At 45.5% G+C, this 144179-nt stretch overlaps 1 protein-coding gene across 1 annotated transcript; it reads left to right on the top strand.

Annotated features, from left to right (window-relative positions):
- The first annotated feature begins 51726 nt into the window (after positions 1–51726).
- LOC147700868 (C-type lectin domain family 2 member L-like) lies at positions 51727–133611 on the top strand. Its single transcript, XM_086929763.1, has 5 exons — positions 51727–51873; positions 103695–103805; positions 109426–109589; positions 112131–112234; positions 129115–133611. Exons 1-5 carry the CDS (start codon positions 51822–51824, stop codon positions 129224–129226), a joined length of 543 nt encoding a protein of 180 aa, XP_086785889.1. The 5' UTR covers positions 51727–51821; the 3' UTR covers positions 129227–133611.
- The last annotated feature ends 10568 nt before the right edge of the window (positions 133612–144179 follow it).

The following is a 144179-nucleotide window of genomic DNA, read 5'->3' as shown; positions in this document are numbered from 1 at the left end:
GTGTTGGAGGAAATAGACGAACCACACCACAGTGGCAACAGTGACGAAGAGTCCATCGCTGATCGGAGTTCTGACGAAGACCCTCCTTGAGAGAGCCCCGAAGTGAGCCTTTTGTGCAAAGAAACAAAGAGGGGTAGCAAAAGCCACCTGTAAGCTAAATATGTCTGATCCGAATGTCTCTGGGAGATTCCGGTGTGGGTGTCTTAAAACCTGTTGTAAAATATGCTTGTGTAGTGTAGCAATGTTAGTAGTAATGTGGATAGGACTAACAGTTTTTCTACCTTTTATGATAAGTAAAAATCCCAACTTGTCCCCTACTGAACCCGAAGCAGTAGACGTAGGGGTTGTACAGACTGCAGAAACACCACGAAGCCTAGAAAGACGCGACAAACGAGTAGGACTGACACACACACAACCTAATTTAGAAGCATCAGATGAGGATGGACTACACTTTCACAGAATGAGAAACAAGACGCATCTAAATGTTTTTGCTAACTTGTTAGTGCATTATGTAGAAGCTATGGAAATAGAGGATTGTTATGTCTGCATGAAGCTACCAACTTCAGTGGCTGAAGGCGTGACATATCACCATCTACCTTTAACTTATGGAATTTCCTGTAGCATATTAGCTAGCTTGTTTTATAGGAGCACTTTGCAGTATTATTATTCAAATGCTGACGTAGTATTTTCTGAACTTCCTATTAGAGGACACTTGAACCTTGTACATACTAAAAGTGACGTGACCCGTTATATGGGAGAATATTTTCTGACTATAGGTAACATAGATTTAGATGAAGCAAGACAAGCTAATCTGACCTGTTCTCTGCAAGAGCAGGAAAAGATGTTCATAAAGATGGCAGACAGAAGGAGAGAAAAGTTTCAGAAGAAGGCAAATGACGAGAAGGATAGAGTCCCTAGGTGGGCTGAGCACATGGATAACACCTCGCCAGGCGAAGCTAGTCCTGCCTTGTTGCTGGATTTTGAACGAAAGGGGAAGCTTTGTATTCATAGGGAAAAGACAGAGTACTATAACAATGTATTCATCGGTTCCAGCGAATGTGAACATAATTACAAGGTAATTGGAGGTTGGGGTTTCAAAAATGGGTCAGAACCTGTGTTCCCCGGAATATATTATATATGTGGGAACAAGGCTTATTTCAAATTGCCGGATCACTGGTATGGAAGCTGCTACTTTGGCATTGTTTTCCCGAAAATATACCATGTGAATAATGCAGCTGGAAGCGATGAAGAGACTAATGGCTTAGTGCGTAGTAAACGTGAAAGTGTAGGTGAAATTATAGGTGATATTTTTAGTGCACTGATACCTGGAATGGGGGTAGTTCTGAACACCCATAGAATCTGCAAATTGTCTACAGTAGTGGACCGGTTATCAACGGACACTGCTGCTGGATTCCTGATGGTCAATACCGAAATGGTTGCGATCAGATCAATGGTTTTACAAAACCGTCTTGCCCTTGACACCCTATTAGCAAAAGAGGGCGGAGTCTGTAGAATGCTGAAAGCGCAACATTGTTGCACTTACATTCCCGATAAAAGTATCGAACTAAAACAATATGTGAAAAATATAACCAATTTGGAAAAAGAACTCAAACCATTGGAGGTTGACAGTGCCTGGACGAGACTGACTGGAGGTCTCTCCTCTATAGGTAGTTGGTTTACTAACCTAGGTAGATACTAGGTAATACTGATGCCAATAGTTATAATAGGTGTAGTTGTATTGATCATTTTTATCTGCTGCAAATGCCAGAAGTGCAAAAAGAAATATACTGTAAATAAGAGGGGGGTGAAAAGAAATATTGATGATTTAGAATTAGAAGAGTTAAAGAGTGAAATTTACAAAAAGGTGAAAAATCACCACTCTCATAGAGAAGCTGCAAGAAAACTCAACGATAAATTTGTTGAAATTCAGATGAGTGATATGGATGAATGAGAAAAGTTGGCATCTGTTTCCTTCTATGTGGTGATGATAGTAAATATCATCAAAGAGGGGATTGATGGAGCAGGGATTCGCGTGTAAGCCCCCTGCTCTCATACAAAACCCTTGCCTAAATCGTATAATCATATTAACACTATTGTTCGTCATTTATTAAGTGTTTTCCCAAACACGCGGGTGTCCCCAGGATGCTTGCTTGTATGTCTTTTCTCATACTAACGAAGCTTGCACTAAAATCGGCTGCTTCGCTGAAATTCAGTCTGCGCATGCGTCGGTCATACCCATGTGATGTGACGCACTCGCATTCTGGAGGGAAGTCGTGCTCATGCGCACTGTTGCAAACATGGCCGCTTGTCTCTCACCATGCTCTCCGCTTGCTACCGCTGCTTCAGCCTATCTGTCTTTTCGCACTAAAACAATAATGCTATAGTCATTATAAAGTAAGGGTTGGTCAGTATTTTATCATGGAATACAGTGTAATAATTTTATATGTGATATTAATTTGTTCTCGCTTACCTTTCATGTACCGCCTCTTTGTGGGCTGGGGCATACATGAGCGACGCCATGCTGAGGCTCCTCTGAACCCTGTCAGGTGACCGGGGAAAGTCCTAACTGCGCAGAAGCTAAAACTAGCCAGCTGGCTCCTGAAGCCCGATGCGCCTGGGAACCCATCCCGAAGATGCAGTATTGCACCTTGAACTGTCATACACTGTTGCTATATGCTGTACTCTTGTATTGTATTCTGTATTCCTATGCCTGGGAACGTGAACCCGAGGGGCGGGTGTGCAAAATTGAATATTAATAATGAGAAAGCTGAACTCTAGGAGGTGGTAAAGACCGCACCACCTCTCCTGACCAATCATAATATGGGAAACTGTCACTTGCAACATTAGTGGGTGGTCTAAGGGCCCCCAAAACAGTATAACTGCCCTAGTTTAGCTTAGGAAAATTGTCCGACTTGTCCGAGTAGCAGACCTGTCACTGACCCTACGAACTCTATAGGTGCTCAATCTGAAGTGCTGCGGAGCACTCTGTCCATACTTTCCACAAACTCCTAAGGGGTGGAAATAATCCTAAGTGCTGGCGAAGCACTTTGCTGGGGAATTCGAAAACCCAATTGGGTTTACTGGCGGATTACTTGCAGAGAGGGGTAACGCTGGCGTTGCTTCTGAAGCTGTGGGTGTTGGTCGTACCTTGGTGAGCCCAGTCCTGATCCCAAATCCTGAGGGGTATCCTGTCCTTACTGTCCGTGAGCTGTACCTGCTCGCATTCTGGCATTCCTTCCTGAGGGTCCTTGTCCCCGTCCTTCCAACTGACCCGTGGCCAGGGTTAGTCTTCTCTCAGACCTAGGTAAATATTAACCTGTGGGTTTGCGTCTCTCTCTCTCTCTCTCTCTCTCTCTCTCTCTCTCGTCTTCTCTCTCTATTTTCTTAATAAAGCACTCTTGCCTGTGATATTGCTCTATCACCTTGAGAACGAGTTATATGCAATTGTTTTAGAATTGTTCCACTTCTCTCCCCTCCCTTAGAAAATTACCAACTGTTATATTGTATTAGTATGTTCCAATTTTCCCCTTACCTTTAGCATGATTGCGGTGAACTTAGTAAGAATAGTTTAAACACTTAGGTTAAGTACATGTTCTAGGTCCCATCCACATCCTATGTTCTAGTATAAAGTTGCAGTGACTAGTTTTGTTCTAAAAATTCTTACCTTTTAGTCCTCCCATATACTCAAATGGTCTTAGCATTAATCTATAGCTATTTTATGGTGTTGATTTTGATGTTAGACGCATTATTCTGCCTATCACTTATTGCCTTGTCATATTCTCTCTGAACTTATATAAAGTTTTAAACATCCTCAGGTGTCTGTGGTCATTTTACAGTAATTGTGGAAAGTATTTTACTGATCATAAAGAGTATCTGATTTTAGGCCTGTCTGCTATTTCCCTTATAGCTCCAGATCCGTCATAAGAATTGTGCCTGTGGTAAGTCAGGTATATGGTATGCAGAGGTGAAACCAAACCTTAATTACTCATAGCAGCGTGCAGGAGGAGAAATCAAGTAGTCTTCTCCCGGTTCACCCAAATTATTAGTGTGGTGGTTGGAAAATTCGCACGCCAGGGCCCAGTGCGTGTAAAGAATTAGTAACCTCGGTGACCCGGGAGAACTGCGCGCTCTATCAGTAAGTCTCTTAAAACCAGTGCATATACAAATTAGCCATACTGGGGGCACAAGTACTGCCAATGGATGTGCCTGTCACCTGCCAGTCTAGTTGATCTTCAAAGGATAACAAATTCTCCTTCATGGCCATGGACGCACATTCCATGACAAAAGATGTTGGTGTCTGATCACCCCGCGGACATTGTGGCAACAGCTGTTTGAAAGTCCGTAAAGTATCCTCTTGTGGAATAATTGAAAAAAGGGCCTTCACATGAAATGAGACTAGCAGATGTTTCTCAGGATCAAATTGGATAGTAGTCATAAAGGACAAGATGTGTTTGGCGTCCTGAAGATATGAGGGCATATCTGCAACAAGCTGTCTAAGGAACCAATCCTCAAATTGTGATAAAGGTTCTAAAATAGAACCAATGCCGGGCACAATAAGCCTGCTGGGTGGTGGTCTCTGGGTTTTGTGTATCTTGGGTAAGATATAGAATGCCTGAATCTTTGCTAAATTCTAAAATACCATGTCTTTGTTACATCTCTGCTCGAATATATTTGAGTTGTTTTACAACAACCATGAGGACTAAGGACGTTTTCTTTGCTTCAGAATACATTTTTCATTTCACAATGCTGTTACTGTGCACATCCTTAAATGTGCCCTCTGCATTGTTTCTGTCAGCCACTCTAACACATTTTATAGCTTGTTTCTGTGAATAAGCAATCCCACATCTACTTAGTTACGAACCAACTGCAGCAGTGACTGCATTGTGTTTTCATTTCCCTCATGCAGCTTAGGCTGCCAGGGAAGTGCCAGCATTTGTTGTAACAGTAAGCTACTGAATGTGCACCTTTATTGGTTGCCAGAGAATTCACACAGCAGAACGGATATAACACACTAACATATCTGATTTAAAGCAGACCTTGGCTTTATTAAGACATGATACCTGACTGTGACAGTCATGAATTGCTCCAGCTGTGCGATGAGGTTCTAAGAACTTGGAGGTCTCATGCTGATTGTACCAGGGTCATGGAGATTAAGAAAAAGAGATGTGGTTGAATATTGGGATGGCAAGAAAATTTGTATTTTGTGTTTTTACAAGAGTTCAACACAAGGGCGTTGAATGCCATTTGATTGCAGACTGCTGCAAAGCAGGCAGAGATATCCATGAATAAAGTAGACAAAATTGGAAATCTTCCCCCTGGCACTGTTCTCTACTGAAAATGATGTGGATAAGGCCTTCACTTGGGTACAGGGCCAACCGTACAATGACATTACCTTGCAGTTACTTAGGGCTGTGCTTCACAAAGTGATGCCACAAATACCCCTAGAAAAAGTGCTAGAATGATATATGGTGTTACAATCATGTATTATTACTATCTTTGAAACTCGTGAGGTAGAGAAGAATTTTGGTAGAATGGTCCGGATGGCATGGCAGTGACTGGCTAAAATATCTGGTTTAGACTGCTCATTTCAAACATAATTATTGGTTAAATATGTAGCTGGGCTAGAAATAGTTTCAAAGATATCCTATCATCAAACAGTGGTCAAACAATTTGCAAACATTTGGAGACCGGTTCCCCTGGCAGAATTAGATCTGACTGAATGTCTTTGAAGAAACTATGTCATACAATTCATTGGACATATTGACTTATCTTAGGGTTTCCTACAATGAACACCTAATGTGTCATATATCCAACACAACCAGGAAGTTGCTAGGCTAGTAGCTACTGTTTCAATTTTAATATATACTAACAATCAGGGGTCAGTGGCTCCTCAGCCCTTTGGGCCCCAGTGCACCTGCACCTGTAGGAAGCTGGCCTTCTATATACTATACCGAAAAAGTGTTATAGTGTGCAAAGAGTCCAGTGGATCCCCAGAGGGTTTGCAGAGGCTAACGTAGATACTACTAAAGTTCTCATTTGTGGTAGTGTGAGTGAGCAGTTAGACTTATCAGCGGAAGTGTAAAGCATTTGTTGAACACACAGTGACAATGAATGAGACACACGCCCAATGAATAAATCTGAGACCAATTTCTAAAAATAATACTTGGTTACATTTATTTTGTAGAACCACAGAATAAGGGGTCAATTATGATGGCGGGCATCGCCCCGGGAAATGGGATCGCCCGCTAAGGGTGCGGCAGTCCTGCATGGGCATTTAGGATGCGCTCGCCACACAGGCTGGCACATCCCGTATTTTTTGCATTGCGGCGGGCGGTGCTGACAGTAATGTGCTAACAGTGCTGTGCAATACAAAAAAGGCATGTGTGCATTTGCATGCACAATGTGGCAGGCACCGTGTGGTGCCTACCACGTCGTCCATGCAAATGCAGGGGGGTACCATAGGTACCCCGGTCCATAGGCCCCCCTCCAACTCCCCCACATCCTGGGGGCCTGCAACGGGCCCCTGAGGAAACCGCATGCCTTTCCGTGGCAGCGTTGGCTGCTTCCTGCTGTCATCATAATATGGATGGTGGTGTCAAGCAGATACCACCACCATATTCAACCCTTTTCTGCCCGATCGACTCGTTGGGCTTGGTACCCCACTATCTATACTTCCCCAAAACTGTGCAGGAACAGCCGGAGATCAAGTAAGGCGTCTACACCATAGCTGGCTTTGCGCACGTCTCAGAGGGCAATTAACTGCACACATGTCCAACTTTTGCCCTCTGGCAACACTGCACACAATAAGCGCAAGAGAAAGCGCACATATTACATCTATGTACAGGGAATAGTGGACCACTGGTCAATTTCAACCAACGTCAACTCCAACCACCCAGGCACTGTGCATGATCCCCTACACCTTCCGACAGTCCATCATCAACCTGTGCTACCTGGATGGCACCCACGGAAATGCACCGTTCGGTGGCAAATACCAAATGAACACAACACACACCTCAACTCCACAATCTTGCAACTCACAACACTGGAAATGCACACGTCAAAAGCTCACATACAACATGTCGCACAACATGCACACCCACCAGGCACGATAGCACAACTCACTGTGGGAACCTGGACCAGCCATGTACATCAACATCAATGGCATGGCACCTCAGCCACACAATAGCAGAATGTGGGAAGAGGTGGGGACCAGGCATGTGTGAAAGAGGCAAGTGACCCATGAATAAGAATGTACACAATGCCAAGTGTGGCATGGATGTGAGGGCCAGACTGCAGTATGCAGACCACAAACAGGTCAATGTCGACATACACTGCTGTTGTTTGGAGTGTACTGGACAGTGGATGCAACCATGTCACCCCAGCCAGTGGGGAAGAACGTGGAAATGTAGCTTGTTACGTCCCCCTGTAAGCGGAGTGGGCTGGCCCGGCTTATGCCAGGCCAGCGAAGGGGTATGAATAAAAGGCACGTAACTCTGGGCGTTGTCCTCTTCCGGAATGGCCAACATCTCTGCCAGGGTGGCACCTCTCTGCAGATGCCATCACCATGAGCGGTGTTGCCTGCAAGACTGTGCGCCTGCTGCAGCCCGGGCCGCTGGTCCCCGATGCAGTCTTGTCCGCCCCTGCACACCCAGGCCTCAATGTTCACCTGCCAAAACCGGCGTGTGTCGAAGAGGGACAACCACATGCCGGTGCAAGCTCCAAGGCTGAGGCCCTCTACCTTGGCAGCCTCCTCAGACCATCACGATCCCCGCAACACAGGCACCCAGTACTCCTTTCTCGTTGACGTACTTCACTGGCAGACACAGCGGACAAGTAGGTCACACATTTGGAATTGAGTCGGGTTTACACCATGGCAGAGAACATTAATTGTGGTAGAGTCTATGTCACTATACTCCCTCCGATTAGTGGAGCCACATGGTCTTAGTAGTGCATCACAACCGCAAGATTATGTGGGCCCACACACACTATTGCTCTTGGCCTACGCTGCGCTCGAGTAGGTCACAGAATTGGAACTGAACATTGATTATTCAAAGGCAGAGTACATATCATTGCATGCAAGGAGAGGCGTAAGAGGATGATGTGTTGCATTTGGGAGAAAAAAGGATCATTGTTATGGAGGTGATCAAACACTACCGACAACTTCCCTGGTGTCACTATCTCTGTGCACCGCTAGCCTACGACATGTGGCTGTGGGCCAATGCTGACCGCTGCCATCGGCCTACACTGTGGACCAGTAGGTCACAGAGTCTTGATTTAGCAATGGCAGAGTTCCTATCAGTTTACTGGCATCATCGCAAACTGCATCCCCTCTAAGCCCCGGTGCCACTAAGCCTGTTCCCCGACATTCAGGGACACTCTTTGGTCGTACATTGGTGGCGAGTGAGTCTATGGACTAGGGTGTAGTTTTCATCCTCTTGCAGCTGATACCGAATTGGTGGTGGCAACTAGGCTGTCGCTTTCTACTCCTCCATTTGCTGCTTCTGGATAGCTTCTGCCCTCTGCATCATGCCCTGGAGGACACCTTCCACTGTCCCCCGCAACCCTCCGCCACCTTCACATTCAACAGCGACGAGAACCGGCTCAGTCTGCGTGGCCCTACCTCAGTGGACCGCAAGTCACTGTCCCGTGGCAGTGTGCCTTTGCCGGCCACTGTGCATTCGAGGCCACTTACTCTGTGCAGCTCAAGTCAGGGCCCCTGTCTGATAGAATATTGGATGGCCCCTGAGGGTATACACCCGTTACAACGCAACTTTTACAACTACCTACTATTACAACGCAACTTTTACAACGCATACCATTACAACGCATTGCGCTGGGGGGCGCTCTAGGATAGGGAATAAGTATAATTTACTATCCAACACCTTCCCTAGTGTCCACGGGGACTGGAGTTAGAATAGTAAATTATACTTACCACTATCCAGCACCTCAAAGCGCTATGCGTTGTAATGGTATGCGTTGTAATGGTCACGTTGTAAAAGTAGGTAGTTGTAATGGTATGCGTTGTAACATGGTACATCCCTCCTGAGACGATCGTCTTGGGATTGTCAACGCCATGCGTATGTGGCCCTGCATTGTCGCTGCCTCCAGCCTCAACTGCGGTCCACCAGGGCTCACACATCAAATCGTGTCCTAACCGTCCCGGATATCACATCACCGCAGGAGGAACACGCCACCACTGCCAGGACCACTTTCAACCGCCATCTGCCAGAGTCAAAACAGTGGTCCTGACAGACTAATGGAATTGCTCACACCTGTCATGGATGCCATCTTCGGCCTGATACCCTACTCAACACTCCAGGTGCCACTAACTCAGTGCACCGTAAGCCATCTTCTGTTACTGATTGAGTTTTGTGCTGTGGAGTGGTTACGCAGCAATGTCATCTCAGTCAGTGTGGGAGACCTGGGACATGATGAGGAAGATGATGCAGGTGTAACCCACCCCACTGCAGCTGCATCAGGACTATCCCAAAAAGACACAATCCTAGACAATCCATTCACATGTGCATGCTCAGCTTTAGTGCCCCAAACTCAGTGCACTGCAATTCACAGACACTTCTGTTTCCATTTTGGGTGTCCTCTGTACTTGCTCCGGCTACCACCATGATGCTTCGCAGTTGTTTATGTCATGCTGGTGTTTTCTGTTTCCGTTTTAATGGTGATCACTGTCAAGTTTTTGCCAGCATTCAGCCATTATGTGCGTGCTGGCTTGCACTCACCTCACACCCATCCAGCACAGGAGTCACTGTACATGTGACCCTGCCAATAAAGGGGCTGGGCACACATGCCCATAGCCAGTTCCACATAATATCTGCCTGTGTCCATGTGCTCATGATGTATGCATGTGGGTCCCAGGCCCTTCAACATTACTATGTGCTGTGTCCAGCGGATGCAACCATGTCACCGCAGGCAGCGGGTTAGGCTGGGACATGTAGCTTTGTCATCACCCACGCAATACGTAAGAGTAGTGGGCTGGGCTGCTGTACGCAGGTCCAATGTGGGTGTGTGACTGATAATAGCGGGGCTCTGGGCATGGTTCAGTACAGGAAATATGCACATGCATGTGTCTCTGTCGCAGTGTGGGTCTCCTTTGTGGTGTGTAGGTGGTCCCTGAAAAGAATTAGACAACCACGTATATGATCTAGATTGTCTTCCATGTGTTCGGACCCCACCCGGACTTGTTCAGCCACCTCATTTTGGCATTCTGACACCTGGCATTGGGATGCCATGTGTGGCTCGGTGAAGTGTTGGGAGCCAGCAGTACTGGTGGGTGCTTCCTGCTGTGTGGTCTGCGCAGGGGGTGTGCTCTCCTCTATGTAGCTTGGCTGCCCTGTTCCTGCGAGTGGGTTGCCTAGGATGTCCATGAGCTGTTGCAGGGCGTCGGTTTCGAAGGTGTGGTATTCCTCTCCAGCATCACTGATGAGTTGTATGGTCTGCTCTGTTGGTGTTGTTGTTGTCTCTCTGCAATGTGAAGGGGAGATGCATGTTGACATTGTGTAGACATGTATTTCAGCGCATTATTCTTGGTTACATGGTGGTGCTGGATTTTGATGGTGGACAGTGTACATTTGAACTACAGGACGGATGTGGAATTGTACTCGTACATTTCCATCTCAATGTTTCCTACTCTGTCAGATGTAGTTGGTCTGTTTCAGCGCATGTACGAACCCAGGTGTATTCTCTGTTCTGCGGTGTCGGGGTTGCACATTGTACCACATTGTCGTCAATGTGGATGTGTTGTTGTTGCTATGTGTGTGTGCTGCAGAGTCCCACGGGTATCAGGGGCATGATCCAGGGTCATTGTGGGTGTGCCGTGTGCTAGACATCGTTGTGCATGTGTGCCCATCTTCCCCTGCGCCCCCAGTCCCTGGTTGTTTCTTGCCCTGTTGATGTTGTGTCAGGTCCTATCGAGCTGTGTCTGGACTCCCAGCTCCTTGCACCGTCTCCACAATGATGACTGTGGCCTCTGTTTCCTCCAGCTCCTCCTGGGGCGCAGGACTCCTACCTCCTGTCACCGTTGCTGCCTTCCTGTTGGCAGCGGCTTTATGCCTGGTTTGGATTTTACATCATGCCAGCACCTCTTGGCCTCCTCCATTGGCCCCCTTGACACTCCGATTGCATTCAGGGTTGTGTAATGGTGGGTCATTTGCTGGAGTGTTCTGTCACTTCTGTGACGCTGGTTTGGTTTTCCTGCGGACTGCACCCCGTCTTCCTCTTCTCCTTGACCTTCCCCAACCCCGTTGTTCCCTGCTGGTGGTCTGTGGGGCTTGTGTGGTTCGTGTTGGCCTCCGCACTCGGTCAGGGTGCATCCATGTTGCTTCGCACTTTGGATTCTTTTGGTGTGTTGTTTTTGTAGCTTTTATAGAGTATTTTCCCTCCAGACGAATGGGGTTTGCAAGCCTGGCACTGGATTTTGCTGCTTTTTGATCGCAATTGGCCTCATCGCAAGTTTTCTTGCATTCGTGTTTCGCATTTTTGCGGCGTGGCATTGACTTTAATGTGGTCATTTGACGCGTTATCTAGAGACTATCACATGGTACCGCCGTGTTGTGAATACTTAGTTAACACTGCGTATTTTTCCTGCGATAGACTGCGATTTTGAAGGTTGCATTAAGTAACTTTTGTGATGGTTATCACACGTTCTTGAGAATATGCCCCAACATTGCCAAAGTGAGAATGGTGCATTTCCTTATTTCATACTTCCCATGTGTTTATTGATAATATGTATGCAAGACGTGTTTGGCACTGTAATGTTAGCATACACCATTCAAAATGCACTGTACATACAAAGGTGTGGTAGTTTAGCAATAATTGGATTAGGCATTAGCAGAAGACATGTCACATTTAGAGACTATCTTGTCCGTTTATGGAATCCATTTTGTATTTCTGTCAGCCATTTTGTATGACATGTGCTATGTCCTACCTTCCTGTTAACTGCTCTTGAAATCTGCCTAGAGATAAGATATGTTTAGTCTCCTCTTCTTTGCACATGCTCAGAAGAGCATGCAGCTGTCTCTGAATTGTAACTGTCAAGATATGTCCACTAGAATACCTGACCATTAGTCTCTCCCACTTGCTGAAAGCACACTTTCTGTATGACCTTGTATGTATTGAAACCTACACTCTGTGCTCTGTCCCGCCTTCATTTCAGCCCCTGTGTGGGTATAAAAGGACTAAGCTCCTTCTAGTCAGTGTGCTACCTCATACTATACCGAAGGGTGTTGTGTGAATGTAGTTCCACCTCATGAGGTTTAATAAACTCTGTCTTTTCTATTCCAGTTTCTTTGCCAACTTCTTATTATTGGTCTAAGGACTCTAAGCAGAGAAGGGTGAATCCTTTGCACTAGTAGGCCTGGCTGGGGCTTGCTACCACAAATTGGCGCCCAACGTGCGGCTCATCTGCGACTCGTATGCCCAAAGGATTGGTTGAGACAAATTGTATTGTATTGTATTGTATGTCGATTTATATAGCGCGATTGCTGCCCCACGGGCGTCCAAGCGCTGAGTATATAGACAGGCTGAGCAGTGCGACAGAAGTTAGAGCTCGTTGGACCTGGCGAACAGAAGGGTCTTCAATTGTTTACGAAAAGAGAGCAGGTTAGGATTGGACCGGAGCTGTAGAGGAAGTGAGTTCCACAGTTTTGAGGCGTTCAGGGAGACATCCTGCCTCCAGTTCTAGCTCTCTTGACCTTAGGCACCACGGCCAGGAAAGCCTCCGTGGAGCGAAGATTTCTGGTTGGGTGATAGTGGGTGACTAGGTTGTCATTTATTGCTGGCCCTGTTTTCCAGAAGGCACGATGTGAAATACACAGCGCCTTGAATGCCACTCTCTGCTTCACCGGCAGCCAATGCAAACTTTTTAGTCCAGGTCTGGCTGACTGAGTGCATGGAATCTGAAGTAGGGAATCTTGCTTTGGACGTGATTACTGCCAGAGGAGACCCGAGTCTTGGCATCCACGGCGTTTTCCCTTTCTTTCAGATCTGACCATCCAGGTGGTGCCGGTCCTCGACTGAGATCTCTTCTGTTGATTCGCTGAGTAGTGACCGTTTGGTCGATTTGAGAACTTGGCAGGAGGAACCTGGACACTATTTCACTGGTAAAGAGCCGTTTTACGGCACTTGCTGTATGTATGACGCCTTGTAATTAGTAAGGTAGTTTAGATACGCTTACTACGCATTTTTGTATGTATTGGCCAAAAGTTTGAAATGACTCCATGAAAAGTTGATATATGTCTTGCAACACATATTGGCAGGTAATGAGATTTTTCTCTGCTCCTATGAAATTCGAACGGCGCAATGTACAAAGAGTACTTTAAGCGCTACTTTTTTATAATACTGCATATTTTGCACTATTTTCCGCATGCCTGTTTTTAGCACACTTCATACTTTATGTTGCTTTTGTAGTGGTACCAATTTGAAACTTGATGAAGCACAACCGCCCCCCCGGAGGGGACGCCTAATAGGGATATGTATATTGAATATGGTATTTCGTCCATAATGTACAGCAAATTGTGGAATAAATACACTCGCAAGGATCCTGAGTTACGTTGGCCTATGCATGGGTCATTTGATTTACGAAAGATTCAGTATATGGAACAACGGATGTTCAAGCGAAAGGCTAGGCAAGACATGTTTGACTGTGTGCGAAAATGGGAGAAAGAAGTGCGTGAGCAAATGAAGCAAGAACAGGCCTTGATTGAAAAAAAAAACAGCGTAAAAGTGTGCATGCGAAAGCTCTGGAAATAAAAAATAAAGAAAATAAAGAAATTAAAGAAAGAGAAGATATGGAGCGTCAGTTACAGGTAAATGGCCAATACGCTATTCGTAAGGCTCGTTATCCTATCCTTAATAAACCTCAAGATGATTTTTTGTTATTAGAGCGTTCTCCACCTCCGTATATTTTCCCTTCTGCTCCTGCTGAGTCAGATGAGGACTCTCCTACAAATCAGGATAAGGCCCGAGACACTCGCACAATGTTAACTATCGAACGTTCCTCTGAGATTAGATCTTCGCCGCGAAAAGCTGTTTGTGCTACTCTCACTGCTTCTGAACTTCTAGATACTATCAAGAACTGGTGGGAAAAGGAACAGAAATATTTTACTGATATATTGGCTACCGAGGTTGTTGAGGGATTTAGGAAACATTCGGTGGAAATAGAGCCAGCTGATATAGCAGCTGATTGTAAGCAATTACGTGAAGGTTCTTTTGTCTTTTCCCAGTTGGCTGACACGATCAGACGCCTGGTTAAACTACGTGATGAAGCAGCCCGTTTGCGGGAGGAGAAAAAGGCAGCAGACGCAGCTGCACAAGCATCTCGAATCAGCATGGCACGAGCTCCGACGCTCAAAACAGATAAGAATGTTGTAAATGTGAAACCTATGCGGGAAGCTGCGCCTTTATATGCTCCTCCTAAAGGAACAGGCACAAGCGATGATAAGACTTCTACTGACCCAAAAGGGTATTTTATTTATAATTGGGTTTACACTCCTGGGAATACAGCAGACGTTATAGCTCTTAAAAATGCATTGCCTGATCCGCGAAAGAATCCGACAGCTATGTATGAAGAAATCGATGGTGCCATTAGCTCTTGTACTATGACTTTGTCTAACATAGATTTTTTGGGGGGGATTAATATTACTGCCTGATATGAGGAGAACTGTGCGCAAAATTGATGATCGTGCAACATTTGGGGCGTTATGGTCAGATATAGAACAATTAGATAAAGATAGAGAGCCTGCACAAAAACCATGTCGAATAAGAACAATAGTTACTTACCTGTAATCTGTGGTTCTCCAGTATTGGTATCTTTCATAGATTCACATGCCTGAATCATTCCCCGTCGTCGGAGTGGGAGCCCACGGTACATAAAAAAGTAGTAAAATATACCCTTTGTACATAATAAATAACAATATACCCAACCAGGAAGTAAAGTAGCCCCAGCTACAGTAAATAAAAAACTTCCACATTAGAACCTATCCAGGTCATTATGTATGGACCAAACTGCAGCCAATCAGGCCACAGCTCCCACCAGAATGCTCTCCCCAGAGACCCAGGCTCTCAGATTTTGTAGCACCGGAGTGTACCGGAGTAAAGTATAGAGAAAACAGCCTGAGTGAGCCTCTGAGGGGAGGTGGGTGGGTGCATGTGAATCTATGAAAGACACCAATACTGGAGAACCACAGATTACAGGTAAGTAACTATTGTTCTTCTCCAGTATTAGTGGTGTCTTTCATAGATTCACATGCCTGAATAAGAGTAGTGAGCAGTAATAGCAATAACATATACATAGCTCTTGGACGCCAAGGCACATAGCAGTAATGCAAGAAAACACAATGCAAAGCAATAACACAATAGGCGTCAAAAGAGCAAGAGGAGGTGGGAGAGAAATAGCAGAGGCTCACCTTATTGGAAAAGATTACGCAGGACTGCTCTTCCCACCGAGGCATCGGTATCGCTCGAAGAATCCAGACAGTAATGCCTCGTGAATGTGTGCCTGCTGGACCAAGTTGCAGCTCTGCAGATATGCAGGAGAGGCACACCAGCAAACAAAGCAGTCGAGGAAGCGACTGCTCTCGTAGAATGTGCTCTGGGCAAGGTCTGTAAGGGTTTACCTGCCTGTTGATGGCAGAGCCCTATCGCTGAAGAGACCCACCTAGCGATAGTTTGTTTCGTCACTGCACAGCCTTGTTTTGGTTTGCCATGTGCAACAAATAGCTGATCCGTCTTTCTGATGGCAGCTGTCCTGGAAAGATAGAATTTAAGACACCGTTTGATATCCAGCGAGTGTAGAGTTCGTTCCGCTGGTGTCTGCGGATTTGGAAAAAACGTTTTAAGTATGACTGGCTCATTCAGGTGGAAATCCGATGGTACTTTGGGCATGTACTTCGGGTTGGTGCGCAGTATCACCGAATCATTAGTGAATTGCAAGAAAGGTGGTTTAGATGTAAACACCTGTATGTCACCGACCCTTCTGGCAGATGTTAATGCCAGTAGTAAAGCAACTTTCCAGGTGATGAATTTCAGATCAACTTTATGAATTGGCTCAAAAGGATGGCGCATGAGTTGAGCTAATACAATATTCAAGTGCCAGGATGGAGGTGGCCTACGTACTGGTGGAAACATGCGAAATAAACCTTTAAAGAAATTGCTGGATAATTCTTGAGGAATATAGTGAATTCTTACCGTCCTGTCGGTATCTGGATATGGCCGCTAAAAACACTTTAAGTGTAGAGTGTGCCAAGCCTGATTTAGCCAGATGTAAAAAGAAGGGCAAAATTTTGTCTGGTTCAGCATGTATAGGATGTAAATCCATAGTTTTGCACCAAGCACAAAAACGCTTCCATTTAAGCCTGTAAGTTCTGTTCGTAGAAGGTGCCCTAGCATTGTTCAGGACTTCTTGACAGTCCTGTGGAATGTTCAAATGTGCGAACTCATGGTGTTGAGGAGCCAAGCCGATAATTTTAGAGAATGAGGGTCTGGATGATATATTTTGCCGTCCTGAATTGTCAGAAGATCCGGAATTTGAGGCAGCTGAACTGGTTCGCACTCTGAGAGGAGAAGAAGCTGTGTGAACCAGTATTGTCTGGGCCACCGTGGAGCAATTAGAATCATACGACACGGTTGTCTCCTCATTTTCTTGATGACCTTGGGAATTAGAGGAATCGGAGGGAAGGCGTAGGCAAAGATTTGTTCCCAGCTCATTGAGAGAGCGTCCCCGCAAGATTCCTTGTGGGGAATCCAACTCGCGAAATGGATGCATTTCTTGTTGTGGTAGGTCGCGAATAGATCTAGATCGGGGCGACCCCATCTCTGGAAAATTTGATCCAGTGCTGGCTGATGCAGCTCCCACTCGTGAGTGCTGCATTTGGATCTGCTTAGGGAATCTGCTAGTACATTGGCTACTCCCGGGACATGCACTGCTGCCAAGTTGATGTTGTGAGCCAGGGCCCAATTCCAGATTTCCTGAGCTTGCTGAGACAAACGGGCTGATCTTGTGCCCCCTTGTTTGTTCAGGTAATGCATGCTCGTCGTGTTGTCTGTTCGGATCAACACGGACGAGTTTGACAGAGTCGCTTGAAAAGATTTGAGTGCGAGGAAAATGGCCCTCAACTCCAATAAATTGATGTGCCATGTTTTTTGCTGTGTGTTCCATTTGCCACTGATTGTCATCCCTTGAAGGTGAGCGCCCCAACCTTCCAGCGAGGCATCCGTGGTTACGATGAAACTGGGGACTTCTGCTAGAAAGGCGCAGCCTACTTGCAGGTTGCGTTCTTGAGTCCACCAAAGGATTGCTTGTTTCATCCGAGGCGTTAAGACGATGACATCTTCGAAGGAACCGGATATTTGCACCCATTGGTGGCTGAGTTCTTCTTGTAGTGGTCTCATCCTCAGACGACAGTTCGGGGATAGGAGGATGCACGATGACAACATCTCTAGGAAAGACTTGAATCTTCGAACTGAAACGCACTTTTTTCTGAGGAGTGCCATCGCCAGTTTCTGGATCTTTGCTTGTCTTTCGTTTGAAATGAAGACTTGAGCTTTTTTGGAATCCAGAGTCGCTCCCAGGAAAGACGTCCTCTGAGACGGTGTTAGGTCCGATTTTTTGAAGTTTATTGAGAAACCTAACTGTTGAAACAGGCAAAGGCATGTCTGGATATGACTGTTTGCGGTGGCATAGGAATTGGCCTTGATAAGGCAGTCGTCCAGATATGGGTAAATCTGGACACCCTGCAACCGTAAGTGGGCCGCCACCGGTGCCAACACCTTTGTGAATACCCTCGGGGCTGAACGTAGCCCGAAGGGAAGGACCTTGAACTGAAAGTCCCTGCCCGCCACTCTGAACCTTAGGAACTTCCTGTGCCTGGGGAAGATGGGTACGTGGAAGTAAGCATCCTGAAGGTCCAGGGTTGCCATGTGGTCGCCTTCCGTCAGAAACTGGAGGATCTCTTGGAGTGACAACATTCTGAAAGTCAACTTCTTGATAAATTTGTTGAGGGCACGCAAATCGAGGATGGGGCGCCATTCCCCCGATTTCTTGCGTATCAAGAAAAAACGAGAGTAAAATCCTTTTCCTCTCTGATGTTGAGGTACTTTCTCGATTGCCCCTTTCCGAATCATTGCATTGATTTGGACGAACAGCTCCCTGAGATGTGCTGGGGGTGGTCCTTTTGGGGGCGAATTTGGAGGGGTCTTTACAAATTCCAATATGTGACCTTTTGAGATTACATCCAAGACCCATCTGTCTGTAGTAATATTGGACCATTGAGAGTAATGCAGGGATATTCTTCCTCCAATTTGTGGCTGGCGTAGGCAAAGTGGCGGCAGGACGCTTTTCTCACTTCTTGTTGGCGTTGTCTCTACCCTGATAGGTAGTTCTACGTCGGGACTGTGTATAATTACTCCGTCTTTGGCCATAAGGTTGTTGCTTGTAAGGCTGGTACCTTTGGTTGCTTTGGTTGTTAGAATATGGGCGTTGCTGGTAATATCCTCCTCTACTGGAGAAGTTACCCCTTCCTTTTGCACCACGAAAGGAAGATTTACGGTACTGCAGAGTACCTAATGAACGTGCGGTTTCCGTATCCTTCTTAATGGATTGTAAGGCTTCGTCCACATGTGTGCCAAAAAGGAACTCGCCGTCATAAGCCATATTTAAAACCTTGGCTTGTACTTCTTGTCTAAAGGACGTAGATTTTAACCATCCCTCTCTTCTGAGCACTGCAGCTCCTGCCAATTGTCTGAATCCTGTGGCCGCCACGTCCACTGCTGCGTCGATAATTTCAGACGAAGCACATTCGCCTTCTTTTAAAATCTTGGTGGCCTCAGAGCGGTCTGGCTCAGGCAGTTTCTGGATGTATGGCGATATGTCAGACCACATTTGTCTGTCATATCTACCGAGAATTGCTAACGAATTAGCAGCTCTAACAGTGGTGGCCGCAATAGTAGATACCTTCTTACCAATGGTATCGAGGCGTCTTCCGTCCCTGTCCGTAGGAATGGAGATCTGAGTTGAGGGGTTCCTAGCCCTCTTTTGAGCTGCCTGCGCGATGACTGAGTCCGTTTTTGCCTGGCCGATGAGACAAGCAGGTGAAGAGGCGGGCGCCCTATATTTTTTGTCTACCCGCGGCAATACCGCAGGAGAAGAGTTTGGCGTGGCCATGATCTTAAGTCCCTCCTTCCAGATAAAGTCTATAATGGGAATAGACCAACTTTGCTTCTGAGACAAAGTCTTAAAATCGTACAGAAAGCATTCATCTTGCTTTGCTTCCATTGAAATAAGAAATCTTTTAGTAGCCTTGTCCATGATCCTATGGAAGTTCGCTATATCCACCGGTGGTGACTCAGCCTTTGGTTGTTCATCTGGGGATGGCGTATCTGCCTGATAGTCCTCATACTCCGACGAGTCCGATTTATTCAATTCCCCTTCCTCATGGGTGTCCTCATCAGAATTGTCATCCTCCTGCTGGTGGTGGGATAATGGTGTGGTAGGTCGGGTATTTTGTGTCTCTTCTGACCTACCAGCCCTTGCACTTTGACTCACTTGAGGCTGTGGGGAGGTAATATGAGATTCACCCGACTCCGAAGGTGGGAAGCGGCGATAATAATCGCTCAGCATATATTGCAGATTCTCATAAAGTTCCATTGGCATCTGCATCCCTGGCGCCGGTGTGTTCACCAATGCAGGTGCCTGAATTTGCTGTTCCTCTTCCTCTTGATCTTTAACCTGTATCAGTAAGTCAGAAGGACTTTCAGCCGCTTGGAACATGTCATCACCAGATTCTTCCTCAGAATCTAATAGCCTGTCTAGCATTTGGAGTGGCGACAATGGCGTGGATTGAGATGACCTTTTTTGCCACAAAGCTGCAGTTGTGGCTGGAGATGGTAGAGGTATAGCAGTGCTTCTTGCTGACCATACTTGCAGGTCTGTACAAGACGACCATTTTGGTGTGGGTGGATTGTCTTGTAATTGTGGTAAATCCGAGCCTTGTGTCGTCGCCTTGGACGTTGAAGACAATGGCTCTTTCGACTTCAGAGGCGGTGTTACTTTCGTCGACGTGGTGGATTTCGTCGTCGACGGGGGAACCGTCGACGGAGCAGTCTTCATCGTTGACGGGGCCGTCGACGGGGTCGTCGACGAGACAATCTTCACCTTCGTCGATGACGCTCTCGTCGACGCGTCCGTCGACAGGGTCTTTTTCGTCGTCGATGGGTTCGTCGACGGTATCTTCGTCGACGATGGCGTCGACGACGGCAAGGTTTTCTTCGTCGACGGAACAGCCGTCGACGACGACGAGGGTTTCTTCGTCGACTGTTTCATTTTCGTCGATGTCTGATCGTCGACGAGAGGTGTGACAATCTTCGTCGACGAGATGGGACGAATCTGAACATGAACAAAAGTTGGAGAGGAGGCTGAGGACATCACCATAGTCGATTTTGGTGAGGAGAAAGTCAAAGTAGAAGTCATGGCAGAGGCAGCCTGACTGGAATTCGGCAGCGCTGTTGATGCCTTAGTCACAGGTCTCACAGGAGACACCAAAGACTCTGTTCTTTTTAAGCCTGGAAGTTTCACAGACTTCTCTGAGGATTTTTGACCTTTAGAAGTAGAAGGCTCACCAGCCTCTGAAGCGACCTGGTGCTTCGTCACCTTAGCCTTAGGAGTAGGCACAGCGCTCTCAGCCCTCCTCTTCTTTGACCCCTTAGAAGACTCTGAGGCAAAACTTCCTACCTCAGAAAGTGGCGCATCTTTATCCTTTATCCGCTGAAGCCACAGCAGCAGGCGACCCTCTCTATCCCTGAAGGTCTTAGGAGGAAATTTGCGACAGATCTTACACTCCTTGGCCTGATGGTCAGGGTACAAACAGTAGATGCAGCGAGTGTGAGGATCTTCCTTAAACAATCTCGCTTTTCCACATGACTCACAGTTCCTGAAGAGGGACTTCGAAGTAGACATTGTAGAAGAAGGAAAACTGACAAGTGAAGAAAGAATGAGCAGAGCTCAGAGGGACTCCCTATCACACGACGTGCGGTAAAAAATCTGAGAGCCTGGGTCTCTGGGGAGAGCATTCTGGTGGGAGCTGTGGCCTGATTGGCTGCAGTTTGGTCCATACATAATGACCTGGATAGGTTTTAATGTGGAAGTTTTTTATTTACTGTAGCTGGGGCTACTTTACTTCCTGGTTGGGTATATTGTTATTTATTATGTACAAAGGGTATATTTTACTACTTTTTTATGTACCGTGGGCTCCCACTCCGACGACGGGGAATGATTCAGGCATGTGAATCTATGAAAGACACCACTAATACTGGAGAATTTTAGATCTTCCAGCAGCTATCTTGGTTAAATTAAAGACGATTATTCCCTCTAGAAAGATAGATTGGACTATGTTAGCGTCCTGTAAGCAAAAGGCAGATGAGTCAGTTTCAGACTTCTTTAAACGCTTTGAAGAAGCATTCCACGATTTTAGTGGCCAGTCATTGACAGATGACACAGGTAGGCATCTGTTTGTCAATAAATATGTCACAAACCTGTTGCCAGAAATAGCTATTCGCCTAAAGGAGAGTGAGAGTTCATGGACTACCTCCTCTCCGGTTTCTCTTCTAACTATGGCTCAGTATTATGAACGACGAGAATTAGAAGCGAAAAGTAAGGAGGATAAAAAATCTAAAGAGTTAAAAACGAAGGTTATGATGGTTCAAGCTTATGGCTCGCCTTATAGAGGTGATAATAGCGGTGGACGTGGATCTTATGGTTCGTCTTCTCCTCCCTCTACTCGTGGAGATTTGTCTATTAATCAGTGTGCTTATTGCAGACAATTTGGCCATTGGATTTCTAATTGTACGGTGCTACGTGTCCAGCAGGGTTCACGTGGTCGGGGACAAATGAGAAATCGTTCAGGATCTTCAGGGCCTAGAGGAAATACAAATGATCGTGCTCGGTTTGACACTAATATACGTGGACAAGAGGGGGCTAATACTTTTGACAGACGGAATCAACATCAAATGTCTGACTATAAGCCGTCTGATTTGCAAGATTCTGCTTATGCATAGGATTGCCTAGGATGGGGTAAGGAATCAGTTGAAGTTCCAGTAGATCAGAAGGGTCCCTATGTTACAGCACACGTTTTGGGTTCTACTGATCAGTTTCTGGTTGATGCAGGAGCTACTCGTAGCGCTTTGTTTAAACACTTGATTCCAAGGGCTCCCCTGTCTGGCTTAACTATTACATTGATAGGTTTCAATGGAACACCTTCCCTTAGCCCATTGTCATTACCACTTGCACTCGATGTTGATAAGTTTACTGCTCCATGTCCATTTTTGCTTTCTCCAAATACACCAGGCAACATTGTGGGTCTTGACATGCTCAAATATTTTAGGGGCACGATACGATGTTCTCCGGAAGGAGTACGGGTTATTTTAAATGACAACTACCCCATGATTGAGAGATCTTGTATTGTTAAAGAGGATGTTGCACTAGATTCACTCCCTAGTACTTTGTGGGCTACTTCAGACACCAATGTAGGACAAATGATTATTCCACCGGTACATATTAGTGTCAAGGAGGGTGCTATACTGCCAGAATTGCCTCAGTATAACATTTCTAGAGAAGGAGAGGAAGAACTTACACACATTGTTCATGACTTAACAAGTTTCCCGCTGATTTTCGTGAGCAGCTGTGGCCCCCTGACTCACCGCTCCCCCCTGTGTCGGGACAGCCCGCAAAAAACCTGGGAGTCTGGTGTGACGAGAGTCTCTCCTTTTCAACCCATATTAAGAAACTGGCAGGTTGCTGCTTTGGCCTCCTTAAGACTCTGCTGACCTTGTTCCCGCTTCTCTCTCAAGCGGCTAGAGAAACTGTTACACGTGCCCTGATTCTATCTCGCTTGGACTATGCCAATGCTCTTTTTGTTGGGTCCCCTGGATATCTGCTTAAAAAGCTTCAGGTAGTCCAGAACGCGGCCACCAGTAAGCTATTGGGCATCTCGGCAAGGAATAGCGTGACCTTTCAATTACGCTCCCTCCATTGGCTTCCTATTGCAGATAGGGTCAGGTTTAAATCTCTAGTTTTGGCCCATCATGCTCTCCATGGCATTGGCCCCGTTTATCTTCAGAAGCGGATTTCCTTCTACTTCCCGACGTATGCTCTTCGATCTATGACCCAGTGTTTTGTGTTATGACCCAGGGTTCCTCGCTTTAAGCTTCAGAGGATGGGTAGCAGTTCCTTTGCGGTGAAGGCCAGCGCAGCCTGGAATGCCCTCCCCCTCTCACTGCGGTCTATTGAGAATCCTGTCACATTCAAAGGAAACTCAAGACCCACCTCTTTGTTTGTTACCTCCCTCTTGTACCCCTCAGTCATCGTGCCGGGACACTCATGAGTATCCATGCGCGCTACAAGTAGACATAACATAACATAACATAATCAAGGTGGGGGTTGTGGAGGAAGTTCCTTACAATGTTTGCAATAGTCCGATTCTTCCTATTTTGAAAAAAGATACTGACACTAAGATTTATAGATTTATCATTGATCTGAGAGCAGTCAACAAGATTGTAGTGCCACAGTACCCTGTAGTGTCTGACATAACGACATTGCTTACCTTGGTCCCTCCAACAGCAACTACATTTTCAGTAGTGGATTTGAAGAATGCTTTCTTCTCGATTCCTATTCATCCTGATAGCCGATATTTGTTCGGTTTCACTTTAAATAACAGATCATATAGATTTTGTAGAGTTCCTCAAGGGTACACTGAGAGTCCGAGTATCTATAGTCTAGCCTTGAAAAGTCAACTCAATTTTTTTTATTTTGCCGAGTGGCTCTCATACAATATGTTGATGACATCTTGTTGGGAGCTGATACACCTGAACAGTGTGAAACATGTACTTTGTCCTTGCTTTCTTTTCTTGCGACACATCACCATAAAGTATCACGGAAGAAATTGCAATATTGTAGATCGAAGGTGACCTACCTAGGACACCTTCTGTCTAAGGAGTCCGTGCACTGACATCAGATCGCATTCAAGCAATTCTAGACACTTCAGTACCTTCCACGCAGAAAGATGTCAGTGCATTCATTTGTTTAACTTCATTTTGTAGGCAATGGATATTGGGTTTTTCACACATTGTTAAACCACTGCTAGCACTTTTGACTAAGAACACTCCGATTCCTCTTCCTTTTACAGATGAATTTCAAAATGCTTTTCGACAGTTGAAACAAGCTCTTTGCTCTGCACCAGTGTTAGGTACACCAGATTATACGAAAATGTTTACACTCTATGTACACAAGAAGGATGGGTGTGCATTGTCAGTTTTAGTACAGACACACGGTGACAAGCAGCGTCCCTGTGCGTATTTTTCTGCAGTTCTTGATCCTGTTGCTCGTGCGTTGCCTGGATGTTTTCGTTCAGTAGCAGCCACAGCTGTATCCATACGTCAGAGTGAAGTGATAGTTTTGTCACACAAACTGTTGGTGCTAGTACCCCATGCAGTAGATGCCCTTTTGAATCAGACTAAAACTCAGCATTTAACAAGTACTCGCCTGACAGGATAAGAATTGACACTGTTAGCACCTCATTTTACATTGAAGAGGTGTGCTACATTAACCCAGCTACTTTGTTGCCATATCCTGTGACTCAGTCTCAATCAAAGGAGCCTCATGATTGTATATTCCTTACTGAGGAACAGACAAAGGGTCGCATTGATTTGCAAGATACGCCCCTTTCATATGTTGATGGAGAGCTGTGGGTTGATGGGTCCTGTTTGAAGTTACCAGATGGTACAACCTCAGCTGCATATGCAATCACCACACTTGAAACAGTAGTGGAAACAGCTTGCATACCACAAAAGTCGGCTCAAGCAGCTGAACTAATAGCTTTGACACGAGCGTGTGAGCTTAGTACTGACTTATGTGTGAACAATTAAACGGATAGCCGCTATGCTTTTGGAGTGGTTCATGATTTTGACTTACTCTGGAAGGAAGGAGGCTTTCTTACATCCCACGGGATGCAGATAATGCACGGAGAAGTAGTACATAATCTTTTGACTGCACTCACATATCCGAAGAAAGTTGCCATTATGAAGTGTAGCGCACACAAGAAGATCACTGATGAAATAGGAAAAGGAAATGCCTTTGCAGATCATGGAAATAGCCTGCAGCCTATTTACAACCTATGGTTCAAATGGCACCTGGGCTGGCACATGTTGGAGCTCTAGCGATAACCAAATTGCTTACACAAGTCTGGGAGCATCCTGAAATTGCCAGTCGAGCCAAAAGAGTGGTACAGTCCTGTTTGATCTGTTGGCAGTACAATCCTGGAAAAGGGACACAAACTCCTACAGGAGGGTTTGGTACATCAACCGCACCTTTTGAAGTTTTATAGATGGATTACATCCAGCTTGAATGCTGTAACAATCTAAAATATGTCCTAGTGATGGTATGTGCCTTCAGTAAATGGATAGAGGCGTACCCTACAAAGGATAATACTGCTCTTACTACAGCAAAGGTACTTCTGAAGGAATTTTTTCCCAGGTACGGTGTTTGCAAAATTTTATGGAGTGACAACGGACCTCATTTTATAGGGCAAGTTGTCGATTATCTCATGAAAGGATTAGGGATCAAACAGAAATTCCATGCAGTCTTCCACCCACAATCAGTAGGATTAGTGAAAAGGTATAATGCTACCTTAAAGTTGAAGCTGGCGAAAATACTGGCTTTGACGTCCCTAAAGTGGCCGGATGCATTGCCTCTGGCACTGCTATCTATAGGATCAGTACCACATTCACCATCAGGTCTTACACCATATGAGGTAGTATTTGGAAGACCGATGAACATTTGGGGAGTTCCTAAGCCACGCCCCATACATGATGTACCTTGTTTTCTGTTGAGCGATTATTTTGCACAATTAACTGACAGTTTGATCTCTATCCATCAACAGGTTCGAGAAGCTCTTCCTGACAGATCTACAGGTGAGACCCATGACCTCCGTCCCGGCGACTACGTGATGGTGAAAACATTTGACAGATCGAACAGCTTGGAACCGAGGTAGCGAGGTCCGGAGCAGGTGCTGTTAGCCACGAGGACAGCAGTTCAAGTGACGAACAGAAAGATTTGGCTCCATACTACGCATTGCGAATGCGTATCGCCCGCATTGGTGGAATCTGCTGTGCTGATCAACCATCGGGAGATTCTAGAGACGGAGAAGGGTCAAGCTATCTCATCTAACGAGTCTGCGGAAGTATTCCCGGACCAAAAGATTTCTGGAATATCGCAATACAATTTGAGACAGAGGAAAGAATCTGAAGTTTTGAACGAGACTGGTTGAGCTACTGCACTGGGTTTGTGTAACGGAGAGCCAATGAGGCAAGGGGGGGGATCAGCCCTGCATTAGTGTAGTGACACCCGTCTTGGCCCGTGGTGAAGAAATCAACAGCTACCCAAGGAAGAAGAGCTCCAACGATTGTTTTCAGCAAGTTCTTAGAGAGATTGATCATCGCTGTTATTGAAATGAATAATAAAAGAATAATTTGTGCTGTAGGGATTATTGTTGCCTTGGTGGTTTTGGCAATAACCACTTGATTCATTGAAAGAGCAGTTCCTGCTCGACAGCTTTTTGTTAAAACTACTACAGCTCCACTGGAACACTACTACTATACTCTTCCTTATCATGAGCAGAAACAGCGACAATCCTATCTAAATAACACATTCATTCAGATGTTGCATCATACCAATAATGCTACAAATACTACCAATTGTTGGGTATGTGGGATGATACCTGCACACCAGAAGAAAGGGGGAACACCTTTTATTCCTCTACCGTTTTCCCATAATGGTTCATGTCAAGCTTGGTATGCCCTTTGTTTGCTTATGGAAAGTCTTCAATAGGTGGAATCCTTTTTCGATTGAATAAAGAATGTTACCAAGATGAGAACGGTTATCCTCAAGTCAAAGGGACTAAATGGGAATGGGATGAATACCAACCAGATAATATTTCAACACCATATGTCTTCACAAATGTGAGGAATAAGAAGAACATTGGACCCTTTGTGATATCTGTAACCAGAGCAAAAGCAGATTTATGTATTGGTAGTATTGGGAGAATTCCCGTAAGACAAAAGTGAATGTATTACTGTATTGAATATTGAAGGCATGAATAATAGTAGCTTTACATCATCTCACAATACCTATTTCGTATGCGGTAATAAAGGATATTACCAATTACCTATTGGATGGTCAGGGATATGCTACATATCAATTCTGTTACCCCCTGTGTTTTTACCACCTGCATCATATCATCTTGATCAGAAACTGTGTAATGATATTTCTAAAAATAGATATAAACGGACAATAAGCATAGATGAGGTCGACCAGACAGATACCACTTTGCAACAGTATGTCGATTTCAATTTGGTTTTGTTTTTCTTCGTGGGTGCTGCATTAAATAGTAGAAAGATTAGACGATTAACTCGTGTAGTGGAAGCTGTGACCAATCAGACAGCCATGGCACTTGGGAACATTACAGAAGAACTGCAAATTGCGAGAATTGTAGCACTCCAAAATAGAATGGTGCTTGATGTGATTTTGGCTGACGTGGTGGTGCATGCCTCATCATCGGAAGCAGTTGCTGTGTTTTCATACCTGATCACTCACCTTTAGTTTAAGATGCAATTTCTAAGCTGCAGAAAATTGCTGCAGACATACACTCAGAGACTGGAACATGGACATTTTCAAACTGGATATGGACACTTTTTGTTACTTGGGGCTGCAAGCTGCTGACTATTCTATGTATACTACTAGTAATACTCTTTACATGCTGTATTTGTATACAATGTGGACTCATGATTTGCTCTTTGTGCATTACTGCTTGTACACCTGCCAAAAGAAGTGTTACAAAAGAACAAAAAAAGTTAAATTATGAAGTTACTGAGATGATGAACATCAATGAACAGGATGCAGATCCAGATTACCCTAGACAGACGAATGTCTTCAGCAAATGCTGAAAGGGTCGTCTGAGGTAGTTTAGCAATAATTGGATTAAGCATTAGAAGAAGACATGTCATATTTAGAGACTATCTTGTCCATTTACGGAATCCATTTTGTATTTCTGTCGGCCATTTTGTATGCTATGTGCTCTGTCCTACCTTCCTGTTAACTGCTCTTGAAATCTGCCTAGAGACAAGATATGTTTAGTCTCCTCTTCTTTGCACATGCTCAGAAGAGCATGCAGCTGTCTCTGAATTGTAACTGTCAAGATGTGTCCACTAGAATAGCTGACCATTAGCCCTTCCCACTTGTTGAAAGCACACTTTCTGTATGACCTTGTATGTATTGAAACCTACCTTCTGTGCTCTGTACCGCCTTCATTTCAGCCCCTGTGTGGGTATAAAAAGACCAAGCTCCTTCTAGTCAGTGTGCTACCTCATACTATACCGAAGGGTGTTGTGTGAATGTAGTACCACCTCATGAGGTTTAATAAACTCTGTCTTTTCTATTCCAGTTTGTGTGCCAACTTCTTATTGTTGGTCTAAGACTCTAAGCAGAGAAGGGTGAATCCTTTGCACTAGTAGGCCTGGCTGGGGCTTGCTCCCAGAAAGGCTCGGACTCTAAAGTTATGACCTTGTTCTACCTTTTAATACAACACAGGAGAACAGATTTCATGTACTGTAATGATAAGTCAGATACATGTTTTTGTTTTAAATAAACAAAGGAGGAGCAGTGTTTCAATGGTTTGTAGGGCTCAGAAGGACAATTAAAAGACTGAACAAGCTGTTCATAGTTAGAAAAAGTGTGAGGCAGCTGAAATGTTGATCTTAAATGTTTTGAAAGAATAGGAGCAGTTGGGAAACTTTGATGAGAGGTGAGCAGTGGGTATTTTCAGAGGCTGTATAGGTGTAAAATAAAAAAAAAGTTGAATGTGCCTGGGTTGAGAGAGTGTTAGACACAACAGGATATAGCAAATGACGGAGCTGTACAGAGTGCTGTGATGTTGATTATAAAGAAAGTGATATTTGATGATAAGAGGCAAAATCCAGAACTGAAGGTAGAATGGTTGGGATACATGTGGTGGAGTAAATAGGGTATTGAGAGTGTACACACGTTGTAGAGGATGGGAGCACCATTAAGAGATTGGGTGTTAGAAGTAAGATGATTTGCAAGTACTTCTGGCTGAAATTAGGGTTTGTTGGCCATTTTGTATGCATTTGGTTGCTCTGCGGTTCAGGCTTTGCCCCACTTATGAAAGAGTACATACATATTAGTTATATTCGTTTTTAATGAGTGGACAATGGGAATGACAGTGATAGAAGCAATGTGGAGGAAGGGCCAAAGAAATAAGAGGGGGGTTGAAGTTTGCATTGTCATTAAGTTTGTCAATGGAGGCTGAAACTAACACAGAAATAATATTGTTCTGGGTTTGGTAAAAAAAATTTAGGAATAGATCCATGGAGTGCTTTAATGATTAGTACCTTAGTTCTAAGAGCAGATGAAGTGATAGTAACCACACTTCTACGCCAATGACACGCAACTCATTGGCTCCCTCTTGGAAAAGACCCTCAATACAAGAAATAACGTCACCGCCTGCATGACCGAAGTAGCTAACTAAATGAAAGCCAGCTGTCTCAAGCTCAATACTGGCAAGAAAGAAGCAGTGATCTTGGGCAAGAACACCTCACCATGAGACTCCAAAAGGTGACCAGCCAAACTATGACCCACACACCTAACACCCATACCAGGAACCTTGGAATAACCATTGACAGAAAACTGGACATGATCACACAAGTCAACGCCAGCACTGCATCCTGCGTCTATAGCCTGAATATCCTGAGTAAGATCTGCAAATGGCTCCCAAGCAACACGAAAAAACCCTGTCACTCATGCCCTCGTCACCAGGAAGTTGGACTACAGGAAAACCCTCTACGACCCAGAACTAAGCAGCCACTCATTCTCAACCTCCCACACAAAATTCACACCATACCACACCTCAGGGAGCTACACTGGCTCCTGATGGACCAAAGCACTAATTTCAAACTCCTCACATACACATTGAAGGCACTACATAACTTAGGCTCCATCCACCAGAAATCACATGTTCTACCACCCAGACACATCCACTCCGCAGGACTCCTACTCACACACACATCCCACTTATACAAAGAACCAGATCAGAAGGGGAGTTCTCTTACATCGCTCTGAAAGAGTCAAAAAGCCTCCCACTCCACATCAGGGTGTCTATTCTTAAATTCCGCAAGAAGCTGAAAGCCTGGATCTTAAATTAACCAGCCTACAATAAACAGGGCTAGGCGCCCACAGCTGCTAAGCACCAGGAAACCCTTGTGGGTGATAGTGCGCTTTACAAATACACATATCATGGTCGGTAGGGAATAAGTAAGCATGTTGGAGATGAATATCAGATCCAAGAGGTTTCCACATGTGGATGTGCTATTAAAGGTTGAGTGGGTGCTAAGCAAAGAGTTGTTGACTGTTATTCTTTTTGTGGTTCAGGCGTGTTGCTCAAGAATAAGTAGCGAAGCAACGGCAAACAAGTACATGATAGCATCAAGGTCATTATAAAGGAACCGAATGCTAAGGTAGACGGTAAAAGGATAAAATGTGAGTGTTGAGGGTCATACAAAACATTGGTAGTGTAGAATCCTAAGACTAAGGGAAAAATTCCAGTGGATGGGTAGATATGGTTATCGAATTTATGAGCAAAAGATACACTCCTCCACTGTTACAATTACTCCATGGCGAGGAAGAAAATATGGCATGACGTGTGTGAAGTGCTGCAGGCTTAGCAGTGTCTGTAGGGTTATCTATGTCTCATTTATAACCACGAAGTGGAGCAGGAAGACCACAGCTGTTGTCTAACTGCCAACTATGAGACAATGGGAGTAAATGTTGATCTCTTTAATGCACTGCAGTCAACTGGTAGCTAAAGAAGCATCAGAAATCACCAGGCCCGGACTGGCCATAGCGGGCACCGGGCAATCCCCCGGTGCGCCGCAAGGGTGGGGGCCGGTTTTGAGCCCCTGGGGGCCAATTTTGTTACAGGGCCGTTATTGCAGCATAGCTGCAAAATCGGCCCTGCAACAAAATCGGTCGAAAACCGGCCCTAGCAAAGCGCTCGGCGGCACCCCCAACCCCCCGCTTCCCCCCCACCGCCCCTCCCCCTCCCGAGTGGGGAGGGGGGCCGGCCGAGCACTTTGCCAGGGCCGGTTTTTGTTCCCAGTCCGGCCCTGGAAATCACTGACTAGCTGCAGACTTTGGAACTGGGGAGCACAGTTCAAATTCAGGTTTCGGCTCAACATCTTGTTATTGTGGGCAAATCCATTATGGCCCGATTTAGCGTATGGCAAATGGTTACTCCACAACAAATATGATAGATAACGCATCTGCAGTACTGAAGGTGCATCAGGATATTGTTACTGTCCAACAAACTTTAAATCAGCCTTTTAATCGTCCTGTGCGTAAAAAAAAAAATACAAGCGTTTGCAAAAGTTTAAGGGTTCCCAAGAACGTGCGCGGGTGAGCACGCGCGCTGAAGTCACCCCGAGCGCACAGTGTCCCAATTGTAGAGCGCACACACATAACACCCCTTTAAAACGGAAGATGAGCGGCGCGAAAAATGGTAATTGCTGGATTGTAGGAGGCAGAGCTGGAGACAAGAGTGAAGAAGACACAGCCAAGCCAGGAAAGTGTCTCCCTTATGCCCTGTATGGGTAGGGAAAGCTCGGGTTTACGAGCAAGTGGCGCTTGCTGCCTTTTTTTTCTTAATAGTGCTCTGCGGGGCAGATTGTGGGCCTTTGTGAAAGTATTCATGTTAATCACAGCGCCATTAATGGGCTGTGATTAACATGAATACTTTTAAAGGCCCACAATCTGCCCCACAGTGCACTATTAAGAAAAGGAATGTGGCAATCTAAAGGGCAACGTGTTCTTTCAGATGATTCTGAAAAAACACGTTGTGTTTGACTACTTTCCTGTGCTAATAGTGGGCATCTACGGGGCTGAATGTGCGCCTTTGAAATAGTTCTCATGCTTATTGCAGTGCATACGGGCGCTGAAATTAACAAGAATACTATGTCAAAGGCGCACATTCAGCCCCGCACTATCAGCAAAAGGAATGCAGGGCCATACACAATGTGTGGTTTCAGAATGATCTGAAAGCACACGTCGTGTTTGACCCTGCAGTTCTTTAGCTAATAGGGGGCAGCTGTGGGGCTGAATGTGGGCCTGTCAGATAGTATTCTTGTTAATTCCAGCGCCGGTGTGCACTGCAGTTAACAAGAATACTAGCGTAGCTAGGGGGGTGGGGCAGGTGCGGTGGGAGCGGTCCGCCCCAGGCATCACAATTTTGGTTGCGACCGGCAGCAGCTGCCTGGCACTGATGGCCAGCTCAGGATTTATTTGGGCACAGTCACTGAATGTGATGTACACCCACCACCCCCACACGTACGGCTGTCGTTCTTTATGGGCTACTTCTGTATAAGACTCGGCAGTCAAAAGCTCATCCTTAATGCAGGATACAGCCTGAATAAAATAGCAAGCAGGGGCGACGAAAACCGACAGCTGGGTAAGTAGAACATGGAAAGAAAGAAAGAAGGAATGTTGCAAGAAAAAGGTGAAAAAAAGGAAGTAGGGATGAAGGAGTAGGAGGATGAATGGATATGTGGATGAATGAGTGGGTGAAAGAAGTGAATGATGATTGATGGACACATGAAAGTATACTAAAGTAAAGGGATGGGTGGATGGGCGTGAGAGTGAATGGATAGGTAGATGGACAAGTGAAAGGATGGCAGAGCAAGGGAATGCATCGTTGAGTGAATGAATAGGTGGAGGGACAGCTGAAAGAAGGATAGAGTAAAGTGATGGATGAATAGGCAAAAAGATCTGTGAATGGAAGTCATAGTGGATGGATGATGAAAGGATGGCAGGGTGAATAGATGGATGGCAAAGTGAATAAATGTATGGGTGGATGGCAAAGTAAATGGATGGATGCGTGGCAGTGTGAATGGATTAAAGGCAAAGCTACTCAATGCATGATTGGATAGCAGAGTGGATGGATTGATGAATGAGTGGATGGAGTGATGAATGAATGGCAGGATGGATGACAGAGTGGATGCATTTATGGATGAATGAGCAGATGGATGACAGAATGGATGGATGGCAGAGGGGATTGATGCATGGCAGAGTGGATGAATAGCAGAGTAGATGAATTGATGGATGAATGAATGCCAGAGTGGATGGGTGGTTGAATGGATAGATAGATGAGTTGATCAATGGATGGGTTGCGGAGTGGAAGGATGGTGAATGGGTGGCGGAGTGGATGGCAGAAAGGGTGAATGACAGAATGGATTGATGGCTGGATGGAAGAGATGATAAAAGGATGGATGGATGGCAGAGTAAAGCTGATGGATGGCCGAGTGGATGAATGGAACAGTTAATGAATTGATGAAAGGATAGCAGTTGAATGATGAATGGCAGAGGTGATGGTAAAATAACAGAGTGGAGGATGGATGGTGGAGGATGGATGGCAGAGTGAATGAATCGATGGGTGGCAGAGTGAATGGTTGGTCTTTAGACTAGCCGGATGAGCAGATGCATGGCATAATAGATGGATGGCAAATTGGATGGCTAAATGGATAGAATGTGGAAAGTTTGAATGATGGATGAAAGAATGAATGGATGACAGAATCTAAAGGTGAAATAGTGGATGCAAGTAGGTGGATGGAAGGGTGAAAGAATGAATAGATAGGTGCATGGATGGAAGAGACAAGGAAGCTGTTCTATTGAGGGTTCGGCTCACTTGCTTTGCTTGCTTGGAGGCATCAGCACTTTAATACAAAGTAGAGGCACTTTAATTATTCTGCAGAAGCAATTGTTAGGACCAATTAATGTCAATGCTTGCCACCTATAGGTCGCCACATTTTGTCCCTGGCCACTGCTCATATTTTCTCTACATTTTTTTATCAGTGTTCATGGCACTATTGTTTTTTGCAGAAACACTGCAGTGCGCATGTCAGGCCACCAGTGTCTACTTCAGATCACTAGCTTCCCCTGAAGCTGACAGGAGGATGACTGAGGGGGCTGAGGCAGACCCTGAAAGTACTGGAATATTTCATCATCGCCTCTATAGAACCTATGTTTTTTTTTGCTTTAAAATGCACTGTTTAACCCCTTTTTAAAACCATTTTCAGGGTAAAAAAAACCCTACCACAAAGTCCCCACAAGAAGTCAGACTTGATCGCTGGAGTTCAGTGTAAGTATTTTACTCCATCACTTTCAAAGACAACCAGCTACCACTGCATTCAGGAAACCAGTGATATCTTTATTAGAGCAGCAGTGAGTAAACTGATTAGGATATGCTTTATTTCTTATTGAAAGTTAAAGTTCTTCCTTTGCTGTTCGGATACACTCATCCCTAAACATACCCTATAGAACCCTTGCAATGTTTGATCCTTTTTAAGAAGCCTTCCTCATCTGTTGAGGTTATTGGAGGTCGAAGAGCCCTGTAATAGCAGAAGAGACACATGAGATTTTCAATAGATGCTCCTATGTTTTTAGTCTATTTGTGAATGAAAAGAGTTATGCAATTCACTAAACGACCGTCGACATACGGCAGAGTGTCCAAATGGGTAGAGCATTTTCTTCCAGCGCAGTTACCTCTCTTAAAGCATTTTGTCAGGTAATTTTATTCTTCAACCTGTTTTTATCAAGTTTGCCATTTGGCTTACCAGTGTGCATGGTACATTTCGACCGAAAGGATGGTCCACTCTGAGCGCTATAACTTCTATCTGAACGGTCAATGGGCTTGTTCTTTTTTTCAGGAAATTTTCTTTTCTATTGGACTCCTCAGCCTTGGTCTCTTTTCTAGAATTTGCATATTCCTACTATTGCTTCCAGTGACGGCTGGCTTGTACCGAGGGTGGTGGGGTTCACAAAAACAAACAAATAAATAAAAGAAATACACTTACCTCCGCAGTGCAACGTCCTCCTCCCCTGGGTGTCTTCCAGGAAGCTCCGGATGGAGGAAATTGCACTACCCAATCCTGGCGCTGCTTTCACAGCATGAAAGCAGCACCAGGATTGGATAGAGCAGGCTCTCTCAGCATTCCTAAGAGCACTGAAGGCCTGCACTTTCTCTAACCCAGCTGTCTAAAACAGCTAGGTTAGAGATCTTTAAAATGTGCATTTCTGGCTGGCCGTACAAAGACAGCCATGCTCATTTTAAAGCGCACAGCTCCCTGCTGCTGACACTCAGCTCCCTGCTGCTGACACTCAGCAACACTAGCCTCACCTGATCCTGACATTTAGTTAGGGACGGGTTGCTGAAAAAGAAAACAATAATAAATAAGCTTTATTACATTATATTTTTCAGCTCTGGAACTTATGGGGCAACGCTCCTCCATTCAAATTGAGAAGCTGCACCTGACTGCCTAATATGATCTTGCCTCATGTGGGGCCAAATTGCACGTCTGTAGATGCCATCTTCCTACACAAGAGTTTATTTCCTACAGCTCTCCACTGTCAAGCACACCAGACAATCAGGGTTCTGCATTGGCATTTACCATCTGCTCAGTATGTACATAAGTAGCTTGCATTATAGATATTGAAGGATGTTGACTCTGCTCATATACTCCAATTGCTCTCAGGAGTCAGATTTCCAACACCTACACTTAGGACCAGACAGCCATGTATACAATTTACTGTATTAGTGCTTGAAAGGGTGTTCTAACTTTAACCAAACACTGTGTAAGGCAACTCATTGACAAGATGGGTGATGCTGGGTCAGTGTCCTTGTAATTACTACGCACTCCTTTGGCATTGCAAGTCAATGCGCGGGCAGTATTGAGACATGTTTTTATGTAACTCCGTGTTTAAGCTCAGTAGTTTCAGGAGCCGGAAAATAAGAAAAGGCTCTGGGGTCGTTGTGACGCTAACCCAGTGCTTGCCATTTGTGTATTTAAAGGCGTCTCCAAGCCGCCCACAACCAGATTATTCTTGTGCCATATCCATGTGTATTGTATATATGTGATCTTGTATAGGCTCCTAACATTTTCCCACCCTATGAACAGAGCTCGAGTTGAGGATCTTTAGTAAAATCTTAAGGTACCATCGTTGGAGTCCTATGCTTTTCTAAGCCCAAAGTGTACTTGCCTGTGTAACTAATTCGTGTCATGGTGTGTGTATCTAAATTGAACACCTGCCTTTATACCCTTCATGTGATGCTGCAGGTGTGGAAATGCACCGTCATTTCACTTGTTAATGCAAATATTTGGAGTGATATTTGGCGCTGCACCCACACGCGCGGTCTGGTTCCCGGCGCACATAGCCTGGGCTGCAGTGCACAAAGACCTTACACTGCCGCACACAGAGGAAAACAATTAGAGGGAACATTGATTGGCATTATAAATGACACTGCATTTAATGTATTTGTTTTTCTTTAAAACAGATAAATAAAAAGCATTGTCAGAACTAGCATTGTATTCCCCTGAGTCGGAAGCCGGGGGTTAGGCTGTAGCATACTTTTTAATCTTTTAAAAAATACTGTGTTGTGAGTGTGATTGTGATTGCTACAATCTTACCTCAGAAACCTTGCTTCCTCGCCGTGGCTAGAACCCCGCTCCCCGATCAGGCGTTTAGGCTCTGACGCGGGCGCAGACAGGGTTGGACGCCATCTTAGGTGTGAAGGAGGCTAGCGCACCAGCTGTTGGCTGCCTCCCGCCCTCTCAATAGTATTTAAGGTGCTCTGACAAGCAAGCGCTTAGAACTAGCATTGTATTCCCCTGAGGCGGAAGCCGGGGATAGTTAGGCTGTAGCATACTTTTTAATCTTTTAAAAAATACTGTGTTGTGAGTGTGATTGTGATTGCTACAATCTTACCTCAGAAGCCTCGCTCCCTCGCCGTGGCTAGAACCCCGCTCCCCGATCAGGCGAGTAGGCTCTGACGCAGACGCAGACAGGGTTGGACGCCATCTTAGGTGTGAAGGAGGCTAGCGCACCAGCTGTTGGCTGCCTCCCGCCCTCCCAATAGTATTTAAGGTGCGCTGACACGCAAGTGCTTAGAACTAGCATTGTATTCCCCTGAGGCGGCAGCCGGGGGTTAGTTTATAGCATACTTTTTAATTATTTAAAAAATACTGTGTTGTGAGTGTGATTGTGATTGCTACAATCTTACCTCAGAAACCTCGCTCCCTCGCCGTGGCTAGAACCCCGCTCCCCGATCAGGCGAGTAGGCTCTGACGCGGGCGCAGACAGGGTTGGACGCCATCTTAGGTGTGAAGGAGGCTAGCGCACCAGCTGTTGGCTGCCTCCCACCCTCCTCAGCCCTGTAAGATGAATGCCTATTCCCAACGGCGCAGCGGGTGGGCGCCGAAGGCGCTCAAAGGCAAGCCTGTCTGCGCCAGACCGGGGCAAGGGGCCACCCCCCCTGCTCCTTCACCGGGACTGAGGAAGCACTATAGCATAGAGCTTCTTCACCAACTACGGACCCCCACACTAGTAAACTGCCGCCACCAGTTCCACCCTCTTGAGATTCCCAACCACTGTCCTCACTGTAATATAGAGCTCATTAGCCCACCAAGTAAGAATGATTCGCAGGACTACCACATGCTTCTCCTAAACTGTAGATCCCTGCCAAAACATAGCCTGGAAATGTCCCTGTTGTTGTACGAACATATGCCTGATGCAGTCTTTTTGACTGAAACATGGTTGACCCAAGACTAAGAGCCTGACCTGGTGCAAGCACTTGCACCAGGCTACCAGATAGCTCGCACAGATCGTACTCAGGCAAAAGGCGGGGGATGCTATCATTTATAATGTCATATATGTATGTCACTGTTCGTCGGAGTCCATCGCTGACTGTGAAAGCATGCCCTTTGTCATTGAATTTTCCCCTAATAATAGTTTTACTGGCATTCTTATCTACCGTCCTCCAGGGTCAATTAAACAGTTTCAAACAGCTCTACCCTCTGCCGTGGCCAAACTGGTTACCTTCCTGTCAAATTTCACGCTACTTGGCGACTTCAATATTCATTTTGATAATACTTTGGATAACATCGCCATAGAGATGATAGCGAGTCTGGCTGCAGTCCAACTAGAGCAACTTTTACCATCTCTCACACATGTTAAAGGCCACCTCTTAGACCCTGTATTCAGCAACTGCGAACACCTCAAAGTGGGCACTATTAGCCGTCTTCCCTGGACAGATCATTTTTTGATCCCCCTCACCTGGACAACACACAAATCACCACTCCCTATTCCTACCCCGCGCAAAATGCGAAACTGGCCCAAATTTTGCATAGACCATTGGACCAACATTCTTACCACCACCAGACCCTCACTCCTCTGCGACCCTCTTTTCAATAATAATGAATATGACAACTGGATTACGAAATCATTGGACTCCATACTCTCTCTCCGTAATTCCTGCTCAAAAAGGCAGCACAAAAGAGCGCCTTGGTACTCAGGAGAGCTCAGAGGTAAAAAAGCTCTATGTAAGAGGCTGGAAAGAAAGTGGCGCTTGAGCTATTCCACTAAAGACAAAGCCATTTATAGGGAGGCCATCAGAACCTACAAATCCGAAATAAAATCAACACAATCGGCCTATTACAACGAGAAAATAATGTCGGCCAGATCTAAGCCTAAAGAGATATATCAGACACTAAAAACTCTGACTAGGCTTCCACCTCCCCCGGCCGTCAAATATAATCAACTTTCCCGTTGTAATAACTTGGCTGAGTTCTTCTTTCACAAAGTAAACAATCTACCCTTCTTTCCCGGATTCAGATGTAGAGCCCTCCATCCAAGGACCTCATCTAGCCGTGGAAATGGAGGACTCCCACCAAAATATCTTAGACCACTTTCCCCTGCTAGATTTAAAAACACTCGAGCATTTGATACACCAAATAAAATCTGGTTCCCCATGCGACCCTGCTCCTCCGAGCACGTTGGTCTTAGCCGACAAGGCTATTCTTCCCACACTCATGGAGTTACTGAACTCTTCCATAACGACTGGGACGGTACCGCCTACCTGGAAACACGCCATGGTACGAGCATTACTGAAGAAACTCACCCTTGAACCTGGCAACCTCAACAACTACCGCCCGATGTCATTGCTCCCCTGGGCAAGCAAAGTCCTCGAAAAACATATTAACATCTCTCTAACCAGGTTTCTAGAGTGTAACCATCTGCTTGATGCTACCCAGATGGGCTTCCGCCCCAAACATGGGACGGAAACTGCTTTGATGGTGGTAACAGAGGAAGCTAGGCGGATCTTGGATCAGGGAGGATCAGTGGCAGTGATCCTCCTTGATCTGAGTGCCGCCTTTGACACGGTGAACCATAAAATCCTTTTGCGCCGCCTCTTTAACCTAGGAATATCAGGAGAAGCCTTGGCCTGGCTTAAATCCTTCCTAGATGACCGGACCTTCCAAGTCTTTGAAGGAGCCTCTCTCTCCGCAAGCAAGCCTCTGGGCTGTGGGGTGCCGCAGGGCTCATCTCTGAGCCCTACGCTATTCAATGCATATATGAGACTGCTGGCTGGGATTGTCCGTCCGCATGGTATTATGTGGAGAAGTGTGGCTCAGGGGTTAGAGGCGGCAGACCCGGAATCTGAGATCGGTCCTGGACCAGGGTTCAATTCCCCGCCCCGGCGGGTCTTGGGCTAAAAATTCCACGGACTCGATAATTCTCGTCCCGGTGCCTCCTCAACTCACGGGTTCACACTCTGCGACTCTGGGCAATAGCTTGCTTAATCTCCACAACGGCCCCTCGCGGCGGGATGCCTGACTTTCACTCTGTGGACACCCTGTTGGGGCTTCTCACAGGGGAATACCAGGACGGGTTCCCTAGGCAAGCGCCAGGATGCCCTTTGTGGTGACAGGTTGCGCTATATAAGTATACCTACATTTACATTTACATTATTAAGATCATTACCTATGCGGACGACACTCAGCTAGTGGTCTCTCTTGCGCAAAAGAAAAGCCACCAACCACAGACCAGCCTGACAACATGCTTGGAACAGGTCAAGAGCTGGATGACGAAGTCATTCCTGAAGCTCAACGGAGAAAAAACTGAGCTTATGCTTCTTGGCCCATTGGCCCCCTCCACCTTGGAACTGTTATGGCCCATCAGTCTGGGCGTACCCCCCACACCCAAAGACAATATAAAAAGTCTTGGGGTGTGGTTGGACAAATCATTGACCTTCAACACACAAATACCTAAACTGTCAGCGACCTGCTTTGGACTCATTAGGATGATGAAAAAAATCCTCCTGATTCTTCCGTTTGAGGCCAAGCAGATAGTCATGCAGGGCCTAATCCAATCCCGCCTTGATTTCAGTAACGGCCTGTACCTAGCCGTACAAAATGGTGCCAAAGCCAAGATTCTGACGACTTTGAGGCCCCTCAAGATGGACGTGTTGCCATTAGAATAACAACACCACTTTTTCAACAGAAACACGCCTGATCTATTTTTCCTTTGAATTTTAAACTGCTCCCTTCCTTTAGCCTGGAGCGCCACCTAGTGGCCTAATCTTGAACTTCGTCCACCTATGTTTATTTTATCCTACATGTCCTGTTAATTTTTTGATCTGCCCCTCATATGCTTTTTATGGTTTTACTTTTGATGTTTCTAACTAGCGTCAGTTATAATATGTCATATATGTTTTTTACCCCTTTAGTTATCTTTCACTGCCAATCTTGTAGTGATTTTTGTGTCTACCTCGATACAACCTCCTATTCCTTTCCCTTCCTAGCCCTCTAGGTTTTCTCATCTGATCCCCTTTCTTACACTATGACCCATGACCTTTTTTTGTGTATTTGTGTTATGATTATCTGATTCGCTGGACTGTTTTTAACAATGCACCCAACTTGAGAATATGTGCAGTTTGATGACCCGGTACTTTTGTTCCTGAGCCTAGCAATCCTCACCTTGTGCCAGCGACGAAGAGCCTTCTGAGGGTGGGACACATTTCGAATTATTTCAAGGGAGCCAGGGTACTTTACCCCCCTTTTTTCATAGAAAGGACCCAAATAAGTCGGGGGCATGGCTACAGAGGGCCAATTTGACATTGTGCAGAATATTGCAGGCACTTCACAAGACAGACAAATGGCTGCACAAGAGTCAGCAGGCGACTGGGAGGTGGAAATTAGCCAGCAAGTAGATGACAGTATGCAGCAGGAAGGAGACCAGGAGGGTTTCTTGGAATTTATGTATGACAATGGTTTAGAAAATACACGCTTCAACAGGGAGTATATATTTCAAGTAGCCCGACAGGCGCCAGTTGATTTTGGAGAAGAAGAAGAAAACCTGGGAGAACTGTTGGATGGGCAATGGGTTTGGGTGGGTCATGACAGGGTGGTGGAAAACCAGCGGAGTGCAGCTAGTAAGCCCTGCAATAAAGACAATGCGTTAGTTAAAGGGAGACGGGAAGAAGTTCTTCGGAGCAAGGTTTGTATCTCTAGTAAAGCTAAGAAAAAGTCCGGCAGGGAAGGAGAATCTCATGGAACAGAGGAGATAAGTCTGGCGGCCGCTGATAGCAGTGGTTTTAAGGTTGGCTTTTCAGCAAATTCAGCAAGGGCGGGCAGACTTTTTGAGCGAGGGTCTGCCTAGGATTGGAACACTTATGATGGGGGGGGGGGGATGGGGATTGTCCAGGAGGAAGTAAGCACGTTTTTTATCCTCAGAGGGATAGGTTGGGAGAATTACCCCGGTTAGGTGATATGGAGAAAAATGATGGGGAGCATGTTTGTAATGAGTCGGAGGACTTGTTCCACAGAAAAAGAAATAAAGGGAGGGGGAGTGGGGAACAACCTCTGCTAAATCGTTTCAGGTTTCAAGAGAAGATGCTGCACCCTTGCTACAGGAGAATCATGAGCGGATTTCTCAGACTGAATTCCAGAGGAGAGAAGAACAGTTAACAAAGGGTAAGCAGTGCTGGTGGGGGGCATGGGATATAGTCCCGCCCAAAAGGTCAAACGCCTTAGCAGGGGATAATTTACAAATGTCTTTAGTGCGAAACAAAGAGTTAGTTTCCACAACAGGTGAGCTTGGTGGTGATCTAAGTACAACACGAGAAGTAGGTAAAGAAGGGTTAAGTGTGCCAAAGAGACTGCCTTATATGGGGTTGGCGATGCCGTTGGGCTCTCATTTAAGTGTTAAAACCAAACAAAAAATCTGGCAGCATGAGTATGTAGATGTTTTTCGTTTGTTGCACCGCGACCTACAGGCCAAAAGGGTTCTAAAGAGGAGGAACTAGAACTAGCTAGGCGGCCTAGAGTCCCTCGTAATATAGACAACTGGACATCGGCCTTTCTGATATTTGCCAGTATATACTGCGAGAGGTACCCAGACAGAGTGGTATCCATATTTAAGTATATGGATGTCGTGCGAAAGGCACATATGCATTTTGGAGGTTTTTCCTGGTTAAATTATGACGAGGAGTTCAGGGCCAGGATGAGTATAGCTGTAGATAGGACATGGGGGGACATTGATACAGAATTATGGCTTCAGTGGATGTCCTCTTCACACCCTCCAGCCACCACGCACACAGCTAGTGGTCTGCCAGTGGTTTATCGGCCCTTTCTTGGGCGCGCCGCCCAGGGAGGGGCGGGGACAATGGCAAGAGGACAGACAAGTGGAAATGGGGCATGCTGGAATTATAACAGGGGATACTGTAACAGACCATACTGCCGCTTTAAGCACGAATGCTCTCAATGTGGGGGTAGGCATGCGCTCCACCAATGTTTTCCAGCTGCCCCAGGGGGAATGGGACACAGATTTCCAAAGCAAGGCCAATCAGCGAGGGGAAGAGGGGCTCCACTCCCTCCTTTACCAAAAAGCTTTTACCCCAATTAAATGGGAGTTCTTGGTTCCATGGCTGAATATTTATCCAGACAGCGATGCAGCATCAAAACTATATTGGGGGTTTAGAGAAGGCTTCAGAATTAGTTACCACGGCCCGAGAATCAAACGTTGGGCAGATAATCTGAGGTCTGCGAAAGAGTTTCCTGAAGTGGTGCGGCAAAAGTTATGGGAGGAGGTAGGGCTAGGCAGGGTGGCAGGCCCCTTTTGCCAAATTCCCTTCCCAAACTTGATTATTTCACCGTTAGGAGTCATACCCAAGAAAAAACATGGGGAATATAGGATGATACAACATCTTTCATGGCCAAAAGGCATGTCCATTAAAGATTTCATTCCTGAAGAGGATACATCTGTGTCCTATACCACAGTAGATGAAGCTTTGAAAATGGTCAAAAGGTTGGGAAGGCTAGCAGAACTTGCAGAATGCGACATCCAATCTGCATTCAGATTGATCCCAATTCACCCGGCTGATTTTGAGTTGATGGGGATACAATTTGATGGTTATTTCTTTTTTGATAAAGTGCTCCCAATGGGCTGTGCAGTTTCATGTGCCATTTTTGAATTATTCAGTTCGTTTTTGCAATGGGTTTTTCAGCAGGTTTGTACATCAGGACAAGTTTGTCATTACTTGGATGATTTTTTGTGGGCCAGGCACAGTCTGGAGACTGTAAAGCAGCATTGACGTCATTTCAGAGTATGGCAAACAACTTTGGAGTCCCTTTAGCGCATGATAAAACAGAGGGCCCAGATACTACGATCACTTTTTTAAGCATTGACATTGATACAACAGTGATGCTGGCCAAACTTCCACAGGTCAAACAAGAAGAAATCAAGAGGTGCATATTGGAGGCTCTAAACGTGGACAAATTGCAGTTGAGGCAAGTTCAGTGCTTGCTAGGGTATTTAAACTTTGCCTGCATAGTAGTTCGAGCAGGTAGAACTTTCTGTAGACAGCTAGGTATGGCAATGTCAGGAGCTACTATGCCGCACCACAGGGTTAGGTTGACAAAGAGCGTCAAGGAAGATTTAAGGATTTGCCTGTTTTTTCTTGAGGAGTTTAATGGTGTGTCTTTATATTTCAAAGAAGAAGGCATGCAGTGGCAGGTACAGCTTTACTCAGATGCTTCCGGTGCGAATGGCTTTGGAATATTTTGGGCTGGGCGCTGGTGCGCAGAAGAATGGCCAGAGTCTTGGAAGGCATAAGCACGCAGCATTGCGTTCCTTGAATTGTTCCCATTATTAGTGGCACTGATGGTGTGGGGTCCTGAGCTGAGTAATAGAACGATTTTGTTTCACGTGGATAACATGTCAGTTGTCAACCTTGTCAATAGGCAAAAAGCAAAAGATCTGAGGGTGTTGAGTTTATTGAGGGCTTTTATGTTGTTGATTCTCAAGCTGAACATTGTTTTCAAGGCAAAACATATTCCAGGAGTTAATAACATGATTGCTGATGCGCTTTCTCGTTCTCAGTGGCAAAGGTTTCGGTCACTGGCCCCTGGAGCGGCAAACTCGAAAACTCCAATTCCTCACAGTGTCTGGGCTCTAGGGGACTGAGAATCGTGCATCTGGAGGAACAGTCTATTGCGCCGGCTACTCAACAGGCTTACAGGCTGGTGTGGCAAAAATTTCTAAGTTATGGGAAAAGTGTTACTAATGTACCGAGTGAGGAGATGTCATTTCCTTTTGTGCTGGATTTTGTGCTAATGTTGATTTCAAAAGGTCTTTGCCATTCAACCATTGCGTGCAAATTCGCTGGGGTCTCTTTTTATGGGCATTTATACTGGGGTTTTGATCCCATTGACAATGTCTTAGTTAAGAAAATGTTGAAAGGTTTACAAAAAGAACAGTTTATGATAACGAAAGGGAGAGCTCCCATTTCTTTTGAGTTATTACAGCGTTTATTGTTGAAGCTGCCTGAGGTCTGTTATGATACACGTGAAGTTAAACTGTTTCGTTTATGTATGCTTTGGTTATTTTTCGGGGCGTTTCGAATCTCAGAATTGTTGGGTTTACGGGACGAAATGGTTTGGACAGCAAGGAGGTCTTTTTAGAAGGGGACACGTTACGCATTTGGTTAAAAAAGTCAAAGACTGATCAGTTGGGGCATGGAGTCTGGATTCACCTGAGTGCCATTTCCTATATAGGGATGTTGTCCAGTGGGTGAATGGAAGGTTTTCAGGTTTTCCACAGGATTTTCAGAAGGCCCAATTTTTGTCCATAGTCCAAAGGTTAAGATAACTAGTCATCAACTTTTGGTGGTAATGAGAAAAGCTTTAACATTGCTGGGAGAAGACCCTTCCACTTTTGCAGCACATTCTATCAGAATAGGAGCAGCGTCAGAAGCAGCTAGATTGGGTCTAGGTTGGGGGATGATCAGGAGAATAGGTAGATGGTGATCTGCATGTTGTGAGAAATATGTAAAAAAAAAAAAAAAGAATGTAAAAAAAAAATTACAAATAAGCATACAAATATGTCAGAAGTTTTGCATGTTTATTATTTTGCTTTTGCTGATCTACAATTTTCTTTTACCTAGGTGATATTTGTGGTTTGCGTTCTGATAAAAAGCAAATATGGATCGTAGGCCATTCATTCGTCAAGTGGGCTGCGATCTTTGCAGACAATCAGATTTATGGAAGGAACTTAGGCATACCAAACGATTGTTATGAACTTTACTGGTGCGGTAAAGGAGGTTTGAGATGGGATAATCTGTTTCCATTGCTCACTCAAATTCGTTATGACAGAGGTGGACCAGAAATGTTGATTCTGCATCTAGGAGAAAACGAATTAGTTTCCTTATCTGGTCTCAGTTTAATAAAAAAAAATGCAGTTAGATCTAGCAGTAATCAAAGGTAATTGGCTTGGTACCAGATTAGTTTGGACTGAATTTGTTTTCAGGAAGCAATGGAGGAATGCACGGAACCACAGTGCCATGGAAAAAGCGCGAAAAAAGCTTCATAAGGCAATGAAAATCTTTTGTGTAAGTAGGGGAATGTTGACAATTGCGCATGATAACATCACTGGCAAGGAGGGTCATCTGTTCAGAGAGGATGGAGTTCACCTAACTCAATTAGGAATGGCTTACTACATACTTGAGATACGGGATATCTTGTCCAGGGAATTGAATGTTGATTTGCGGGTTTCACCGGGGATTGGTCATGATTAAAAGGTATTTTGATTTATCCTACGATACGGCATTTGGGTGGGGTCAGGAAAAATCTGGCGTTTTTCCTGAGTGGCGAAAAAGGGGAAGGTCAATGTCTAGAGCGGACAATGATCGTCCTTCATGAGAGAGGGTGGGGAAGATCAGAATGGGGGAAAAAGAAAGGAAAAGAAAGAAAGAGAAATGTTTTGAAATTTTGGGTGAATTAATAAAATGAAATATATAAGGGTTTTGTATATAAACAGTTAAGGAAATATGTTCAAAATGAAATTGTTGGTTTTGGCATGAGTTTCTAAATTCTATGGTTTCGGAAAAAGTTATAAATGTGATATTTTGAGTTATGGAAAGTGAAATATAATTGCCTGATCTTATTTAATAAAGGTGGCCTTTTTTGCTACAGTGGTGTTGTTGTTTCTCTTGGCCTGGGTCATCTTGGGCGATGGGGTCCTCTCGGGGAGTAGAAGCGATAGCGTTTCTCCCCCCGGGGATTTTCGCCCGAGTGGGACAGGCCGGAGGCGCAGATTGGCGGGTTGGGTAGCGGCGCGAGGGGCTGGTGACGTCATTAGAAGAACGGAGGAGCAATTTCGTAGTGCGGCGTGAGGAGAGCGGTGAATCCTTTTTGTGAGGCCCACCCACCCACCCTAAAAAAAAAAATAATAAAAATAAAAAGATATATATATAAAAAATATATTAAAAATATAATAATAAAAAAAAAATTATTAAAAAAAAATATATATATAATGAATAAATAACATGAAAATATATACCTATATATGCATATTTATATGAGATAGACAAAGCAAACTTTCCAGTAGATTGCCACGATAGGACAGGCAGTTGCGCTACTCCATGACTTTGAGTCGAAAAAGGGGGAGGTCAATGTCTAGAGCGGACATTGATCGTCCTTCATGAGAGAGGGTGGGGCAGATCAGAATGGGGGAAAAAGACAGGAAAAGAAAGAAAGTGAAATGTTTGAAAGTTTGGGTGAATTAATAAAAGGAAATATATAAGGGTTTTGGATATAAACAGTTAAGGAAATATGTTCAAAATGAAATTGTTGGTTTTGGCATGAGTTTCTAAATTCTATGGTTTCGGAAAAAGTTATAAATGTGATATTTTGAGTTATGGAAAGTGAAATATAATTGCCTGATCTTATTTAATAAAGGTGGCCTTTTTTGCTACAGTGGTGTTGTGTCTCTTGGCCTGGGTCATCTTGGGCGAGGCGGGACCGCGGCTGCAGGGAGAGAGTATTGCAGTGCAGCCTCCTGACACTGGTGGCATGCCCCCTTGCCAATGAACTAATTCCGGGCGGTAATATTTATGGTAATATAATTTTTTACTGTCTGAAGAGATAGAAATAATATAAATGTGCGTAACTGTCACTGTATTGTCCGCCAATTATTTGCACTCAACTCCTCTCACGGTTACCACTGTTGCTGTCAATGACCTAGGCACACGGCACTGCCATGTTTCTTAGAGCACCACTCACTGCCGTGTTTCAGGTGGAACTCTTTGAGGCAAATACACAAAAAAAAGTGGTACAAAAAGGCATTGAGTGACTTATTAGCCCGAGGGGAAACTTGCCCCGTGGCTCCGGTCACGCTCCTGAGCACTGTCTTCAGCAGGCACCAATGCACTGAGGCGGACTGTTAGAGTCTCCGCTGCAGGAGGCCCAGTAGTACCTAGAAACCAAGAGTAGCACAACACCTGCAGCGTCTCAACTCAGTCCTCCTGCGGCGCGGACCACAACAGCACAGAACTCCCCTCCGTTCACGTAGGACGGTCAACCCACTGCTGAAAAAGTGTGTTGAAGTCGACCAGGCGTCGGGTGATACTCAAATTTCACAGATCTTGAAAGGAAGCTGTGATTGTAATACAAGCTTCCACAGTGTGTTGGTAGCCTTTGCTCTTGTATACACTATACGAAAAAATCTAAGCGGAGGTTGAAAGGCTAAGTGGAAGCGAGCAGCCTCTGTGAGGTGAATCCAGGAGGAGGCCGCATATAATAATAACTGTCCTTTTAACATAATGCTAATAACGGAGGCCGTCATTTAATATAACCCACGGCCAATACCTAACAATGTAGGCCTGGAAAGCAAAGCTATAGTGATAGCAGCAAAAATGTGTCCACGCTCGCTGTGTTAGCAACATTCAGTCACACCTGAACTGCTGTCTGCCCTGTCACCGCTGTCACACAATTGTGACCTTATATTACTGTGTGGAGAACCCGCCCACGCTTGCCAGAACACAGAGATAAGAAGCCCCAGGCAGATGATAAAAAATATTTCACTTCGAACAGAGGAAGACAGTCTGCAAAAGTATGTAAACAGAAATAAACATAAATGTTCCTGTACAGAAAACGTTTTTCACAAAACTCTTAAACACACTGAAGTAACAATGCAGGCGTTTGACAGGTGTAATGATAACATAAGTTCCCCTCTACTAATGCTAAATTCAACATGGTCATTTATTAAGCAATTTAATACAAAAATATCGGTATGCCCTCCCTAACAATCAAATATAAAACATATAAAATGATTAATAAACATATTCATTATAACATTCAGTTTAATATATTCAAGAAACTTTTTTTTTTAATTTGGCTTATTTCATCACTTTATTATTATCATGCCAGTGAAAAAAATCATAAAGTAATACATAGAACAAACCTATCTGAGCATATGCAGAAAAAGAATTGGGCACTGCAATTGTATATCTGGCATAAGAGGGGGCTTCTATTGTTTATTCTTAGGCTATTGGAAATGAAGCATTACCTAGAAGACAAATCTATGAGTGGCGCTCAAGTAAATAAGCCAGGTTCTGTAAACATTCACATGATGTCTGTAACAATGAAGCCTCATCACTTGAGTAAAGTCGTCCAGTCACAGATAACTAACAAGAATCTACTCAAAGGCTTTACTCGGAAATTAATACAAATACAGAATTACATTCTGAGCAGTTTAAAGTACAGCAAAGAACCATACACAGTTCTCCATAAAATCGGGCATAGGTTCACGTTAATAGAATGGGGAAAGGGCCTTCTATGTTGCACGATAAATTACTCTCTTTTATAGCAAGTTAAACAAGCACTTCATACAGTTACTATATTAGTGCCAGATTCTCATGATCTAGTCTAATAGGATGTCTTGACAGATAAACATCGAGACCTGTAGCAATGCTGTATTATGTCAGTACCTGAGACCACTCTGGTACCTCCAGCATTTAGTTAATATTGGTGCCCTTCAGCTTCTGGTGCTTTACAGCAGTTTTAAGATCTTTTTAGAGTTTCTTGTTGCGCAAATGGGTGCAACTTCTGATATTTATATGTTTCCCTCTTCATCATTGCTTGATTTTGCTAACGAGAAATTGTCACTCATAGTCGTAGAAATGTCACTCATAATTGCTCTGAAATTATGGAAATGTCACACATAGCAATCTAAAACCTTGGCAGCTATGGGCACTGCCTCATGTAACTAGGGTGACCAACCGTCCGTAAATTTCACGGACAGTCCGTAATTTCGGTCGTCTGTCCGTTGTCCGTGAAGGATTCTTTAACGGACGCCATTTGTCCGTAATTTTAACTGGTCGCACAACCGGCACAGTTGGCCCCCACCTCCCTTCTTGACTGCGATGCTGCCGAGGTCGGGTGTAACAGACTCCGAGGCAGTACAAAAGCTCAGATACCCATCAGCATTGGCGAGGCACAGCAGGATGGCAACCCTCACACCTTCAGCCATTGATGAGCTGTTAAGAGGTGCTTGAAGGTGACAGAGGGAGGGGCGGCAGCTTCAGGAGCAGGGGCATCTATTCAGATGCAAACAGCACTGAATGCGTCTTGTATCTGCAATTGGTGTGAGACATTCCCTTTCTGCCCAGGGCCCCAAACATCCTAGAACCAGCCCTGATTACACCTAGGTAGCACGTGGTTCACTTCACAGAGCTTAATTACTGTCACTAAACTGTAAACAAACCTCGATTCTTCAAATATGCAGTCTATATTGTAATAAAATAGAGAAATGGCACTATCACACTCACACTGATTAACAAAGTATGGAGGACAATCAGTTAAATCAGTTCTCTTGGAGTATCTCCTTTCAGTACTGTACATCAGTGTGGGGGGAGGGTGGCAAAACTAACATTTTGGAAACAGAGCCTGTCTTCTCATTGTTTTGTCCAGGTGGGGGGTGAGGAGCCCTCCCCCACCCTGGAAGAGACCAAGATGATACTAGTATACTGCATACCCACCCCTGTGTCCACCCTGGCGGATCCTGTTCCCCCTCCAGTGATGGCTCTTGTCCCCCCATGTGGTGGCTCCTGTCCCCCCCATCCCCGCCTTGATGGCTCCTGTCCCCTCCTGTAGTGGATCCTGTCTCTGCCCTGGGTGGCTTCTGTCCCAGTCCTGGAATGGCTCCTGCAGCGAGGGTGAAGTTCTTGATGGGCCTCTTCTCAAAAAGGCTCAGCTCAAAATTAATATGAAAAGGTGGGCGAGTGAGTAAGTGAAGGGATGGCTGGATGAATTAGTGAAAGGGTGAATGGATGAATGAAAAATTGAATAGATGGATAATGGGAGGGGATGGATGGATTGATGAGCGAGTGGAAGGATGGAAGAGAGAAAACGGATATAGATGGATGTATGGGTGGAAGGGTAGCTGTATGGGTAAAAGGGTGGATGGATGAGTGAACGGATGGATGAGTGAAAAGGTGGATGATGGGTGAGTGGGTGGATGGATGAGTGAAATGATGGATGGATTGATGAATTGATAAGTACAAGGGCGAATGGATGGATGGATGAGTGAAAGGGTGGATGTAAGGATGGATGAGTGAGTGAAAGGGAAGGTAGATGGACAAAATGATGAATAGACCAGTGAAGGAGTGAAAGTATACATGGATGAGAGAAAGGATGGATGAGTGAAAGGGTCAATGGATGGATTCATGAGCGGATGAGTAGATGGATGAATGGATGGATGGGAGGATTGATGGATGCAAGGAGGGTGGGTGGATGGATGGATGGAAGGAAGGATTGCTAAGTGAAAGAGTCGATGGAGAGAGAAAGGGAGGATGATGGATGACTGAAAGGGTGGATGGGTGGAAGGATCAGTGACTGGGTGGATGGATGAGTAAGTGAAAGGATGGCTGGATGGGTGAAAGGGTAAATCTCTGGATGGATGGGTGAATGGACGAATGGGTAGAAGAGTGGATGGATAAGTGTACAGATGGATAGGGTGAAAGGGCGGATGGATGGATAATGGATGGATGAGTGAAAGGATGGATGAAGGGGTAGATGAGTGAAATGAAAGATGGAAGGATACATGATGGATAGGTTTGCAAATGGCTGAATATGTCTAGATATGGCTGAGCTTACTTATATACAATTGCGCGACCTCTGATGTGTCTGTAAAACGTATCCAATTGTCCTGAAGTTTTGTCCTGAATTTTGACCTCCTGTCCTGAATTTGTGTCCTGAATTTTGACCCTTTGTCCTGAATTTTTACACTCACCGTCCTGAATTTGCACCAATGCCAGTTGGTCACCCTACATGTAACTTAACGTTTGCTTTTGTAATTTGTTCACTTGTAACGTTTCTCCTCAAGTATCTGTTCGTACTGTGAAGCGCTCTGACACCTCCGGGTAAGGTCCGCGCTATAGAACGCATAAAATAAATAAAAAATGTTTGGCACGGGTCCGGAGGGGCGGGTGCAGCGAAGCAGAGGATCGGGCCCAGCCTCGTCCCCCGGAGGTGGAGACTAGCGCTACAAGGGCGCTCAGAAGCGGCGCGCCCACTGCTGGAAGGCGTATATGATGTACCGGCTGGAAACGGAGGAGACACGCAGAACACACAGCTGTGGAAGTGGGTGACAGACCGCGAGGCGCTGCAGCGGCGTGACCGGAAGCGGCGTTAGCTCGTGACGTAGCTGCACCGCCAGACCTTATTCTTTCTCATTTCGGAGCATTGCATTGCAACATTAATGGCTCACACGCGCGAGTTCTGATGTGCTAGTTAGTATCTGTAGTATCACGCTCTGCGGAAATCAGGGAAAGTTCGTCATGAAGTGGCCTAACTGCCCGCCCAATAAGTATTCCAGAAGCTGCGTGGCGGCCATTCTAGATTGGGCTTCCCCTGCGTATTGTAATGGGTCAGTGGAATGGGTGTTACGTGAACGCTGCGGCCATCTTTGAGTAGAGAACTACTAAGGGCAGTGAATATGGAGATAGTACGGAATAAACTTGTCTTCTCCTGCTGGTGGCGCTTAAGTTGATTTCAAATCAAGGGCCATCATATGCATTTACTTGACTGTTGAGATTAGTTTGTTTCTTGAGTGCATGGCTACCACGTTTTCAAACTGTTTATTTGATGACCTTACCATATAGTTTCGTTGTACTTAAGAAATACCTTATACTGCATACCCTCCTGATTCAAGCTGGAGACTACTGATTTCAAGAATAGCCTCTAGGATTCCGATTCCTACATGCAGAAACCTGATTTGGAGTTTTGTAAAACTGCCAAAAATAAAATATTGATACCCGTCACACATGCTCTATACTTTTCACATCAAAGGTTATGCTTTGTTCTTAATGCTTGGAGGGGGGAATAAGGAGCATGTGATAGGCCTCGACATTTTATTTTTGTCTGTTTTACACAGCACAAACAAAAACAGTTATAACTCCGTTTTAGGTCTCGCCTGTCGATGCGCATGCGCATCGAGCAAGCGAGACTATGGGGGCTCATCGACTCTTTATCCAACTTGCAAGGAATCGTGGCGATTCCTTGCAGTGCCCGTGACTTTTAAGCTCAATGCGCATGCGCATTGAGCTTAAAAGCGCGTGCACATGGCCCCAGCCGCCTGCCTTGCCTACTCTCCCGCCCCCTCACTTCTTGATTGCACGGCCGCTAGGCCGTGCCTCCCCTACTCCTCCTCCTACTCTCCTCCCCTCCCGTCTGTTCCCGCACTCCTCCCACACCCCCGCTCCTCCCCCTCACTCTCTCTGCCCGCCCGCTCTCCACTCTATCAGGCAGCCAGCCGCACTCCTCCCACACCCCCGCTCCGCCCCCTCACTCTCTCTGCCCGCCCGCTCGCCCCTACTGTGAAACCTAACCAATCGCTAGTTGTATGGAAATAAAGAGGTGGGCTCTTTAAATAGGACTTGAAACCACTCCGTAATTTTACTTATAATTGTTTAGAATTATTTCCGTGAAAAGATAGCCTGAATGGGTGTAGGCAGTTAATACGTTTTGAATTCTGCTATAACCATTCTCGGTCTGTAGTGCGTAATGTTTGGTTGCAAAATCAATGTTAGTCCTGCTTTTATTTTTATCATGAGACCAGTGTTGGTCCTACATTTGTGTCTGCTCGGGATGAGCTAACGCGAGAGCGCCTAAATAAAGTTAGGACTGCTGGGTGAGTTGCGAGTCCTGTGAAAGGAAGGGGAAATCCTCTGTCGTCCGCACTACGAATTGGGTAAGCACCGGTTTGGTCTCCCGCTGTCTCGCTGTTTATCATATGGCGAGCAACAGAATCGGGAACGCGTAAATTTAGACAGTGTCCCGGGATACTAGGTCTAAGTCGGCATTATCAGCCGTATAAAGGGGAACGTGTATGTGTCAACGCGTCCCTGAGTTTCACTCTCGAGCTACTAATCTCTTCTAATCTGCACTGCAAGTTGTACACATGGGGACGCATAACTAATACCACGTATAGTGGCCTTATGGACATATAATGAACACCATGTCCCGAGGTTTCTTCTTTTCTTTCTCTTTTTATTTATTGGCAATGTGAGTAGAGCACTTGGGGACTTTACATTCAATACCGCGTTCTCTTTGTAGATACGTGATAGCTGTCTGAAATTGCTTGAGTCTCCCGAAATAACACGGTTGACATTTATTTAGGTAATTGATGAGGATTTTTCTTTGAAGTTTATATGCTTCACGTTCCGTGCCCGCCCGCTCTCCACTCCATCAGGCAGCCAGCTTCAGGAGAGCAATCTGCGGGGTGCCGCCATTTTAGCAGCACGGGCTTTCCCGATCACGACTGCCACATGAGCGCCAGCTTATTTGAAAAGGGTTTGAATGCACAGGCCCGGGCCCTGCAGTCCCAGTGCTGCACATGTTCGAAATGTTGAGCTGCCACTATGTGTTGGCTCACAATAGGAACACGAACACGCTGCTTCTGTCTCCCTACTTACCAGTCCATTTGAAACCAAAGAAACTGAGGCACATGGATGCTTCACGTTCTATTTCATTCTGCATTTCTTAAGGGGATTTGCTTTTTTGAGATGATGTGACTATGCAGTCACCCCCTAACCCTCACCCCCTCACTCTCACCCCACACCCTCACCCCCTCACCCTCACCCCCTCACCCTCCACCCTCACTCACCCTCAACCCCTCACCCTCACACCCTCAACCCTTCACCCTCAACCTCTCACTCACCCTCACTCACCCTCAACACCTCACCCTCACCCTCACTCACCCTCAACTCCTCACCCTCACTCACCCTCACTCACCCTCACTCACCCTCACCCTCCCTCAACCCCTCACCCTCACTCACCCTCACCCTCACTCACCCTCACTCTCACCCTCACTCACCCTCACTCACCCTCACTCTCACTAACCCTCAACCCCTCACCCTCACTCACCCTCAACCCCTCACTCACCCTCACTCACCCTCACCCACCCTCACCCTCACTCACCCTCACTCACCCTCAACCCCTCACCCTCACACAGTGCAATAGGTCTCGGAGCATTTGAGTTAGAGCTTTTAGAAATGTTTATGGCTTTTTTTTTTAATTCTTTAGCATTGGCTACAGGAAACAAAAATGCTAAAGATTTACAAAAAAACCCATAAACAATTCTAAAAGCACTAACTCTAATGCTGCGAGACCTATTGCATTTCCAATGCTTGTTTATTTGTGCCAGCCCTGCCAAGTGCCACGCATCAGGCGTTAAGACTAACGCATTTTAATGTGGTGCTCCGCATCACTGCATTAAAATGTCATGTTACTTACCGGTAATCTTCATTACTGCGATTAGGGTCCTCTTCCAGCCAATCAAAATGCTAGAAAATCAAAAGCTAAAGGTCACATAAACCCCGCCCACCCACTGCCGTGCCTGTTAGGGCTCGCCCCTCGCGATGCAGTACGCAGAAGTGCTTGTGCAGGCGAGCCCTTTTGTGGAGAGTTCCAAATCGGACATTGGAATCGCACACGCTCGTGCGTGTGAGATTCCTTTCTGTCCACGGTATTGGCGTTTGCGGTCGTCTTTTTTAGAAAGACAATACGCAATAGGCCATGGGCGGTCGCGTTGCTCTGTCCATGGCCTATTGGTGTCCGTTACCCGCACGCCGACATCTGTTTTCAATTATCGCGCACCACTCGTGGGATTGTTATTGTTTTAAAGCATGCTTGCGGGGAGGGGGGGGTTGGAAGGGAATCAAAAAAACAAATCATGAATTCTCATTTAAAATATACATTCTTGTCCAGAGGTCTCAAATTCCACTCTTGTGAAATATAGCAACAAGGCAGCGTTTAAACTTAGGGGTTCAGCTCCCCTCAGCCCATTGCTTATAGCACTGAACCCCGCAACCGCTCAGAGGGGTGTTCACACCAGCACATGAACACACCCCCTGTCTGACTGGTCTCTTTCAGGGGTGCATCCCCGCTGCGTGAGCGCTCTTTACAGGACGGAAACATATCAGCTCAGATCAGGCATGAAAAGGCAGAACACAAGAAAGCCAGCCCTTCCCTCCAACCCCTGGGATGTCCCCACCTATGCATGCCCTCCCTATACATTCATCTATGCCATGCACCCCGCACTGAACCCCGCTGAATGAACGCACGCACCACATACATACATCCACCCCTGACATGCCCGACCCCATCACACAGCCACAGCTCGACCCCACCACACACAGCCACAGCCCCCTCATCTGGAATGGCGTTAACTTATCATCTCCCCCCCCCCAACCCCTACCCTCCTTCCATCTCCTCTACCCCAGCGTCAGACTGCCCTTCGTAGTGTCTTGGGGTATACCAGCATGGGGCACTATACACTTCTTGAGAACTGTTTTCTGTTGTACAGCGCATAGACGCACGTAGTGCCCTCCCACAGGTACCAACAACCAGGAAAACAAGCATTTGCAATGCAATAGGTCTCGCATTATTAAAGTTTGAGCTATTGGCATTGCTAAATAATGTAACACCAATAGCTCAAACTTTAATAATGCGAGACCTATTGCATTGCAAATGCTTGTTTTTTCTTGCTCCGATGGCGGTTGGAACATTGGTGCTCTGTATCCTGTTGCTATTTCCGGTTTTGCTGCAGGATGTTTTGCGGTACCATGAGTTTTTAACAGTCTATTTTTTTAAAGGACTTTTCTTGTTGTTTAGATGCACATGTATTATTTTCTGACTTTGATGTCTCTGCGCTACCATACCGGTGCACCGGTCGGCCGCGCTCCTGGGTCAGGACGCTCCCCGCTCATGTGCTGGGCTGGGGTGGGGAGCTCTCCTGACGTCCTGGCCCCGGGTCGTTCGGGCGCTGGAGGTTGCAAGCAGCGTCCGGCCCCCTCGGCCATGTTGATTTCTTCTGTGGCTGGGGGGGTGATTGCAGGGCTGTCCTTTGTGTTTTCCTTGTCTCTTGTTTCATGGGACTTGGTTGTTTGGGGGCAGTATTTTATGGGAGTTGTTGGGTACTTCCTGGTGTGTGTGTTGGGCTTCCTGTTTGGTTGCTCTTCCTGCTGGTAGCGATGTGTGATGGGGCTTCCTCTCCGGTGCCTGCGTAGTCATTGTCCATGCAGCATTATGCCCAGAAGCTGCAGGAGGATGATCTTTTGCAGATTTCTAGGGCTGATTTGCAGGAATTATTTATTTCTGCTGTCCTGTCTCCGCTGCTGGAGCCTGAGGCTACGTCATCTATTGTTGGTGATGAGGGCTTTTCCCCTAAGGGGGTATACGTTCGGGGCTGGGTCCATGTACGGGTAGTGCTGGGTTTTGACTCAAATTCATTTTCTGATGCAGTGTTTTCTTCCCCATTTAGTTTTTCTGTGGTTCATGCTGTCCTGTTGGATATTCTGACTACGGAATGGCTTGGAGTTGTCATGCAGGGTATTCCTCGCTTTCTGGGGTAGCGGTTTCGCCAGGTGGACTTTGACACCCAGTCACCTCTGGTTCCTGCAGTCAATCCTCTTGGTCTTCGGGGGAGGCTATCCTGGTGGGCCGGTTGGGCAGACACTGGTTTCTGCTCTCCAGCGTTCGTATGTTGCTCCTCTTTTTTGGGGTGCGTGCTGGCTCTTATTCTGCCTTTGCTTCACAGGTCCTTCTCAAGGATTTTGTGTGGTTGTTTGACTGTTTCCAGGTTCAGGGGACCCTCCACCTGTCTTGGCCCAGATGGTGGTTTTGGGCCAGATTCTCTTGGATATGGCTTTTGGTTCTTTGTGGGCCTTATCCTTGGTTGCAGGGGCTGCGGTGGCTCATGGAGGTCTCTCTGGACCGCGCTTTGGTGCCTTGTCTGTCACTGCTCTGGCGCCTTGGTCCGTTGCCTGCCTTTTGTGGATCCCTGTTTTTTTGGCAATTGCTGGAGTTTCCGAGTACTCTGTCTTCTTTATAGCCCTTTCGTGGTCTGGGGGCTGCGTTCCATTTGGTGCCCGCCCTCTGCTGCGACTGCAGCTGCCCCTGGGTTTTGATCACATATTATTGTGCCCAGGTGGAGTCACTGTGGCCTGGTGGTTGCGGTTGCGGTCTGTTCCTCTAAGGTTTATGTGTTCCACTCCTGGTGTTAGACTGGTTGTGTGCTCCCTGTCTACATTGTTGGAGATATTACTTTTTTGGTGGCTTTGCTCGGTTTGTTCCTGGATCATTGGTCCTGTCTGATTTCCGGCTGGTGGTTCCGGTTGGTCTTTGTCTTGGTTGCCGGATTCTGCTATGGGGCTGATGACACGTACTAAAACAACCATATGTTTTTGCAGCGTGACCTGACAACATCGAAATCATGCTTGTGATTGATTTTAAAATTGTGCTTGTGATTGATTTTAAAATTGCACCTTTGGACCTCTAATCATCACTTCCCCTATTGTCACACGCGTGAACGATTGTATGTTCACAGCGCGACTGGAAAGCTGTTTTACTTTGCTGTGTGATTAATTGGTAAATTGCACTTTGTACCTTTTAAAAATAGAACCGCACTATTCCCCATTGAGGCACTTGTCGCCCCTGCAACCCCGGTCCACCCACAAGCATTCGGCTTGTTTGTGTGGAGGCTGCAGGGCGGTACCTTCTTCTGGGTTCCCTCCCGGGGCTGGCGCTGATTGGGCGAGTGTGTGGAGGCGGAGCTGATCACTAGCCCGTCCTCTTCATAAGCCCGATGCCCCCAAACACGCGCAGCGGGAACGCGCAGCGGGAACGCGCAGCGTCCGCGCCGTCCACCCGCCGAAGACCAGCCCGTCTGTGCCCGTCCGGGCCAGGACGGGGCACGGGGCAGAGGGCTATGCCTCGCCGACCACGAATAAATTGGTATTGTCTCCCAATTTTTTAAAATCACTCCCCCCCACAACACACGCTAATTGTACGACACTTAAGGTACCACTTTTTGGCAATGCGATCTGTACAAATTGCAATTTCTCTCTAACTAACTTCCAACCATATTCTGATTATAAGGATATAAATATAAAGAGGAGACATGAATCGAGTCCAAAGGCACAGGACTTCCGTTTTTTAAGCACAAACTGCCGCTCACTACCTAGGCATAAGCTGGATATTTTTAATCTGCTACTTGAAGAAAAACCCAGTGCTCTCTTCTTAACCGAAACCTGGCTTCACGCCGGTGCTGGCCCCGATGTAGCTACAGCCCTTCCCTCCAAATATGCGATTGTGAGGCAAGATAGATTGAATAAAATCGGTGGCGGTATAGCTATTATCTTCAGCAAAGAGCTAAAATGCAGTTTTGAGCCCGTAGATATTCCCGATTGTGAAGCTGGCCTGTTTAAATTAACCATAAACCCTAATTTTACATTATCAGGCATACTGATTTACTGACCTCTTGGGAACTCTACCCTATGGGCCTCCACATTGGTGAATAACATCGCCCCTTTCATCCTTGCCTCTAAAAATTTCTCAGTAATCGGAGATTTAAATTTGCACTTGGACGACGCTACTAATTACACATGTTCCAATATGCTAGATGACCTCACAGCCTTAAACATGACACTTCTAAACACTGGACCTACCCATGAGGCGGGGCATTTATTAGACCCGGTCATTACTAATCTCCCCGAACTAGTATGGCAAGACACAACTCCTGACCTGTTGGTCAGACCACTATCTAATACATTTTAGTCTTAGACTACCAGAAATAGCTCCCTTGCTGTCTGTTTCTGCTGCCACATCGAGGAAATATTGGACTATTCAATCAAGCCCTCAGCAAGAACCCACCTAAACCTGGCCCTAGCATGGAAAGCATTGCTAATACAACACAACAATGACTTAATAATGCCGCTGATTCTTGTCTTTCTTCCTTCGACACTAGAAGAAACAGCCACCGCCCCCCAGCCCTATGGTTCACTGACCAATTAAAAATGAAGAAATCTAAATGTAAAGCTTTAGAGAGACAGTGGAGGAAAGAGTACGCACCTGACAAAAAAGTGGGCTATCAGAGTGCAAGAAATAAATACCACGCAGCCTGCACCAAAGCCCGTGTCCTGTATGTAAACACCACTATCATGAATGCAACGAATAGGTCAAAAGCACTGTTCAATACTGTGAAGGAACTAGCTGGTGCTCAAACCACTGCTATTGCCTGTCCTTTAAATAAACAACAATGTCAAGATCTCGCTACATTCTTCTCTGAAAAAATTGACAAAATAATCCCTGGCATCAATAGCAACATGTTGGACACCTCCCCACACGACCGGTGGGCTCTGTCCCGACCATTAAATACACCTTGGATCGCTGGCCTCTCATCACTATCGACACACTTAAATCCATGTTCAAAACAATTAAATCTGGCTCCCCTTGCGATCCTATCCCCGTAAAAGTACTGAAGCAACTGGATGATCCCTCTCTGGATATTATTGTTAATACGCTAAATTCCTCCCTCAAATTGTCTACTGTTCCCACACTCTGGAAGCACGCCATGGTCAGTCCACTTCTGAAGAAACCCACGGCTAACCCAGAAACACTATCTAACTACAGGCCTATATCACTTCTTCCTGCATTTTCCAAGTTATTGGAAAGACATGTTCACTCTTCCCTCACTCACTTCACGGAAGTAAACTCCCTTCTTCACCCGTCACAGTCCGGTTTTCGAGCGGGGTTTTCAACCGAGACGGCTTTGCTGGGAGTTACAGAGAACATTCGCAAACTCCTTGTTGATGGTCAAACGGTTGCACTCATTCTGTTAGATCTGAGTGCGGCCTTTGACACCATATCCCATGAAGGTCTACTAACCACACTAAAGAATAATGGGATTTGTGGTGCAGCGTTGGAGTGGATCAGGTCCTTTCTGACCCACCGAACTTTCCAGATAGCATCCTCCGCTGCACACTCTGAAGTGTTCCATGCCCCCCACGGCGTGCCCCAGGGCTCTATACTCAGCCCGCTGTTCTTCAATCTCTACCTTAGACCACTGGCTGACCTTGCGGACCGTTCTGGACTCACCCTTATGACCTACGCTGACGACTCGCAGATCATTTTCTCATTGTCCGATTCTGGCCCACCAGCCCCTTCCATTCTTAAACAGGGTCTACATAACATTTTCAGCTTGATGACCACCAACCAGTTGAAACTGAACGGGGATCAAACGGAGATCCTCCTGCTGGGTAAACAAAGTGATCTATGGTCCTCCTACCACTGGCCTTCCCAGATGGGAAATCTCCCATCACCTACCGACCAGGTACGTAATCTGGGGTTTACTCTGGACAGCTCACTCTCAATGAAGCAACAAGCCAACAAAGTGGCCGGCCTTTGATTTACAATCATAAAGTGGCTTAAGAAAATCCTGTGGATGCTACCGACCTCCACCCAAAAAAACGTGGTCAATGCCCTCATTACATCCAGGCTTGACTACGGAAACATCTTGTATCTTGGTTCAAACAAAGAGGTAGTACAGCGGCTGCAACTTGTTCAAAATCCTTCTGCCAGGCTGCTTTGTCAAATTCCAAAAACTGCCAGTGTGTCTAAATACCTGCGTGACCTAGACTGGCTCAGAGTAGTGAACCGGGTCACATTCAAGGCCCTCAGTTACATGTTTAAAATCAAGGCAGGCACCGCTCCCAAATACCTACAACTCTAGCCCACCCTTACATACCTAAGCGCAGTTTACGGTCACAAGCAGCTGCCAATTTCTGTGTACCCAGGTTTAAACATGCAAGAATGGGAGGGAAATCCTTTGCCCAGCTAGGACCCAAACTTTGGAATGCCCTCCCTTTACAAATCCGCAAAGAAGACAACTACGCCAGGTTCAGGAAAAACATCAAAACCTTGTTGTTCGAACAATAACCTGAACCACCATCCATACGTCCATCTTCTTTTGTGCCTTGTCTCGGCGCCGGGAAACCCTTTTTGATCTGTTTTTCACGGTTTCAGCATTGTCCATAGGCCCCGTGTTGCATTCTGCCTTCTTATCTGGCTCTGGCCTGTTTTTGTCACAGAGCGCTGTTGTGCTGGTACCAGTGGCGGTGCGGGTCCTGGGGTTCTATTCCTCTTTGTTCCTGGTCCTGTCACCCAATGGTTCCTTCCGCTTGATTCTGTCTCGCCTAGCTTTGTACGGGTTAGTGCGGCTGGATCATTTTCAGTTGATCGCCTTGCGGTCAGTCCTTCCCATCCTAATGGTGGGTGCTTTTTGGCTTCCTTGGATTTGGTAGTCGCTTGTTTTCACATGCCCGTCCATCTGGCAGGTCGTCGGTTCCTGCGGTTTGAGGTGTTGCTTTTTGGCCTCTGTCCTGCTCCCCGGCTTTTTGCCAAGGTATTAGCTCCTGCTCTGGGGGTTTTTGCTGCATCTGGGTTTCTCTGTATTTCCCTGTGTTGCTTTTTGTCTGGTTTCTGCTTCTGCCCTCCCTAAAGCTTTTCTGGCGGTGGGGGCATCAGTGGCCTTGTTCCGATCTCTGGGGTTTATGTTGGTTCTGGCCTTGTCTTCAGGTTCCTTTGCGGGGGCTGTTTTCTCCCTCCGCATCGGTTCTCTACCCTATTGACTGGGTCGTCCTACTGCCCTGGCTCGGGGTTGGTTGCTGGTCCGGGGAGTGGTGGCTGCCTCCACGGCTGTGGTTCCTTTGGCTCGCCTGCACCTTGTGTCCTTGGTGTTTCTTCTGTTGACTCATTGCGGATTGCATGGCTCTGGTTCCTCTTGCCCCTGTTTTGGTTCCTAATTTGGGCTGGTGGCTTTGCTCTCCCATCCTCGTGTAGGGGGTGTGTTTTCGGCTCCCTTCTCTCCTCTTGTTGCTCTCGGACGCCTGTCCTTGGGGTTGGGGGGCCACGTTGGGGTTCTTGGTGGCCGCTGAGTCTGTTGGTTCGTGCCGGCATTCAGGTGGCTCATTGTTGCTTGAGCCTTCTTGGGGGTACAGGTGCGTGTCTCGGTCTCTGCTGGCTTCCATGATTTTTGTCTGGGCGAGAGGTTAACTTCAGGGACATCTGCATTTTCATACGGTCAGCTTTTGGTTTTCTAGTGCTTTGATTGGCAGGGTGAAGGCAGGACTGCCTCACTGTGTAAGGACTGGGACGAGGAGGACCCATAAGGGGGTAATGCATTAACCACGCATTTTGACCACCTGGGTGCTGAGAGTGAAGCAAGTAAGTGGCCGTAACAGTGGGAACTGCATTTGCAGAAGCGCAGCATCCGAGTGGTAAGTGAGGGCTGGGGCAGCCGTGAAGGGTCTACAGCGAGTTCCGGCGACAGGGCGGCTCTAGAAGGTGTGATCATGTTGTTGCTCTTTGAGGGCTTGCAGCAGCATAATGTCACACAGGGGACATGAGGCACGGCAATCATCAGCATCCCCAGTCTTCTACATTGGAGTCATCTGAGTTTGGCTCCATTTCAAACATGGCTGTTTAAGAGTCCGTTCTTGAGCCAGGCATCACTCAGTCTCTCAAATCTGAATTCACTTGGCCTATTTCAACGTGGCAGTGAAAGGCTCAGCAGACCGCTGACCATGTGACACTCATGGTGTGTTTCATGTACTATCAAGGCAGGCCCGCCTCCTCTGCACGAGCGTTAGCTACCTGGTCTTGGGGAGGGTCGGAGTCACATGCTGCTAGGCAGGGCTCTAAGTGGGATGAAAAACTGGGGGGGTCTCAAAGGGGCGTGGTCATTGTAATAAGGGCATGGCTTAAAATAAACAAAGCTAAAAATCTGTGTTTAGGGGGGGCGTGGCTACGCAAGCGGAGATGGCGGTCGCAGCTTGCTAGAGCTCCCGCCGGCCCGCCGTTTATCCTCCTAATTATCCTGGTCCCTGACCCCGAAACCCACAACAACAACGGGGCGAGGGCCGCCGGGTGTGCCAGAAACCCTCCAGTGTGCCCAGCGGTGGTCCGGAGTCCCGTGACCGGACGCTGCAGCGAGGCGCGAGGTGCGGCCTGGAGGACAGTGGTGCAGCCGGGGCCTCGATTTTGGCGCTCCCCGGCCGGGGAGCTGCGCACTAACCCGCCTGGCCCGGTGGCGGCCGCAACACCTTGCAACCCGAGGCATCGAAGACGCTGGGGAAGGTGTGTGATCCCTCTTCCAGAGCCCAGCAGCATTCTGAGGGGGCGTGGAGGCTGCGGATGACCGAGAGCGGCCGGAGCGGCCTGGCGGACTGGGTGCAGCCCGGACCTTGATTTTCGCGGCCCAGTGTCGGTGGCCATGGTGTTCCCGCCCAGCGGTGCTCAACCCACGGCGCAGACGATTGGCAGCAACTGTGAGTAGTGGCTACAACCCCCCACCCCCCACCCGGACCGGAGGGGACACCAGCGCTTTGACGCGAGATCCACCAGGCCTGTCCACTTCCTCCCCCCGGGGGGGGTTCGCTGACCGGAGGAGACCCTGATTCTTGGCGGCCGCTGGGGCCGACCACGCTCTGAGCTGGACACTGAGTCGCGCTGGGTCGGGTCAGTCAAGACTTGCCCGAGGGCTGGCGACCGGTCGCGGTCTTCCCTCCCCTCCTCACTGCCTTCCATAGATCTCATCGAGGGCGGCCGGGGTCCCGCGCCTCTGTCCCATCTCGAAGCCCATTTACCCTCGGCGGCCATGACCAGAGGGGGCGGTGGCCCCGCCAAACAGGTGACAATCGATAAATTCACGGGCCCAGTGGGGGCTCTGGACAGTCCGGGGGTGTTCCGCCTGGAGGGGGGCCAGACAATGCAGCCCTTATGGCGGCCATCACCCAGTCGAGGGATGCGCTAGACGCCAAGATAGGGGCAGTGGGAGCGGACGTGACTCTACTGCGCCAAGACCTGAGGAATGCTGTGGCGCGGATCACCGAAGCTGAATCCAGGGTAACAGTGGTGGAGGAAGACGTCACCTCCCTTAAGAAAAGAATGGCGGCGATGGAATGTGCGCAGCGGATCACGGCGCTCCGTGTGGAGGATGCCGAAGGGCGGGCGCGCCGCAACAACCTCCGCTTTATCGGCTTTCCGGAGCGCTGTGAAAAGGGCAACATGGAACGCTTCCTCGCACAGTGGCTGGAGTCGTGGATGCCGCCGGGGACGCTTTCAACTTGCTTCGTTATCGAGAGGGCGCACCGCGCCCTGGCGCAGAGGCCGCCTGAGGGCGAGCGGCCTAGGGCGGTGATCGCTAAACTGCTGAATTATCACGACAGGGATGCCGTGCTGAGGGAAGCTCGAATCAAGGAAGCCCTCCTATATGAGAACTGTAAGATCATGGTCTTCCCTGACTATACCAAACTTGTGCAACAGCAGCGTCACTCTTTCATGGCCGCGAAGGCGAAACTGAGAGGTCTCAAGCTCCAATATTCCCTGTTGTACCCGGCGCGCCTGAGGGTGATCTTCCAATCACGGACACTGTTTTTTGATACGCCGGAGGACCTTTTCAAGTGGACGGATGAAACGGTGCGGCTCAGACCAAATTCTCAACCGGGGCTCCATTCAGGCTCTCCCGAAGGATCGCCGCGAGCACAGAGAGATCAGACGGCGAAGAAGAGTCGTACCAAGCGCTCCAAATCGCGCAGACGCGCGGCCTCGGTTGATGGGACGCAGACCAGTGGTAGGACTGAGGATTCGGAACATTCTGGGACGGACCACTGAAGACTCCGGGGCCTTCACTCTCTGTTTCTGCGGTCACTGCTGTGCCCCCTGGTCGGGCTCACTGTGTCGTCTGGACCTTAATGGCTGCCCGGCACGGTTACTGCCCTGGGACTGTATTGGGTCAGACTCCTGATCGAACATAGGGTTGTGGGGTGGGGGGTCGGGGACTACGTGATAGTGGCTACCACTCTCCCTCTTGTGAGAGAGAACCTGAGGGAAGGGGGGTGAGCTTGCTGTTCTCTTTGGGGATGTTGGGATCCATTGGTATGGGTGGGCCCGAGCCCTGCGTTTTGGTCTCGGGACCACCCATGCCGCGACAGGTACTTCATAGTTCATTGAGGTATAGGGTGGGGGGAGGTGGGATGTGGGCGGTCGGGGTTGGGACCGCTGAGTTGGGGGTTGGGTTTGTTTGGGGCTGTGGGACTGTAGAGTTGGGGCTTGTTTCCTTGGGGTGGGCGGTAGTGTGCATGTGTGTCGCAGACATGTTCCTTATGGCGTGTGGTGGGTGGCGCGGGTGTGGAGGGCTTGTGTGGTGGATCTTCATGGCCCATGGCTGAACGGACTCATAGACTCCCTGAAGACTCTATGCGGGTGATTACGTGGAATGTCAGGGGCTTATTAGACAAAATTAAACGCGGGGCTGTGCTACATTGGGGGAAAACAGAGGTTGCAGATGTTCTATTGCTACTAGAAACCCACATGATGGGTACAAAGGCTCTGGGCTTACAGAGATTTGGTTATCAACAAGTTTTCCATGCGGGTTTCTCCAGGGGGTCTAGGGGGGTGGCCATTTTGATCCACCGTAGAGTGGCGTACACTCATGAGAAGCTGTGGGCTGATCCCCAGGGTCGCTACTTGTTTGTTAAAGGCATGGTGGGCACGGACTCAGTGGTGTTTGGCAGCGTGTACGCCCCTCCCCCCCTCCAATGGGCCCTGGCTGAGAGGTTGTTTGCAGTATGGGAGGACATTGCCGGGTCGTTGGCTGTGATTGGAGGAGACTGGAACGATGTGATGAATATATGCGTGGATCGCCATAGGCGCCGAGGGGGGATCGAGGTTCAGCCCCCGTCCCCTTCACCCACCAGACTACGTGCAATGAGTGAGGGTTTGGGCTGGGTAGATGCTTGGCGACACATGCACCCCGCAGCCCGGGAATATACTTATGTCTCAGCTGTGCACGGCTCGTTCTCGAGGCTTGACTGTGTGTTTGTGCCCGGGGAATGTTTGTGTAGAGTGAAGAGCGCTGACATCTTACCTAGGGGCCTGTCCGACCACTCCCCTGTCTCTGTTGATGTGGAGCTCACCCGGAAGAGGCAGCCGTTCCGTTGGAGGATGTCCTCTTGGCATCTCCTGCAACCGGAGTATGCTAATCACCTGCGCGAATCCATTGACCACTACTGGCGGGAAAACCTAGTTGGGGATGCCGATGTAGGAACGGTGTGGGAAGCCATGAAGCCTACCATACGGGGGATAGATATTGCATGGTGCTCGGCAGCTCGGCGAAAGCGTCGGGAGCAAACTACCGAAGCGGCCGCGCGAGTGGCGACCCTGGAACAAGAAAGCCGCGACGGCGGCGGTGAAGTCGGGATACGTCTGCTGTTACAGGCACAGCAAACATACGGGGCCCTCCTGATGGATGAAGCCAGACAGGCATGGCTGGCCACCAGAAGTAGGGTGTATCAATGGGGGGACAAGTCGTGTTCCATGCTCCATCGACTGTGCCACCAAACTTTCCAACCCCTCCTGCTGCCAGGCCTTACGAATGGTGAGGGAGAGGTCTTGACCGACCCGCACGAACTGGCGACGAGCTTTGCTACGTACTATTCAACCCAGTACGCCCCGCACGACCACCTGTCTGACAGCGAGCTGACTCGCTTTCTCGCAGAGCTGCCGCCGGTGCAGCTATCAGATGAGACCAAGACGGCCCTAGAGGCGCCCCTCACAGCAGAGGAGTTGGGTGATGCACTGGGGCAGCTCAGCACTGGCAGGGCTCCTGGCCCTAACGGCTACCCGAGTGAATTTTTCAAGAAATTTCATGTACAGCTTGGCTCTCCGTATCGTCGGGCGCTTGAGGTGGCGCGTGGGCGAGGGGTGTTGCCCCCGGACTGGCGCCACGCCGAGATAGTGGTCTTCTTGAAACCGGGCAGACCCCCGGATCGCCATGACTCTTATAGGCCCATCTCGTTGATTAATGTTGAGGCCAAGGTCTTGGCCAAGGCCCTGGCGAACAGGCTCGCTCCGCATATCACAGACTTAGTCCATCCGGACCAGGCAGGCTTCATGCCTCGCAGGGCGACGCGGCATAATATCCGCCGCGCACAGGCGGCGATCGACGCCATTGGGACCTTAGGGGACCAGGCGGCACTGTTACTAGCCGACATTGATAAGGCGTTTGACTCCGTCAGCTGGTCGTTCCTATTTGCCTTGCTGCGCTGTCTCAACCTGGGCCCGGTCTTTCTGTCGTATGTCCGGCTCCTCTATACGGATATCACGGCCTCGGTGCGGGTCGCCGGGGCAGTTTCGGAGATGTTCCGTATCGGCCGCGGGACCAGACAGGGGTGCCCTCTTTCCCCTTATTTATTTGCACTCGCCATGGAGCCTTTGGCTGCCAGGGTGCGCCAGTACGCGCTGATACGGGGCTTCCAGTGGACTGCCACCCTGTCCGACAAAATCGCACTGTACGCCGATGACGTCCTCTTCTTCCTTACCGACCTGCGGCGCTCAGGCCCGCGTGTCCTAGAGGTTATGCAACGGTTTGGGGAGGCTTCTGGCCTGTTTCTAAACCCCCATAAATCCACGCTGTGGGTGTTGGAGGGGGGCGAGGTGACTGACCCCTGGGCTTCCGGGCTGCAAGTGGCCACGACCGGGCTGAAGTACCTGGGCGTGTTTCTCTCAGACTCGGCGGACATTGCATGGGACCGTAATCTCATACCAGTCTGGGAGCGGGTACAGTCAGATGTTAAAACCTGGTCTCGGATGCCCCTATCAATCTTTGGCCGCTCCGCTATATTTAAAATGGTGGCGCTACCGCGCCTATTATACCAATTACAGAACCATCCGTATCCCATCCCGCCTCAGTGGTTTAGGCAGGTCAACTCGGTGCTGGGCCGCTTTCTGTGGGCTGGAGGTGCTGCCAGAGTTGCGTTGCGTACTTGCTTTCTTTTCATACTACTGTGGGGGTTTGGCCACTTCAGATTTACTGTCATACTATCAGGCCGCGCACCTTCTCATCCTGAATGACTGGTGGTATGGCGATGGTGGAGACCCAGCTTATGCCCTGGAGCGTGCCTTGATGGGGGATAACTCGCTTCACACCATCCTCTATTCACCCAGACTGCGTCGCTCTTTGCCGAGGGTTACGCGACTTGTTTTTGCGGTGTGGCGGCAGGCCTTGCGTCGCATGGGCTGGTGGGGCAGACTGACCGCGGAGACGCCCCTGTGGCATAACGGCATGCTGCCGGAACTGTCTAAGTTATCGGGCTTCGACGGCTGGGACGCGATTGGTATCTCGCAATTAGGCCATGTGCTGTCCGGCACGACGCTCAAATCCTTCGAGGCCCTTCGCACCGAATTTGGTATGCCCCAAACTCAATTCTTTCGATATCTACAACTTCGGCGTGCGCTGCTGCCCAGTCTTACCAACCTTGACTCACTCCCTGATTTCAGCCCGATCGAAGCGAAAGTCTTCATGGGCGACCTTGGAGATAGAAAACTTTCGCGCATCTACCAGACTATGGTCATCCATTGCTCCTCCACCCTCCTCCCGCTGAAGGCGTCCTGGGAGGCCGACATCGGTCAGTAGGATGAGGATGATTGGCGAGAGGCCCTGGAGTCCCCGAGGGGTGCGGCTATTGCAATGCGCTTTCGGCTCATACAGTTCAAAATTCTCCATAGGGCCTACTATACGCGTGAACGTCTGTGGAAGGCGGGACTGATTGAGACCCCGGACTGCCTGCGGTGTGGGCCGGGGATAGGTACGTTACTCCACACAGTATGGTCGTGCCCCAGACTGATTGGCTTCTGGAGAGGTGTATGGGGCTGTTTGTCAGAGGTATTGGGCTGGACCCTCCCCCGTACCCACCGTTTGGGCCTGCTGCACATCCTAGAGGGGGTGGGTGGAAATATCTACAAGAGGCACCTGCTCCTCCTGGGGCTGGTGGTGGCCAAGAGAGATCTGGCCCGAGCATGGAAGGATGTGAGGCCCCCCCCCCTGAGTGCGTGGAAGGCTGGCATTGACTTCTGTATGAGTTTGGAACGCCCGATCTTCGAGGCTCGGGGATGCCCCCGTAAACACTTTAAAATATGGAAAAGGTGGGCAGACCACAGGGGCTTACACCTGGACCCCCCTGCTGAACCGGAAGAAGATCTTTAGCCCCATGTGGCCTGGTGACCCCGCTCCCCCACACCTGCACTTGCCGCACTAGGAACTTACGTCGATACTGTATATACACACATGCCTGGGGTTAGGGTGGGATCCGGGGGAGGGTTCTGGGAGTTGGGTTGTTGGGTAGATGAAAAGATAAAGACGGGGTTAATGTTTCCTGTATCCTTGTAATGCATTGACTTCTTGGCTGGACGTTTAGTCCTATATACATGATTGTCTCGATATGTTTGGTGGTACCATCCTGATTGTAGGGGGCCACTCTATCACATGTGCTCATCTTTATCAATAAACTTGTTGTGAAAAAAAAAAAATCTGTGTTTAGCACGGTGTGCCGCCCGACTTGTATTTTGTTGTTTCCGTCATTGCATCCAGATATGATACAACAAGTCACATCATACAAGTCAGGACTATTGCCTTTGTCAATGGTTGTTAGTTGCATAAGATAAATAAGCAGCAACTATGGCTTGTATATAATATTGAAAAACTTCCTCTTCAAGCCCTGGTGACACCACGACAATGTTGCTGATCCTGATTTTCAAAAAAAGAACGGAAATCCAGAGAGAAAATGACTCTCTTTAAAGGATTTCCCTTCCTCTACAATGTTCACCACGCGCACTTCAATGTGCCTGCTTTCACTGCAGTCTGGAAACAAAAACGCACCACCTTAAAAAAACCTGACAACCTGTGCCAGGGTACAAAACAGAGCCAGATGGAGACCCGTTTTGAGGCCCCCTTAAAAAAACTGCAGTTGCTCAGACCGAATGAGCCCCGGCCTTCTTAAAGTCCTGCTGCAAGGCATTCCACCGCTGTCGGGATGCCAGATTGTTTGCAGAGCTGTGAAGTAAATCAAAACTTGCGTTCCCAACTTCATAATCGTTGGAGAGAACGACTATGCCTGTAAAGTTAGCTCCAAGATGGCCACCGAGTAGGAGCCTCAAAGATGTCCTCCAAGTCCTCCAAGATGTTCTACTGAGTAGGAGCCTCCTGAGGAGCTCCCAGTTTGGGGATTACCTATTCTGGTTTTAATCCCTGTTTAAACCGCCTCACCTGCCCCCGCCCTTCCACCAACTGCAGACCCCTTCAGAAGCACACCTCAGAAGTAGATTCGGTCGTTCAACTCACCCGCTGGATCGACCGCTGCTGCTGCGCTGAACTGTGCTCTTGCTGTCCTGAGTCAGACGCTGCTTGGCTGGTATCGGGCCGATTGGCTGGTATCCACCTCAGCGAACCCTTGGGGCTGTCGCACGCTGTCGGCCAGCTCATCTGTGCCTGCATTTGCATTTTCACTGCTCATTTAAAGTGGGGCATCTTGGCGCGGTAGCACATTCTCTAAGTAAACCTAGATATTAGGGCAGACCTGCTGAGGCTGCTACTGTTATATTTTACTACTCAAACCGATCGCTGGGGCGGTAGTGTCATCACTCTGCTCAGCATGGCAGGGCCCTGCCAGAACTCCACGGGCGACAACTACTACACCGCTGTCTATCCTCCTAATCTCTCCAAATCTGCCTCTAAATCCCTCAAACACTCCATCCTGAAAAGTCATCCCGAGACCCAGATATCTGATCTTCGTCTCTGCGTGGACAAGGGCACGGTCATTAACGACCTCAACTTCCACTCCAGGAAAACGTCTCTTTGGCGCGATGCTTTCTTGAGCCTGCTCAAAGTACATGAAGCCAGGAACATCCCTCACGGCAAAAAACTCACAATCACTCCATCTGCAAACCTGCATGCTGACCTCCCCACCACCTTGTACAAAAGCGGCATAATCCTGATATAAGCGTCACCCAAAGATCTCATTAATTTTGCGGACCTCTTCACCCTCCTTAAAAAATATGTTCACAACCCTACCCAGTCCACGCTCCCCCCGCTCCACCCTTCGCCCAATCCGCCAAGTGTGCCTAGCCTTTCACTAACCACACATGCTAGGGACCAAGTCACGCCACAACCCAGCCCTCCTACCTTGCCACCAGCGCATGCCAACCACTGCGTGCCTATACCACTGAACTCAGGCCTGCAAGCTCTCCCTCTCGGTCGGCTTCTGAAACTCCCCCTAGGGCCCACATCTCTAGCCAACCTAGCCCTGCTATCATGCTATCAGCACTTGCCATTAGAAGTGTCCCCAAACCTCTTAAACTCTTGCCCGCATAATCTTCCCGCGCACTTGGTTATTGAAACGTCTACTAGGGTCCACGACACTGGTCGACTTAGCCCCACCACTAGGCTACCAGCGCAGTCTGACAAAATCGCTTCCACCCCCATTGGCCCCCTGCCCGCAAGATCTTCCCTCTCATAGGGATACTGATCGACCTGGCTCCACCACTAGGCTACCAGCACATTCCATCAGAATTGCTCGTATGCAACCGGCCCCCTGCACGCTAGAACCTACCTCTCTTAGAGATATTGATACTCTCTACCGCAGAGCCACCGAATTAACCCTGAGCATCCACAAGTCCATTCTGGATCTAAAGAACCTCCTACACCTCACCGAATTCTCCTTCTTGAATCTCTGGCTCTCTCAGAATGCTACCCCTATCCCCTACACTAAGCCCCTCCTTCACCCACTACCACTATCCCTGAGACACTTGTGCCCCCACAAGCAACCCTGCCACCTCTCGGAGGAGGAAATTCTTGCCCTCCTCCGGTATGGAACCCACCCCTGGCATGCCTAACCCTTTAGACCTCAGGGAGAAAGAAGTGGTTGACTTCCTCATTAGCTACAATTCTGCCTTGACAACCCCATGCCCCTCAGACCTGAGGAAAGAACACCCCATCTGCACGGTTGCAACCAACCCCAACTGATCTGCCTCCCTCTGCGTCAGAGGGGTGGTCAATAGCAACCTAGCTAGAGTACCCATCTCTGTATCTACCCTTGACACTCACTCCGACCCCTCTCTAGCCGGCCTCCTAATTAACTGCCGCTCAGCAGTAAAGCATGCCTCTGATGTCGCTGATCTCACCCTGAGCCAAAAATCGGACTTAGCGATCTTGACTGAATCTTGGCTCAAGGAATCCTCATCGCCCTACCTAGATCGCTTAGTCCAGCCCAATTACAAGATCGTAAGGCTGGACAGGCATTCAAAGAAAAAAGGGAGAGGCATTGCCTGCATCTACCGCTCTAACCTCCTTGTTACTGATCTCGGCGACCCTACAGATTCCTGTGAATACATCGCACTCTCCATTTGCAACAACACCTCCCAACTGAGCAGACTACACATCTTTTACCACCCCCCAGGCAAGAATTACACCTTTACGTACCTCCTCATGGAAATCATCACAGCCAAGGTTTCCCCTAACTCTAATGACATTTTCCTTGGCGACGACAACTTGCATTGGAACGATTCTAAGGACCCTCAGGTCAATGCCATCAGAGACTTCTTGGCCGATCAAGCCCTTACCCAAGCCTGCTCTCTCCATACTCATGCGAAAGGCCTAGACTGGATCATCGCTAAGGAATCAGCGGTCAAACTTCTCTCTATTGACCCTTGTGATTGGTCTGACCACCACACCATCACCTTCCTCCTGCCTAGCACCCACAAGACATGGACACCCCAACCTGTGATTCTCAAACGATGGGTTAGAGACACCAAGAACCTTGATCACGGGAAACTGGCTGCACGCTGTGAGACTGACCTCCCCCCCCCACCCCACCCCCTCAGTACACTTCGGTCAACATCCTCAACTATATCTGATATTCTCGACGACCTTGCTCCACTAAAACTAAAAAGAACAAAGACAGGAATCACTGGTTCAACGGATCCCTCAACAAGGAGAGGAGATCCCTTCGACAGACTGAACAAAACTGGAAACAGCACCCGTCGGCAGCACATCTAAAACTTCTCCGCCAGTCCAGAAATGCCTACAATAAGACAATCCTCAACTCTAAAAAGAACTCTTCAGAACTGAACTTGAGATCGCCAAGAATACACCTCACAAGCTATTTGATTTGGTCAAACACCAATCCAATAAACTAGCAAAAACCTACAAAGAAACGTCTAAACCCCTAATATCATGTAAGGAATTTTCATCCTTCTTCTGCGACAAAATCTCTGCCCTAGGAAATTAACTTAAGGTCGCAACTCACCACCAAAATCTGTTGGATCTACCTCTTCTCTCCGCGCTGTCCTCCCAAACCTCACCCAAAAATGTAGCGCAGTGGTCCAACTTTAAAATCTATGACAAACACTCTATTTCGAGAATTCTAGTCTCCTTGAACCCGAACAATCACTTCAATGATCCGCTCCCCTCTAACTGCCTAGCTGCCGCCTCTCAGGCTATCATCCATTCCTGGACTTGAATATTCAACGCCTCCCTCCTACAGGGTTCAATACCTGATTCTCTTAAGGCTGGCCAAGTCGTCCCCATCTTAAAAAAAGCTACAATAGATCCTGCTTCCGCCGTAGACCCATATCCAACATCCCACTCCTTGCCTAAGTTTTGGAAAAATGTGTGAAACAGCAGCTGAGCCTTCACATCACCAATTTCCACCTTCTTGATGACTTCCAATCCGGGTTTAGACCTGGACACAGCACGGAAACCACCCTCCTCCACATTGTGGATGACGCCCTCCAAGCCCTCAACCAAGGCAAAACCTGTCTCCTAATCCCAGGGGTGTGGAATTTATTGAAATATGTACTTGTCCATGGGACAAGTACCTTCATAAATCTACTTGTCCTGTAACAAAATCCACTTGTCCCTTTGGTGCCATGTAGTGCACCGTCAAATAATGGCTGCAATCTCTTTGTATAAGAGCTCTGATAATAGCCTCTCTGGTTATGTCAGGCTAATACTATAGAAGGATTTGAATTTTGGAGGTTTTCACCAGCTCTTCTCTAATCTTTTCCCATACTGGGAAAGGTCGGAAATTTACCCCTGACAACGAGAACAGAAGTAAAGTTTCTTCCAGGGCTGGGAAAAATGTGGTTGGAGAAAAAGTGAACTTGTAAACACTCAACAGATTTCCGCTGGGGCATATTCATATTTGCTCATGCTAAGATGCAATTCACAAATATTTTCTAGGACTACGGTTTTCTGGCCTACTTAAGGAATTCATGTGGATTCATGAAAAACGTAAATCTCCTTTAATACAAGGACATATATCATGGGTGCACTTTCGTGACTTTAACCTTTGAGCCCCTAATGAAATTTGAGTTAACCAAGACCTTTTGTTTTGATTGAAATGCTATCTCTTCCTATCTGTGAGCTGGCTTCATTGTGTGTGACAGCATTCTGCTCTTTTACAAAGTAGTTTTGTTCAGTGCCGGGAATTTCTATGGCAATGTGGCCTTTATGAGACCAAATACTAGCTGTCTAGTAAGAACTCGCTGGCAAACAGCACCACGCCTACCTGATAATCCCAAGGTAGAGAAAGGAGCACAATGTAGGCCAAGTGAGTAATCAGAACATTTAAATACCCCCCACGTTGATTCAAAGTTCTTATGACACCAAGCAAGCGAACAAAAGTAATTGGAATCCTCTCCACAATAGCTCTCTTGCCTCTTCCATCTAAGCATCTTTCCATTCATCCTTTCACCCACTGATATCTAGCATTTCACCTTTACATTGGCACCCATTCATTCTTTAATCCATTACCTTTCACTAATCTGTTCATCAATCTGTTCATCTGTCTCTCGATCCACTCATCCATATCCAAACCTACCCATTCATCTCCAAACCTATCCATTTCAACCATCCATCCATCCTTTCGCTCATCCATACACCCTCCCTTTCACTCCATCTATATACCCTTCCATTCACTTCATATATCCACCCTCCCTTTCACTCATCCTTCCACCCACCCTTCGACCCATCCATCAATCCATCCATTTATCCTTTACATTCACCCATCCTTTTGCTCTCTAATCCTTACACCCTGTAACCCATCCACTCATTCACCCTTTCCTTCATTATAACATCCTTTGTCCATCCACCATCCCGGTCACTCATTCATGCATCCATCCATCCATCTAGCCAGCCACACTTCTACTCACTCATCCTTTCACCCACACATCCATTCATCCTTTCAAATTAATTATAAGTCTTTGTCTGCCGAGCTGCAGACAGAAGAGACCCATCAGAGCTCCACCACCTCTACTGTAGCTGCTAAAGCCTATCCTGCCATCTCCAAACCTATCGATCCAACTGATCCATCCCGCCTTCCTTTCACTCATCCATCCTTTCACCCCACACATCCTCCTGTTCACTCCTATTCATCCATCCTTTCACTCATCCCTCCATCCATCCCATCCATCCTCCTTTTCACTCATCTATCCACCTACCCTTTCACTTCATCCATTTATGCTTTCGCTCATCCATCCACCCTTTCACCCATCCATCTTCTGTTTCGCTCATATATCCATCCACCCTTTCACTAATCCCTCCATCCACCTTTACACTCAACTCTCCACCCACCAACCCATCCGTCAACCCTTCCACCCAGCCACCCACCCATCCATCCATCCCTCAACCCAGTCAGCTATCTATTCATCTACTCTCTCACCCATTAATCCACCCTTTCAGTAAGTCGTCCATCCTTTCACTCATCAATCCAGTTTCAACCTATCCATTCACTCACGCATCCCTTCATTCACCCTTGCTCTTTTCCTCCCATTCGCACACATCCATCCTTACATCAATCCACTCATTCATCCATCTTTCCATTCACCCTTTCACTCCACTCATTCATCTATCCATCCGGCCTTTCAATCATTCATCCATGCATCCATCGATTCACCCTTTCACTCATTAATGTATGCATCAATCATCCACTCTTGCACGTATTCATCCATGCATCTATACATCTACCCTTTCACATATTCATACATGCACCTATCCATCCACTCATTCATCCATACACCTATCCATCCACCCATTCATCCATGCACCTATCCATCCACCCTGTCACTCATTCATCCATTTATGTATTTAAACATCCACCCTTACGCTCCACTCATTCATCCATCCATCCAGCCTTTCACTCATTCATCCATGCATCTATCCATTCACCCATTCACTCATTAATGTATGCATCTATCATCCACTCTTGCACGTATTCATCCATGCATCTGTATATCCACCCTTTCACTCATTCATCAATGCATCTATCCATTCACCCATTCACTCATTAATGTATACATCTATCATCCACTTTTGCACGTATTCATCCATGCATTTATACATCCACCCTTTCAGTTATTCATACATGCATCTATCCATTCACCCTTTCACTCATTAATTTATGCATCTATCATCCACTCTTGCACGTATTCATCCATGCATCTGTATATCCACCCTTTCACTCATTCATACATGCATTTATTCATCCACCCTTTCGCTCACTCACCCACCCACCCTTTCAAGTCCATTATGGGCCTTTGTCTGCGGACCAGCAGACTGAAGAGGCCCATCAAAAAGTTCACAGCTGCTGTAGTTTCTACAGCAGTGTGTTCACAATGCCCCTGGTGCAGGCACAAAGTGACATGAGAGGCCTAGTGCAAGGACAGAATTGGGGGTGGCCTTAGGCCTGCATGAAAGCCCATGGGGAAACTAATGAGCTTTAATGTAAGCCCTTGATGTGTAAGATATGAGAGGCCAAGGGGAGCGGGTCAAAGATGTCAGAGAGGGCCGCTAAGGGGGGTGGGGTGGGGAGAGCAGGTTCAGGCACTGGGTGTAACATAAGGTGTACAGGAAAGGCAAAGTGCAAAGGAGGGGGTGCATGACAAGGGAAAGCAAAGTGAGTTAAAGATGAGGCCCAGGAGTGGAGCAGAGAACACAAGGCAGGGGTCATACAGTTCAAGTCAGAGCAAGGGGCCAAGAGGCAGATTACGCAGCCTCTTACATGGGGCATGGAAGCTACACCAGCACGAGCTATTTCCAACTTCGAGCTCTGCTTTATTATTTTGTTGTTCTGTTCTGGGGAAATTAAAGTGCAGGCCCCAGCTTTTGCATTCACCCTTTCACTGCCAATAAACTGCTCAGAGCATCTTATTAACTGGCTGTGACCTACAGGGTTGAACAGCTGTGTATCGGATTACCATAAAACTGTCTACTTGTCCTTTGGACAAAATACAAATTAAAACCTCTTGCCCTCCTAAGAAATCTAGATGTCTCGGGCGTCGGGAGATAGGAATTCCCCACCCCTGTAATCCTCCTAGACCTATCTTCGGCCTTTGATACGGTTAACCACAAAATTCTCCTTAAACGCCTCAATCTCTGGATGGGTTTGGATGGCACTGTCCTTGAATGGTTTAGATCCTTCCTCCAAAATCGCTGACAGTGAGTCCTCATCAACGGTAATCTATCCGCTCCCTCTCCGATCAAGGTTGGAGTCCCCCAAGGATCAACCCTTTCCCCTACCCTTTTCAATCTTTACCTTGAACCACTCACAGAAGTGCTACGCTCTGCCAATATCTCCTACCTTATGTACGCCTATGATACACAGATCTACATCAAAATCTCTTCACCTGAGGACATGTTTCCCTTGAATGAGGCCTTGAAGCTGACTGTCCACTGGCTCACCGTCAAACAGCTTAAACTTAACACAAATAAAATGGAATTTCTACTAATCTCCCCACTCAAAACTAATCCAGACATCCAGGAATGGATCAAGGCTATCACACACTAAACTGCCCTCCTACCATTGTTAAATCTGCGAAATCCCTTGGAATAACCTTGACGGCAGCCTGAACATGCAGGGCCATATCAACTCAATGGCCAAAACTGCCAGATTCCACCTGAGTTACATAAGAAACCTAAAACCCTTCCTCGATGCCTCTGACCTAAAAACTGCAATCTAGAATCTAGTCATTTCCAGACTAGAATATGAATGCTCTACTCTCGCGGGGGTACCCAAGAACTCTGTGGCCCCATTGAAAGCCTGCCTCAACGCCGCCGCCAGACTCCTAACTGGCTCAAAGAAATTCAACCACATCTCTCCCCACCTCAAAGCTCTGAACTGGCTTCCCCTAGAGGCCAGAATCCAACTTAAACTGGCCTGCATTACTCACAAAGCTCTTTACTCCAATTCCCCTGCATTTCTCGCCCAGAAACTCGTGATATCCGGAGGAGCCAGAAACTCCTAATCTGTCAGAGACCTTTTGCTTCAACCAGCATGCTTCCAGGAGAAAAAACTACAATCGAGCCTTCTCTGGGGCCACTCCAAGAATTTGGAACTCTCTCCCACCCGCCATCAGAGGACTTCCGTCCTTGGCATTCTTTAAAAAGGAGACCAGAACTTTCCAAATGGGCAAATTTCTCACCTAACAATCATATTACAATCACCTCAGCGACATGTTCCAGCCTCCACTTCGGCATTATCCATGGCTTTTATGGATGATACCTGCCCTGCACTCCTGGGCATCCCTCCCAAGAGTTGAGACTGCATGCCTTCTTGTATAATGTATCTACCTATTTTACCCAATTGGTTCCATCTCCTCTTAACTCTTTGTAAACCACCCTCAATCTTGTAAAGTGCTCTGATGCTCTCATAAGGATGGTTCGCGCTCTATAAACCTATAAAATAAATAAATGAGCGTGAAGGTTGCGCTCGCTGTTTTTAAGCACTGGTTGTTACCATGGTGAACATTATAGAACATTGGTGCTCTTTTGTTGGAATAATAAGTCCTAAATAACCCTGTACATCTTGTGGTTACCCCTGAAGGAGCTTTACGTGGCTTATCTCGAAGGCACTGATGAGCAAAACATTATGATGTTAGATGAAGCAGGTAAATATAACCAAGCCACTCCTAAACATCACAGAACTAAAATAAGTTATATTTATAAGCGCGGTGGAAAATAATATCCGGAGTGGTATTGATGGCACCCTGGGGTTCTTCTGAGAAGACACTTTGAAATGTTTCTTTGTCCGTTTTCTATATTTGCAATAATCGATCAGAAAGTATATGATTGCTTTCCAAATGTACTTCTGTAAATAGTCTGGGTTTTTTATGATGTTGTATTACATTTCAGGGTGTCTTTGGGATATAGAAGAAAATCCCCCAGGACCCTCCATAGGGAGCTTTTCTTTACCCTTGAGGCCAGTCAGAGTTAAATGAATGAATGAATGAATGAAAATACATTTATACAGCGCGATTGCTGCCCTGGGGCGTCCAAGCGCTAAGGAACCATAGGGAGGTGATGTAAGAGGCTGACGGAGACTGGGAGGAGGGGATAAGGGCTAAGTGGATTACGGGGTTTTGAATAAATGGGTTTTAAGTTGCTTGCGGAAGGAGGCGAGGTTAGGGTTAGATCTCAGGTGAAGGGGAAGGGTGTTCCAGATCTTTGAGGCATTGAAGGTGAACATCCTTCCCCCTGCTCTAGACCTCTTGATTCTGGGGACTGTTGCCATGAAAGCCTGGCTAGAGCGTAGTTCACGTCCTGGATGGTATTGGCTAACCAAAGTTTAATATCATAGTTACACATTGTTTTACACTTCGTTTAAGTTACAAGATCAGTTTAATTACTGGGGCTTTGCAGCAGTTGTAAGATCTCCTTACAATTTTTGGTTACTCAGATGGGTGACATTTCTGATATTTATATATTTTCTTGGTCTTCTTGATTGCTTTTGTTTGTTAGCAAAGTGTCAATCATAATTGTTAAATATCATTCATAATTTCACTGAAATTATGAAAATATCACACATAAGCAATCTGAAACCTTGGCAGCTATGTGGTGCTATGTTATTAAAGTGCCAGAAATAAAAATGCTGATTGTCTGTCACATACATACCTATACACCTAATTCAGGCAGATTGCCTCTGCTTCAATATAAGTCAGTGGGGAAAAAAAATTCTCCCGACTATCTGTTTATAAACTCTCCCACTTGCCTGCTGTTGGAAATGGCCCTTTTTGCAGGGTTACCCCCAAACTTTTTGCTTCTTCCTCCCTTATTTTTCCTGATCCGTGGTTGCTGTCAATAGGACCTTGGGCACTTTACCACTGCTGATCAGTGCTAAAGTACATATGCTCTATGTGTAAATTGTTATTGTGATTGGTTATCCATGATTGGCATATTTGTATTACCCAGAAGTCCCTAGTAAAGTGCACCAAGTGTGCCAGGGCTGGTGATTCAAATGCTACTAGTGGGCGTGCAGTACTTATTGTGCCACCCACATGAGTAGCCCTAAAATGGTGTCTCAGGCCTGCCACCGCAGTGCCTGTGTGCAGTCATTGAACTGCCACCCACTGACCAGACCTAACCCTTCCCTTTCTGTGCACATTGGTCACCCCTATGGTAGGCCCAAGGTACCCTTCTGGGCAGGGTGCAGTGTATGTGAAAGGCAGAGCATGTACTGGTGCAGGTGACATGCTCTAGTAGTGAATCACATCCATTTTCGTTTATCACTATTGTAAGGCTATCTTGCCCGTAGGCTATCATGGGGAATGCTGGCTACCAGCATACCTTCCCATAGGAGCAAGATTGGACATAAAAGTCTGGTATCCCTGAACTCAGAATTTAATAACACATATTTTAGGAAAGGTGTTTTTTAAATCCTGTGTTTGAGAACAGCACTTTTTAGAAAGTGGTTGTTCTCTTGTCTGACCTTTCTGCGTGCTTTGGCTGATTGTGAATTGACTGTCTGGTTTGTCAGTGACATGGCCGGGAGATTCCAGGAGGCAGAAGGAGTCCGCCCAGTGGTGAATAGAGAGATCTGCATCTAGATGGGAGGTAGGAGTTGCACCTGGGACCTTAATAGGACTGTGTCCGCCCCCCACAGTGCTGGCTCCACTCCCTGTGGTGCGTCAGATGTCTCTGCCCTGCACTGTGAAAGGAGAGAAGGAATCAGGTCAACAAAGTTCTCCAGGGATGTGCTTTCCCTCCACAATGCTGGCTCCACCTCCTGCTGGGTGGCTGACAACCCTGCCCCTCTCTCTCAAAGGAAAGGAGAAGCCAATAAAACAAAGTGCTCAAGGAACACCCAGAACTGGTTCAGATAGGGCTCAGAGCCCTCCTGCACAAAGGGAAAAAAGCCTTTTAGGGGTATAAGTACAGGACCCCTGACTACATTAGATCACCCTGGAATCAAGAAGGAACCTCTGCCAAGGAGAAAACTGAAACTGAAGAAGGAAGACTGTCCTGCTGTTGCTCTGCTGGACTGACCTGCTGTTGCTTTGCTGCCAAGGAGAGTGGAAGGACTTTGCTTTGTGCTGTGTCCCCTTGCTTGAAGAAATCTCCAAGGGCCTGAGAAGAGCTAGCTCCCTGTTAAGAAGTCCCAGGAACAAAAGGACTTCACCCCCAGCTTCCCTGACTTCTGCTGAGAGAGTTCTGTCTTTCCTAGAGTGTTTGGGACAGTTGTGGTGCCTCTGGAAGTTGTACCTGTGTTGGGAAGCTGGAAACCAAGCTTTTAAGGAACTTTCTGCAAGTTTTATCGCATCCGCGGCTGAGTGAGAAAATTCCCGCCGCTACGAAGACCGAGATCATCGCACCGCCTGTCGCCGCTGCCTGAAGACGTCGCACCCTTCGTTAGCAGGAAGATTTCCTTCTCTGCGAACATCGTCGCGAGCCTGTCCCCGCTGGGTGAGATCCCCGCATCAAGTCGCTGCGAGAATCGTAGCAGAGCCATCGCACCGAGGAACTGTGAGTAAAAGATCGCCGCTGAGCCATGCATCATCGCCCCAGAGATCGTCCCAGTCCCTAAAGATCCTCACATCGTGCCTTTGCGAGCATTTTCCTACGGAACCTCAGCACCGGAATCCATACAAGGTATCGCCTCCCTCCCCATACAGACCGGATTCGTCGCAACACGTCAGCTAAGCCGGTTGTCGCATCGCCCTCTAAGCCCGTTGTCGCATCCTCTCCCCAATGTCTCAGGAGTGACGCATCGCTTGTTTTCCGCCGCACCAGCTTCTGTTTTGTAACTTTTGTCGCATTGAAAGGTACTGTTGGCAAAACGTGATGCAAACTGTGGATTATTTTAACGCTAACCCTAAGAACTCTTTTGCAACCATATTCTTGAACTGTGTATGTTGGATTTTTGTCGTTTTGGTCTTGTGTAGTTTAGATTAAATACCTTTATTTTTATAAACTTTTGTGGAGTCATTTTGTGGTGTTTTCACTGTGTTACTGTGAGAGTTGGTACACATACTTTACACATTGCCTTTGATAAGCCTTGACTGCTCGTGCCAAGGTACCAAGGGGGTGAGCAGGGGTTATCTAAGAGTGTTTCCTCCTTATCCTGACTAGAAGCAAGGGTCTCTATTTGGACAGTGGTACCTACCTCTGCCAACTAGAGACCCCCAGTTCTAACACCTGCTCTAAAATGTTGGCATGTATGATCTGCCAGTTGTGTGACACTGTGAGTCTCACTTTATTGCAAGTAAAGCTAAGCAACGCAGCCTGTGTAAAAAGATAACTATCTATTGTTACCCTCTTTTGAGCATAAGAGGGTTTAAAACTGCTGCTAAACTCCTGAAACATAGAGACACTAACATCCCTATTTCCAACACAATGGTACAGTGACTTGTGTCATTAATCTACCACCATCTCCTCAAGTGTATATTCATAGCAGCACAAGACAATCCACCCTCCAGCTGCCACAAGCACTTTCAAAGCAATGACTGGTGCCATTCAGTTTTCACTCTGCTGGAGTTGGACCAGCATTGTGCCTCACCCACTGGTCTTCTTCAATTCCTTCACAAGTGGTGAATGGCAGTGGAGCAGTGCAAATCGGTACCCGGTAACAAATACAGTTCAACTCCACTATTGGAGAAGGTTCAAACCTGCACCCTGAATTGACCCCCCACGTTGGTCTGGTTCTGAATGTCTCCCAGGCCTGAGCCAAGACTATTACTGACAAAATTGCACATCCGGGGACCGGGTGCACTAAGAACCGTATTTGAAGTCTACATTGTAACCACGCCTGCTGATAGGCAGTTTGTATATGTGGCTCTCTAGGGGTTGGACTTTGCTGCTGTCAGATACTTGGGAACTTGCCGGACCTTGGTGTTGTGATGGCTGGATCACATTCCAAGGTGCTTTGCACGCACCTCCAAAGGTGCTTATAGTTTTTCAGTTTGCTTATGTGTGACATTCTCATGTGTGTCGTACATTTATGTGTACCCTTTCAAGCCTTATGCGTGACTCTTTAAGAGACACTTTATTATGAGAGAAATAAGACAGTTGCACCCATCCCAAGAGATCATTTTTAGAAATGATGCTCTTTTCTCATATGTGATGTTCTTAATCCTTTAATTGACCCGGGACGCTTTACATGAGAATCGGATACCTTTTTATTTAGCACAAGTAACTTAGATGGTTTGCTCAGAATCACAGAATGGTGATATGAGCCGGGTTTCGAGTCCTCTTCTACGGTTCTAAAGTAGACAGTTCTGGTCACTAGGCCACATCTCGTCCCGCCTCCCCCTTGAATGAATGAATGATTGAATGAAAGGCATTTTATAACGCACAAACTTAGCCCCAGAGGGCATCAAGGCGCGATAACAAACAAACAGAAAGTCCAAACTACCAAGTGAAGACCACTATAACCACCAGAAGCGCTTAGAGCCATCCGGCCTTATACACGTCTTGCCAACCGCATTTTGTTCAAGTTCAACCAAGTCCTCAGAGAACTTTGCGGTCTTCTTTCTGCCTGCAATCTCGTTTTTTGTGTGCTGATTGCGCTGGAAGTGGCACTTACTTCATGAACCATGGCAACTGGATGTTATGCCTTTGGAAGGACACTGAACATTAACCATGAAGAGTCACTGCGCTACACCGCTTGTGATGCGAACAACCATATTGATCTTCGTGAGAGGACGTCGGGTGAGAGATCGCTCACCAGAGTTTAAGACTTTCTCTTTTTATTTTAATACTTGTCATCATGATGCATGTCTTATATTAGTGTGTGTGTTTACTGTCATATTTTTGATTTTAGGTATCCATAACAGTTGTAAGGCGCCCCTTTTCAGTTTACTAGCGCAGTGTGTGATTTCGTAAGTAGGCCTTATATGAACTTCTTCCACTCCTTCAGAAAGAACTTGATAATGCTTCCCCTCGGAAGCTCTTCTGATGTTACGGCATAGTCAGGCTTTTACGGATGCTGAGATAAACTTGATGATATTGACTTCTGAGACATGAATTTCTTTCACTTGAAAGTGCACCTCTTCCTCGAAAAAGGGCTACCTATTTACGGGGAGGTTATGGGGGTGTTGTACCCAGTCATGGGAAGGTTGAGGGAACAGTCTGTGCTCCAATTCAGTTTTTAATTCTAGTGTGTTGTGAGACAGTGAGCGTTCCGTACAGTGCCCAGGTGTAGAGTACCATTGGACGGAGTGTATCCTGATTTAGTCTTCATACGTAGTGTGTACCCGTTTCTTTGGGGAGGTTGTGGGGTAGTCAATGCCTTTAATTTTAGTTTTCAGTTTTCCAGGTTGAGTACCATGTGGTGTACCCTTATTAGGTGAGGCTTTGTTCTATTCCATGGTATTTTTCCATGTGGTTTATCCTACTTAGGGGAGGTTGGGTTGTTTTCCAGGGTGAGTACCCTGTAGTGTTCTCTATTTAGAGGAGGTTGTGGAGTTTTTCCAGAGCATTTTTCCCTGTGGTGTGCCCTACCATTTAGATGAGGTTGTGTAATTTTGCAGGGTGACTACCCTGTGTTGTACCCTACTTTTGGGGGGTGACTACCCATGGGGCATCCTTTCATGTTGACACTATGCTCCGGTCGAAGTCCACCTGCATGGAACTCGTGACCAAGGGTTTCACGTTTGTAGGACTTTGAGTGAGAATTTTCTCTCTAGTGTTTAGATCTCTTCCGTTACTCCTAACGGATTTTAGGTGTCAGCATGCCTTCTACTCTTCTCTGGGGAACTTTTGTTTTTTCCTGAGCGTTTACTCTTATCCTTCTTGTGGAGGTTGCACTCTTCCGGTTAACTAGAGTGAATCATACCCCTGTTGTACCTTTATCTTGGGGATGCTGTTTTTTAGTCCCAAGGGGCTGAACCCTCTTCTGTACTCTTTATGGGGAAGTTGTAATGGTGTTAATTTCCACCTTTGTTTGCCAGGGTAACTACCCTGTGGTGTACCTGTGTTTGGGGAGGTTGTGGGAATGTCCACCCTTCTCTGTTGCATTGGCTTTTCTTTCTACCTAAACCTTGCCTTGTTTTTTCTCTAAGGGAGGAGGAGTAGGTTTGGAGTAATAACATTTTCAATTTATTGTTTTCAATTATTTTTGCATTTTAATCTATTTCTGTTCATGACAGTGGTATTTCTCATACCTTATGTATTACACCATTAGATATTTGCATCTCAATGTTTTCAATTCATGCTAATGCTATTTCTGAGGTATCATACTTGTATTTCTCTTTATTTCTACTGTTGTTCCCCAAGGAAGGGGTATGTGTAGTAAACTACTTCTCTGTTATTCCCCACTGTACTGCTCTGTTGGAATGTACCATAGCATCATAGAATGCCTGAGTGTCTCTCTGTGGTTACAGTGTCAGTTAGTCAACCCAGGCTGAGCTGAGAGCAGCCTGCTCCTGGTGGGGCTACATCTGTATCTTCTATCTTCTCCTACTTACCTATCACCACCAAGCTACAATGAAGGATTACTCAACTATACAGCTGGACTGTGTATCATCCTTTTACCAGGCAGACATAGCTGTCACTTTTTTCAGTTTTGTTATGTGATAATGAAAAGTTTCATTATGCCCGTGTGTGCCACTTCAATGTCTTTTGTGTGACACCTTATTTCAGCCAGAATCAACCAGTTAACGTCCATCAGGTGACTTTCAGGTACCTCACGTCCAATGTTATGGTCTTTAAATTAACAGCAGCAACACTGCCAATGTACTAGCTTGGGCCACTTTTCTAAACTTGTCTTCTCTCTTGAATTCAGGATCAGGTAGTGAAGAAGTTCCATGTGTAGAGGTGAATTAGTAGACGTAGCCCAGTAGTTTCTTTGTAAGTTATTTATTAGTAACATCATTATTATAAATAAGGCTCCCAGTTTTCAGTTTTTACGGATTTTTACAGATAAATACAGACAGAAAACAATGTGTTTTCTCTCTGCATTTATCTTTAAAAGTGTATAAATACAGAAAATGTTGCTTCTTTTTAGTGACTCTCCGTGGTTTCCGCCAAATGTGATGCAGTTATATATCTAATTGTATTAATTGCTGAATTTTAACTTTATGCTTACTCATAGGGGTTTCATTTGGTTTTGCCCCTGGGTTTGGGTTTTGCCCCATTTCGCCACTACACTCTTACCTACATGGGTTACATTTTTGTGTTCATGTACTTTGGACACTCACCTCCTGGGGCTCATTGTGCATTTTTCTTGTGAACCATTTTATACTTTACATTTCCCTACACAGGGAGGGCAATAGGTTCTTGCCCCTTTTGCCTACATAGACTTGCCTACATGGGCTACATACGGTCTTCACCCTTACTTAGGGCACCGTTTCATGGGTTACCGTCCCCTTTTCCTAAACCGTTACCCTCACACAGGGCGCGTCTTATGGGTTTTAGTCCCATTACAACATATCACCACATGTGACCTCTACATGGGGGTTATCCTTTATCGGGCTTTCACATTATGGGTCACAGTCCCATGTACATTTACATTGTCACCCTCACTCAGGGTTTCTTATGGGTTTTAGTCACATCTTTACAGGGCTGTACTATTTTCCTCCACATGGGGGTTTACTTTACATGGCCTACTTTGTCATGAGCTCTTGTCCCATTTACAGTGCTCCTCACCGTCCTGTCTAGGAGTAGAGGATGGCAATGGGTCTTAGTCCCATTGGCTGTTTTTTCACTTTCTATGTTATTTTCTATGATGCTATTGCTGTTTGAAATACGCTTACTTTCTATATTACATTATTGAATTGTCCTTTTGGAAATGGGGAGGAGCATAGTGATACTGCTTGTGTCTCTTCGCTTCCTCTCTGTTTTCTCCAGTTCAGATTTCCTATTGATGTCCACTTCCTCTTCATCTTTGGAATCTGTTCCTTACGCAATTCTCTATTATTCTTTTATGGTTCTCAGTCTTTCCCTTTTTGCTATGTTCTTCTTGGTCTTCATTGTTCCGGAGGAATCTCTTCCTTTTTTTCCCTGTGCTTTGGGTTGTCTTTTCTTCTGTTCCTGTCGTGCCTTGTCCTTCTTTCCTTGCTTAACTGCCTGGCCAGTGGGTGTGCGAAGGGGTTGTCTATGGTGCGTTTGCTCTTTATTTTGCATAGCCTCCCTTTCTTCTCTCTGTCTCCTTCTTTCTTTTTCATTGTTGTTGAGGATAGGTTTTTCATTTTCTTACTCACACCTTACCTTTACCTCCTTGTCTTCTCCCATCGTTTTTCTCGCTCTGCTTTGCTTGCTCTTTTCCTTGATGTTCTCTCAGTAACTCCGTTGTTCTTTCCTTGCTATCTGTCCTTTGTTCACTCTTGTTATCTTTTATCTTATTTTGCATTTGTTCTTCTGTTGGAAGGAAAATGGATATATGTAGTATCCTGCATTTATTTTGTAAGGTATTTTACCACCCCTGCTCAGCCAGTGCCTGTGCTCTGCCTCATTAGAATGTTGTTGTCTGATGATGCCTCGGAATGTTGGGACTCAGAGAGGTGAAGTGACAGTTGGTCATGGGCTGAGCAGCTGACAGGCAGCTCCTGGTGGGGCTCTGATCTACTACATATCTACTTGATGTTCTGGACTTTACTACATCACTACAAACTTTATTCATAGCTGCCTCAGCCTAGTCATCTTCGCGTGGATTTTATTTTTTATTTCACACGTAGACTTTCCAACGTCAAGTGGTCTTCGTTTTAATGTTTTTTTCATCTTGAGATTCAAAATCGTTGAAAGTGTCTACGTATTTGAGGTAACCAAAGTGCAACTAGTTCAACATTACTCGGGTGAGAGGTCGCTCACCGGCGCATGTTTAATTGTTTCAAATGGCTATGTGCTATAGTTTATTTATGCACTGGTCTATGATTTCTTGCTGTGTTGATGTTGTTGTTGAAGGTTGTCTGTCCAGTATTTTTACGTTCTGTGTACTCACTGACCCTTACAGGAGGGTGCTATTATCGTTTTATGATGTTGGTTATTCATACTCGTGGTTTGCAAAACCAAATTCTTTGAGCCATTGTTTTAGGTGGTTTTCGCTTGTTTGATTGTCAGTATCCCTTTCTTGAGGGATGGTAATGGGTTTTAGTCCCACTTCCACGTTGTAGCCACTATATCCTTACATTGGAGTGGTTTAAGGGGTGTCTCTCCCTTTTACTCAGTTAATGGGTGGCAGTCCCATTTAACACAATGTTGTCATGTTCCTAATGTGTGTAAGTCACCATGAGCTTCATGTTGGCCATGTAGTGTGTATAAGTCACCTTGTGCTGCATGTTGGTCATGTAGTGTGTGTAAGTCACCTCGTGATTCACATTTTGTTCGTTGTAGTGGGTGTTAGTCCTATCTAACCAGTTTGTAATGGGTGTTAGTCCCTTATACATATTTTGCATTATGGATCACTGTCTCATTTTTCACTCCACAGTTTCCTGACATTTAAATGGGTTGAGTCCCATCTACACAGTTTTCGTTATAGGTTACAGTCCCATGTTTGTATTTATGGTCCCTTCCATGAGGTGAAGCAAGTTGGGTTATTGTCCCTTCTCCACATTTTACATGGTTTTGTTCCTTACATAAGAAGCAGGTACATGGGTGCAGTCCACCCATAGTGTTAGAGTTCTGGGTGTCCCTTACTCGCTTGTTTCTCTTCACAGTGTTAGAGTTCTTAGAGTGTGTTTCTACCTCCTTTCTCTTCACATTGTTTCACTTGTCTTTTCATGTGCTATTATCTCACTTTGTGTCAGTGAGCTTAACTTTCTCAAGACTTTCCTTTTGTTTCAATATTAAAGGAGGAGGATGTGTGATATTCCGTGTGTATCTTTTCACTCTTCTTTCCTCCTTTGTTTAGTCTTTGTCCCCCTTGTGAACTAGTTTTTCGCATTAATCCCTGGGTTATGGGCTATTAACTTCATTTGTACATTATTGTGTATAGTTGTTTTCATTTTAGTATGGTTTTACAAGTTTTCACTTAAAAGGGGAGAAGATAATGTAGTATCTTCCTGTTGTGTTTATAGTGTTCCCTGTTACCTGCTTCCTAGCTGCTCAGCCAGTGTTCTGTATGGAAAGTTGTTGTGATGGACATGAGTGGCATGCTTGGGAATGTTCAACAAGTTGCTTTCTGTTGCACTGTTAGAAACTATAAATGTTGCCATTTATATTTGCACAAACAACAGTAGACATATGCATATAAAAGAGTGCATGTTTAAACCACAGCATCAATGGGATTGACTTGAAAATCCTACCAGGCCAGGAAAACCATCTAGTAATTCACTTCATGAGAATGGCTTGCAGTGCAGTCCATGTAAAGGTGTTAGACAGAGTTTGTCTTCAGTCTCGAGCTGTCTGTGAACTTTACCCAGTGACACCTGCTTGAGCTCAGAGCTGACACATCCCACAGGCTTCAATAACCAATTTATTTTCAAAGAGGCCGAGGAGCTCTGATCAGAAGACCTTAATTGCAGACAATCCCCTATAGTTATTCATTAATGCACAGCATTGTCACAGCTTGCAAATGTTTAGTAGCAGCAGCTGTTTCTACACAGTGGCTACATATATTTCTCTGTCATGTATTAAAGATTGCCAGAGCAGAAGGTAGTCCTGCTGATATGTTTTAGGTGAAAGTTATCAGCACACAGGATTAATCCTGTTTATATACCTTGAAACATAGGTACCACCATGTAAGTACAATTCAAAAGTGTCCCCGGAATTTACTTGACACGGGATCTAGCTGGCTTGGCACTTGCTCTAGGGTGGAAAACATGTATAGGACCCAAAGAGCTTTCCTCATTTATGTCACACAAACTCCTAAGAAAGAGAGGGCCTGTCCCCTCTAAAATGCATTGCTTTGAAACAACACCTCTAAAGTTTAGATTAAAGGGTCCCTATGCACCCATCTTGTCAAAACAAAATGAGCTTGAGCAACGAGGCTGCAGCTTGCGCTTTTCTTTCTTATAAAGTATTGTTATTTTTAGGGAAGATAGGAGGATGAAAGTTCTGAGTGGTATTGGCGCTTTACAAAGTATCGGCAAAACAATATTTGAATCACTATTTTAGTTGTTCGGTGCCTAGGTATGGGTCATCATCCTTGCCCACAAATGATCAATAGATCCAAAATGTATATTCAGTCCTATCACACCAACTTTGAGTATTCACAAGAAACAATGTCACAATTTAGATTCACAAAGTCAATTCAGATCGAGATTATATATATGGTTCGTTTAATCCTTAAGGCTTTCTCCAAGTCCAGCCAACACGTGTTTCGTTGAATGGGCAGGTACCCACGACTTCATCAGGGCTGGGAAAGAAAATACAATACAAACAAATATTGTAGTTTCGAGATACATTGTCTAGTGGTCACATTTTGTACATATAATTGATTCTTGATATTTAGTTTACTTGACATGCAAGTGAGAGTATTTTATACCACTTAGCATTTACCATATTGTTGAGACAGATAAGTGTGTTTCTCTCTTATTGTCAAGTGAAATTACTTGCTAGGAAAAGAGGGTGGGAAAAAGCATTTTCCCATATAAAGGATGAAAATTGCTTCCTTTATGAGGCAAAAGAGTGCCCCACAGTTCGTGAAGTCACAAAATACACCGTAGCACCAGATTTCCCGATATCATTCCGGCGCTCTGCCTCACCAATTATATTTCCGCCATAGTACCATATTAGAGTGATCTTTTTCAATACCAGTGCAGAGTATCAATCATCGTATATATAGGTGGGTTATTATCAGAATGTGAAGTACTCGAAATTATTAGGACTGAGTATTACTACTCAGGCTTACCTGATATTCGATATTGGTAGGTTATATGCCTGTGAATTTTCATAATATATACATTTTGTGAATTCCATGTCAAGGGTTATATCATCCATGTAAATACATCAATGAATAGTACATAAACCGGCCCAGAAACGTACCTTCTGGCTGGTTATAGTTCCGACCCAGCCTCACGTAGCTGGGTTAAAAGTTTCTTTATGTACCCCGCTTTTGTGTCTGTTAGTCAAACGTTGTAGGAAAATATATATATGTTGTATATTATCCAGGTGGAATTAAATCGTAAGGATACAGCTTATACATTATTAAATAGTCCAAGTTATTAGGTTTTTCCTGGGTCTATTTAGTTCATTATTATTATTGGAGCCTCGAGCTTACCTTTTAAATGGCGATTAAAATATATAATCTCAGATGCGACCAGGATAATTTAACGTTAGGGTCCAATTGTTTAGTAGGATCATTGGTTGTATTCTTCACGTCGGTATTTAAATATTAATCCTCACCCCAGCTGTCGATCATATAAAAGAGAGAAGAAGGATAAACATATACGGAAAATCGTAATGCGCAATGCGGCTAGACAGTCTACGTTAGAGACGTCGCGTAGTATTAGTCCGCCATATTGGATCAGTGTCTACTCTATAGACACGCCACACTATTTAAAATTATTTCACTGTGGATACCCGTGAAAATTATTGTTATCGATCGAAAACGGAGTGAGACGCAAAGTAAAGCGTACATATATAGGATTGAAGTTGGATACATTTTTATGGTATCAAATTATATTTACAGTAAGGTGTACCAGTATAGATTCAGAGAACCTTCATCACCTGGTGATGCTTGACTTCCAAACTATGGGGCCGGATGAGTACATGTAGATTTATAGAGAAAAGGACATTTGAAGTAGGCCAAATTAAAGGTTATGTATCATCGGTACATTGTAAATCAGTGCATTGTTAATATAAATTCGGCGAGGCATGCATTATCCTGTATATTATTTATACATAAATTTCATTTATTTTAAAGAAACTAAAAAAGCATTTGTTATCATGTTGTCTATCCTAATCGGGCTAGAAGGCACATTTCCATTCATTACAAGTTCTGGTTTCATTTACAATTTACATCAGTTTGTGTATAGATGGTATTATGTCTGTATCAGATAGCTAAGTATATTATGGCAATATGAGACAGTGTCTCAGTCACCCAGATAATAGTGTAATTCTTGGTCTGAGTTCATCCCATATTCCACCGCCCGCATTGACAGTATTCATGATGCTTCTCTACGTCGTAGAGACAGTGCCCTGTTACCCCCTCTGGGATCATTTTTGACCTGATCAATGGCACAGAAACATATTACTTTATTCTTGCCTTGTCTGGGGCATTGATTCACATGTGTGGCAGTATTGTATCTTACATCATGATGTCTGATCGCTCTTACATGTTCAAAGATTCTATCTTTGAGAGCTCTCTTGGTGCTACCAATGTAGAAACTACCACATTTGCAGGTAATCATATATATTTCAAAACAGCTATTGCAATTTAGTATTTGTTTGATCTTAAATTATCTCCCCATATAGTTACAAAAGGTCTTTGTTTTGTTCATGGCCATGGGACATAGTTTACATATCCCACATTTATAAAAGCCCATGCTTTTCTGAGTTAGCCAATCTGGAACCGTCTTGAACATTGGTGGGTAGGTGGGGCTCACCCAGGATTTAATGTTTCTCCCCCTCCTGTAGGTGATAAGGGGATGTTTAGTAATATGTTTGTTTAATGATTTGTCATTATTTAGTATCCACCAGTGTTTCCTCATACTATTTCTAAATATGATTGCTGCGTCATCATAGTTAGTGATTAGTCTGATTTTGGTGTTTTCATTGTCAGCTTTCTGTTTTTGTCGTAGTGTGGCTTCTCTAGGTGTCATGTCAATTCTATGTTCTGCCTTAGTAATGGTGTCTGCAATGTACCCTCTGGCTCTAAATCTCGTTCTCATGTTGATCTCACATTCTGAGAAATCTTTGTCTTTGCTACAGTTCCTTCTTGCTCGAGTTAATTCTCCAAAGGGAATGGATTGGATCTGATGTTTGGGATGTGAGCTACCAGCATGCAGAATGGCATTACATGATGTTGGTTTTCTGTATAGTTTACTCTGTATTTTGTTGTCCTCAATAAATAGTGTGAGATCTAGGAATTCTATTTGGGTTTTACTTATCGAGTATGTAAGGTGTATTCCCATCATGTTGGAGTTCAGATATTCACAAAATTGTTTGAGACTGTTCATATCTTCAGCCCAAATCAATAGACAGTCGTCAATGTAACAACCCCAATATATGATGAATTCACTCCATTGTATGCCACCAGGGCCCCAGATCCACTCCTCCTCGAACCTGCCCATGAACAGGTTCGCATAGGAAGGAGAGAACCTAGAACCCATGGCAACACCCTGTTTATGACTGTACCAGGTGGTCTCAAATAGAAAAACATTGTTCTGTAGTATGAGATTGTGACGGCGGGACCAGGAATTGGAAGCAAGCGTGTTTTTGTAGCAGTGGTATTTATTCTGGACAGTAAGTCATCGGTACATTTCTTTCTTAAGAAATGTTTTTCTGGGGGACCTGCTCCTGTCCTGTCGATTCTTCCTGCGGACTCCCTCCTCCTTCCTCCTTACGGGGCTCCTCCTCCTACTGCTGGGCTCCTCCGGAGGCTCCGTATTGCACACCCTCGCCGGCCACCAAGAAGAAAAACAGAAGAGAGGAACCGTCAGGAATTATGACCGCAGTCGTGGTTTTTATAGGGTAGGGCGTGGGGGAGAAGTGCAAGTTTCACACAGTGCTCGACTAGGGATAGAAAGTACTCGGTGCCGTAGCGTGTCTTGTTATCACTAGGGAATGCCAGTTATCACTACGTGATGCGTCTTCCCTTCCTCCTCCACCACCCCAGGACCCTGGCACGTACCTCAGCTAGCCGTACACCTCCTGGCGCACGGCTGGGCGGCTCGTGGGGTTGGCCTCCTGGCTTCACAGCTCCCGTCTCGTCTCTCTCCGTTCCCGTGGACGCTGCCTCTCGACTTGTGTCCTCCGCTTCCTGCTCGTCCCCATCAGGTTCTCGTTCTTCCTGCACGTCCTCTTCGCTTATCCAGCTCGTACAGTCTCTCCAGTCCGCTTCGATAAATCCTCTTGATCCGCTGTCCTGATCCACTCCGCTCCACCAACTCCCTCCTCCGCTCCTCTCCGTCTCGCTGCTTCCCGCCACTCCGCTCTCCTGCACTCTGTCCGCTCCTCCGGTGAATAGACACACCTGTGGACTGTTGTGATCGCCTTTTTCAACGTCAACAGGCTCCGCCTCCTCCATCAGGTCCGTCGTCCACTTAAAGGGACCCCATCCGTCTTCCTATTCTTCATCACAGCTGTATCTTTCAGCCGGCGTCCAACCATGGGGAAGGTGAGCCTGTGGAGACAAGAGGGGGGGGTCGTATATCGTTAAAGGAGGCGCCCCTGTAGGGCGAGAACCCGTGCCCTTGCTACACACCTCCCCCCCTGAACACTTCCGCTCGGGAAGTGGATTACGGGACAAAAAGTCCGCCCCGGTATTGTCGATCCCACGTTTGTGGCATATCGTGAACACGTAAGGTTGCAGAGCGAGGAACCACCTCATGACCCTTGCGTTGGCAGACCTATTGCGAACCATCCAGAGTAGGGGAGCATGGTCAGTGTACAACCTGAACCGGCGCCCCTCCAGGTAATAAGCCAGCTTGTCAACGGCCCACCTTATGGCCAAGCACTCCTTCTCAACTGTAGGGTACTTGAGTTCACGGGGAAACAACTTCCTGCTGATAAACAGGATCGGATGGTCGCAACCGTCCGGACTCTCTTGAGACAGTACTGCTCCTATGCCGTAGTCAGAGGCATCGGTATGCAGAGAAAAGGGTCGCGAAAAGTCCGGTGACGTGAGAACCGGTGCAGAGGTGATCGCTCTTTTCATGGAAACAAATTCGTCCGACATGGCAGGGGAGGGTGTTCTCAGATCGCACTGTTTCACCTTGGTCTGCAGGGCATCCGTGAGAGGGGACGCCAATTCCGCGAATCCCGGAATAAAGCGCCGGTAATAACCAATGAGGCCCAAAAACACTCTTAGTTCTCTTTTGTTTTGTGGAAATGGGGTCTCCATGATGGCTCTGACCTTTTCGATTTGTGGTTCTATCATACCATGTCCGAGTACATAACCCAGGTATTTGACTTTGTGAAACCCTATCCTGGATTTCTTGGAGTTAATTTTTAACCCGGCCATGGTGAGGGTTTCGAATACCCTATGCAAATGTGTCAGATGGGTGGTCCAATCCGGGCTGAAGACGACTATATCGTCCAGGTATGCGGACGTGAAGGATGAAAGGTTCTTCAGTACATTATTCATCAGTCTTTGAAAGGTCGCGGGTGCCCCATGGAGTCCGAAGGGTAGGACTGTGAATTCATATCTCCCATTTTCCGTAGTGAATGCTGTCTTATGCCGGTCCTCCTCTTTCAATGGCACCTGCCAATACCCTTTTGTGAGGTCTATCGTACTTATGTATTTCGCTTCTCCCAACTTTTCAATTAGTTCGTCTATTCGTGGAATGGGGTATGCGTCGAAAGTTGAGATTTCGTTTAGGGCACGAAAATCCATACAAAACCTCTTTGATCCATCAGGCTTAGGGATCAGTACTATGGGACTGGACCACTCGCTGTGGGAAGGCCTTTCACCCCGAGTTTCAACATCTCCTCCACTTCCTGCTGTATGCCCTTCCTCCGAGCCTCAGGGATCCGATAGGGTTTAATCTTTACTACCCGCCCCGGGATGGTATTGATACAGTGTTCTGCCAGGCGGGTTTTTCCTGGTATGTCAGAGAAGACATGTGGATGTTTTTGTAGAGTCCCTTCTAACTCTTTCCTCTCGGTCTCGGTCAAGTCCTCGTTGATCACTAGGCTCTGCATGGTGTTGGACGGTGTAGGGCAGTTAGGTTTTGTCAAGTGAACCTCCGCCGGAGGTTTACCTAGCCATTTCTTTAGAATGTTTATGTGATACACTTGAGTGGATTTGGCACGTATTCTCAGTTTGTAGCTGGTTTTACCAATTGTTTCAATGACTTGGTAGGGTCCACTCCACTCGGCTTTGAATTTATGCGTTGATGAAGGCAATAAAACCAGGGCCCAGTCCCCCACCGAGAGTCTTCTCCATCTCTTTCCTTTGTCATATCCCGTCTTTTGTCTAATTTGGCTTTTTTCCAGATTGGCGAACGCCAAGTCCCGTAATTTGCCCAATTTTGATTTAAGATTTCTGGCATACTCGAGGGTGTTCAACACGTCGTCGTGGGTTTCCTTTTCCCAGGCCTCCTTGGTCATGTCTAAAAGGGACCTTGGTTGCCGTCCGTATAATAGCTCAAAAGATGAGAAGCCCAGGCTACTTTGCTTTTGCCCCCTAATAACATACAGTGCCAGGGGGAGAATCTGATCCCAATCAGCCCCATTCACCTCTAACATCTTGCGAAGAGTGGTTTTCAATGTACGGTTATATCGTTCAACTAAGCCATCAGTTTGGGGGTGGTATACGGCTGTTCTTATCTGGTGTATGTTGAGCAGGGTGCACACTTCCTTCATGAGTCGTGAAACAAAGGGGGTCCCTTGATCGGTCAGGATCTCCTTTGGGAATCCTACACGGGAAAACAACTCTAACATCTTGTCGGCGACGTTCTTGGTGGTAGTCGTAGTCAGCGGGAAGGCCTCTGGAAAACGGGTGGAATAATCCACAAGGACCAGGACGTATTGGTAGCCTTTCCTGGTCTTAGGGAGAGGCCCAATGATGTCCATCCCTACTCTCTCAAAGGGCACTCCGATTATTGGAAGGGGTTGTAGGGGAACAGCAGGTGGACGAGTCATGTTACGTTTTTGGCATATGTCGCACTCCTGGCAGTATACCATCGCATCCTTGTATATTCCTGGCCAGTAAAAGCATTTTAACAAATTCTGGGTCGTCTTTTCAGCACCGGTATGTCCCGCCACTAAATGTGAATGTGAATAGAACAGCACTTGGTCCCTGAAGGCCAAAGGGACCAGTAATTGTTCGGGGTCGCCTTCCTTCCCCTGTCTATATAGCAGTTCATTCTTTATGTACAGGCGAGGATACGTGATAGGTAGTTGGTCTTGTGTTTGGTGTGCCCTCTCCCATGCGTTAATTAAAGTGGCATTATTCGACTGGGCGAATTGAAAGCTCCTATCTAACACCCAGGGTTCTGAGGACACAAAGGCAGGCGAGGGGATCTGTTTTGTCGAGGTGTTTTCGCTCTCAGGAGTGGGGTTAATGCTTTGCTTGAACATCTCAAGAAAGGCCGGGTTGTCTGTTCCGATTATCAAGTCCTCGGGCAGGGAAGACAGGACACCCACCTTGACTCTAGAGGGTCGGCCATTTTGGGGTACCAAGGGGATCACGGCTACGGGATATGTCTTTACATCCCCATGGACGCACCTTATGTACACAGATTCACGGGGGACAATCTGATGTGGTCGTACGTGTTGGGCCTGGACCACAGACTGTCTACATCCAGAGTCAAGAAGCGCCTTTACAGGATGGTCGTTAATACTTATACTCACTCTGTAAGCTTGTCCCATCTCGGCTGAGTATAATACAGCTCGGGGCAGATAGCCGACCTCCATGGGCTCCTCTTCTTGTTTTCTACGAGGGCAGTGTCTGGCAATGTGCCCCCAGGTTCCACAGTCAAAACACTGGGGTCCGCTGTGCGGTATGGGCTCCGGTTTCCACATTCTGGGCTTCCCCTGTTCCGGCACCCGTATGGTTTTCCTATCGGGTTTAATCCCGTGCTTTGGTTTGTCTGTCTCCCCTACAAAGGGAGGTCTCTGGGGGGCTCTTGAAAAGGTATTGGCCATCTCGACAGCTTGCTCGGTGGTCAGGTTAGGATGTTGCTTCAACCACCGCTGAGTGGCAAAGGGTAGAGCCTCCAGAAACTGCTCAAGATATATCCGGTCCATGATTTCCTCTTTTGTACTTTCAGTCGGTTTGAGCCATTTGTCCGCTGCCATCTTGAGCCGTACGAATAGGGTCTTGGGGGTCTCTCCTGGTATACCCCTCTCTTTGCGGAACCTCAGTCTATAGGCCTCTTTATCTAAGCCAAGGTGGTCCAGTATTATCTTTTTAATGTCAGAGTATGTTGTGTCCCCTCTTGGGTTTGCCACTTGGTAGGCCGCCTGGGCCTCTCCTACCAACAAAGGGGCCAGAAAAAACGGCCATTTGACCACAGGCCAGCCACAGGCCCGTGCCGCTCTCTCGAAATTTAGGAGGAATGCGTCCGGGTCCTCCCCAGGTTGGTACTTCTGAAGAGAGACCCCTCCTATGGTGTGTGGAGTTCCTCCCACGGCCGGTGTGGCGATGGTAACAGGAGGGTCAAGTGTGCACGCCGCTACGGCTGCCTTGATAATCTCTCTATCTGCTTCGGTGGCTCTGAGTTGTTGTTCCGCTATTTTCTCCAGTCGTTCCTGCCCATGCACAAGGGCTTGCACCACTGCTTCCATCTTCCCTATGCAGATGGATGGACTGCCCGCATTCTCCACCACTGTGACGGCGGGACCAGGAATTGGAAGCAAGCGTGTTTTTGTAGCAGTGGTATTTATTCTGGACAGTAAGTCATCGGTACATTTCTTTCTTAAGAAATGTTTTTCTGGGGGACCTGCTCCTGTCCTGTCGATTCTTCCTGCGGACTCCCTCCTCCTTCCTCCTGACGGGGCTCCTCCTCCTACTGCTGGGCTCCTCCGGAGGCTCCGTATTGCACACCCTCGCCGGCCACCAAGAAGAAAAACAGAAGAGAGGAACCGTCAGGAATTATGACCGCAGTCGTGGTTTTTATAGGGTAGGGCGTGGGGGAGAAGTGCAAGTTTCACACAGTGCTCGACTAGGGATAGAAAGTGCTCGGTGCCGTAGCGTGTCTTGTTATCACTAGGGAATGCCAGTTATCACTACGTGATGCGTCTTCCCTTCCTCCTCCACCACCCCAGGACCCTGGCACGTACCTCAGCTAGCCGTACACCTCCTGGCGCACGGCTGGGCGGCTCGTGGGGTTGGCCTCCTGGCTTCACAGCTCCCGTCTCGTCTCTCTTCGTTCCCGTGGACGCTGCCTCTCGACTTGGGTCCTCCGCTTCCTGCTCGTCCCCTTCAGGTTCTCGTTCTTCCTGCACGTCCTCTTCGCTTATCCAGCTCGTACAGTCTCTCCAGTCCGCTTCGATAAATCCTCTTGATCCGCCGTCCTGATCCGCTCCGCTCCACCAACTCCCTCCTCCGCTCCTCTCCGTCTCGCTGCTTCCCGCCACTCCGCTCTCCTGCACTCTGTCCGCTCCTCCGGTGAATAGACACACCTGTGGACTGTTGTGATCGCCTTTTTCAACGTCAACAGGCTCCGCCTCCTCCATCAGGTCCGTCGTCCACTTAAAGGGACCCCATCCGTCTTCCTCTTCTTCATCACAGCTGTATCTTTCAGCCGGCGTCCAACCATGGGGAAGGTGAGCCTGTGGAGACAAGAGGGGGGGGTCGTATATCGTTAAAGGAGGCGCCCCTGTAGGGCGAGAACCCGTGCCCTTGCTACAGAGATCCATCATCTTGATCAGCATTTCAGTGTGAGCCCACTGAGATGCTGGTCTTTTGTTAAGGAATTTTCTAGCGGCCATAAGACCTAGATCTGTCCTGATGTTTGTGTACAGAGCGGTGACATCTAGACTGGCCATAATCCAAATCCAAATCCTGTCTGTCAGTTGTGATTGTATTTCTACATTATAAGCTACTGTATTCATTACAACGATGTTACCACTCTTGTCCGCCTCCTTGATGGTAACATCGGGTAATTTGCTCAAATCTAATAGCGCTTGACGTTCATGTTTACTGAGGTTGTCTGAGATTGTCAGCCTGTGTTTTTTATTGTGTTTTAAGTGGTTATATTAATCTTCAGTGACTAATTTGTGAAACATATCAACACTATTCCCACTTGGTATGGTCGGGGTCCATCGTGATTTGTTGTGTAGACCACTTGATATAGTAGTGTCTGGTTCAATATCATGATCAAATAATAATTAATCTATAGACATATGGTCTCTGTCATCATCCACAATGGATAAGAGTATCTCGCAATCTCTAATATCTTGTATTGTTGGTATGGCATGAGTCACACTCTCAGTATCTGTTTCTATGCTTTTATTTGCAGTTTGAATACAGTCAAAGTGTTTCTTCAATTTAAATTTTCTCGTGAATTTGAATAAATCAACCATAGATTTGTGTATATCCCCTTGTTCCTTAGGGCAGAAACCCATACCTCATTCCAGAACAGAAATCATATCTTATGATAATGTCTTGTCACTGGGATTCACCACTTGCATACCCCTCCATTCATTCGTATGATCAGCTATTTTCTCCAAGATCTCAATCACATTCCCTGTCTTCCTGCATTTGGTTCCTCCTCTTTTTCCCCTCCTTGTCCTTTTGTTATATTTCCCTTTTGTCTTGATTGGTCTCTGTTTCCCCGTTTCATTCTTTTTACCTTTCTTAAAAAAGCACTTCCTTGAGTGGTGTCGTCAGATGAGATCTCCTCATTCTCACTGGGAAGGGTCTCAAGGGAAGTAGATACAGAGCTGGCTGGGGTTAAGTTCTGAGCCTGTTGTTCAGTTCCCTTAGTCCCTTTCTCTACCAGATGGTCATATTTCTGTGCATAAGTAAAGACCCTACCTTGTTTATAGTCTATCTCGTCTCTCTTTATTTTACGAGCTTTACGTTGTTTAATTTCAGTCTGATGTTTGTCTAGTATCCCTTTTAGTATCTCATAATTTTTATCGGTGGCTTCTTTAAGATTAAGTTCCTTAATTTCCAATTCCAATTGTGCAATTTCCTCCTGAAGTTTCTTAACTTTACGGGATGCATTTTCAATCAAAATATTCATTAGGTTATTAGAATTGGAAATTAATTCTTTTTCCCAGGCTAACAAGAGATCCTCGTCAAGATCATCGTAGGTTGGTAATATTTGTGAGCGAAGCCCCCTAGGTATCCTCTTCAAACCAACATACTGTTCTAGGGTAGCTCCATCCCACCATTTGGAGTTTTCAGCAATTTTCAATCTCTCCAGTTTAATAAATGTATCCCTTAATCCTTCATTCTTTTTGTTCGTGCTCCCACTTGCTAAAGAGGTTGTAACTGTCTCACCTCTTGCTAGACTGTCAAAAAGCTCTGCCGCCTCTTTACCTCTATCCATTTTGTATTATTCAACGTATACTAATGCCTTTGTAGCTGCCCACCAATAATGGAAATTATAGAGAAGATAGGAGGATAAAAGTTCTGAGTGGTATTGGCGCTTTACAAAGTATCGGCAAAACAATATTTGAATCACTATTTAGTTGTTGGGTGCCTAGGTATGGGTCATCATCCTTTTCTCTATAAATCTACATGTACTCATCCGGCCCCATAGTTTGGAAGTCAAGCATCACCAGGTGACGAAGGTTCTCTGAATCTATACGGGTACACCTTACTGAAAATATAATTCGATACCATAAAAATGTATCCAACTTCAATCCTATATATGTACGCTTTACTTTACGTCTCACTCCGTTTTCGATCGATAACAATCATTTTCACGGGTATCAACAGTGAAATAATTTTAAATAGTATGGCGTGTCTATAGAGTAGACGCTGATCCAATATGGCGGACTAATACTACGCGACGTCTCTATTGTAGACTGTCTAGCCGCATTGCGCAGGAAGGCCAACCAGACTGATATATACTTACGGGTTAACAGACGCAGCTGTTCCACAATACGGAAGGACCTGCTCTACACGGAGCTACACTTTCCCCCATGACTTCAAAATAGGAAGGTAAGACATTGGAACGACACAGATAGAGATAGTTAATATACTTTAACCTTAGACCACAAGTACGGAATACTAACGATTTTCCGTATATGTTTATCCTTCTCTCTTTTATATGATCGACAGCTGGGGTGAGGATTAATAGTTAAATACCGACGTGAAAAATACAACCAATGATCCTACTAAACAATTGGACCCTAACATAAAATTATCCTGGTCGCATCTGAGATTATATATTTTAATCGCCATTTAAAAGGTAAGCTCGAGGCTCCAATAATAATAATGAACTAAATAGACCCATGAAAAACCTAATAACTTGGACTATTTAATAATGTATAAGCTGTATCCTTACGATTTAATTCCACCTGGATAATATACAACATATATATATTTTCCTATGACCATTCACAGGCATATAACCTACCAATATTGAATATCAGGTAAGCCTGAGTAGTAATACTCAGTCCTAATAATTTTGGGTACTTCACATTCTGATAATAACCCACCTATATATACGATGATTGATACTCTGCACTGGTATTGAAAAAGATCACTCTAATATGGTACTATGGCAGAAATATAATTGGTGAGGCACAGCGCCGGAATGATATCGGGAAATCTGGTGCTACCGGTGTATTTTATGACTTCACGAGCTGTGGGGCACTCTTTTGCCTCATAAAGGAGGCAATTTTCATCCTTTCTATGGGAGACCTCTTTTTCCCACCCTCTTTTCCAAGCAAGTAATTTCACTTGACAATAAGAGGGAAACACACTTATCTGTCTCAACAATATGGTAAATGCTAAGTGGTATAAAATACTCTCACTTGCATGTCAAGTAAACTAAATATCAAGAATCAATTATATGTACAAAATGTGACCACTAGACAATGTATCTCGAAACTACAATATTTGTTTGTATTGTATTTTCTTTCCCAGCCCTGATGAAGTCGTGGGTACCTGCCCATTCGACGAAACACATGTTGGCTGGACTTGGAGAAAGCCTTTAGGATTAAACGAACCATATATATAATCTCAATCTGAATTGACTTTGTGAATCTAAATTGTGACATTGTTTATTGTTATTTTTGCTTTGGTGTCTTGTAGATGCTGCTTGTCTTACTTCAAAGATGTTCATTTTCAGTGGGTGGCATATTGACCCCCCTGGACTCTGTCCACTTTGTGTTTCATAACCTGTCAACAACGATGAGAAAGCTGTGGTTCGATAATTCCTGTTTTTCAAGTTGTGTTTCTGTTTTGAGGATATTGGTTGCAGTAAAAAAAACTAGTAGAACACTAGAAATTATTTAATCAGTGTTTCCTTGTTGTTCAATGTGTTTAATCCTATTGCTACTTTCTTTTCAGACCTCCGGAAGAACATCTGTTTTTGGAGAGCTGTGGCAGCTGCTTGTTTAGTTTTATTCTTCTTTGGTGTTATCTTTGTATTGACCTCTCGTCCCAGATCCTGCTCCAATGGTAAGTTTCAGACACCTGCCTAATGTTATTTGGTGTACATTTGTTGCACAGTTGACTATTAGTATGACATCCTAAAGCTTTTGTCTTTTTCTCAGTACATTTTTCATAGCGTACCACTGACGCAAAATATTCACAAATAAAAGTGTCATTAATTGATATTAAAATATTTTGCCTAAAATTCTGCCGAGTGACTTATGGGTTGCCTAGAGCGGTATTCCAGAGGGGCTTTAACTCCAGGCAAATATGTTTGTCCTGATGTGACTGTGCGTGAAATTTTCAAGTCTGCAAATTTCAGACCCCAGAAATCCAGTTGCATATTCCTCTACAGAGCGACAGGGCTGAAGGGACCTGCTGCATCAGACACTCACACTCACATATTTCATCATAAGGGAGCAGGTGAAGCAACCTCAAGCTGAAAGACAAGCATTTGCAATGCAACAGGTCTCGCATTTGCTAGAGTTTTAGCTATTGGCATTGTAAATGACAATGGCTTTTATTTATCTGTTTTGACAATTAACAAATAAAAGTCATTGCCATTTACAATGCCAGTAGTTCAACGTCTTGTAAGTGCCAGACCTATTTCACTTCCAACCAGTGATCGCCATTGTCCCAGACTGCTTGGAAAGTGAAAGCGTGCATGGCGCGCTGAATGCTGCAGGAAAGTATGTTGTGCCTGCAGTAGGAGAAACTCATTAAAGAAAATAGTGCTTATAGACTAAATAAGACATACCGTGTAACAACCGAAGTAAAAGGGCCAGTCCTCATGGAAGGTTACAAATGAAGACAAGGCGGTACAAAGGAGGGAATAACAAGCCTGATAACCAATCGGAAGCCAGCATTTGCAAAGGACAATGACACAAGTCAATGAAAAATATGGGCGGAGATTGGGCAGTGATTCAAGACAGTACTCGAATACAGCATGCCTCACAGAACAGAGTATGCGCTGCCCAGGCTCAACCTAAAAAATTATCCTGCCCGCCCTCCACCTTACATCTCTTTCACCCAACCCTGGGTAAAAAAGACCCTTAACCATTTACCACCTGCTCCAAGCTGGTGGTGAATGTTGGAAGATTCTGGCCCATTGTTTCCCTTGGAAGGAGGAATAACATGCAACGTTAGAACCGGTATTCCCAAGCCCACATGGTATTCCCCATTTGTAAACTCTGCCATCTCAGGGGAAGATACCAGCCAGAATTGATAATTCCGGCCCCAGTGCCTCCCTGCGAAGATAACGTGAAACTTGTAATAGAGTCCTTAGCAGCAGAACTGTCCTGCAGTTAAAAGTTGAAAAGAACATTTAGTTTTTGATATGGAAGAAAGAGCAACATATGCCCTCAGAACTAATTGTAATAAAGTGACATTAAACAAATATTGCAACGCAATACATGTGTCAGTGCTTCCCAAACGTGTGTCCTATTTCACTAAATATGGGGTTTCTACAATGGTCACTTAGAATTTTCCTGTTACACCATTAACATCAGTGATGTCATTTTCTCATATGGGTTTAGCTACCATCTTTTTGGAGGCGTGACCCGAATACTCCTCACTAAACATTTCTTATGTAAGACAGAGGACCCTACCATTACTAACCTTTTGCATTTTGTGATTTCGCGGTTCCCTATTCTCAGTACCTCTAATATTTGAATTGAATCCTCCATAGCCTTCTCACATCTATGTCGCTTCTATTATCTTATTCTTTGATCTCAACCAGAAAGCTTAAGTTAGACCGCAGCAGCTGAGTGCGACTTTCTTTCACTGGCACTTTAAAGAGCGCCCACTCCTATTTTCCGTATGTCTGCAAGGTCTGGTCCCACCTCTCATGTCACTGGCTCTATTTTCTGATATGGATCAGTGTGGATTTTCGTAGGATGATATAGCAAATTCGGTTATTATTAGTTTTTCATCAGTCTTCCCCAATTCCTCTGGTCTTCCCCGGACAGGATGTCTTGCTTCAAACTAGGGCCCGTTCAAATATCCCAATGCCGTCTTAAAATAACTCCGTTAACCGACACACCTCATCTCACTCCACGAGCTGAACCACAGCTCCTCTCTCCAACCCAGTGCTCCTTCACCACTTCCAATGCCTCCAGTTCAGCTTCAAGGTTAAGGCCCTTTTCTCCAACAACACCTCTGAGGGCCTTTCCTGAACTGTTTAAAATGTCTCTTTAAAAAAAAAAACTCTCAGCACCAACTTTTTTGCTGGAACAATCTTCAAAAAATCCTCAAAATCTTCAAAAATCTTCAAAACATCCTCATCTTGCTCTGATTGGGAGTAAAGCTATTGGCTGTGAGGGCAGAGTTGTACCAGCATCCCTTCTTCTATTCACACCCTGGACCTCACTGTGCATATGTACTGTAGTTGTTTGTGTCATACCTTTGTTCTTCTCTTGTGTCCCTATGATCCTGGCTCATGGATTCCTCCATAAGTTTCACATTTTTATGCACTCCTGGCTCATCTCTTGTATTGCATTTATTGTGGAGGTGTTTCCTGTGCCACATAAAATTAATATTTGATACTAAAATAAACAAATACAGCGTAGTGTCGTTCATTTTAATCTTGGTTTTTTTGTTTAGTTCTAATAGCTGTTAATTTGAAAGAAACGGTCAAATGCCTTTTGATAGAAACGTTTCATTTTGAAGATGTAAATTTAGACAGATCTTACACAAAAATGTTCAGGGACGAAATACGGTGCACACAAGCTTGTCACAGATCACAGAAATAGTAATCTTCACCATAGTTAATTATAAATAATTAAATGTGATCAAGTTTGTTGACGCTGCGTTGTTTCATCATGGTATGACTGGAAGATACCTAAACCAAATTTTAGGAATAATAGACTTCACCATACTGTATGATCCAATAACTTTTTTAAAAGTTATTAATACCGTGCCCGCTGTTCTGCCAAAATACCTAAAATTGTATTTTTATTATATTAGCTTTTAAAGTTCAGATTTGTAGTTTTTGATTGGGTTATTTACAGAATGCTTTTTTAGCACAATATCTTGGACCAGAAAATTAGTACTTCACAATCCGTTTCTGTTGGAGTGTTGCGTTGAAGCTTTTACCATTTTGGATTAACTAGTGAGTGGTCTTATCTCAAATTTAAAGTAATATAGTAGCCATGTTTGCTTTTTGATGTTATTCTGTTTGCCAATCCTGAAACAATCTTTAGAGTTAAAGGTTGTTCATAATGTGCTTTTGAATATATTAGATCTATTCTCAATGATATTGATTTATAAAGACACACAAAGATGTTAATTCAGCAAAGTGCTGCCAGTTGTATCTGGAGGGCTTGATGCTGAAGGATGAGGTTGAAGTAAAATTGATGATTAGCTGGCTGGGCCCTAGGAGATTTTGGATAAGAATGACTCATTTAAAAAGAAAGTTATGTATACGGTATTTAATGTTCACAATTTTATATTATATGATACAGAATATTGAGGGAGGTTTGGGGGAGTTTTATGATTTGCCGAAGTATAATACGGACCAGGGCAGGTTTTATGAGAACATTTGACCAAGGGAGCTGAACGTTGACCGGATTTTCCCAACTGAATCTTAAAGAAATGAAACACATAATGAATATTAGGTCTCACCAGCTGAATATAATAATTTATTTCAGAAAATGGAACTGATGGCTACACAGATAATCAGATTAGCCCTGCTTCTAACCATGTCATTTTTCCTGAATGCCTGGATTAATTTTTGACCCTTATTCAACCGAAGGCCCTTTAAGGTACAGGGCACAGCTCCTAAGACAAATCCTTTTCTGACAGGCACCTAATTGTAATTGCCCCTAAACAACAGTGTCATTGGGGATATCCTAAATTATTGTTGTTCCTTAAAATTCTGACTGCATTGAGCCAGTGCATTTCTGGAGCTAGCTCCACAAAACCCTATTCTCTCTCTCCAAAACCTGGCAGTTTTGACCCTGGGAAAAAGCAGCCTCATCTTGTTCTATAACTCCGCAACCTGCTCAGGAAGTACCACCAACAACAGATGTCCAGTCAATAGTGAATTATTCCTAAATGGAGGTATGCGCTCATCGTTTTGCTATTTGCCAATAAGTATTCCTAATACTCTGTTGTTGAAGAAAAATGTACACCTGAATGCTTCTCTAAAATAAGAGAACTCCAAATGTTATGTTTGGAGGCCATATTGGATTTCATCTTTGAATCTTTATTAACGTGATCTGTTTCGAGAGCTCCTTCACTGACCATGAGTGACTGAAGACGTTGAAGTGTTACAGCAACCTTGCGAGGCATATAAAGGATGTAGCATAACACATAGGTATTAGAAGGAGCACCTATAAGAATCAACGTGAGAGGAAGCAGACCGTCTTTAGTCAAAAGATACATATATATTGGTACCATGATTACATTTAGTGCATCAGTGATTATCTTCCCTTAGAGAAATAAGTCCCCTCTTAGATAAGAGAGAGAGAATAATATATCTTATGCATTTGCAGTTAAGTCCACTGTACGAGAGATACTCAAGGCAAATAATTGTGGAACTGGGGGCAGAATTGGGCACTACACAGGGGAGAAAGAGGAAGGGGTAGTGGGATATCCTAGTCCAGTCTGAGACCCCGAATTTGGTGGTGATCAGTGCAATAGCTTGCTTTTCCACAAAGCATGGAACTTGTAAAGAGAATGTCAGACCGCAGAGGATATCTGGGGATATATCGGTCGGTCGGTTGGCTGGCTTGTGACCGATGAGATACTCTCAGGAAAGAGACCCAAGCCCACTGTGGGTGGAAAGAAAGATGGTTAAAGGATTTCCACTCAGACAAGATGACCTTCACAGCGATCGTCAGTAGGAGATCAAGCAGTGCAATGTCTGTGCTTCAAAGTTTTATCTTAGTGCTAGAAGGCCAAGACCTAATCCCCTCCTCTGCTTTAAAAGGTATATTTAGCTTGTGTTGAAGCCTGGCAAAAAGATAAAAAACTGTTGGGAGTTTATAAATTGTTTTTTTTTCCATTTGAAACATGTTTGGATAACAGGAAGAGAAAGTTGAAATGCACTGCTGGCTGGAGATGCTAATAATATAACATGTTTGTAGGAAAGTGGATTATTAGTAGGTGGGGAATTCACCTTCTGCATGTAATAATGTCACAATCACTAATAGGTCCTTGCTCAGTCCTTGGTAGCCTGGCAAACGGGCAGTCAGATGTAACTTAGGAGACAGGTATGCATAAAGCTTTTAATATCCCCAAAACAATAAATAAGTAAAAGACACAACGCAATAAAAGTCCCGCACCAATTTATACAAATAGAGAATAGTGATATCTTTACAAGGAGACCAAAACAACAAAACTCCAATGTAGGGAACCGAATATATGAATATTTAAAGATTACATAAAAAATGGGCATGCTAGCACCAACAAGTGGGGTATTCAAGAGGTGCACACATCTTAATTATTTGGAAACTCATTGTGGCAGCAGCTCAGTATGCATGAGCAATTTTTTCCCTTCATCACAAAGATGAGTCATCTTCAGTGTATGTTGGAACAGAAGGTCAGCATGTTCTCTTTACATACAGAACATTTAACATCACTTTTAGAACATGCTTAATTCCTATGTATCCTGTTCCTTTTTTACAAGTTTTATATTTTATTGCAGTTGATCAATGTGCACCTGCTCAAAAAGAACAGTGTCCTGAAGGGTGGGCATTTTACAGATTGTGCTTCACCTTTAATTCAACGCGTAAATCCTTTGAAGAGGCGAAGAACTTCTGTTCCTTGAACAATGCTTCCCTTCTTGAAATTGAAAGCCGATCAAAACTGGTAAATTGCAGATTAGAGTCTTTGATGTACCTCATCTCTCCGTTTATCAATGTTTGTGATTCAGGCCATAATGTGAGACCGTTGTTCATGCACAATAGTATATTTTAAAATGCTATTGATGTTCTGTGAAATTGAGCATATGGTGGTTGATTAGAAGTAAATTAATCAAAAATTCAAAGAGAGGGAGAAAGAAAAAAAGCTGCTTAACTCTAATCCAAACCATCTGGATATCATTCCTGCGGCTGATGGGAGCTGAGGGGAGCCCCATAGGTCTTATAGGTAGTTATAAAGAGAAACTGACTAAATATTCCAAAATGTAATTATCTGCAGAGTTGGTCGGACCACATCAGTGACATCTGGGCACTCTCCCACAGTAAAAAAAAAAATTGGGAAAATTGAGAAATTAGACCAGATGATGCATTTTGAGATACGTTTTGCAAACAATTGAGTTTACAGGCAGTTAATCTAATCCGGTTATAGAATTTGTTGGGGCCTCCTACTATTTTCAAAATGTATAAAGCATTTCAGTTAATCCCTTCGCTGCTGGCCCGTTTTCGCCGCTGTGCGGTAAACAAACGAACAGGGGCGGGCCATGACGAACTCCAGCCGTCATCAGCACACGAGCACCGTAGTGCATGACGGCTGGGGTTCGTCATCAGCCTACAAGGGGTTAATGTCTTTCTGTCTCAAGAGCCGGTCAAGGTAAGGTAGTGGCCCAGGCACTGTTTGCCAGTCAAAGCCATGATGTTCCTCTTGTGTAGTCATGATTGTGCAGAATCTGTTCTCAGGGCACCCCCATGTCTGTCAGAGCCATGATGCACTTCCGCCATCATTATCACCATATATTAAGGGTCTGATTCACAAAGATAAATATGCATGTATATTTACTTGTATTTACATTTACATTTACACCTAGACGCAATTCTCCTCCTATACCTAGACGTAATGCTCCATTTCCCAGTGGAGGTTTACACTAGGTATAGATTCACATGTCTCCACCCCTGGATTGAGGGAGTGAAGAATTTCAGCGTGTAAAGTTACTACCAGCTACATTTCTCCTCTGTGAAGATCTAGTAGTAAAGTCTTTTGGTCTAACTTTACACCAAAAGTCTAACTTATACCAAAACTATAATTAGACTACTTTTAAAATTAGACTGTAGGTCTAACGTTAGGCTTCAGGTCTAAACTGACACTTTTAATCTAAGTTCACCTTTATAACTGGGGCCTAAGATTATATGGTAGTAGCTCTGGGGTCATACCCACTTGTTTGTGTTGTTCTGATATGGCAAACAGTGTTGATAATTATTTTTTTGTTTTAAGATTTTCAGAGTGCTGAGTTGGTTGGGTAGAAGGAAGGGCAGAAAGAGTAAAGGGGCACACTGTTTTCTCTCTTCGCTAAAATGTTAATTTACCATTCTAACTTGGCCTTCTGTAATGTTAACATGCTAAATTAAGAGTGACTGCTAATCTCAGACCTACTGGTTTTGCCAAGTATTGTTTTAGCAGAACACAGGTATTCTAGCACAGATCATTGAAGAGCAGTTTTTGTCAAGTGGCAGTGCATGATGACTGTGACTGAACTCACCGGAGGTGCAGCAATGATGCAGAAGTCTCAGTCACTGTGTGGTCCTGATTCTGGTTGTGGCAGTGTTATGGTGGTGCTTGGTAGGTGCATATAGCAGGCAGGCAGAGGCAAGCTGCTTCTGCAGAACATCTGATCCTTTGTCATCCGAGGCCTGAACAGGGCCAAATAAGGGATTCTCCTTGAGAAGTTGCTCGTATGTCCATTGCCTAGCAGGGGAGGCTCCTCCGTAACGGCAGCGGAGCGTCTCCCAACTCAACAGAGTCAGTCAAAGAAAAATAAAAGGATAATGACACAATATCATTTTATTTTTCTTTGACTGAGTCTTACATGCGCGCAGGACGGGGCGGGGCAAGGCCATGACAGGCAGGTGGTGGCACGTAGAAGTGTGCATGTCTGTTTGGCGGCCATCTATTTCTCCAACACAGCCTTGTTTACAGCCGGGTTGGAGAAATGCAGCAGGCTCACAGGCAACGTCTGAGCGGCAGAGCAGGCCGCTCAGACCAATCCTGGCGCTTCTCTCCTAGAGCAGTGCCAGGATTGGCTGAGCAGCCTCGGCCTTCCCAGAGACTGCTGGGAGAGCTCTGAGGCGGCGATGGACATCGGTGATGGATGCTGCGGGGAAAAGGTAAGGGATTATATTTCAATCCGTACGTGCCTCCCTTTCCCGCCCCCTCACCCGAATTAGAAGAGGTGATTTGTTAACAACAGGATAATTTGAAGCCCATTAACCTATCAGCACAAAGCAACCGAGGCCAGGGAGGAGGGTTGAAGAAATGTCTTTTCTGCAGGAGTTCTCAGCAAGTGGCCCCTGATATGGAGCTCCTGTAGAACAAGAGGTTCAGCTTCTGCTCGAATGTGTTGAGGAGTGTACGTTTTTATAGTTGGATTTTATATGAATGTTGAGTGATTTTGATATCATGTACTCTTCTAAATATTAATTACTTTTCATCATGCAGGTCTGGTTAAAAAGCAAAAGTGACAAAAAAGACTACTGGATTGGACTGCGTAATGAATCTGGCGTCTTCCAGTGGATGAGCGGGGCTCCTTACAATGACACGCTGTACGTTCACTCACATATTTCTGATATTAGTGGAAAATAGAATGTTCTGTATTATTTTATACTCTGTGACCCTCATTACGAATTTGTTGGATTACGGCGGGATATTTACCACACCGGGTGAATACCATTACCCAGGGGGAGGTATTTACCACGTGTGGTAAAGGCCTCCCATTCTGAGTTTTTAAAAAGGAAAATGGGGCATAACATGTGGAACTGGTGTTTAACACATCTATTCGTTCATGTTTTGCATTTTTCCAGGCCTTCTCCCCCAAACTCTTCTCCTTTTAAATATTGACATTTTTGATCTGCCGGAATTTATCAGAGGAAAAATGCAGGGGTGTCATAATTATCACACAACTTGGTATTTAGACATTAACTAGGGGACTGGCTTGGTCAATAATATTAGGGTGTTTGAGCTTAAAGCTTCCCAACAAGTATCGGGGTGTACCCACCTAAAAAGAGCAGGAGGGGCTGGTGAGAATGGTTAGGGGTGGGGTCTGGGATGGGTAGGGTTAAGGACATTGGTTCAGATTTACTTGAAAAAGTAAGGATCATTCTTGGCATCATTAATATATTCATAAAACGATAAGCTGCTGAAAACAAAACTATTCACTCTTAGCCACGTACATGCCATGCAACCGAGCAATGTATCAAATAGATAATTGCCAATCCTATAAGATAAGCACGTCACAATGCCATGTTTCCAAAGTGACGGAATGCAAGGCCACATTCAGATTAAATTGACTAGTATGTATGCATATGGGACATCCACTGTGTCACTTTGACACTCTATTGAGCGCTTGGCTCACCAAATTATGCATGTGTCAAAAGGGTGCAAAAAAAGTAGGTCCCAGTTAAAAAAAGAATTTGGCAAAATGAATTAGTTTGGCCAATGGTTTTAGCCATGCTGTACAGCATGGCTAAAGAAGAACAAAAAAGGATATGATGTTACCGGCCGCGTCATTCATTTCTAGACAAGAGCACCACTCATGTGCCCCTACAAAATTATATAGGCCTTTTTTTCTTTTTGTTTCCCGATTTGAGTTTGATTTATAAAAAAAGAAAAGAAAAAAGAGGTGTAAGAGAGAAGTAATTTTTATAAGTGGGTGGGAGTTCGAATGCAGATTACAAAAGCTACATGAAGGGCGCTGGATGGGCTGAAGCAACATGGAAGATGTGGGAAGGAAGCAACAGTGGTGGCTGGCGGGAGTGAGCGACACGAGAGATAGCTATGCAGAGCATGGGAGGGAGAAGAAAAGCACACAGGTGAGAGAGAGCAGCCGGGAGCTGGGCTAAAGAAGCACACAAGTGACAATGAATACGAGGGTCACTTGGGTGAGCACATCTTGGAAGATGTCATCAGAGAAGCACTCCCCTTTCACCGCTATGGTGCACACTTAAATGGGTGTGTTGGGCACACACCCAGGACCGGCTTCAGCACCGGTGGCGCCCAGTGTGACTTTGTTTTTTGGCGCCCGCCAATGACCACCTCCACCATGGATCCCCCCCCCCCACCACCACCCTTTAACAGTCTCCATAACCACTCTCTTTCAGATGCATTTAATTCATTTTATAGCGTCACTCATTAAAAACGTGAAGGGTGCCAGAGCACTTTACATAACACACACATTACACAGGACTGGATTTGGCAGAGCAGGACTCATAGCAGAGGAGCCCAGTTGCTAGTAGCAAGATGCAGGTGAAGTCTTTGAAATCTCTGAGACTTCAGAAACAGGAGGCAAGTTCAACAAGCCCTTGGAGAACCTTTAGAGATACATGATGGAGTGTCAAGTCCAGGCCTCTCAGTCCCAGGCAAGGAGCAGCAGGGAAACACAACATAGCCAGCAGCCAAATGGCAGTCCCTCCTGGCTTCACAGCAGCACTTCTGCTAGTAGTAACCCCTAAGTTCCAAAAGCGTTCCCACTAGATGATGTCAGAGGTCCAGTATATATAACCATTTCAGTCTTTGAACTATGGAGACTTCAAAGGAAGGTCTTTGTTGTGCACAAGACCCTGCCCTTCCTTACCTTGTTCTAGACTCTCTACAGGGGGGTAAGCAGCCCTTTGTGTAGGGACAGGCCCAGCCCTAATCAGGTGCAAGTTTCAGAGCCTCCCTCTCACTCTATCTCAGGAAGACTCATCAGCCTGGTGATGGGGAGAGGAGTTGGCCTAATGGCTAAGGCAGTCGACCTCGAATCTGGGGAACTGGGTTCGAGTCTTGGCAATGACGCTGAACCTCCTGTGATTCTGGGCAACTCACTTAATCTCCGCATGCCTAACAAAAATGAATGTGTCCTCATGTAACGCAACCGGTGCTCGTGTAAAGCGCTAGGATACCCGATTTGGGTCAAGTTCGCGCTATATAATTCTCTGTAAAAAAAAAAAAAGGTCATAACGATGTGGGTGGCACACCTCAGCTCCCTTTGTATGTGACGGTCTAGAGGAATGGCACAAAGCCCAGCTGTCACCCAACTCAGACATGTATTCCAGAAACCAGCAGATTTCACAGATTGGTTAAAGTAAGGAAATACCAACTTTCTAAAAGTATATATATCAACATGAGCGACCCAGTATACCCTTGTTCGCTTTGGGTAGGTAAGCGTCTGGTAATGTTGCCAACAAAGGTTATATTTATCAGACTTAACAAGTACTTTTAGATATCTCTAACTAATATCCACAGTTAATTGAGAAAGACAATAGGCAAATAAGATTCAAGGTTAAAAAATAAATTAAAAAAACCTGTGTATTTCTTGGATCAATTATATTGTATTTGAAACATAAAGATAACACAAATGGTTAAAAAAACAAATAAAAGGGGGGTGGGGGTCTTCAATGGAATTGAAGACAGAAGCAATACATACTTAACGCTGACATTTATCTAGTTATCAGTACTCAAAGGCCCATTTTCCATGCATCAACAAAATGGGGACTGTCCTACACATAGGAACAAAGTCTCCTCAAATAAATCGTAAAAAAACGCAAGGAAGATGGGTTAATGCGTTGACCTTTTGATCTCTGCTGAGATGAATCGACGAGACCATCATCAAGACAAAATGTTTCTGAAGATCTGAGACATTAACATTAAAAAAAGTATGACAATGCATAATAAAATAACAATAATTAATGCACCCGGAGGAGGAAATGAAAAAGGAAGATCTAGTCTGAATATTTTGTTAAAAGACCCAAAGCATAGCAAATGAAAGGGTACGCATAAGTGAGGCTAGAGCACACAGAAGGAAACCAATAAAAGGGTCATTCAAAAATGTTTTGAAAAATATAACGGCACTTCCAGAGGCTACATTCTGGGAGATTTTATAGAGGGAACCAACGCAGTTGAGTTGCAGAATCTAGAAAGGATACACCTAAATGAAAGAATGGCCAAAAAAACGGTATATTACCAACATAAGCAAGGCAAGTGGTGATCTAACAGCAGGGCCAGACTGGCCGTAGCGGGCACCGGGTGTTACCCCGGTGGGCCGCCAAAGGTGGGGGCTTGTTTTGGTCAGCAATATTGACCCCATGTAACAAAATCGGCCAAAATCGGCCCTCGCAGATAACTCGGCTGCACCCCCCTCACCCAGGGGGGCTGCCTGAGCAGTTTGCCAGGGCCAGTTTTGGTTCTCAGTCCGGCCCTCTCTGACAGAATCAGAGAAAGAAGTTTCACTGCAATAAATACATGGAATTCAAATTAGGCTGCACCCACCAAAAATTGACTTCTAGCTCGAAAAGCATAAGACCGTGAGATCTGGAAAACTGCAAGATTTATAGGTGGCTAAAAGATGAAAAATGAGTTCTTCAAATGTCACGAGCCCTAACAGAATACATAAAAAACAAATGATGTTTGCTTGTTTGTTTTTTTTGTTTTGAAAGTTTTATAGAGCGTGAACAAGATCCTCACGAATATCAGAGCGCTTTACACACATAGTGCTTATAAATACAACAAGAATCATTAACAAAACATTTTGTGCAAAGATGAGCAAAACGGTGTAAGCCAATGAGTAACCATAGAGTCAAGGCAAAGGCAACATAGGTGCCTAGGTGGTCTGGCTGACCGTTGTCATAAAAGGAAAAATAATGGGTCTTGAGATTTCCTTGGCCTATATTCATGTGAATTTAGCCAAGAGGATTGATTTTACTTCTTTTTTGAAGGATGCCGTGGATGAGATAAGTCTGGTTTCTGGAGGGAGAGCATTCCAGATCCTGGGCGCCATCCCTGAGAAGGACAGTTTATATGTTTTTTTCTTGTTGAATCTTTGTGGTTTCAATAGTAGATTTTCTGCGCTTCTTGTGGCTCTGGAGCCACCCGAGATTGTCAATTTCTGAGCGAGGTAACTGGGCGAGTTGTGATGTATAACCTTATGCATCAGGTTTATTCTAGCTTCGTATGGCAGCCAGTTCAAGGATTTCAAGCCTGGAGAGATTTGTGAGCGTTTTTTAGAACCAGTGATGAGCCTTGCTGCAGCATTAATAGAGACTCTTAGGAGTGCAGTTGTCGATATGGGGAGGCCACAGAGGGCGACACTTCCATAATCTAAATTGTATACAAAAAGATTATGGGTTTGCTTAAATTGAGCCGCACTTCTCAAAGTAATGCCAGTTATTAAGAGAGAGTCTGATAATATCCGTGGCAACTGAGGCCAGGGTGCTTTAAAGGTATATGACACCTACCCACCAAAGTGTCAATTAGTCCTTGAATTCAGCCGAATCCAGGTCACATATGAAAATACAGAATACCCAAGCACACCAATATCATTATTTCCACACAGGAGGGCGCATAGGTATAGCTTCAAACAAGTCAGCAGTTTCTCAACGCCCTATATCCAATAAATCCATACGTATCTCAATAGATTCAATCAAATAGTCCAGTCAGATCTTCTGTCTTGAGGTCTGGTTTTTAATTTCCACAAGTTCACAAGAATCCACGTAACAGCCGACGCGCGTTTCGCCTACAGGGCTTTCTCAAGGCTTAGTATAATCTCTTAAGGACCTGGAAATAGTGGATTTTTTTTCATAGAAGCTGTGTCCCTTGACGATAAATAATATTCCAATTGTGCGCAAACAGTGGGACACACTCATAGGTCAATAGTGACTGTTCAAGCTTTGAATCGTATTCGGCAAAGCAAAAGTCGTAATGTCAGTAGGTGAAATCCATTTAGGCTTGTTAACCGAGCCTCATCATAGTAGCAGCGAGTTTGGTAGGATTATGATAGATCCCAACGTCTTGAATTTTATGAACTGTTGCCCATGGTCTGTCCTCGATTATTTTTTTCTCGTACCTCAGTCCTGGGATATAGGGCGTTGAGAAACTGCTGACTTGTTTGAAGCTATACCTATGCGCCCTCCTGTGTGAAAATAATGATATTGGTGTGCTTGGGTATTCTGTATTTTCACTTCCATAATCTACTCGAGGGATAACTAGAGCTTGTACTGCGGTCCTGAAGTCATTGGCTGGCAGGAAGGGTTTCAGCTTCCTCAGTGTATTGATTTGGAAATTTGCTCCCTTAGTTGAATTACTGATATGATGCTGCATATTGAAATTTCAGTCAAGGGTTATGCCTAATGATTTCGCTGAGTCCACGATGATTGGTTGAACGTTGAATGCAGTAAGATGTTTAACCCAATCTTGAATGATGGGGACTTTGGCGGATGGTGCTATTAGGAGGAATTCCTTTTTTAGAGCGTTCAGTTTGAGATGATTCTCTGTGTGTTCCTAAGCGTTGTGTTGAGTAGTTTGATGTCTTCAGGGGTGTGTATTTTAAGGTAGGTTGGGTATTGTCTGCGTACATGTGAAATTGCACATTAGATGCTTGAGTGATTCCATGACTAAATTGAACAATGTCGGGGATAGGGAGGATCCTTGTGGGACACCTAATTTTACTGGAACTGGTGTGGACAGGGTATTGTTGATCTTGAATTTTTGAGTCCGGTTATGAAGAAAGGAGGTAAACCACTTGAGCACTGTCCCTGATAGACCCATTCTGTGATTCAACAGATCTATTAGGGTCTTGTGTTTGACCGTATCAAAGGCTGATGAAAGGTCGAGTAGGATGAGGAGGCAAGTACCGTTCTGATCAAGTATTTGAAGCGCGTCATCAATTATTTGTGTCATAGCTGATTCTGTGCTGTGGCCTGCTCGGAAGCCTGATTGCTGTGAGTTGAGGAGGTCAAAGTGCTCGATGTGTTTTGTTAATTGGAGGTGTACACATTTTTCTAACAGTTTAGCCAAGGTAGGGATATTGGAAATAGGGCGATAGTTGTTTAGGTCGGTGGGGGTCAGCTGTGGGTTTCTTTAGTATGGGCGATACTTGTCCCACTTTAAGGGAGTCTGAGATGCATCCTTGTTGAAGTGAACTGTTAATGATTTTGGTCTAGAGCGGGAGAAGCAATGGGATAAAGTCCTTTACAGCGTTTGCGGGGAGAGGATCAGTGAGGTGATTGGAGGGCTTCAGAGTACTGAGAATCTTGCCTATAGTTTCTTCCGTGTAACTATCGAAGGACGACCATGAAGCCTTGTTTTTTAGATCAAGGGATGTTTTGCTGTGAGGGCTAGAGTGTAAGTTTAGGTCAATGAGGAGATCTTTCCTGATGTTGTCTGTCTTTAGATTAAAGAAGGCAGAGAATTCTTCACAGGTCGGTTGTGTGCTAGTTGTGTTTTGTAATCGTTGAGGTTCATCCTTGGATTGAGTTTTGATTAACTCAAACAGTTTTTTTGCCGGTTTCTTGCTCGGTCTAGCTGGTGGCTAAAGAAGTCTGCTTTCGAGCGCTTGATCTTTCTAAAATAAGCGTTTCTTTTTGTCCTTAGAGTTTTAAGGTGCATAGCCGATGGGACTGATCTCCAGTTGCGTTCCGCCAATCTCAAAGATCGTCTATCTTCGTTAAGCAGCCCGTCGTACCATGGTTTTGAGTTTTTAGAGGAAACTCTTTTTAACTGAAGGGGAGCAACCTCATTGATTATTGAGGTCATAGATTTGAGGTAGTGGTTGGTGAGAACCTGTACGCCGGAGGCGCCGGTAGGTGGTAGGAGAAGAATGTAACTTAGAGATGGTAATGAGTTGGGATTGAGTTTCTTCAGGTCTCTTTTCCAAATCTTTGGTTTGGTGGATTGAGCCGGGTTAAGTTTCACGGATTCATTGATGAAGAAGGTGATAATATAGTGGTCTGACAATCACAGGATTTGATCGATTCGAGTTGAATAGAGTCGCCTTTGGAGATGATTAGATCCAAGATAGAGCCTTTGTTGTGTGTAGGGCTGTTGCAGATTTGGGTGAGGTCTAGAGCGTCGAGGAAGTTTTTGGGAATATTGACCACAGAGTTGTTGTGATCGTTCCAGTGGAGGTTGAAGTCACCAAAGAATATTTGTGTGTTTTGTCATCCAGAATTCGTTGTGATCATGTCCATGAGGTGTTCAGTGAAGGTGAGGTTATCCCCTGGTGGATGGTAGATAATATGTAAAGAGCATACTGGATTGCCATTGCTGTTGATGTTGAGGCAGATGTGTTCACAGGAGGAGAATACAGGGGATATGGCTTTATTTACGGAGAGTCTGCTCTGGTGTATACATGCGATTCCAACCCCTGTCTTGCCACTCCTGTCCAATCTGATGATGTTGTAATTAGGGGGTACTAGAATGTCGATGAGTGGCGATGAAGATTTTGTTAACCAGGTTTCAGTGAGTATTGTCAGGTCTAGGTCGTGCGCGATAATGAGGTCGGCTATGTTTGCTGCATGTCTAGAGGCCAATCTACAGTTCAGGAGTGTGCATTTAAGCTGGGGAGTGGTGAGGGAAGAGGAGGGATCCCGAGTGAGTGTGACTTTTTTAAGATTATTGTTAATGATACATCTATTGTTGTGTGTGGATGACGTGTGAGGGTTGGGGTGGAAAGTGGGGAAGGGAAGGTCTGTGAGGGCTATGTGGGTCATGAGAGCGGGTTCATAAGAGTGTAGAAGGGAGCGTATGTCGTACCCCGAAAGTGGATTGATGCTTCGCAGTGGGTGGGTGGCAGAATTACGGGAGGGAATTGAAGTCCAGTAGGGAAGATTATGTTTGTGGGAGAGTGGAGGGTGGGTAGAGGGCTTGCTTGGAGTAAAGCTTCAGGAGGGTCTGGGGTGCCTTGGTTGATTTGAAATCAACTCTTTAAAAGTATGGAGTTCCTCTTTAATTTAGAGAAGTGTGGACATAATCTTGTCCAGAGTGGTGTTTGGAATGGTTATGGTAAGGGTAGGTGTCTGTGGTATGAGTTGAGGAGTCTTGGCCCGGTTCAATGTGTAATCTGGTGCAGGCGTGGGAAGAATAGGAGGGGGTGTTGTGTATGGGGTTGGTGAGGGTGAGGGGGTGTGGGAGGTATGGCCGGGAGTGAAGTGTGCTCTGGTGTATGATTTGAGAGAAACATAGGAGAGGGTGTTGCGTGTGTGATTAGGAGAGTTGTTGCTGAAGCTATCTGAGTAGTAGGTAAGGGGGTGTGGGAGGTGTACTGGGGGTGGAATATGTTCTGAGGGTGGATTAGAGGGGGTGGGATGTTCATTAGATGGTTGTGGTGGAGAGTCATTTTACAAGCCACCTGGTGATCACAGGGGTGTGGGCTGGAATGGGGGGTTCAGTGTTGGAGGTGAACAGGTGGAATAGGGATGGTGCAGGGGGGAGGAAGAAAGTGTTGTTATGAGGCAGGGCGGAGGTAGGGGGAGGGATGGTGATGAAGGTAGGGGCTAGAGGTGTGGGGGGCTAAGGTCGTTCCGGAGGAGCTTTCAGATTGAGTAGGGGGTGAGTTTGTTGTCACAGCCGTGAGGTGACGTGCGTTGGTGGAGGGGGTAGAAAAGTTGGGGGAGGCGTAAGGATCTGAAAGCCATGATGGCTGGGGAATTGGGGGGATGAGAGTGGCATTATGGGTTGGGGCTGTGGTATCTTGAGTGCTAAGTGCGGGGGTCGATTGGGTAGTCGTAAGTGGATTAGACACATGCTCTTTAATAATGGGGAAGATGTTATCTAGTAGATTTAGACTACGGTCCGTGGACTGAATGAGAATAGTTCCGTTATTGTAAATGGTGATGGTTGCTGTCGCTTGGAAGAGTTGTGATGGTGCAAAGGAAATCACTAGACCATGAGCGGATTTCCTCGTGGAAGAGATCGAGAGTAAGGCTAGGAAGGCTTTCCTCCATTGGGTTCTACGTTTAGTGTGGAAGATGATGTCAGTGGTTGTGATCCCGTTGTGTAGTGAAAAATAAGGATCAGCAAAGGGAGTTTCTGGGTGAGCTTTTAAAAAAAAATTATGTTTGAAGCGTTTGGCAAATTCTTTAGAGAGTTTGGGGGGGTAAATGATATTGTACGTTTGAGTGCCTGTGAGTTCCATGTTGTGAGCTGGGGTGTAAGTGAGGGGAGTAGGGTGTGAAAGTGTGTGCTATAGTGTGCTGTAGTATAGGCTAGAGTGTCATAGCTGGTTGGGGTCAGGGTTGAGTCGGGGCTAATGTATTAAGGTTGTGAAAGTGGTTGAGGCAGTCTAAGATGGCTGACTTTTTAGTCGAGAGCATACTAGAGGGTTATACAGTCCTTTGTTTGTGTCCATAGGAGGACAGATGGGGAGGACAGAATAGTCCTATTTCAGTTGTAGTCCTGTTTCAGTTGCAATGAAAAAGAGAAATAGGCCCATGAGGAAGAGTTGTAAAGACCTTGGAGGTGAACAATGGGTGGGTGAGGGGGCCACTTGCCCTGTTTTAAAGGAAAGACATCCATTTTGGAGCAGATACCCAATCGGCCATTTTGGGAAAAGCTATCCCCCAAAAGTCACTGACCTGCACCAACAGATAAAGGGTCACAATGAGAGAATCAAATGAGCAAATAAAAGGTTACTTTTTGTTGTGGCTGTAGTAGTATTCAGAGAAGATTGATTTAGTTGGTGTTGTAGATCGCTCTGTAATTCAAGTGCAGTGAAGTAGCTGCCGCTACACAGGCAGGTTTGGCCTCTTTAGGATCTGATGTTAGATCATAAAGTGAAACGTGCAATCGTCGTTTCTGTGTGCGTTATTCAGGCGGGGGCAGGCTGCACCTCGTACTCTCCCGGAGGTCCAGCAAGTCAGGCACCATCCTCGAGGCGCTCGGCAGGTGCCATGTCCCCGCTACCATTGGGGGTCTCGCCCAGACGCAAAGTACTCTCCAAGGGACACCGCCACTGGGGGACGAGAGGGCAGACGTGTCGGGACTACAGCAGGCAGGGGGTCGAGGAGCTCAAATGAAAATGGGGAAACAGAGGAGGCACTGGAGGCACCCCCACCTCGTCGTGGGAGCAGCCGCTGCCAACGCTCCCGATTCTGCGTCCATCCTGATGGTCTTGGAGCCCGCACTGGATGGTCCTACAGGCTGTCGCTGCGGAGGGCGAGGTATCCGCGGGCCTGTTTGTGCATCGTGGAGGATCTCCTGGTGAATAGGAGGCCCCGCTCTGGGGGTTGACACTGCGGGAGCGAGGCATCCACGGGCCCGGCCGCGCCGCCTAAAGGACTACCCAGAGGGTAGAGGGCCGGGAGATTGGGCTCTGACGATGCTGCAGAGGCGGGACCACACCGAGCAACAGTCTCCTCAGGGGCCTATCTCCCGGATCATTTCACAACAGCTGTCGGGCTCAGCGACAGATCCAAGACTGGGTCTCCCGGTCACTCCACAATGGGTGTCGGATCAGAGACAACCAGACAACATCAAAGGTGGAGGGCGGCCAGAAAATCGTCGGACTGCGGTGAAAAACCAGGTAAGGGCCGTAATATGCTTCAGTTAAGGGCGATGATGCTGGCTTTAATCCTGTTACTCGTAGGAAAACAGATTTGTTCGCTGCTTGATGCTAACAGGGATAATCTCTAGGGAGAGATCCAAAGCGTAGGAGCTTCTTCGAAAGGGGAGTTTAACATAAAGCAAACCCCAACACACTAGCGTTGTGCAGAGCAATTTTATGTGAACCACTTTAAAAATGGGGCTGATGTGTTCGAAAGCCACAAGAACATACTTGTTTCTTATCCAGGCTTATTTGTCCAAGTCTGTATTGCTTCACATGCGGGTGGCTCTGGGCTGTTAAATAGAAGCCATAAGCAAAAGCACTGTAGGCGGATGCTTCCTGATTTACTTTTCCTGCACGCTTGAGTATAATCCATGTCACACTTCCAGGACATAATAATAGAACAAAAAACTGGCTTTGAAAATCGCATGGGTACCAAGGACTTGAAAACGTTATGGAAAATATAATTTTTGACATGGAACTTACTTAGAAAAAGCCGTGGTCATAGTGGCAATCGGTGTTCCTTGTACGCTTACCACAACCGTTGGTAGCTATGTAGGATATTGAACTTTCTAAAAGTGGCATTTTGAGACTTGCAATTTATAAACAAACTTTAATAAAAGATGTGTTTTTAAATTGTGAGTCACAAAACGTACTTTTCGTATCTTTTCTCAATTGCAAGTTACACTTGTAAAATGTTACAAGGCACCTCCAATACTAACCTATTGGGGAGATAGGCCTTGCAGTAGTGAAACATAAATTTACAAGTATTTTACTACTAGGACATGTAAAACTTAAAAGTAAATTGCCCAGGGGCTTCCCCGGACCTACTTTAGGGGTGACCTAGTTGTAATAAAAAGGAAGGTTTAGGCCTGACAAGTAGGTCATCTTGTCAGGTTCAAATGGCAGTTTAAAACTATTCGCACAGGTTCTGCAGTGGCAAGCCTGAGACATCTTTGAAGGGCTCCTCATGTGGGTGGCACAATCAGTACTGCAGGCCCACTTACAGCATTTGATTTACAGGCCCTCTGCACATGTAGTGCACTTACTAGGGACGTACCAGGAAATAATATATGCCAATCATTGAGAATCCAAATGCCATTACATTTTAGACACAGATCACATGCACTTTAGCACTGGTCGGCATTGAAAAAATGCACAGAAACCTAAAGCCAGCAAAAACTAAGTTTGTCACACAGTCATAAATAGGAGGTCAGAAGGCAAAAAGCCAGGAGAAACCATGCCAAAAGGTGCCAGGTCTTACAATGTTCAAACAGACTTGTTTTACATTGCTTTTGAAACCGGAGAATTAAGGGTGTAGAGATCATTCTAGACAATTCAAAGGATTTGAGCCAACTGACTCTGCATCCTTGTGCCTTAACTGTTTTTGTTTTGGTGTACTCTAAAGTCTGCTAATAAAGTTATTACAGTGCAGGACGTAATATAAAAAAAGTAAATGGCGGAATAATTCTATTTGTTGTTACCACTACTAGTTATTTTTGGTGCATTCCAAACCACTGACTTTTGTGCACACTGTGCCTTTACAAAGCATAAGCGACCATGAACAAATCAGTCTTGGCCCAGCTCCATGAAGGACAACAAACTACACTAAATGAAATGAAAAAGAAATGTATAAAGCGCAATACAATTACCCAAAGGTGTCAAGGTGCTGGCTCATCAAGTAAACATATGCCGTGGGGTCTAAACTCAGAGTCAAAGGTTAAACAGCCATGTGTTCAGCACCTTCCCAAAGGTCAACAGGTGAGTTTAATCTTTTAGTCTTTGGGAAAGAGAATTCCAGAGTTTGGTCGTCCTGACTAGAAAGCTTCTACCGCTCAAATCACTTTTCTTGAACCGCGGGGTCACCAGATTTTGGGCCTGAACTGAGCATAGCTGATGTGTGGGAACATACAGGCGATGCTTGTGCTTGAAAAAGACTGGCCCCATGTCATGAGTTGCTTTAAATGCTATGCAAAAGGATTTAAACTCAATGCGTCACTTCACTGGTAACCAGTGTAATTCTTTTTAAGGCGGAAGTGGCTGATTTATGCTTTGTTCAACAAAAGACGGGCAGCAGCATTTTGCGCGATCTGTAGTTAAGCCAGGCATTTGGACCTGAGGTTGATAAAAAGACCGTTGCAATAATCGCCTCTGGATAAAACCAACGCAGTGATCACCAGCTTGCGTAGATCAGCAGAAATAAAAGGGAGGATCTTTGTCAAAACGTTTAACATTTAGAAGGATGCTGAGGTAAACTAGTTCGTATGACCTTCAAATGTGAGCTTTGAATCAAAGGTGACACCTAGGTTTTTTACTTTATTTGAGGGGGTGGGCAGAGAGCACAGTTCCGATGGCCAGAGGGCTGGGGACCAAAAGGTGGTGTTGCTGCCAACAAGTAGAACCTCAGTGTTGTTGGAGTTTAACTTCAAACAGTTAGTAGCCATCCAGTCTCCAACTTGATGGAGGCAGGTATAAAATTGCTATGTCCGATGGTGAACCTGTCACTGACACCAGAATTTGGGTATCATCAGCATAGGATATTGCTGAGAAGCCCAGCGATCTAATCAGCTGCGCCAAAGGGGCAACGTAGACGTTACAACGGGAAAGGCTTAACGATGAGCGCTGAGGGACTCCACAGGGTAGTTTAAAGTTGTTTGACTTAAATTCAGAAAATGCTACGAATTGTTCCCAGTCAGCTTTTCCTTTTATGCCTATCCTTGCAAGGCATTCCAGTAGTTTTGTATGACTGACAGTATTGAATGCAGCACAAAGGTCAAGCAGCGCAAGTGCTGCATTACCCCCTGCATCAACCGCCTGCCCAATCTGTCCGGATGCAGAGATCAGTGCCAGTTCCGTACTGTGGTGATTCTGGAAGCTGGACTGGGTGGTATCCAGGAAAGCATTTGTCTCAATATATTCAGATAGTGCTGTGTTCATTGCCCTCTTGACTATCTTAGCGGATAGAGGTAGTCTTGAAATTGGCCGATAGTTATTAGGATCAGCCCCATCAAGGTTAGCTTTCTTTAGAAGGGGAATAACTGATGCCAGTTTCCATTTAGTAGGAAAGATGCCTGAGGGGAACATTTGATTATAAATGGGGGAAAGATGAGGAGCAATTGTTTCTGATAGAAGCTGAAAAATCTTTGGGGCGTGAGGGAAGGGCATGGTCTAGTGGTGATCCCGATTTGGTAGATAGAAGTAGCAGTTTGATGACCTGATCAGATGTTAGGAATGGAAAATGTAATAGTTCAGGAGGCTCCATTGATTTTGGGGTCCATGTTAGAGGTGACCGACGTTTCTTGTGGGACAGTTGCACATTTAGACAGTGATGTAGAGAAGCCACTGTAAACTAATGTAAGTTTATACTGAAAGAAAGTAGCCAGAGAATTACTGAAAGTCTGGCTTACTAGAGTTTTGGCTATTTCAGGGGGTTTGGCTAACTTTTCTACTGTAGCAAATCATTATTTAGACACATTGTTAGCTGCTGTTATGGCTAGAGAGAAATAAATGGTCTTCTCCTCCTGCATTAGTTTTTTTATAGTCTAGCAATGATTGTTTATACACAGATCTATCATTCATATCATAGTGAGACCTCCACTTCCTTTCTAAACGGCGACAGTTCTGTTTTTGGAGTCTAAGTTGTTCAGTAAACCAGGGCTGCGAGCGTCTAGCTCCTTGGTTAGTGATGTATTTTTCAGGTAAGACCTGGTAAATTGTGTTGAGAATCCACTCTTCAAATGCAACTGCCGCTATGTCGGGGTCTTATTGTATTTGGGGGGATTTAGGGCTAGAGAGCTTTCAAGAATAACAGGTTAAATTTTGTGCTGAATAATGTCTCCTCTGAACGAGAACATAAGTTAACACTGACTGGGTTTGGCCCTTTAGGGCTGCATCAGGGAGGTCATATTGCATAGTGAGCAATGGAGGACCTGTCTGGCTATACCTTTGCCACATAGGATAATTCACTTGGGAAAAACAAAGTGATAATGGGGTGCTTGAGTTATTCTTATCCGCTCTGGGTGCATTCTACACCATTGCGTTTTTTCATGCTCTGCTATTAGAACGAGGAATCAAATATATCAAAATAGAGACAAGCCCAAACTGGTAGACCATGTCACCAGTAAATGGGAACACAAGCATCCACAGATTTATTTTAGCCTTATTGGCATTATAGTAATATGTTTAAAACATTTAACTGCAGGAACTTTCGTAGGTGTAATATGCAGCAAAGAGTCGCTATTAGTGGGACTTTGCTTATGCAAATATATATCAATCTATTTGTAAACCTTCCCCATGGAAACGCCTTAGTCCCAGGAGAATCTTCATTAATCTGATGGGTATGTTAATAGACTGCTCCACAGGGACATTCAGTGTTGCATTTAATGAGATGCTCCATGTAGAAACTGAGCACATCATAACATATTTCTGGACTTGGCTCACTACGCCCTTCAATGACCGTAATCCATTAAGCCACCAACTTTGAGCAATTAGGAGATTACTGAAGATGTTATTGACAACCTGTGGTTAGTTGTGCTCAAGGTTTCGAAGCGGTTCCAGAAAACCAGAACAAGAAACCTCAGACCTAGAGGATGCAGGAGAATCATCAAGCACTTATGTGGGCTTCTGTACTACAGCCAGGTCTAAAGTGGGACAGATAAGGTCATTATTGAATTAGAATTAGATTTTATACAGCAGAAAAACATCTGAAGGTCACTTGGTGCTAGTTTTGTCTGTAGAGTAAGTACATTGGGACATCTAATAAAACCATGTTTTTAAGGGTCTTTCTAAAATGTAGATAGTTGGTTGTGTTTGCACTTTGCGAGGAAGGTGATTCCAGATGTGGGAGGCTTGGACAGAGATGCATTGCCCTCCAGTAACTTTCTATGAAAGAGAGGATCAAACATGGAGATTGGTGATACTGGATTGAGATTCCTAATAGGAGTGTTGCTAGAAACTCTTCTAAAAATTGATGCAGGTAATTTATCATATAGGGAGTGGTAGATAAAACAAACTTGAACATTTCAAGTTACTCTGTTTTAATCACTTCTGCCTGTATGATAAATCACCCACATCAATCTGGAGAAGAATTAGGTTATGCACATGTAGCCAGACTTTTACACATATATAGCCATTTGGATCCTTTCAAGATTGTTTTTCCTCAACTATAGTGAGGAGCTTCAACTACTGTCCTAGTTGCCTGATTTTAAATCCCTTGGAAACTGGGCAGTGAGGTGTTTTAGTATCCAAATAAATGGACATATCTAATCAGGATCCAATAATGCTGCAATACAAAGCTGTCTGTATTCATGGGAAAGAATAGGAATCAGCGTTCAGAGAATATGCATTTTCAAGTGGAAGCTTACAAAACCTATTCATAGTTTTACCCAAAAAAGCTACAACTATTTCCTGGCAGTAGCTACATTGTCAGCTTCTCCAGAGATTTTAGAAAGTGGTTCAGAGTATAATTTTTATATGTGATTGTATGGACATTTAATATGGTGATGAAAGAAGAAAGAGGATCTTGAATGGATCAACATCTGACCAATATAAACAAAATATTGTCAGACTCTTTTACTTTTGACTATATTTGCATGTTATGTCTAGGGGAAGTGTAGATTTTTTGTGTGCCTAATTGGACAGTTTCACCCTGTGTAAAGAAGGTAAAATTCTTCAACTTCACCCAAGATTACGTTTCAGTTTCAGCTCTCTAGTCCTTGCAGCTGGACATCTGGTGGACTGGACATGTGGCTTCATGGAATCCTTTTCCCCACTGTCATTCATTGTCACTAGCCCTGATTGACAGTGGGGAAACAGAATTGACTACGTCGCGAGAGACCAGGCATTGCAGCTTCTCCCAGCCCTTTCTAGACAGCTTGTGTATGCTTCAATTCTTAGCAATATGATGTTCCAGTCTGGTCGGCGGAGGGATCAAAGATGCACATTTGTATGAACACAGTTATCATCCCAATGAATTGTATTGCTCAGTATTGCATTTGCGTTATTAGTTAGATTTTGAATGATATAATATAATACAATATAATGAATGTTTTTGTTGAAAGTATGGAAGCTGTATTTTCTTACCTTTTGCTAGGCTTATTGGTTGTCCTTTTCTTTATTTTCATTCCTCAGATTTAAGGTATACAGTACTGGAGAATGTGCCTACATCAGGAACAACGGGATATTTCTGTCTGAATGCACAACGCCAAGAAGATCGATATGCGAAAAAAGGCCGTACAACTGAGCGAGGCGATTTTCACATTTCTTATCACAGTTACACTTATTTAAACTACAGGCGATGATATGGATTTAAAAAATCAAGTACACTCCGTTATTTACATGCATTCCATTGTAAATTTAGGATCTCCAAAAAATGTGGGAGGAGATAAGAGGTTTCTACTTTTTCCTCATTTTGTTGTTGTACGTATTGTGGAATACATTTATCTTTTCACAGATTTCACCTAAAAATCGAATATGCGCCTGGGTTTTTTGTTAATTTTATGTATATGTTAATTTTTTTATCATCACCCAGTTTTTCTCTTATTTCGAGCAGTTTACATTTAAAAAAATCTATTTTGCTTGAAGTCTCCATAAAAAGCCAATTAGTAGAGGCAACCTAATATTCTGAGTTGGCAAAGTTGGGAAACGACACAGAGGCTATTTTGGAATGTATAAATCAACTTCATAGGAGTGGAAATCAGACTGTGTCAAATGAAAGCCAAATTACCACAATATATACATAATTTGAATAATATATAGTCCTCCCTTTATGTTTAGCAACATTTATGTTCAATAAGATTTGAGCAAGTTTTATTTATTTGTGCTAGACTATAAGCTTTCTAAATAACGTTATATTTGAAACATAATAGTTTGGTGTGGTGCTTTATAATAAGTTGTACTTTTAGGGGCAGATGTATGTAAAAAAACACTATATATTTTGAAATAAGATATATTGTTTCTTATGGAGCATAGACATGGATATAAACCTCTAAATGATTGGCTATGGAAAATGTATACAGTGAATTATATTGGTCATCATTTTTCATGTTTACTGGAGGAAAGGAGTTTTAATCCCATTTTAGAAATGACAATAGGGGTGCGTTATAATCACAGGTAGTGTGAATTCAGGTATATTCTAAGTGACTAATGTATTAGAAAAGAAAGGGGTTTTTGTATATCTAAAGCATCCCCATGACTAATGCAAATCATAAGTGTGTTTTAGAGATGTAACTGACTAAAATGTGTGTTGTTTTGTATTGATGTCTGATGAAAAAGGTTAACAAATGTGTTTATAAATGAGATCCAGTGTTATGTTTCATCACAATAATTTTGTAGAGGGGTTTAACTATTTGTAAATGTTAGGGTATATGTTAAATCGTGGTTAATTTGTGTGTAGAAAGGAGCACATAATGTAACCTGTGCATTGTTAACTTAGATTAATTTTAGGCCTGAAAAGCATTTTTAATGCACGTCCAGCTAATATTTGAATTCATATTTTGCTTGCACAGTGAAATGTTGCATGTATATTGTGGTCCCACTGTAGGTGGACAAAGTTTCACTAGTTGAGAGAAAGAGTTATTGTTCTTAGTAGACACAAGAAACGAGTTCTCGTGGGAGAAGGAGATGGCACCAAGGATATTTGAAATAACTCATTGTGTGAATGGAGGGGAATAGAAGAACGCTGGAGAGTGTTAGAATAATGGAAATTTACTAGTGAAGTTGTGGGAGATGTATCGATTAAAAATTACGTTCAATTGTTATTCAGTCAAAATATCGAGTTTGAAATGTCGACTAACATGAATATAGGGGCAGATTTACAATAACTGGTGCACCCCTGCAGATCAGCAGGGATGCACCAGTTACTTTGGGTGACATTAGGAACCCCTTGTGCAATCATGGATGCGCATTGAGGAGAGACAGATGCGTGACGCATTGGTCAGCGTATATGTGACACAGTGCTGGAGTTGTGTCACAAGCATGACGCAACTCCAGCACTGCTCAGGGTCGGCCCATACCTATAGTGCGGCGTCTCTCCTTACGCCTGCTACAAGAAGACTATCAGAGGATCATTTTATGAAGGATGTCAGAAGTCCCCAGGGATAGTGTGAGAGAGCAGAGACATGCATGTGAGTGGCCACGCTCTTTTATAAAGGAGTCTGGTAGGAAGGGCTGCTGCGGAGAAGCTGTTATGCTCAGTGCCACTGTAGTAATGTTTTCAGCTGAAGTGCTGCCAGTAAGACTATTGAGTTGTGTGATTGTGGAGTTGAGGCGTGTGTTGCGTCCACCATCGCCATCTTGTGGCCTTTGATAAACAGTACTCAGAGATTAATTTGTATGTGTCCCAGCAGAGTGAGAAGAAACTGGAACTACACGGTTTTATCTCACTTCGGGACACAGTTCAACCCACAGCTTAATCTGGTCAGCTGTGCAAGCTCTGCCAAGTGTAACTCTTTTGTATGGCAATGTCAGGTATTGCAGTACTGTGAGAAAATTACAGAAAATGTTTCACTCTGGGTGCTACAGCACGGCTCCCCAGAGAAGCTGTTTTGCCTGGATGCTCCCTTGACAAATCCGTATTCAGGGGCTGCATTGCACCTGTTGCTGTCTAGGCAGATCTAGGCTGAGATGACTGTGGTATCCATGGCAACCATCTAACCCCCAGGCCCAGCCTACACTTACCTGCCTGGGATGTGGGGACAGACGCACCAAAAAGCTTTAAACTAACTTACAACACTTGGCACGGCTTTTGTGCTCAACCTATTGAAGACCTTTATTCCAGTTTTATCGAAAGACTAGCGTGCCTGTGCACATAAATGACAGAATAGGAACATCACTTTACTTGTGGCAATGGGGAATTAAGACCTACAATTGCTTGCATTGCCCATAAACAGACATAGCTGTCACTTTTATCAGTTTTCTTATGTGATATTCTAAAGTTTCATTTAGCCCGTGTGTGACACTTCAATGTTTTTTTGTATGACACCTTATTGCAGCCAGAATCAACCAGTTACGCCTATCAGGTGACTTCCAGGTACCTCACGTCCAATGTTATGGTCCTTAAATTAACAGCAGCAACGCTGCCAATGTACTAACTTGGGCCACTTTTCTAAACTGGTCTTCCGTCTTGAATTCAGGATCTCTTGAGCCCATCTTTGTATGAAGGATGTCAGAAGTCCACTGGGATTGTGTGAGGGAGTGTAGACATGCATGTGAGTATCCATGCTCTTTTATAAAGGAGTCTGGTAGGAAGGGCTGCTGCGGAGAAGCTGTTATGCTCAGTGCCACTTTTGAAATATGTCCACCTGTAGTGCTGCCAGTAAGGTGAACACAGAGTGAGGCAGCTCTAAATCATTGGTGACTAGCTTTTGACCATTTAATATATCCAACTAAAGGCTAATTGACGCACATCCTGGGAGAAATGGACTGAGCAAAGGCCCTTACATAATATAAAACCACTAGCAACCATCTCCCCTTACAGGCGATGCATGATCTAGAAGGATTTAGAGTGAATGATGTTCTCAATCTTGAGACAAAAAAAATCAGATGAGCAATTTTTTTTCTGTTTACTTTTATTGTTAGCAAATATTTGGATTTAGAAACCTCCATGTATCATTTGCCTCCCAGAAAATTATTATTTGTATTCTGTCCATTGTCCATCCACAGGAGCTGCATCTCTGACTGGTGGCTGTGCAACAATATAATGTCTTGACAACGCAGATACACTGCTGCCCTGTTCAGCTGCTAAAAGCTGCGTCCACCATCGCCATCTTGTGGCATTTTCTGCCAACCACAACCTTTCTTAGGCAACATTATAAGACCTGTACTTAATTTTTTTCTGAGGTATGGTGACTAAATAAGAAAATAATAAGAGCAACCAACTTAAAAACACAACATTACAAGATGATCTTTAATTTATATTACACCCCCGCGAAGTTGTTTCAATGGGGTAAAAGGGATACAGACAGATGTCCAAGATGTAACCATGGTCCAGCAGATCTAACTCATATGTTCTATTCTTGCCCAAATCTGAAACCTGTTTTAACTGAAATGGAGAAGTTTTTATCGGGGCTGCTAGAGTGCCAAATCTCTCTATCCCCAACTACTGTGTTAATTGGCAGGGATGAAAATCTAAAAGTTGCACATGAAGCCGAAGCTCTTGTCTTTCTGTGTGTTGCAGTATTAAGAATTCTAATAGCGGCGGCCTGGAAAGATCCAATAGCCCCCTCATTCCAGATCTGGCTAACTAGACTGCTTGGGATCCACAATATTGAGGAGTGTTTATATAATTTTAAGGGACAAAAGAAGAAAGAGTATGGTAAAAAAATCTGGGCCCCTCTAAGTAATTGGAGGAAAACAAGATGATGAAACTGTTGAGTCTTTTGCCTGTATGTAAAGCACTTTAAGACAATGCCTTTTATCTTTTTGTAATCTGAACATATTCTCTTCTGAGCTGATCGTTTTATAGTCTAGTAGAAATAGGCATTTGTGTATATATGTTTCTTCGTAAACCCTCATGTATTCTGTTAGGATATCTTTTTATCCAGCTGATATTTTAACTGTATTTATGATCGTTTTTTTTTTCTTCTGTATTCTAATCCATCTCAATAAAAAAAAATAAAAAAAATAAAAGGTATGGTGACTAAGGGCCTGACTAAGAGTACGGTGGTCCAAAGACAACCGTACCTGCGGTGGGAGTCCAAAGGCCTGATTAAGAGATTGGCGGTCAGACCGCCACAAGCACGATGCAAGACCACCGCCAGGATCCGGGATCCAGACTGTGCGGTGGTGGGGTAATCAGTGACCAATGGTGATGGTGCCGGTGCCGGTGCCGGCACCGCAGTGCTGACCACAAGCGCTTTTCTGACGACCTTTTCATGGCTGTGACCCCACCATGAAAAGGTCACCAGAAAGACAGAGAGGGGGCCCCAAAGAGGGCCCCAGGGCAAATTTTCCCATGAGGGGGTTGTGCATGGGGGCACATGTTGTTCCCTTCTGCTTGCCATGTCATGCATGCACTGTGTGCCTTGCACAACGTGGTGCATGGTACACAGTGCACTGACGTGCAAGTGGCTGCATATGCTTTAGGCTCTATCTATGCCGACGCAACACCTCCAGCCCAGAGGTGTGCTCATAATATGGAAGTCGGGATCCCTCCAGCTTGTCAACGTTCTCCTGACTGCCGACGCTACAGGTTAGAGAAAGGACCAAATATACTGAAATCAGCCCCCTAATGTCAGATCTCCTCGAAGAGGTGTCACAGTTTAGGCTATGCTAAATAATTGTTTAGGTCAAAGACAAGCAGGGGTTGGGGCAATAGGCTGCAGCACTTACTGTACATTTTAATATGAGACTAATAATAAGAATCAGCAGTCAAAATAATAATGTCAGCTTTTCTGGCCAGAAAAGCAAGGAGGCGCTAAATAATTATTTCTCAGTGGTCAAGTTTTGTATGCGCATTAGAGACTCACCGCAGAGCCAATTTGCACATGTTGTTGACATCATCCATACGGGATCATAACCAGGGTGGATTGGTAAGGTGGGCATTCGGGCCATGGCTGAGGGGCCGGTATCGAAGCTCCAGCTGTGGGCTGCTTTTTGGGCAGCCCGGGAGGCCGATTTGGGCGGTGTCTGGTGTGTTCAGATGTCGCCAGCGGTCCAGTGGGGCTCTGAGTTGCCTTTCTGGAGGCCGTAATAACTTTTTCCTGAAACACTGGACGTGACATAAGTTTCCCCGATGGCCGCATGAAGAGGCTGGCGATTGAGCGCACAATACCCCACTTACTGTTCCCTGAATGAGATAAGTTATTACGGATCATTGCACATTGAAAACACTTTTTCAGACTCTGCGATTGAAGTAAAAAACTTAAGAAAATGCAGACTGAATTGGGCTAACACTATTTGGAATTCCCTTTCTCAACAGTGTGAAAAATGTACTTGCCCTGAAGAAGCCCGCAAGGGTGAAACGCGTTGGCTGTTGTGTATTAAATAATGAATAAAAGAATCTACTAAACCATCTAGTGAACCCGACAATTTCTTTGCCTTTGTAACAATGCCTCCCTCATCTTTTGTGATCTAAAGTTGTATTTGAAACCATAGTTGGTAGTTGGTTTTGGGAGTTGATCATTGAACGTTAGCAACTATACGGAGCAATTTTTGAATTATTTATAACCAACACTGGTAGTTAGTGCAGCATTGTATACCCTACCGATATGCTTGCACATAGTAAATCATTCATACATGCAGCCACTCATCAATACAACATTATCATATGCACTCATACACCTATACAGACACTCACACACCGCCACTCATCCATGGATTTACTCACACACCTAGGCAGTCATGCAAAGATTCAAACACACTCCCATTTACTCACCTATACAGTTATACACACACCACCTCACTTATTCATACAATACTAACACATACTTACTCTCTTATATAATCACTGATTCAAGTACACACTCATCCATACAGCCCCTCTCACAGTCACTGACTCTCACGTAAAGTAATTTATATACTTCAGCTCTCACATACTCTGCCTTTTACATATGTAGTTACTTGGACATGTACCACTGAGACATCCATTCATTCACCAACACACCCATACACACACTCACCCACCCATACAGCTGTTTCCTCATGCACTCTTGAACCCATACACTCAGTGAATCAACCACTCACACATCTATGCACAGAGTTACACACCTCGCACCCACCAACCCACACACTTAGTCTCCCATACAAATACTCAGGCAACCAATCAATAACCCTTATAGACACTCATGTAGCTACAGACCAACCCATGCAGCAGCTTACACAACAACACACCGACTGATACAGACATTCACACCGTTTAGTCACTAACCCATGCATTCAGTAAGACACATTTAATCACTCACTTATACAGTCAGTCACGCACCTACTAAATTCTCCATCCAAACACCTATACACCCACTCATTCTTCAATACACCTTGGCATGTATACAATACATATTTAAACTTTACAGAAACACACAGGGCCCGATCCACAGAACTAACTTAAGACAAAATCCTAAACTTACTAGCATTTTGGTATTCACAGAAGGCACTTACTCATCTTGGTATTCACAGAAGTCATTTAGGAGTCCTAAAGTTAGGAGTCCTAACTTTCCTACTCCTAAACTGAGAAAAATCCCAACTTTAAGTCTTTTGGTATTCACAGAAGGCATTTAGGAGTCCTAACTGTACTACTACTAAAGTGAGAAAAATCCTAACCCTAAGACTTTTGGTACTCACAGAAGGCTTTTAGGAGTTGTGGAGTTAGGACTCCTAACTTTACTACTCCTAAACTGAGAAAAATCCCAACTTTAAGACTTTCGGTATTCACAGAAGGCATTTAGGAGTCCTAACTTTACTACTTCTAAAGTGAGAAAAATCTAAGACTTTCGTTATTCACAAAAGGTATTTAGGAGTCCTAAAGTTAGGAGTACTAACTTTAGGACTCCTAAATGCCTTCCGTGAATACCAAAAGTCTTAAAGTTAGGATTTTTCTCACTTTAGGAGTAGTAAAGTTAGGACTCCTAATTTTAGGGCTCCTAAATTCCTTCTGTGAATAACAAAATTAGTAAGTGCCTTCTGTGAATACCAAAATGGTAGTAAGTGTAGGATTTTGTCTTAAGTTAGTTCTGTGAATCGGGCCCACAGTCACTGGATGATGCCATCAGTGATGTCATTTAAGATGTCATCAGTGATGTCACTGACCAAGTCATAATTGATGTAATATGTGACGACATCAGCAGTGAATTGCAGGAGCGCGAGTTATAGTTATCTGAACTAACTATAACGGCGGAATTTCTCTGGTTTTGTAAGAATGAAATGCCCAACTAACTATAACGTCCCTGAAACCTTTGCTTTTTTCAGTGAATTTCGAAGGTCTTTCAAATGCTAATTTCTAACTATAACGTGCCTGAAACCTACGTTTTTTTCAATGAATATATATATGTGTGTGTGTGTATATGTGTGTATACACGCACTCACGCACACAAACACACGCACACACACACACACACACACACCCAGCCCTCCCCACAATGGAATCTGGAATTTACATTTCCTTGTTTCTTCATTGCTCACCCAGGGTTGGAGCAATTGATCCTTCTCAAGTCTCCCATTCCAGTGATCCTCATTCTTTGATCATTGGTCAGATATTATAACCTCAAAGAATCACTCCCCCAACCGTTAGCTTGTTTAAGCATCTTCATTATCATATGATTTGTGTGGCACACACTTTGTAGAATTGTGTATGTACTAGAATTTAGGAATGCTGACCTAAGTCCAATAGTCAAGCAGACCTTAATTCTCTTTCATCTGATCAGTGAAGGCAAGGAGGGCAAAATACAGTTGTGCCTAGTCTCTCTAAAGTGTAAAAGCAGTTTTCAAATTCTAACAGTAACCTCATTCCTTCCGATAATATTCCCCACAGTTTCTGCCTACTTTACTTATTTTTTATTTTGTTAGAGGATTTAGACTAAGGTATGTGTTCCTAAGACATCTTATATGTAATGAAACACACCGTATTCCAGTCTTCCAATTATTGCATGAGAGCTGGGCAGGGACCACCCAAATCCCCAAACACACCAAATTAAAATTTAGGTTATTAAAAAAGTTTAGGTTAATAAAAAAGTGATTTTCTAAAATTGTGGGTGTGCATATTTAAGCGTTGCACCTGCTGCAGCATAGTTTTTAAAAGTGTGAGTGTTGCAAATAAACTCAGACAGCTTAAACATGTGCACACTTTTCAGACTCTTAGGGCCCGATTACAAATCTCGATGGTGCGGGGTGGCTGGTACTCTACCACCACACCTCATCACCACGAGACTCGCAGCCATCCGCCAGATTACATTTATTTGTAGTTGGGCAGCGTGGCATTCCCAGGGCGGTGCCTTTGAAAAAAGTACTGCAAAGGGAACACCTCACAAGGTACCTGGACTGCATGGCCTGAAAAGTCCATGCAGTGCAGTAACTCTTATGCATGCTGTTAGAACTAGGGGTCTCTAGTTGGCAATGGCTTGCACCTTTGTCAAATAGGGACCCTGGCTTCTAGTCAGAGTAAGGGGGCTACACTCCTAAAATAACCCCTGCTCAACCTTGTGGTAGCTTTGCACGAGCAGGAAGGCTTATCTCAGAGGCAGTATGTAAAGCATTTGTGAACACATACAGTAAGACAGTGAAAACACTACAGATGGACACAACACAAGTTTTATAAAAAATATGTATTCTTAATATAGACAACACAAGACCCAAACAACAACAATTCACAACACAGTATTAAGAAAATGACTTTAAGATGGTAGAAATAACTTAGTTCAAAGGTGATGGTAAATGCAACACGTTTCTCACAAAGTACCTTTGGATGCGTCACGCAAGGTAAACAAAAGGTTCGCAGGGAGAATGATGCGTTGGTTCCTTGCTTCATGGAAGTCGATGCATCTGTCCTTCAGTGATTTCGCAAAGTAGAAGATGCGTCTGTTTCATACCGGAGAGAAGGTGATGCGACAATCTTGTGGTGCACCCTGGTTGCGATGCATCAAGATGCCGCCTTGATGCAATGCGACGATCTGGTGCGATGCTAGAAGATGGCGCCCTTGCGATGACGTGAAGATGATGCGTGCACACCCGACAGCCAGCGGCGGCACCGTAACTTTAGAGCAGTGACAGGCCCTGCGACACCCTTCTCAGGTGATGCAATGGCGACCCTTGCGGTAGTGACACGCTTCTCCGGTGATGCGACGACACACAGCTGTGACGGAGGCAAGCTTCTCCGGTGATGAGACGGCGACCCCTGCGGATGAGCCACACTACGTTGAGTCGCACTTCCAGCTCCCAAAAACACGCAGGCTTTTGCAGATAGAATTCCCAGCAAGGAAATTCAGTGGGGAGCTAGTGGTGAAGTCTTTTTATCCCTGAGACTTCAGCAGGAGGCAAGCACAGTTCAAGCCCTTGGAGATTCTTCTTCGAGATGATGACATTTGCACTAATAAAGTCTTTCTCCTTTCCTTGGCAATAAACAAACCACTGCAGGCCAACCCCAGAAAGCAACACACTGGCACAGGGGAAGTCAAAAACTCCTGCAGATTCTCTGGTTCGTCTCCTTGGCAAAAGGGGTCTGGATCCCCCTTTTTATACACACAAATCCTTTGTCTCTGAAGGCAGAGCATGTCTGTACTAAGCCCAAACCAGTTCTGTGTGCATTCAGCCAGTGCACAACTTCTTCCTTTGTCAGTGTTAGCCAGGGTCATCAGACGCACCACAGGAGGTGGAGCCAGCATGTGGAAGGCAGGCACAGCCCTATTCAGGCCAAGGTGCAACTCCTCCCACCATTCCATTCAGCCTAGAGCTGACTCACCCTGTCTCCCGGAGCCACCCCAACCCCTGTCACTCACAAACCAGACATGCACTACACAACCGAGCAGAGGCAGGCTAGATGGTTAGGCAAGAAAATACCTACTTTCCAAAAAAGTCCAGCCCGAACTGCCAAGCCATGTCTTCCCTGGACCGGAAACAAGCTTCCGAGGACCGGTTTCTGGCATTTCAGCCATCTTCAGCCCGGCTTGCTTGCATCCAGTGGCAAAGTGAGCAAGGGACTCACGTCTGAGCATACCTTGCCACACTTATGGCGGCCAAAAGCGGTACAAAAGGGGGTGGTGATGGACGGAGCATCTGAATCAATCAAACACTCACACCCAGTCAAAAGATCTGGGTTTAATCCATCACCGTTCTTTAGCCAACTCTGCCACCCCAGTTCAGACATGGCTATATGCAAATCAGTCTGACCCTGTGCCTCATGGGAACAGTCCAGCCCGAACTGCCAAGCCATGTCTTCCCTGGACCGGAAACAAGTTTCCGGGGACCGGTTTCTGGCATTCCAGCAGTCTTCACCCCGGCTTGCTTGAAACAAGTGGCAAGTGAGCAAGGGATTCACGTCTGAGCATACCCTGCCACTCTTATGGCGGCCAAAAGCGGTAAAAAAGGAGGTGGTGATGGACGGAGCATCTGAATCAATCAAACACTCACATCCAGTCAAAAGATCTGGATTTAATCCATCACCGTTCTTTAGCCCACTCTGCCTCCCTGGACCGGAAACAAGCTTCCGAGGACCGGTTTCTGGCATTCCAGCCTTGCTCACTTTGCCACTGGATTCAAGCAAGCCGGGCTGAAGACGGCTGGAATGCCAGAAACCGGTCCTCGGAAGCTTGTTTCCGGTCCAGGGAAGACATGGCTTGGCAGTTCGGGCTGGACTGTTCCCATGAGGCACAGGGTCAGCCCGGCTTTAATCCATCACCGTTCTTTAGCCCACTCTGCCACCCCAGTTCAGACATGGCTATATGCAAATCAGTCTGACCCTGTGCCTCATGGGCATGTGTTTGATTGATTCAGATGCTCCGTCCATCACCACCCCCTTTTGTACCGCTTTTGGCCGCCATAAGTGTGGCAGGGTATGCTCAGACGTGAGTCCCTTGCTCACTTTGCCACTGGATTCAAGCAAGCCGGGCTGAAGACGGCTGGAATGCCAGAAACCGGTCCTCGGAAGCTTGTTTCCGGTCCAGGAAAGACATGGCTTGGCAGTTCGGGCTGGACTGTTCCCATGAGGCACCGGGTCAGACTGCTTTGCATATAGCCATGTCTGAACAGGGGTGGCAGAGTTGGCTAAAGAACGGTGATGGATTAAACCCAGATCTTTTGACTGGGTGTGAGTGTTTGATTGATTCAGATGCTCCGTCCATCACCACCCCCTTTTGTACCGCACCTCGTAATGGGGGCAGTCAGACTCGTAATTTGTCTCTTAGTGGGAATGTTCACCAAATTGCTTTCTGTTACTCTGATAGTATCTATAAATGTAGACATACTGCATATTTGAGTCTTGTTAAGCATTGTTTCTTGTTTTTACTTTATTCTTCTAAAAGAGTGCATGTTTAAACCACAGAGCAGCAATGGGCTTGACTTAAAAATCATACCAGGCCAAGCAGACCCTCTAGTGATTCACTTCATGAGTCTGGCTTGCAGTGCAGTCCATGTAAAGGTGTTAGACAGAGTTTGTCTGCAGTCTCGGGCTGTCTGTAAACTTTACCCAGTGACACCTGCTTTATCTCGGTGCTGACACATCCCACTCAGTGACTTTGCGATTCCCTATTCTCAGTACCTTTAATATTTGAAATGAAGCCTACATAGCCTTCTTCCATATCTTTCACTACTATTACCTTAGACCTTAATCTCAGCCAGGAAGCTTAAGTTAGACCGCGGCAGCTGAGTGTGACTCTCTTTAATCCCTGGCACTTTAAAGACTGCCCACTCCTATGTTCCCCATTTCTGCAAGGTCTGGCAACAAATCTCATTTCACTTGCTCTGTTTTCTGATATGGATCAGTGTGCATTGTCTTTACTAGACAGGCTACCACACTTCAAACTAGGGTCCATACAAATATCTCAATGTAGTTGTTAAAAATGGGGGTCTTTAGTTGGCAGAGGGTTGCACCCTTTCCAAGAAGAGACCCTTATTCTAGTCCGGGTAAGGGATTCACACAGTTAAATTAACCCCTGCTAACCCCCTTGGTAGCTTGGCATGAGCAGTCTGGCATATCTTAGATGCGATGTGCAAAGTATTTGTACATACGCACACAGTAACACAGTGACAAAACAACAAATGACCACAACACCAATTAAAAAAGATAACCAATATTTATCTGTATAAAACAAAACTAAAACGACATAAATCCAACATACACAAGTAAAGATATCACTTTTTAAATGTTGAAATAGTTCATCCCATAGAAATCTATGAATGCATTCCTTTCAGTTCAAAGTACCTGGAATGTGTCAAAATCAAAGTCGAAAACAGGCGTAGGGGAGGTGAGGCATCGGAAAAGCAAAGCGATTTGTCTATTCCTTACTCCCAGGAGGGGTGATGCATTGGGTCCTTACTATAATGGGAGACGATGTATTGATCTCCAGACAAGTTGCCTTGGTTCCTTACTGCTGGGCAACATCTATGAAGAACTTGCCGCGTAGGGACGATGCATTAAAAATCCAGACAAGCTGTGTCGATGCAGCCGTAGACGAAGCAGGTGCTGCGTTGATTTCACAGCAGCAAAGCAGATGATATGTTGATTCTTCCTGCTGCACAGTAGGGCTTGAGTCTGAGTCACAGGAGGTGCCAAGGATGTCAGCAGCACAGTGCTCAGGACTCATGCTGTAGTGATCTTTCAGCTACGTTGATTCTTCGACCGCATAGCGTTAATGCGCCGGTTTTGCAACTGTATGGCGGTGCTGCATTGTAAAAAACAGTTACTGAGAGTTGATGCATAGATTTTCCTTTAAAATGTATCAGATTCTCCTTCCAAGGGCTCGAGAACTGGATTTGGCACCACTTGGCAAGTCATGGCCCAGAAACTGGTAGGTGAAGTCTTTGAGAGCCCTGAGACTTCTTAACAGGAAGAAAGCACACACAAGCTGGGTACAGAAAGCAAAGTCTAGGCCTTTCACTGCCCAAGACAGAAGCAGCAGATCAGCACAGTAAAGCAAACACCAGAGTTTTAGTCCCGTCTTCAGCATCCAACTCTTCTTCTTGGCAGAATTTCCTTTAGCCCAGAAGTGTTCTGAAGTTATGGGGTCAGAGCTCCAGTACTTATAACAGTTTCTGCCTTTGAAGTAGGCAAATTTAAAAGGAAAGTCTCCGTAGTGCACTAGACCTTGCCTTTCCCTGACCTGGCTCAAGACACATTACAGGGGGGTAGAGACAGCTTTGTGTGAGGACATACACAGCCCTATTCAAATGTCAGTGGCAACTCCTCCCACTACTCTAGCTCAGGAAGGCTCATCAGCCTGGTGATGGCCCATTCAGGTATGAAAGACACACCTCAGCTCCCTTTGTGTGAGTTTCTAGAGTGAATTCACAAACAGCTGAACTGTCGACCAAACCCAGATGTGGATTCCACAGGCAGGCAGAAGCACAGAATGGTAAAGCAAGAAAATACCTACTTTCTAAAAGTAATATAAACACACTAGATGGACGGAATGCAGAACAAATCAAAACATTCACCCCCGTCAAGAGATCTGGGTTGAATCCATAATTATTTTGCTCACCATGCCCCCCCCACTTTAGACCTGACCATATGCAAATCAGTCTTGACCCTGTGCCTCATGGGAAAAGTCCAGCCTGAACTGCCAAGCCAGATCCTCCCTGGACCGGAAACAAGCATCCTAGAACCGGTTTTGGGGTTTCACCCCTCATCAGCCCAGATATCTTGAATCCAGGGGCACAGTGAGCCCGGGACCCACGTCTGGACATACTAGGCGCACATAGGGCGAGAAAGCAAAAGACACACAAGAGATGGACAGAATGCACAACAAATCAAAACATTCAATCCAGTCAAGAGATCTGGGTTAAAAACATCATTCTTTTGCTCACCATGCCACCTCAGCTTTGACCTGGCCATATGCAAATCAGTCTTGACCCTGTGCCTCATGGGAACAGTCCATCCTGAACTGCCAAGCCAGATCCCTGACGTGGGTCACGGGCTCACTGTGCTACTGTATTCAAGCTAGCCTGGCTGATGAGAGGTGATACCCCGAAACCGGTCCCGGGATGCTTGTTTCCGGTCCAGGGAGGTTCTAGCTTGGCAGTTCGGTGTATAATTAATTTATTTCATGCACGAATCATCCCGGGAGGGTTATCTCAGCACAGAAGAAAAGCACAGGCTAAACAGAGCTACATAGAATTAAAACATCACTGTTTTAAGTAGTTTCCTACATTCTGAGCACAGTTGAATATAAAGGGGTAGCTTGTTCCAGGTACGTAGGAAAAGAATCAACCCCATGTGGGTTTTTCTGATCCTTGGGACCATCAATAGCGATTTCTCACTGCATCAAAGATCTGAGGGATCTGGCCGGATGGTAAAAGGTGAGCTTAGAAGATAAGTAACTGGGGCCTTTCCCTGTTAGGGAGCTGTGTGTTAAGCAGCACATTTTAAAAATAATTATACAATGAATATTTTTCGAACTGGTAGCCAATGAAGTGAGATTAAGAGAGGAGAGAAGGCCGTTCCCACTAGACGGTTACAAATGAGACTAGCAGCAGTATTCTGAACAACCTAAAGTTTTGATGACAGTGTCTTGTTTGTTAATGTATTCCACTTATGACAAATGCCTGTATCAAGGTTT

Source organism: Lissotriton vulgaris, chromosome 7 (assembly GCF_964263255.1).
Source record: "Lissotriton vulgaris chromosome 7, aLisVul1.2, whole genome shotgun sequence".
NCBI lineage: Eukaryota > Metazoa > Chordata > Amphibia > Caudata > Salamandridae > Lissotriton > Lissotriton vulgaris.
This window is presented reverse-complemented; position numbering and strand designations above follow the sequence as displayed.

What these genes read in the sequence shown, in the direction of transcription:
- LOC147700868 (XM_086929763.1), top strand. Translation starts at nt 51,822, where the DNA reads ATGATGTACCGGCTGGAAACGGAGGAGACACGCAGAACACACAGCTGT. An exon ending in TTGAAAGCCGATCAAAACTG is followed by an intron (nt 109,590 to 112,130) that starts GTAAATTGCAGA and finishes TTCATCATGCAG; the next exon opens with GTCTGGTTAAAAAGCAAAAG. An exon ending in GCTCCTTACAATGACACGCT is followed by an intron (nt 112,235 to 129,114) that starts GTACGTTCACTC and finishes TTCATTCCTCAG; the next exon opens with ATTTAAGGTATACAGTACTG.